The sequence below is a fragment of the Saccoglossus kowalevskii genome, chromosome 3, assembly GCF_978046115.1.
Source record: "Saccoglossus kowalevskii chromosome 3, keSacKowa6.1, whole genome shotgun sequence".
In the NCBI taxonomy this organism is placed as follows: domain Eukaryota; kingdom Metazoa; phylum Hemichordata; class Enteropneusta; family Harrimaniidae; genus Saccoglossus; species Saccoglossus kowalevskii.
In genome coordinates this window covers 40,413,501-40,557,679 of record NC_140643.1, presented here as the reverse complement: position 1 = coordinate 40,557,679, position 144,179 = coordinate 40,413,501, and the positions used below count along the sequence as shown (strand labels likewise).

Here is a 144,179-nt window from a genome sequence, read left to right as displayed (position 1 = left end):
ATTTCATTAAATTAGAATAATAATGTAAAAGACAGACTGGTTCACTTCTTTCAGTATCATTTTCCTGTCGGTTTCTATTCTGAGACAAAAGGGACGCGCAACAAAAACAAGCGAACATACACCTGTGAGTGGGGACATACACAGACAATAAATATCCTTCGGGTTTAAGACGAATTTTAAAATTTCGATAGTTTTCTAGTTTATCCATGGTTAAAACATCACCATGTTTACTTAATCCAAATGCAAACGAAGATTTTATCTAGAGCTTATACAAATTTTGAAATGAATCAATATTTGAGACGTCTTATGCATCCCAAATCTCGTGCAATATGGTTGTTTCACACCCGTCCAGTCGCCCAGTTAGGGCTAGTTTTTGACTAAAAAATTCTCTATGTGGTATAGCATAAAATAAAATTTACTGAGCTACCATATCTTTGGCAAAAGTAATGATTTTGCAAACTGTTTAGCTATTATTGTAAACGTCCACAATCTTCGTACACCAACGAATATTTCAAATTCAAGCAAGATGTCGAACTCTTCAATTGATTCATTTACATTCGTCTTGACCCTTAATTACAAACCAGAATCATTGTGTCGAATATTTTAAAGAAATTGTCATGTTCCCATGTGTCTGCATAACCCATTAACGACTTGTTGGACAAACAATATAATACTAGTAGAGTAGAACTGGCTCAATTTAACTACATCCAAGTTTCCCTCTATATAAACCAGTTTTCTGCATTCATTCGAAATATAACCCCTCCTTTAAACAAAAAATTAGTCTTGGATAAATCGATAATCATGACCCATAATAATTTAAAGTATTTATCTCTCGTTGAAACTTTTAAAAATAATCTATATAATTTTAAAACAACAAACAGCAAACAAAGAATCTCAATTAAATCTGGTGACAGCTGAACACCTTGACCCAAAGCCTGTAATGTTAATTCGTTTTTGAAAAAGGAACGACTTACTATAAATAAACATACATCCTTGTCTTACGCCAGAAAGGCAATCAAATAGCTCAATGCAATCATTCAACAATATTGGGATACATGCTAAACAGCATTTAAACATTTTCCCTTAATGCCACCATTCAACAAAATGTACAACTTTTGGCTAGATGGAGTATAGTCTTTGGATGATTGGAAAACAACAACACTGTCCATTATTATTTTTTTCTTCTAATGATGTGACGAATGTAATTCCGCACAGTGATGGGTTAGTCATTCACAGTGGACCGACCACAAGTACGTTTGTATTAACTATCCTTGCGGCCGCCTATATTCTAAGGTCCTTCGAAATCCTATAATTAATATTATTAAATTATGCATGGCATCGTATGGGAGATATTATGAGGGTGGCCGTAATTGGAACTTGAAGAAACGATATCAAGTTAATGATTGAGCACTTTAACAAATAATTCTGATGGTTTGAATCCTATACAGTTTTTACCAAAATGGTTACTTCACTATTTATTTATTCATTAACACTTACTCACTCCGAGTCCCCGGAGAGAGTGGCAATGGTTACAGATAATAGTAAAAGAATACAGCACCAATGCACTAATAAGGAAGTAATAAAAAATAAATTGTTAAATCTACAAAAACAGAATATTAATAGGAAAAAAATAAAAGAAAATTAATGGTAACTTGTGTATAGAACTTATTTAGAATACCGTGACAGTGGGCGCTAAAACACGAGCCTATACTTCTTTAACCCCTAGGCCTTATTCAGCTTCTTGTCCAGCGTTTCATCAAATATGCCAACTGAAATACCTAGATGTTTTGGAGATTTTCCAAAAAATAATGCACATTATGTACGCCACGCAATGTGCTACTATAAGCATGGAGTCAGTTTTAGGTGGCTTCGGTCACGCCCGAAATAGTATGGTCGTTCAACTTTGACCTAAGTTGCCAGTATATTATTACATGTACAAAACCTACCACCTATAATACTTAGTAATGCGATGATACATTTGTCACACGTGTTTCTACCTTCAGGATAAAAAAAATATCATGTGTGCGCACCGGCTGCTGGGACCCGCCAGCTGTGACGTAGCGTGGTCGATATACAAAACAATGTACCAGTATAAGGAAACAATATGCCGTTATACATGTATATGTTAATCGGTGTAGCGCGTACACGACAGAGCGGGCAAGCGGCTGATAATGAAAAATCGCTGCCTTCTACAAATGTAAATCATCCAAATTTAGAAGTTACAATGAGATTCAAATGTTGAAATTAATCACAATGCCGAAGACTATGCATGAATATGTCGCTGTACTGAAAATTGGCTTAGTGAACTTAAAAAAAAGAGTAGCTTCAAAATTACAGCAAAAACTGGGGTATTTTTAAAACAACTCATCTAACGGGGCAATCATATTCCATTTCGAACAACTGTGGTTCAACGAATGCCTGAAAAATGCAGAACTTCCATCAGGGTATTACTATAAATGCGTATGTCGTGAATGATGGCACGCACAACAACACGAAGCCATTATCCATACCACCACAGTCACCAAACTAGGGGGTCCAACCTGGTCTACGGGATTTCACATCTAACGTATATAAAAATCAGGGGCATGCGGAATCCTCGTGAAGACTGCTGGTGTATGGCAGGCGAATATTTTCATCGGTGACAAGAAAAACTCCGCTGGATTTAAACACTGATACCTTCGTAGCAGATCCAGGGTGCGAGATCATCACCAAGGAACCAAATCCAAGTGGAGTATACGCTGAAAACAAACTGTCGTGCAGCAAGTACGAAGCCACAAGCCATTGTTTCAACGGCGTCTTTTGTTCGTTTGCTGAGCTGCGATCGTGGGAAGGCTTGTTGTCCCTGTACCGGGTTCTGTCTGCCCACATCACTTCCGTGCCATTTTGTCGAAGATTTCCTACGTGACTATTGAGTTTAGAAGTTCACTGATCAACGTTTGCTAACATGAAGTCTATATCTACCTAAAAAAGCTTGCTTTACGTTTTTAAACATCGAAATCCGTTCAGTATTTGTGCAAATTCGGACGCCGTCCTGTCGAACTATCTACACACAGCCATATTGGATTTTTAATATTAATCGAGTGTAGCGTCCATTGTAAAATCCACACAGTATACGGACTCTCTGAAACTGACTCCCTAGTGCTCACCGGAACAGTGAACACAGCTGCATCTTACAGATTCTGCACATTTTGAGACAGTTTACCTGTATGTGTGTCGAATTTTTAAAATTGAAATGAATGAATGGACCTAGTCTGCTGCATGGACTTGTTCATGTCTGATCTCGCCAGTCTATTCATTGCGTTGGAATACATTATCTGGTTACATGGACAATTGAATGTGTTTTCTAGTTCGGACGTATATAATTTTTAATAATACTTTTATTTAAAACGCACAGAACGGTATTTATTGCCCACAGTCTGTGCGCAACTGATGAGGTGAAAAGTATTCTTGTCTCGCGCGCCGGTAGCGTTGATCGTCGTAAACCAGGAAGTAGCAGCCATGTTGCTCTGAGTGTGTAAACAAACACGAGAGAGTTTAAATGATGGCGCTTGCTTTTGACTTGCGTACGTTTTGTCAGAACCTGCGAGCTACCAAGCCGCCGTACGAATGTCCGGTGAAAGAATGCGCCAGAGTGTACAAAAGTTACTCTGGTATGGAATATCATTTATATAATTTTGATCATGATAATCCTGGCAATAACAACAACAATGCAACCAAACCAACCAGTGACGCAAAAGGTGCTTACAGGAAGGGGAAATATCATCATAGAAGTAAAAGAAGATCTCCTTCACCCCCACCATCAACAATAGCAGTTGCTGCAGCAGTGGCAGCATCCCCTCCAATCTTGCCTTCCTCACCACCGCCTGTTGAATTTGTGCGATCACCAACAAGAGAAGCTCTGACATATGCACAGGCTCAGAGATTAGTTGAAGTTGACATAGAAGGCCACACACATAGACTTGATATATATGATCCTATTGAAGTAATGACTCAAGACGAAATGGAAAAGACAGAACCTGATGCTAAGGAAGAGACCAAAGAAAAATCTACTTCTAAAGGGAAATGCAAAGAGTCTGGAAAAGTCAGAAAAGAAACCAGTTCTTCCATATCAACTAAACTGCCAGAAGCCTCGTTTCGTGTTCTGGACGAGTATATTGATCCACCTGATGCTCCTAAAAGACCAGCTGCCTACTATAGGTATATTGAAAAATCGGTTGATGAACTTGATGATGAAATAGAGTACGACATGGATGAAGAAGACTATGCATGGTTAACCATGATCAATGATAAACGCAAGACTCAGACCTTGCATTCAGTGACACAAGAAGTATTTGAAACTTTAATGGACAGATTGGAAAAAGAGTCGTACTTTGAAAGTCAGACATCTGGCAGGGGAGATCCTAACTTGTTCATAGATGAAGATGCCGTGTGTTGTATATGTAGTGATGGTGAATGTCAAAACAGTAATGTTATTCTCTTCTGTGATATGTGTAATTTAGCTGTACACCAGGAATGCTATGGTGTTCCGTACATCCCTGAGGGACAGTGGTTATGTCGGAGATGTCTGCAGTCTCCCTCACGAGCTGTTGATTGTGCATTATGTCCAAATAAAGGTGGTGCATTTAAACAAACTGATGATGGACACTGGGCACATGTTGTTTGTGCGTTATGGATTCCGGAAGTTTGTTTTGCAAATACTGTTTTTCTTGAACCTATCGACAGCATTGACCATATTCCCTCTGCTCGATGGAAACTTACATGTTATATCTGCAAGCAGCGAGGCACAGGGGCATGTATTCAGTGTCACAAAGCCAACTGTTATACTGCATTCCATGTTACTTGTGCACAACAAGCAGGCTTGTATATGAAAATGGAACCAGTAAGAGAAACAGGAGCCAATGGAACCACAGTCAGCGTGAGAAAAACTGCCTATTGTGATATTCATACTCCTGCAGGAAATGAAAAACATCCAGAAAAAGGTGGGGGAGATGGCAAAGGAAAAGGCAAAGCCTGGATTGCAAAGAAAGTGAAAGCAGAGTCAAGAAAGAACATGCGAAAAGCCAGAAAGATTTTGGCAGAAAAGCGATCAGCAATGCCGATTGTTTCAATACCACATATACCCCAACACAGGTAAGACTAGTTAGGCCAAATAACAAGTGCTATTTTATGGTTTTGTTTATTTAATAATTTAATTCAAATAAAAGCTGATTACACTGTTGATAACTGTGTAAGGTCATTGACCTGAATGAGGTGATTGTTTGACCTAGTTTTTGTGTTTATTCAATTTATGCTATACTGATATCATTCAGAGCTTTGGTATGTGTAAACAGTAGGCTAGTTGAAATACAGTTTATTTCTATATTTATATGGCGGAGGATATAATCTGATTCAGCTTTTATTTTCACTTATGGTTAATTTTCGTATCTTGTTTCTTCCTTTTTGCATGAAGCTTAGCTTGAACCTTTTGAAAACCATTGTAGGATATCCTATAAATTAAAATGAATTCTGACAAAAAGGAATTTGTTACTAGATTAAAATTTAGATCAATAATTCAAAGTTGCATGACTAAAATCTTTGGTGATCCAGCATTCTAACCTTTCAACTCAAGCTGAGAGTGATGCATTGACTGAGCAAATGTTATGATTTATATGTATTTTTTTATAGCACTTTTTTTTCTTGCTATATCCTGTAGTTGTGTTTATGTCACAAGCGAAAATTTAAAATTAATAGAAACTGAAAAGTACTGAAAAACCAAAACAGTTTCATGTAAACAAAACTATAAACTTTTAGTTTGTACAATCTACTCTTGTAGATTAATAAATGATATATACAAAGGATACATTTGTATTTACAAATATGGGATTACAATGATTGATTAAAGTTTGCAGATGAATTTAAATCTCAAGCCACACCCCTAATGTAAAGATGCTCTAATAGAAACCACATCTCCTCTGTTGTATTGTACCATTTTAATTAATATAAGCCGCAGCTTCTAATACAGATTTTACAGTACAGGTAATTTACAATCAAATCAAGGTTTGTAGACTGACAAATGAAATTTTGTACTTGTCAAAAATGTTGAGTGCCTGCCTGTCTACAAGGCAGGAGTCAGCAAGCTGACTAAAAACCTCATTGCCATAAATTTGTTCTTAACTCATGGGAAATCGTTCACACCATGCTATGGCAGTTTAAATTTGTTGTCATTGTAAAAATTTCATTCTCATTATCTTTATTGCAAATAAGTGGTTACAATTTGTTTCATACAGAATCAGCAAAATCACTAGCAAAGTACATTGTCAGAAGAAAAACGAGTTCTTCCAAAGGCTACAGGGTTATTGGACTTTAAAAAGGCAATCTAGGAATGGTGTACCATTGCTAAGGCGACTCCAAGCCCATCATCAATCACAGAGAAATAAAGAACAGGTATTTCATATTCATTTACTTTCCGTTGTTTGATTTAAGTTTAATATCTTTTTGGTCAGTCCATCATTCTATTTGTAATCGATATTTTATTTTAGTTCTTAGTAGTTGTTCCATTTATTAAATAAAAGGCTGGACTGAATACAGCTTTTGTGGCCTAAGGTCATTCGGCGAAAGTGCGCGAGCTTGCAAAGATTAGTTAGCCGCATGACCGAGTGCAGTGTGTTAGTCACTCGCACAACAAATTACCAAAATGAAAATTCTTCTTAGGTTAATAATGTTAGTAAAATAATGTTTTACAAAACCAGTTGCCCCGTGCCAATGAACAAATGCAAGTGTTCACAAATAATATGCACATTTCATTACAATATTGTTGATGTACAGATGTAAAAATGTTAATGTAAACAATTGTTTTGGGTCTGTGGGAAAAGTGGGTCACATTTGTTGCATTTTCGGAAGGAGTAGGTGCAAGTCAAAATTGACCACATAAATAGAAGTTTCTTTAATTTCCATTGGATCTGTTCAGTTGTCCTTTCAAGTTTTTGTCGCATAATTTCGGCAACCATTTTTGAGCTATCAATCTATCGCAGTATTTATGTCAGGGCTCAATCCTATCAGAGTTCGACCTTCAAGGTTTATTAGAGCTGAACTTCACCTGAGCCAAACGTGTATACATGGCCATTTTTGGTGGCTCAAGCCATAGGGTTCTGATAAAATGTTGTCGTGTAGTCGTAGCAAATTAACTCAATAAAATCATTGTGTCAGTATCTCAGTATTGTGCTTGCAGTATATTACTGATAGTAATCGCTGAGTAGCTATCTTTATATTTTTCTTGTATTTTGTTTTCATCAGAGGGAAAATATGGAGAAGAGCAATGCATTGAAAGAACAGCTGAAATACTGGCAGAGGTTGAGACATGATTTAGAACGGGCACGATTATTAGTGGAATTAATTCGCAAAAGAGAGAAACTAAAACGAGAACAGGTAGGTTTTTTATTTTGCAGTTTGTTCAAGTTGTGAAAAAGCATGTCCAGATTCTCATACTCTCTCGTTTGCATTGATTTGTGTGTTGGAAAACTATTGCTGAAGCAAAAGACTGATGCGTAATATCAATATCATTAAATTATGTACTGTCATTTAATTAATAAGTTGTGCAGGGCAGTCATATTTTACCTACAGGTTTCCTGCATGTATTTAGAACATCTATGTGTTCTTTTATGTTTGTAGATAAAAGTTAATCAATTCACAGTTGATATGCAGTTACAGCCATTTAATATTTTATTGAAACGAACACTGGACCAACTTGAAGAGAAAGACACTAGTAGAATCTTTGCTGAACCAGTTTCACCTGATGAGGTATGACCAACCAATAAATACTCTGCATGAAACAAATCTGTTGCTGTACAAATTATAGATCATAACTGTGTGTAGCTGTCTGTCTGTCTGTCTGTCCATTCAAAAAGACAATATTATCAGATTGAAACATTCTGTCTGATGCGGTATTGTGGTCAGTCAAGTTGGTAAAATGTGGTATTCACTCTGCCTGCCACAAGGTGATCAATCTGGTAAAATGCAGTACCCTCGATATTGTGATCAGGCAAGTCAGTGAAATGCAGTTTAATTTGACAGGGCTGTATTATGGGGGTCTTGAGTAACCTGTGATCATGACTAAGCAGTAATTTGAAAATCTGACAATAGGATACACTTGAAACTTAGATATAGTTATCAACACATTCTCTACTCCACATATACATTACAAGTGTCTTTGTTCTGAGATGTGTACTACTTGCAATATTTATAAGAGCAGATTCTTCATCTTTCAGTATGTCTTTTTGACAGGTGCCTGACTACCTGGATGTGATCACAGAGCCAATGGACTTCTCAACAATTCGTACAAGGCTTGAAAATCATTTTTATAAAACCATTGATGATTTTGAGAAAGACTTTGATTTGATGATCAGTAACTGTATGACTTATAACGCCAAAGATACAATATTTTATAGAGCAGCTATCAAGCTTAGGGATATGGTAAGCAAACATAGTTTTAAACCATGTTGTATTGTTGATGATTAATAATTATCTGATGCCTTTGACTGCAAAGTACTTAAAACTGATGTGATATTGTTACCATGTTCACACGTGTGCCACAGAGCTGGCTTGACTAACTTGGTAAACAGTTGTTTGGTTTTAATGGGTCCTGTGTTTAAATGTGTATAAAGACTAAACTGAGCCTGTGTTGTAATTGTTCGCCATGTTTCTTTAAAATACTTGCGTACTTATGAATCAAGGCTTACATCAAGGGCGTTATTGTTCGCAAATGTGAACACGGTATATGTGTAATCCAGTATACCTTTACAATCCTAAATAAATAAATAAATAAATATAAATCACGGTATATATTACAATGTGTCAATTTTAAAATTGGGGTCAAAAGCTCAAGTTCGAGGTGCATATTGCAAAAAAATACTCATTCAATGTAATATGCATTTAAAACAAAAGTTTCAAATAAAAAACAAACACGAATGCATTGCTTAGTAGCAAATGATCACGGTACTGTAGCACAATCTGGCGATGCTGCAGCTCACAATTGAATAACTTGTTTTCGAAGTGTTGAAGTTGTCGATTATTACTCTGTAGTGATTATAATAACGCACGAGAAATAAATTTGTTGAATTGTTATGAAATGCAAGTAAAATTCAACTTAGTTTCACTGTAAGCGAATGATTTCGGTCACATGTAAACGCTTGATGCGATATGATATCCGCCATATTGTTTGAATGTACACAAGACTGTTTATTGACCGGATAGGTCAAGTCGCTAATTAACCAATCAAAATGCTGGATGGTGCAAACGAATTACCATAGCTCATTTAAATATGTTAATGACAGTTCAACAACTTCATGATGGACGCAACACGGAAGAGATTTACCAATAATGTAGTGTGATCTTTTGACTTTGATTTCCATGAGAAAACCACATGATTTTTTTAAAATCAAAAACAATTTTTTTTTCAAAAGATAAACTGAGCATTGAAGAAGAATTTAACACTTTTACGGTGATAAAAGCTCATTATTGAAAACTTATACAGACGTATAAGGAGTATTGACGAAGGTTGTCGCCAGAACAAAATCAGTTGCACTGCGTGTCTGACATATTATCACCGCTGAACAATAAATAGGTGTGAATATTTTTAGGCAATTGTCGAAACAAATGAATAGGATTAGGAACAATGCCGTTTTGGACCAGCTGGTTGAAACAATGAAGTCAGTCACGATCTTGTTGAATTGGGGGTGCGGTTAGTAATAGGTACTTTTCATGTTTTCAATTTTTAAGAATTCTTTAACCCCAAAGCCGGAATTGGGTTTGTGGTTACTATTACGTATGCGGTTTATAATAGGATTTTAATGGTAATTGAATAAATTTCTTTTTAAGGGTGGTGCCACTATCAGGTGTGCCAAGCGACAAGCTGAGAAAGCTGGCTATGATCCACAGACTGGTTTACATCTTGCCAAGGCTCCAAATGTCCAACAAGCTGAGATAACAGTGGAAGAAGGTGGGTTGTCAAAATCAGCAATTTAAAATCTGTATCCCATTTAGGAGTGTTCATTCAATGTAGCCCCCCCCCCCCCCCACTAAATGCTATAGAGAACTAACCAGCTATACAAAATCACATTCAAATTATACTTGCCCCCCCCCCCCCCCACTACCCCTCTACCCCCTACTTGTTGGCCAACATACTACTACTGTCAACATATATTGCCACTCAATTTTAATTAAAATATCTGATAAAATGATAATAAATACTAAAATACCATAAGAAGTGTTTTTAATGTTTTTTTTTTTTATTGTTGATAGTTGACAGTTTTCTGGATTCTGGTAAGCGTGCTGATATGTCATTGGAGAACCAACTGAGAGAATTATTAGAGAAATTAGACATGACATGTTCCATAAAACATGGAGGTACATAATCTGTTTTGTCAAAGCAAAGCCTATGTTATAGGCCTATATTATACATAATACTGAATCACACACCTGCTATTGAATCTGACTTCTATTTATGCGACTTTGGTCATTACAGGAACTCGTTCTAAGAGAGCCAAACAACTGAAAAAGGAGATAAATACTATAAGGCGAAAATTGAGTCATCAGAGGGAGCAGAAACTGTTGGGAAAAAATTCTGCTTCTGACAAACCTAAAAAGAAAAAAGGGCGTCCACAGAAAGAGAAACCTATTGCTAGTAGTAGTAGTAACAGCAGTACAACTGCTAGTAGCAGTAGTAGTTCAGAAGATACCTCAAGTAAGTTTTTTTATTCTTGTCTTCAAGTGAACCTGGACTGTATCATGTCAGCCACCGAGGTGGGGCTAATTTTAAAGCCTCTATGTGTAGGAAGTCTGAATATGGAAACTTGAGTTCAATCAGTTTGTATGTCTGTCTTCACATATATACTGATTTTCAAACTTTGGTCAATCGAAAAGACAAAGATTTTCTCTCAACTGGAGGTCTCTACAATAAAAAATTTGATCTGAGTGAGTGTAGCTTTAAGGTTGATCAATACATTATCATGATTCTTATGTACCGTATTTGTCTGTTGCAATGCTATGGGCAATCTTTTGGAGATGAGCATATTTTTCGGCAAGTGCTGGCTCCTTTTTCCATGTTTTGTTCATCACTTTCAATCCATTATAACCTAAATACAATAGTCATGACAGAAGAAAAGATTTGTGTTTACAAATTACAAATAGGTGATCTCAAGCGTATTGCAGTAAATTTTCCAAGTTAGGTGACACTAGATAGAGCGCTAGGTAAGAGTGGGTAAAAAATGTTGGTGTTCCATGGTTTTAATTTTGTTGGTACTGAAAAGTATAGAAGGAGTTTCCAATGAACATTAACATATTGCATTAGTAGCAAAAGGTCGTAGTAGTGTAATCCAGTCATGCTATTTCACAGGCAATTAACTTGATTTCAAGTTACAAATATTAATTATAATGATACATTGGCTACCTGGCAAAACCTTCCCATAGGCATAGTTTTGGATTGGCATGGTATTGGACAAATATGCTACATAATGTATTCTGTGCAGATAAAACAGTAAAGACACTTTATATAATTTCTTTCTGATAGGTTCAGACTCGAGCGATTCTGCATCAGCTAATAATGCCTCAACAACAACAACAACAGTGACCAAGAAAACTAAAACATCAGCTAAACTTCCAATATTACCATCCTCTAGGACATTACAAAGAAGTCAGTCCCTCTCTCCTGGAAGGGGACGTGGTCGTGGTAGAAAACCCAAACGCTTCAAATCTGATTCTGAAGCTCCCTTGATTACAGGACATAGTAGAAATTCATTTACCGTGGAACCAATTCCTGAATCAAGTCCACCTGTGGGTGGCAATGGTGCAACATTAGGACTATCAACGCAAGGTGTTGGACGCCGCACAGCAGTACTATTTAGTAAAAAGGCAGGAAAGAAATCAGCATTTCTTAAAGAGACACAAAGGCGACCTGGCAGGCCTCCTGGTCGACCTCCGAAACACAAACCTGACATTACAGGAGCCGAACTAAGTAAAAAATCTCCAGGTAGAATTTCACAGGATGGAAGTCTACATGTGGAGACAGAGTATGAAGGGAACTTGCCTCCATCTAATGTACCACAGCCGCATGGACGTAAACGAGGCCGTAGTACAAGTTCAAGTAGTATTGACAGTACAAATCCAGCACAGCCACACACTGCCACCTTGACCAATGGCTTTGATGCTGGAAAGCAACAAAGTAAAAGCTTTACTGTGTATAGAACTGATCATAGCCGTCCCAGGAGTAGTTCGGATTCAGATAGCAGCACAACAAGTACCAGTGGTAGCGGAACATCTACCACCTCATCATCTGATTCAAATTCCAGCAGTTCTGATGATTCAAATCCAAAGAAACCCCGCAAGTTGAAAGTAAACTTTACAGAGGACAGTGAAGGAGATACATCTTGTGGTGAAAGTGCTAGTACAAGTGCCCGACTCAATGGGACAAATAGAACCAATTTGCTAAGAGGTAAGTGGGTTTTCTTACCTTGCGTTAGAAATCTATTTAGTTTGCTATACACCATTTATTTTATCGTCTTCCATACATTGTCTCTACAATGCACACTTAGCTGTAACACTTGCTATTAAAGACTGCATCCCCATTAGTGCCTAATGCTTGCTGCTCTGTCTGCATCCTAGTCCTTGCTTGATCTGTAGCATTTAAATTAAATTGAAGCTCTGACGTAACGTATAATTTCTGCACCATTTTCCGTCCCTTCTTCAGAGCTGAACAAAAGACGGTCCAGTACTAATTGGGCATCCGATGAAGACGACATACCTTTGCAGCCTTTAGATCTTGTGTGGGCTAAATGTAGAGGCTATCCTTCATATCCGGCACTGGTAAGCAGCTCATACACTTCATCATCCCTGTTTATAAATATTTTTTGGTTTTTAAGGAGAAACTTTCGACAAGATTCAACTGGGTGAAAGAAAAAATAAAATGTCACGGCAGTGTTTCACTTTAAATTTGTACACGCTAAAAATGCTGATTGAATGAGAGTGAATGATAGGATGCTAACATTCTTGTACTTATGCCAAAGCTGTATTGATTTTTTGCTACCTTTCATTAATTTTGCCCATATTATTTCATACAATTATTGTTCATCGTACTTCATTGTGGAAGACCAGCATTCTAATTTTGTTTGTTTTATTTCATTTAGATAATCAACCCAAAGATGCCAAGGACAGAATATTACCACAATGGAGTGCCGATTCCAGTCCCACCGGTGGAAGTACTTCGCAACAAACAGCATTCTGATGAACATTTATATTTGGTGCTATTTTTTGACAACAAGAGAACATGGTTAGTTTAATTTTTGATTTGTTACAAAAAACATCTACTTAGCATGGAATGATTTAGTTCGTTCAAACATCCAATAAATTTGTTGTGATTTCTGGCTTTAATGGGCTTTTAAATGTTATGCCTGTGTCACTTTGTTAACAAACATCCATTTTTCATCATAGCTATCCATATATTATTGAAACACCTAGGGGATTTGTAACAAGTCATTGAAGTAAAAATTACTCTTCTGGATATAAAGTCTGACTAAGATTAAATGTCATGGCTGTTGGCAGATACGGTACATTTTATTTTCGAGAGGATGAGGACTTTTATATTCTGAAGAATCAGAGTATGACGGTTTTATCTGACATGAAATCTACCGTCCAAAATTTAGATATATATATTTGAATTTTTTTTTATACTTTTAAAGGCATTCAGTGAGTCTGTCAACAATTTTGCATGAATTTCGTACTCGGAAAGGAAAACATTTTGATAGGTTGAGAAGCACTACATAGATTTAAGTGCGATGTTTTAAACCTGTAATATTTGCATATTTAGTTAGCATAATCACTGATCGAAAACGTTGGATGAGGTGATTGTTTACCCCAAATACACTGTCTTATTTCTGCTATTCCATTTTTGCCCTAAAGATTATATATTGCAATGAAATATGCTACAAAGTAGTTATTAATATCATGTTACTAAATGTACAAAATGTGTTCCCTTGGATTGTACTATTATTGTTATGGGTTCTAGATCATAGAAAGTGAACATTAGGCTGGCTAATATCATGGTGTGTAGATGACATGTTTGATTTGTATACCATGAAGCAAAACATTAAAAAGGTTCGTTTTTCAAAATCGATGTGCATGTATATTTCTGCGTGCAGTATCCAATACAAATCATTGAGGTAACCCTGTCTGTGTGTCTGTATGGTATGTGTTTTACCGCTGATATTTTAAGAACCACTAAATTAGATTTCAATAAAACTTGTCATTGGGATAATTTGCATGCCTGATATATTTTTGGCTTTGCATATTAATTACCTAATTATGAGCCATTTTTAAGAATAGCTTAATAGTTTAAAAAGAATTGTGGTACATGTGTGATCTGGGTGATCCACAGATGCGATTACTTACGGGTTGATATCCATGCACATGTTTATTAATTTTCTGATATTTCAACCACTAATCAGAACAGGTTTTTTCCTGAAAATTGTTGTTTTGAACAAAAAACAAATACTGCTAATGGGCATCTGATTGTGCAATGACAAACATGAATATTTTTTCTGGTCCTCAAGTCACAGGTTTTTTTCTCTTTCTAATATTTCTAAGTGTTACATTTTAGGTTATAACTAATTATCATTATTTCTACTAGATCTGTTGTAATAATGATTTCGTTAGATATTTGAGCAAGTTCATTCAGTACCGGTAATATAGGTCCATTGCATGCCAGCTTGCTTCAGACTAATATTTTAATTTGAAATTAATTAAATAAATGGGTAGCTTCCATTGTCATCTGGTGGGAAACATTACGTTTTTTTGTACCAATATGTAATTGCATCTGTGATGGAGTTAGTTGTCATTATATGTGATGGTGTTTTTACCTCACCAGGCTTTATTTTATTTCAACAGGCAGTGGCTTCCTCGGACTAAGTTGGAACCCCTTGGTGTAGATTCAGGGCTTGATAATGCAAAGCTAATGGAAGGGAGGAAGTCATCAATAAGAAAGTCTGTGCAGCAGGCGTATGACAGAGCTGTACTGCATCGGCGGCGTGTGACTGGTGAAACTGCAGAAGGTAGTTCGAGTGAAACCAGTGAGGAGATTCATGAGTAAAATAAAGCTTGCTTATCCTGAAATTTTAACTGACTGTAATTTAGACAATTCAAAACTGAAATGCTAACGTAATTGCTGGCTATGTATGTCTTGTTGTAATATTGAATATCATTACAGTTTTGGAAATGGAGAGTGTTGTTGTTGGTCTTGATATGTAAAAACACATAATACCAATGAACTGTTCTTGTGTATGTAATTCATTTATCAATGAGAACCCATGATGTCATGTATATATATATATATATCTGCACACATCTCAGGGAATCCAGTTTTAATGTTGAACTTTGATGCAATGTTTCATTCTACTGTGCTAGTTACACAGTTCAATCTGGCATCCCTCAAAAAACAATCTTGGATATGTTGGTCGCTTCATATTCATTGGTGTGCCCACTGTTGGTGAAACTTTAATACTGACGTAGGCAAATGATTTGTTTTTTTACAAACTATCTAAATAATCCCCCTTCTAATAACTCCCTGTATTCACTGTACAACAGCGGAACTGTGGTGTGTAGTTATAATGCGCTTAGTCTCACAAAAATGGTAATGAAATGTACTCTGTTGCTTTTTTTAATTTTTTAAAAACAATTTCCAAACTAGTCCATATTTTGAATTGTACATTATTATTTTGACCCAAGTTATTGCACTCCACATGAAATGACCGTTTGATTTCTGTGGAGCTTAATGTTTGGGATTTATTTCATCATTCTTATAGTATTTATCTAACAAGAAAGTGTAGAAACTGTATGCATGTACTGTAGATGTAAATAATTTGCCTGCCTTGAAGTGAAGTTATGGGAGCACAGAGATGGACAATTGTATGCTTTTTTGGAAAACTTTATTCTGTAATCTGTGAACACTTTGTATGTATTATTTAAATATCAATATTTGCCACAAACTTATATACATAGAAATGTTTGGTTCCTGTGCTTTTTAAACTATTAAAGCTGAGAAAACAGCATTGTTCCATATAATTATTTGTGTTTTACTTTCTGCTCAATTGATTAGCCCCTGTAGGAAACAGTCTGAAAGGGGGGCTTATAATTTTTGGTTAGTCTGTCCCTGCTTTCATATCTCTGATATGCACCGACTAAATTCATTGGAATTTTGTATGATGGAAGGCTGATGGCTGAAGTTTTATCTTGATTCATCCACATTAATGTAGAACAGTACACGAAAGTAAAAATATTGTCATTTTCTTTTTTAGCTCCGCTGTCGACTTTGTCGAGCGGAGCTTATCATATGAGTGATTGTCCGTCGTCGTCGTCGTCGTCCGTCGTCCGTGTCAATGTTTTACTTTTTCGACTTCTTCTTGAAAACTACAAGCCTGAATGCTTTGATACTTGGTGTATATGTACCTTGGGTAGACCTCTCTTAGGTTTGTTCATTTCATGTTGATATCTTCAATTCTCTAATTTTGGTGAATATTTTTGTCATTTTGGTAGAAAGTGATATTTTCGACTTCTTGTTAAAAACCGCAAGAGCAATTGCTTTGATATTACATATATAGGTACTACATGTGGACCTCTGTCAGATTTGTTCATTTTGTAATGATATCTTTAATTCTCTAATTTTGGTGAATATTTTTGTCATTTTTGGTAAAAAGTGATATTTTCGACTTCTTGTTAAAAATCGCAAGTTCAATTGCTTTGATACTACATATATAGGTACTACATGTGGACCTCTCTCAGATTTGTTCATTTCTTGATGATATCTTCAATTCTCTAATTTTGGTGAATATTTTTGTAATTTTTGGTAAAAAAGTGATATTTTCGACTTCTTGTTAAAAACCAAGAGTTCAATTGCATTGATATTACATATATAGATACTACATGTAGACCTTTCTCAGATTTGTTCATTTCGTGATGATATCTTCAATTCTCTAATTTTGGTGAGTATTTTTGTTATTTTTGGTAAAAAGTGATATTTTCGACTTCTTGTTAAAAACTGTAAGTCCGATTGCTTTGATATTATATATATAGGTACTACATGTGGACCTCTCTCAGCTTTGTTCATTTTGTAATGATATCTTTAATTCTCTAATTTTGGTGAATATTTTTGTCATTTTTGGTAAAAAGTGATATTTTCGACTTCTTGTTAAAAATCGCAAGTCCAATTGCTTTGATACTACATATATAGGTACTACATGTGGACCTCTCTCAGATTTGTTCATTTCTTGATGATATCTTCAATTCTCTAATTTTGGTGAATATTTTTGTAATTTTTGGTAAAAAGTGATATTTTCGACTTCTTGTTAAAAACCAAGAGTTCAATTGCATTGATATTACATATATAGATACTACATGTAGACCTTTCTCAGATTTGTTCATTTCGTGATGATATCTTCAATTCTCTAATTTTGGTGAGTATTTTTGTCATTTTTGGTAAAAAGTGATATTTTCGACTTCTTGTTAAAAACTGTAAGTCCGATTGCTTTGATATTATATATATAGGTACTACATGTGGACCTTTCTCAGATTTGTTCATTTCCTGATGATATCTTCAATTCTCTAATTTTGGTGAATATTTTTGTCATTTTTGGTAGAAAGTGATATTTTCGACTTCTTGTTAAAAACTGCAAGTCCGATTGCTTTGATACTATACATATTGTTCATTTTCTAATGATGTCTTCTGTTCTTTAATTGAAATGTGCATCGCTAACAGCGGAGCTATCTCAGCCGACAGGCTGCTTGTTTACATATTTAAATATATCTTACAAGGATGAAAAAAATTAAAAAATGGGATCACCAATTGATGTGCAAAATGGAATGAAAATGGCATGTTTTGTGTCTTTTTAGAGCATTTTACCATAGTTTCCTACAACTAGGATACATTTAGTTTTGGTGACACTTGTTGAAAAAGTCTAGAAGTTTAACAAATGATTTTTAACAATTTATTTTTAGCAAGTTTTTAACGAGAAATACTTTCATTGTTGTCCATGGCAACTGTTGCTAAAATGACATTTTATGGATATTTACCTTTTTTCTCAGAAAAACATTGACAGGAAATTAAAAAAGTTCACATACTAATATAAAAATGTTTAATTGAATGCATGAAGCAATTTTGTTCAAACTCAAAGTACAAATTATTGGTAAATACATTTTTAGCTCCTCTGCCATCTTTGCTTGTCAGGAAATGAACAAAATTGAGAGAGGTTCACTTAAGGTATCTATATATCAAATATCAAAGCAATCAGACTTGCAGTTGTCAAGAAGTAGAAAATACAATTTATCATAACAATTACTATTTAAAGATGTCTGATATTATGATGTGACTGTAATGTAATACCAATGTGTGAATTGGAACTCAGAATGCTGACAAATGGAAATTATCTAGTACAGATATAATTAAAAAAAAGCATGTTGGAAACAGACATCATGATTAGGCTGTAGGCGGAAAACAAAAGAATTGATTAAGGTCTCTGACAAACATGAAAACAGGAGAATAAGACTTGATGGTATAGAGGGCGCTAGTTGGAATAATTTTACTCTTAAACCCCAGACGATAGGAGGTAGAGCCCATGCTTCAACATATCTTCTATATATCACTTTTATCAGTCCAAGCAGCGTGTATTAATTTATATACTACTTTTACAATGCTTCAACATAAGTCACTCCTGTTAGTGCTTTGCACACCTTGAATTTCATTTCCCAATAAAAATACATATATTTTACCTGTAACATTACTTACCTATCATTTCAGGTTTAAACATAGCTACATAATCATGGCCATCAATGCTACCATTATTCAGTATTCAAGCAAAATTACGTTAATAAATACCTTTACCAAAGGCGTAAAGACAAAGGCAACAAACAAAAAATTCAAATGCAGTGTGCACATGTTTTGTAGATCTCGGAAAGATATTCAACAGTGTCTGGTATAGTGGAATATCACAGGAAAAATTTACAACATATTATGAACATGTACATGTTAAACTGATTTTCTGTTGACATCCTCTAATTTAAGTCCATATGTAATCAACTTATTCATAAACGACCATTATTTTGCCCATAATATAACAAAAATAGTTTAGAGGATTACTTGACAAACATTACAAATATTTTGTTGTAATTTTATCTGTAACTTTAAGTTTGTTCCGGTAGATTGGGACTTTATGTCATTTTTGATACAGAAACAGGTCATATGATACAATGCAATTGTAATATCAGCAATCATCACTAGATTATCACAGGCAATGTTCGCAAATAGAACTTCAAGCTCATTCAAGAATATGTTGAAAAATTATGGTATACCTTCCCATAGTTGAAGAACATGTCAATATTACATGTCTGTTTGATACCGCAGGTTGAATAAAACAAGTTAGTTATACCAAGTTATACCATTACTTAAATTTATCTGACAATGTTAGGAGCATTTGTGGTTTTGATGATTCCATGAAGGTTACCATTAATACAATTTTCAAATTTATTGCACGACAACACTCAATGGAAAGTGCAGTATAACCAAAATAACTGCAACTGAGTTTTTGCTATAAAAATAATTAAAGATATTTGTTATCTAATTTAAAAAAACAAAGTGTTGCATTTTGCTTATTAGCATCATCACATAATATAATTCTCTCAGTACATGTATAATAATATTAGGACACTGAATAAAAATGGTCATGCATGACAACAATACATAGCTCCAAACTCGTTCATAACACTGACTGAATTGAGCAATGCAATCTGCCGCGTACGACCGCCCTCTATAGCTCACTGCGTGCAACCCGGGTATTTCAAACAATCGATCAGCTGCAGGACCAAGAACGAAGATTTCGGTTAGTACCGTATTCTATGGGTTGGATAAGATATAAATAGTCTTTTTCTTTAATCATCCTGTTGTTCGTCAGTGGGAGAGGTCGTCAGATCGGGCACTGCATCACCCGGCAGTTTCGCTGAAGAAATTGATCGAGGTGTGTAATACTAATATTTTGGATTGAATTAAGGGGCGTGTCTGTTTAGTTCTTTTCTTCATGATCATTGTCATGGACACTTAAGTTTGATGATGATAGTGACAGACCAATCAAACTCAAATAGGACGGACTGGAAACGATGTAATGTTCACAGGCCACTCAGCGCTGATGAAGACAAAATGCATGATCCATATTCAGACACACCCCTTAGATAGACAACATCAAATGATTTTAGAAATTATGTAAATGACCCTCAAAAATGGGCATAACAGAGACTGTCCAAAACACACTAAAAAGAAACTACTAGTGAGAATGATGTCACGAGGATATGTGAGGCAGAACATGCCTTGTACAACACATTTCCTTAACTTGTGAATTCTAAACAAACAGTGGGAGTCCAATCTTCAAAGTTACCGTAATAGTAGAAACCTGATATATATAAAGTATTAAATAAATAAATTCAAAAATGATAACAACATTTAACTGGAAAAAAATTCAAAAAGATGCTCCCCCTTTTTATGGTATCCATTAATGTATGGCAACCATCTCACTCATGGGCAAATCTCTATAAATCAAACTTAGTGAATGTAGATTCTACTGTCAAAACCTTGCTTGAAGATCATGGTCTAGGGCTAAGCAGTTCTCCATCCCTGGCATGATGTGCCTATATGTACTCTTTTCTCCCTGAGAAGGAACATCGTCTTGGTTTATTTTATAATTTCTCTTCCCATGTAGCGTAGGTATGGCAACTTTCAGGCTTGTCCCGCTTGCCCCTCTCCTTAAATTTCACTAGAAAGCCTGCCCAAAGCAAGCAAGGACTGTTCAAGACCACATGGAAATAAAGGCATTTTTCTATGGTTTAAATGTTTTTTTTTGTAGGCAGTGATTGGCTGGTTAGACAGAGATCAAGACAGTGATTGGTTGATTAGACAGAGACCAAGGCAGTGATTGGCTGGTTAGACAGAGACCAAGGCAGTGGTTGGTCGGTTAGACAGAGATCAAGGCAGTGATTGGCTGGTTAGACAGAGATCAAGGCAGTGATTGGCTGGTTAGAAAGAAAACAAGGGGTCATTGGCTGGTTAGACAGAGATCAAGGCAGTGATTGGCTTGTTAGACAGAGACCAAGGCAGTGATTGGCTGGTTAGACAGAGACCAAGGCAGTGATTGGCTGGTTTGGAAGAAAACAAGGGGTGATTGGCTGGTTAGACAGATTTCAAGGCAGTAATCGGCTGGTTAGACAGAGACCAAGGAAGTGATTGACTGGTTAGACAAATACCAAGACAGTAATTGGCTGGTTTGACAGAGACCAAGGCAGTGATTGGCTGGTTAGACAGAGATCAAGGGAGTGATTGGATGGTTAGACAGAGACCAAGGCAGTGACTGGCTGGTTAGACAGAGATCAAGACAGTGATTGGCTGGTTAGACAGAGACCAAGGCAGTGATTGGCTGGTTAGACAGAGATCAAGGCAGTGATTGGCTGGTTAGACAGAGATCAAGGTAGTCATTGACTGGTTAGACAGAGACCAAGGCAGTCATTGGCTGGTTAGAAAGAAAACAAAGGGGTCATTGGCTGGTTAGACAGAGATCAAGGCAGTGATTGGCTTGTAAGACAGAGACCAAGGCAGTGATTGGCTGGTTAGACAGAGACCAAGGCAGTGATTGGCTGGTTTGAAAGAAAACAAGGGGTGATTGACTGATTAGACAGAGATCAAGGCAGTGATTGGCTGGTTAGACAGAGACAAAGGCAGTGATTGGCTGGTTAGACAGAGACCAAGGCAGTGATTGGCTGGTTAGACAGAGACCAAGGCAGTGATTGGCTGGTTAGACAGAGACCAAGGCAGTGATTGGCTGGTTAGACAGAGACCAAGGCAGTGATTGGCTGGTTAGACAGAGACCAAGGCAGGGATTTGCTCACAATTCGCTTTGTTTTACTGGCTCTTTGATTAGAAATTTTAGCATGGTATTGATTTACTTAATGAAGACCTTCCAGGTCCTTAACTATATAATGTAAATATTTGTCCTTTTACAGAAGTTGACGTATAGAGTGAATGGTGACCCCATGCAACACTGGTAAATTATGGCTATGCAGAGTTTGGTTCAGAAAATCTTTAGCATGGCTATAAAATTGCTCAAGCACTTGTGAGTTTGTTTGACTGTACCTCACTCAGATGATTCGCAAGGAAACAAGGAACAGGGGAAACCAGGTTTAGTCGATACAGTGTTATCAGTGTTACTGGCACATTGTTTGCCCGCTGTAATTATCAACTTCAGAATCTCACATAACCAAGAGACTACACCAGAGCTGAAGCTGTTTTGATGATAGGTGAATAGGCCTATAGAGGGCTCTGAGCATGGTTTAAACAGTCTAACTTATCAAACCATCTCTGACGTGATAGCAAAGCAGTTAATGAGTTCAGTTTGTCTTTCAAGTGCCTTGACAAATGAATGCTGTGATTAATTGGTCTGGCACCGCTGAAGAATTTCTGCTGCTAAATTGAGTGTGTGCCCCCTCATTGTTGAGCCTAGCAACCACTGCAGCATTGCTTTCCTACTGTTCTGAAAGGCTAACAGTGAATCTTTAACGACAATGAGTCATTTCTTTTTCTATTGCTTGAGGTGTCTTCCAGTAAGCAGTCATTTACAATACGTGTGGTAACTCCCTGTCATTGTGCCCAGAGACACTAGATAAGCATATGGTTTTACACTTTGGAAGATGTCACCAGGTGCAACCGTAATAAAATTTCTCTTTTTATTCCCTGTTCAAACAAAGTCAGAAAACATGACTTATGTTTTGAACTTTGTACGTCAATGCATGCATTCATGCAGTTACACCTGTATCTCAGACATGCCTGGACTGATTACATTCAAACTTCATCAAAATCAAACATTTGTGCCATTCTGGAACCAGATCCTAGTTGCGTATTAGTGGAATTTGATCAACTTGATGAAAGCAGCAGACAATATAAGACCTTGATGAACCTCATTTGTTTCAGAGTGGATTCAAAATAGTCGTCTTGTGACTATTTTGTTTAAACAAATTTGGTTCCAGAGCTATTATCTCAGACATTACCTGCCCAATCAACCAGATTTTGTTGTAAGTCAACGGATGTGGTTTAAATTTAATACATTGAACACATTAGGGCATTGATGCATGTTTCTGATCAAGTTCAAACTGACAGACTTTCATTTTGTATTGAAGAATGCAGTTCTGGATCAATATTACATCAGACATCACATCTTTCAGACATACGCAGTTCCGGATCTATATTTGTGACATACCTGGACCAATCAAGTTCAAACTTTAGACATTTATCAGACATCATATTGAACAAACATACTTACATTTTTGTCACCATAAAATCCAAAATTGTTGACTGGAAGCCATTTCAGTCTGAAAATGTATCAAAATTGTCATGCATATACATGAGCATTTGTGTCATGATTTTTCATATCTGTTTTTGAATAGCTGCAACTGACTCCAGTTTATATCATGTCTGTGTTACAAATGTGACAGTCGGAATAAATAATAAAGACAAATTTACCATGTACAGACTATTAAAGGAATGAATCACATGACTGACTCCACAACTGTCATAAAGTATCAATCAGAATAAATTATGCAACAATTTCAAGTCTTTGTGTAACTATATTTCAGGTATTAATTTTTTGGTTCAAATATAACAAAAAGATTTGCCTGAGCTGTTAAAAATATAATGCATTTCATAATGTCTATCATTTAAGTTTGCTTTCCAAGCAATTTTTGAAAAATACTTATAGTATCAATATTTGCTATTAATATTCTGGGGCCTAATTAAAAAAAAATCATTAAAGTTCATGATGCTCTATTTAATCATTGTTTGTACATTGTTGCTGTTACCGAGCCTGTCATTCATATTTATTAGCCAATTTATCACAATCATGTAATCATTTATTGTCTTCCCATCATGCTTACGGTACTTCATGCATTATCATGTAGCACACTGGATATAAAATAGAACTGTGGTAATTCTAAAGTCTGTTAGGATTCTATTTCCACAATGACATTGCTGTTGATGTAACTGTACTGGAAAGCATTTTACTGTTGACTCAAGTGAATATATGCGAATGAACTTGACACTTATAAGAGGAAAATGTTGACAAAATTTAGAATTAGTAACCATAACTTGGCAATAGAGGAAGGCAGATATTCATTTCCTAGAAACATATAAATAAAAGAATATGCAATAACTGTGACACAAATTCAATTGAAGATGAAGAACATTTTCTATTGAATTGCCCAAAATATAACACACACAGGGAAAACTTCATCCAAAAAATGATGACACTACTTTCATCCAAAAATAAAAATATACAATTTACATATATATTCTCAAACAAAGATCCCAGGATAATTAAAGAACTTGCCAATTATATTTACACAACACAAAGATTTATTTAACATTTAAATACTAGTTATGTTCTTTTTTTTTAATATAATATTTTTACATATATCTTGTTACTATTTTAAAACTCTTTTTTGCTGTACTTATCCTATGTAAATCTTTTAACATGGAGGCAATAAAGTTATTATTATTACTATGCCAAAAACAAAACAATTTTGAATGCTGAGAATAAAATGTCTCAAGAAAACATAATATTATTGAAACTCCTGTTCTCCCCAGGTGATTTTAATAATGTATTGACCTTGATGGAGATTATTTTTTCTCCTGGCACTGTTTTTGTAACCTTTACCAAGATCATTCATTTTTTTGAAAGGTTTTGCACTGCATTGTTTGTTAGGTAGTCATAACTGCATCAGAATTTCAAATCAATATGAAAGAAATGATTTCTCATGAAATGAAGTAAAATTTGTAACTGTTAGTGTTAGTGGACTAGAAGATGATTCTCACAAAACGTTTTTCATATCAAATTTATCTACTACATCAAATATTTATTCGTGTATAGTTTTCATTCATTTTTAATCAATGGAGAAATGAGTCTTGTTTCAACAACGTCACCTGCTGAAAGCCTCCATGGGTTAAAGCCAAAATGACTGGAAGTACAGCATCAGTAGGCATTGTGTTGAAAAAATTACTGATCAAAAATGAATAGAGATATGTTGGAGCACATGATTTGACGCATTGTTGAATCAGTCAATATTCATGCGTAAACATGAGGTCAAATTATACAGCTTTTATCCAATGAAGACCCAACATCATTATAACCTCTCCAATCACAGATGAATGTTTTTGACAAAATCAGACTGTCTCTTTATTGACATTTTTCATCTTCATTTTTTTGTTATATATATAACCATATACACATTAATAAAATATATAATTAATACACCAAAAATACACAAATTTGTAATTTACCAGATAATTTACTGTATAAATTCATCTATTTGTTGTTAAAACTATATAAACTTCTCTGATAATTGCTATCTGTCTAGATTCTTAGCCTTTTATACACAAATGCATATAACACAGGAGCTCTGCACAGATTGGTCTCTGTACCATATCCAAGCCATAACATACATTGCTGAGATTATATTTGAACATTGCATGGGAAACCGATACGAGAGAGTTTCATAGATACCACGAGTATTATTGTAATAGTATAACTATAATGTAATTGAATCATTTTAACTATTTTAGTATTTCCTGTAATGATTAAATTTTGGATAATGAGACTTTTATGGAAAGTATCATAATTACATTGTCTATACTTAATTCAGTATTAAAGGGCAGTGGTTGTCGTGTATTTTGTGTAAACAAACAATACGTCTTATGGAATCCATTTTGAACACACTACTTTTATGACCTATAGAGCAGAAATGTAAGGGTTAGGTCCAGCAAAAATTATTTTATTCTACTGGAGTACTATGATGATAGGAAATATTAATATATTCATAATATAAAAGTTAATATCCTCTTCGCAGACAACATTTTTTTGACATGGTTCATGTATGAATGTACTGCCTTACTTCCACAATTAATGATTTTTATTACAACAATGCTTTTTTTAAAATTTTAAGGTTTATATTAATAATTTCAATGTTACTTAAAAATAATATATTCATATAACCTCAATATTGATTGAATCATGCAGTATGCAGACAGTCAATGAAATTTTCCTAAATGCCACTGCATGGGGCCAGCCACACGTCTGTACACATTTTGCAGTGATCAACTGCTCAAATTTTGTATAGGCGATCACGTGTTAGTAAAACATTGAATACAAATATTAGTTGTCACCTGACAATGTGCAAAGCTAAAATATAACATAGCTGAAAACTCTTCAAATGGTCAACATATACACGTGATCATCACTCTTGCCAAGTTCAGCAATGTTTTTTGTCTGTAATGATAGCCTGGGGATTCCAATCATTGTTGCATATAGATGAAATTTAATATTTGAGTATATAGGGATGGCCTGCTTGAATAAGACATAAATGTAGAGCAGTTTGATTTTATAAAAACCTTGGAACGGTTTGGAATTTTCTCTATACATTAGACAGATAGATAAAAACATTTTTCTAACTGTGTAGAAAATTTTACATTTCTAATTTGAAGTTTAAAATTTAGTAAAATTAATAGTCAATAGTTTGAGTAAACAATGGAGAAAAATAAAAACATATAATATAAAGTGTGGCTGAGGTGTACTGTTGGTTCTTCACATATACAGCATACACAAACCAGCCGTTTTTTTTTCTTTTGTTACAATTGTTAAAACTAGAGATAATAAATATTATCTTAAGAAGTATAAATAAATAAGTACTGGTAAGTAAGTCCCAAAAACATAGAATATAGTTTTATGAGGATTTTAGCTTACTGAAATTATTATAGTATCAGCCTTCATGAACAATGTAATTTTTTATGTATGTCTTAACACTTTTTAAGGCATGCTTAGTCACAAAATGTAGTACATGTATATATATTCTGAAAGCTTCTCTTGTAAATTTAATAATGCTATATTCTTTTCAAGAACATGTTTCCAACCAGAAAATGCAAGTCACTTGTAACTAACTTTTAATATTAAATCTATTGAGCATTTCCTGTCTATTTTTTGGTTGATATATGCTGGAAAGTTACGGTAGTTAATGAAGTTTTGAATATTAAAATGTTACAGATTTAAATTGATTTGTTAATAAATTTCTGGACAAAAAATATAAAACAAAACTGAGGACTTATGAAAATTCAAAAATCCTTATAATTTTGGAAAAAACACTTGAATGTGTTAAACTTAAAACAAAGAATTTGCTTGCTATGCACCATTCAACTAATGCCTAGAATGTACATGACATTCTACTTAAATTGCTCTACATGTCTCCAATAATGCCTAGAATCTATGAAGTGCCCCACTGGCTAATTTACAGTCCCCCCACTAATGCCTAGGATCTATGTTGTGTTCCACTCGATCTACACCTCTCCACTAATGCCTAGAATCTATGTAGTGTCCAACTCGCTAATTTACAGTACCCCCACTAATGCTTAGAATCTATGTGGTGTTTCACTTGATCTACACCTCTCCACTAATGCCTAGAATCTATGTAGTGTCCAACTCGCTAATTTACAGTACCCCCACTAATGCCTAGAATCTATGTGGTGTTTCACTCGATCTACACCTCTCCACTAATGCCTAGAATGTACACTCGCTATACATTTCTCCGCTAATGCTTAGATAATATTAAACTTAAAAAAAATATAAACAGGTCAGTACATATTTACATTGTTTTAGTAATTTACATTCAGTATACCTTGAGATTATCTGCTGGAAATACTGCATTGTTTTCTGAATATTGTAGGTTTAGTAATCTTTCTGTCATGTGATGCATACCCAGTATTTTTAAAGCACACATTACACACGATGCACAGCAATGTAACATGTGCTCGTACTGTGGAACACCAGTTAAAGAACAGCTAGGAAACAGCACAAACTCTACTTTGAAGTAATCCTGAGCAACCAAATTTATATATGTTGTACATGTAGGGCTAATCTTGTTACACTGTTCAGGAAAGTCTCAACAACCATCCCAAAGTACAGTTTTCTGAGAGTGTTCGGCTGTTAATTATTTTCACCGTGATGCTTGATGCTTAGATGTCTGCTTTCGAGAATATCCAGGCTTTCTAAAAACATAAAATAAATAAAGGTTATAGGTAAATAAAGATTCTAAGTTAAGAGAGAATTCTATTTTTAAAATGTCATAAATAATTATATATTGAGTTGTCCTATGCATATACATGTTGGCACATGTATAGTGCACACCAAACACAAACACATCAATCTGACTTTAGAGCTATTGTTATCACCCCTTACTAACTGGTCAATAAACTGAACACAGAATTGTTTCACACGAAGCTTAACATCTTTCTTTGAGAAATTTAAAAGTCCTAGCTATTAATTTCTCTGGCTGCAAGCAGTATTTATATACTAATATATGCCATGTACTTGAAGTCTTAATCTTTGCTTGGACCATGCCCTTTTTTCATGTGTACTCTTTTGTGTGATTTGATATAATTAGGATGTCTGATTCATTCTACTGGGCCTGATCAACCAAGTGGAATACACTTAGGTCAAGCCATTACACACCCATGTTGTGACAAGCCCAGCGTAAATCCACTTCAAGTTCAAGCATAATCTTGTAGCAGTCACAGTGAGCATTATATATAGCTGGTTACACTGAGAGAAAGTGGTCACATAGTAGAATTTTCAAATTAACTAAGTTTTAAAATGAAAATAAATAATTATATGCAGTTAAATTTTAAAAGCTAAAATGTATTTTGTTTTTTTAAGGTTGGCTTGATGTACATGTTCAAAAATCTGGCGGTACAATGCACTTTGTTGCATGGTTTACTTTTTCTTTCATATATGTTTTGGGTGTGACACACACATTTCAAACACATTTATTTTTTGTGGTGTCCAAATCAATTTTTTTGTCGAGCCATGTAAATTCTGTAATCAGGAGATATGTGTAACTAAACACGGATGTGAAACTTGTCTGGGAATTTCTAATTGATAATTAAAATATACATAATAATGCTATTATTAAGACTGTATTAAAAAAGATGGCAGCGAGGAAAGTATTATAGACTTTCATAGCATTTATTATTATTCACTTCACAGATAAAGCAAAAAAACAAAAATGCAGTAGTCTAGCCTGCAGCATTCCAAACATCCTGTGCAATTCTCAGTGTTAAAAAAGGCCGATGGCCTTCTATTATAAATAAATACCATATATATATATATAGTGTTAAAAAACAGTGTTATCATTAGTTAATGAGTTACGGTAATCCCTCAGACAAACATAGGTACAGTATGCGCTCTTCTGCTCGCCTACATCTATAAAAGCTTTCAGAAGATGTATAGGTTGTATATAGTTGCATGATTTAAGTTTTAGAGAATGTTTGAATCACAGATTAATTATTTGCCTTACCTTAACTCATACTGTATAAAAAATATGAAAAAAGTTTTCAGTGAATATTTGCTAAAAACTGTATATATATGTCTACAGTGCCCATTGATGCCTTTAGGTTGGTTATACATACCTGTGTAGGCATATTGCTTTTGTACAATCATGGTTGTATAAAGGTTTCCTATTTTAAAAAAGGGTAGAAAATTTATCTTTTACATGTGTTTTTTTTGTCACATGACTAATCCCTAATTAGATAACTTGTGGTAGGCTTATGCTTGTTCCATACAGTTATATATCTGCAAGAAAACATTAGATTAACTTGAAAATGAGGCATTTGTCATGCTTAAAATTGTGACAGTCACACACACACTGGAATTGATTTTGTGTTAGTTTAAAATTTCGATATAATTTGTCTTATGATACAAGGTATGTTTAATCACACATTGGCAATTACAATATATCCCTAGGGTGGGATTTAGATAACACATACATGTATCATCTAGTAGCTGTCTAATATTCCCAATGATGTATAGAATGGAAAGTTGCAGAGATAATAGACATATAGTAATGTAAGTTTTCTAAGTTCATAGTGTGATGTTGTCTGAGGTCACTGTGATGTAATCCAATGTTACTGTGTTATGTAATGTGACGTCACATTGTGATGTTGTCTGAGGTCACTGTGATGTAATCCAATGTTACTGTGTTATGTAATGTGACGTCACATTGTGATGTTATCTGAGGTCACTGTGATCTAATCCAATGTTACTGTGTTATGTAATGTGACGTCACATTGCAATGTTATCTGAGGTCAATGTGATCTAATCCAATGTTACTGTGTTATGTAATGTGATGTCACATTGTGATGTTATCTGAGGTCATTGTGATCTAATCCAATGTTACTGTGTTATGTAATGTGACGTCACATTGTGATGTTATCTGAGGTCACTGTGATCTAATCCAATGTTACTATGTTATGTAATGTGACGTCACATTGCAATGTTATCTGAGGTCAATGTGATCTAATCCAATGTTACTGTTTTATGTAATGTGACATCACATTGTGATGTTATCTGAGGTCAATGTGATGTAATCCAATGTTTCTGTGTTATGTAATGTGACGTCACATTGTGATGTTATCTGAGGTCAATGTGATCTAATCCAATGTTACTGGGTTATGTAATGTGACGTCACATTGTGATGTTATCTGAGGTCACTGTGATCTAATCCAATGTTACTGTGTTAGGTAATGTGACGTCACATTGCAATGTCATCTGAGGTCACTGTGATCTAATCCAATGTTACTGTGTTATGTAATGTGACGTCGCATTGTGATGTTATCTGAGGTCATTGTGATCTAATCCAATGTTACTATGTTATGTAATGTGACATCACATTGCAATGTTATCTGAGGTCAATGTGATCTAATCCAATGTTACTGTGTTATGTAATGTGACGTCACATTGCAATGTTATCTGAGGTCACTGTGATCTAATCCAATGTTACTGTGTTATGTAATGTGATGTCACATTGTGATGTTATCTGAGGTCATTGTGATCTAATCCAATGTTACTGTGTTATGTAATGTGACGTCACATTGCAATGTTATCTGAGGTCACTGTGATCTAATCCAATGTTACTGTGTTATGTAATGTGACGTCACATTGTGATTTTATCTGAGGTCATTGTGATCTAATCCAATGTTACTGTGTTATGTAATGTGACGTCACATTGTGATGTTATCTGAGGTCACTGTGATCTAATCCAATGTTACTATGTTATGTAATGTGACGTCACATTGCAATGTTATCTGAGGTCAATGTGATCTAATCCAATGTTACTGTGTTATGTAATGTGACGTCACATTGTGATGTTATCTGAGGTCACTGTGATCTAATCCAATGTTACTGTGTTATGTAATATGACGTCACATTGTGATGTTATCTGAGGTCACTGTGATCTAATCCAATGATACTGTGTTATGTAATGTGACGTCACATTGCAATGTTATCTGAGGTCACTGTGATATAATCCAATGTTACTGTGTTATGTAATGTGACGTCACATTGCAATATGTTATCTGAGGTCATGCACTGTGATCTAATCCAATGTTACCGTGTTATGTAATGTAGGGTCACATCACTATGTTATCTGAGGTCACTGTAATTTAATCCAATGTTACTGTGTTATGTAATGTGACGTCACATTGCAATGTTATCTGAGGTCACTGTGATCTAATCCAATGTTACTGTGTTATGTAATGTGACATAACATTGTGATGTTATCTGATGTCCCTGTGGTCTAATACTATAGACATTACACTTTTAACCCACCTCTTACATGTTTACTATAAACATTACACTTTTAACCCACCTCTTACATGTTTACTATAGACATTACACTTTTAACCCACCTTTTACATGTTTACTATAAACATTACACTTTTAACCCACCTCTTACATGTTTACTATGAACATTACACTTTTAACCCACCTCTTACATGTTTACTATAAACATTACACTTTTAACCCACCTCTTACATGTTTACTATAAACATTACACTTTTAACCCACCTCTTACATGTTTACTATAAACATTACACTTTTAACCCACCTCTTACATGTTTACTATAAACATTACACTTTTAACCCACCTCTTACATGTTTACTATAAACATTACACTTTTAACCCACCTCTTACATGTTTACTATAAACATTACACTTTTAACCCACCTCTTACATGTTCACTATAAACGCCCCTAGATATTGACCAATATTTTGTCTGAATCAATCAAAACATGCTTGGTATATTGCACTGTCCCTGACACATATCATATTCTGATATAAAAACACACTTGACAATACTATTGATTTCTGCCGACTTCACTACTAATGTATACCTGTGTAAAATCAACCCTTGACAACACATGTTGCTAAATGAAATCCTTTCTAACAATACAAAAACTCTCTCGTCTCATCAATCATGATTTCAAGTCAGTCCTGACTCTGAGTTTAACCACTAATCAAATACAATAAAGGGACAAATGAATAACAAAAAAGACTTGTAAATTCTCAACATACGTGTTGTCATGGCAACATCAAAGCTGTGTATTCAAAGAAAATTAATGTGATGGAGTGAGTACATGTTCTCAGTAGGGGGTAGGAAAGGGAATATTTGTCATTGTATTTTATTAAAATTAAATTGACCTGGGATGTGCCTGTATGAATTGTGTTAACAACAGACAGCTTTGAATTTTTTCTTTTTTTGCATTTACTAGTTTGTTTGTGTATGTGCAGTGATTCCACCTTGTCAATTGAGAAGTACATGTTTGTAGTATTTCCCTACAAATACTGATTAAACTATTATACATTCATAAATTTTATCATAATAAATAATTTTGTCTTGGTGTATTTGTACCAAAATCTGAAGAATATTGTTATGCAGATTTATTAGTAGTGCTATATCTATATTATCAGATGTAGTTGCTGTGTCTAATAAAAGTATTTTTTCAAATAAAATAAAAAAATAATAAATGCTTTGTACCTAAATTAATTTTCATAAGTTGATTATATTGGTACTACTATTTATTGTAAATTTAATAATGAAAAATAAAAAATATGAAAATGTTCACCTAATATGCCATGTTTTACTACTTAATTACTGGTAATATGCACTTTTGCAGTAAAGGATTATGGGAAATCAAGCGAGGTCAATGTTATAACCAGTGTAATTGAAGTGAAATGTAGGTAAATCACATAGAGTAGATTATTTTTATTTTTTTGTGTACGTGACAGATCCGAACATTGAATGTCGCTATTGTCTCTCCTGACTTTTTTGTTCATGTTTGAAATTACAATTGCTGACACAGAAATTATATTTATGTTTGGGACTGCATGACAGGGCTTTGTGACCATCTCTCTATCAAATGACAATTTATTGCGCTATCCTAGCGTCACCCAGCTCGGTCAAACACAAGTACCTGAGGACATTAACCAAGGTTCGTTAATAAATGAATCTTGGCCAGTGAATTGGCCTTTCCATTTAGTCTGTGCTTCACTCACCCAGGTCTATTAGTAGTAGTTTTAGATGTAAAAAAATATTACAACTAATAATAGTGAGAATATGGGATTTGATAAATAAAATAAATCATGTTCGGGTTACAATTCAGCATGTAAAAGTATGCTCCTTAAGGATCCACTACCCGATAATTTTGATTGATAAAAATACAGCTCGTTACTAGATATTATTTCTGTTGGCTTCTATCCATCAAATTCAATTGTGTATTCTAAAAGATAAACAGCCAATTGGCTTTCAGTCTAACTGTATTATTTACTACTAAATGAATCACCATGGTTACCTATATAAATAGGCGTGCTTTTACACTGCCAGTAAATTTCTTATAAAAAAAAAGCAAATAAATTATGTTAATGAGGTAGCTATGAAGTCAATCAGTCAACGTCATCTGATAGAATGTACAATGAAATGCCTGAAGAAAATAAACTCCCACAATTCATCACAGTGAAATAATCACTTTGCAGTGATGATTTTCGTCAAAGTAAGTCGAGTCACCAAGCTATGTAGTAATATATCGCTTCTCTAGTTCATACTTGTTCACAAAATCTTCTCTCATGTACACTCTGCATTTTTATATTTTTATTTCGCTTGTAGCAGTGACAAATTGTTGATACGCGAGACACGCAACGCAGGTGAGTAAAGACTCTCATCGTTTTCATTCATGTCTTGTTGATTAATTGAAATGCTTTTTCTTTCATATTGTAATTAAGAAGAGACGACACTGGATATGTTTCTCGGAGCTTCTAGCTGTTATAGCATCCATCTTGTCACAACCCTTACCTGGTGTCGGTGAATTTAGCGAGTACATTGCTATCATCGTCAGACACTGATAATGGGCATTAATGACCACTATGTATGAATAGATGAATAGAAGAAACTTGTCTAAATTGTATTGTGGTTGTATACTTCAATGAGTTCTGTATCTAGAGGGATTTACTTCATGACAATCAATTGTATGCATACAATTCCCAAGCTTTGTACAAAACATTCTAGTCTCTTGTTCCTCTGTATTGATAACTGTTATTTTCCTAGTATTAGGGATAGGTCATTTAAAATCATGGGGGGGGGGGGTTATTAAAAAAATATATATATATAAATTAATCAAGCTCATGCAAAACAATTAACTGCACTGGTATGTGCATGTAAAACAAATATAATTTGAATACGACAGTAACAAAAATATGCAGGTAGAGTGTTATTACCCCCCTACTTTTGAGATGAACCATCCCTTTAATACATTCCGTCCATCTGTGTTTTACCTAATTGTGTGAAAGTGATGTAGTGAAATTTGAGGTTAATATGTTAATGGTCTCAGGTGCGTGAAATAGTTCCAGGAAGTAGTTATTACCCACACATTGCAGACAGGTTTAATTACTTTCATTTTTCACTAGTTTTAATTACTCAATTATCATAGATCCAATCAAGTTGGTAAACTATAAATTTACTGTCATAACTGTATCTTTTTCAATCAATGTTATTTTTGCTAATTTATATGCTCTAATTTTTTGCTAATTCCATTCAGCCAATAGATTCCATTAATCCTATTTGTTGTCATTTCAAGTTAAACCCAAAGTAATCCCGTGCCTTATGTAAATTTGAGTGTAGCATATTAAAACATTTCATATACAGTAATCGAGTATTTTTCTTTTTAAGGTGACTGTCTACAGCTGAAATATTTCCAGTTTTTTTTTCAAATTTATATCAGTTATTACTATTTGGTGCATAATGGCAATTGGTTTTATCACCAGAAAGAAAACTACAGGTAGGTGTTTCAATTTAAAGAAAAAACAAAAACATACATTCGTCATTGCTGGCCTTGAAATAAAACCGTCTGGGCATAAATTACATTATCAATTGAGAGCATTGTAACAAGAAAGTCTGTGTGACGCCTATTTTCCTATGAAATGCTAACATTCACAAAACTCACATAAAAATACATGATCACGGAACTACTTTTTGTGAAAAAAATGGCGATGTTTCAGCCATTTTATATAGGTTCCAATGGGGAAATAATCTCATTTTATATGGAAATATTGTTTGGTAACATATTGTGAAAAAATAGTATGTTGTTAGAAGATGAGTAATTTAGCTTGTCATGAATTATTAGGAGATTCTGGTGAATACAATTTATTTTGCATGAATTAATCTTTTTACATGGGTTTCTATGGAAATTGCCCAAAAAATGCAAACTTTTGGCATTTTGTCACACAATATATGTAAATCTGTAATTAGCATTTTTGATACAAAATATTGGGATAAAATTCTCCTCTATTTAATACTGTAAAGGGGGTAATTATTCACTGGGTTTTACATGTAATTTAGCTTATTTCGCTGACTGGAAAATGCGCTAAATTAAAACCCAGTGAATATGTAAAATTTAGCATAGAACAAATTATCTAAATGATGAAACCGTGAATTTAAAACCCACTGAATATGCCTGAAATGGTAAATCAGTGAAATTCCAGTGAAAATTAGTCATTTTACAGTAGGTTACAATACTTACAAACGATCTTCAAACTGTTTATAAACATTTTTTTCTTTAGCTGTTAAATTCAAAATTAGGCATCTTTTCACAAATCTGTTGTCATTATTGTACTTTAATTAATTTTCGCTTAAAGGGATTTTTTTGGGTGTTTTGTATGAAACTAATTTACACCGATTTTTGTTGAGTTGAATGTAAAATATAGGAAAAAAAGTAAATTTACTGAATCACCCCTTCAGCAAAAATAGCAAAAATAAATTTCAAGAAATAAAGTATTTTACAGTAGTTTATTTTGCAATTTTTGTTCTGATTGACTTGTAGTCAATCCACGTGTTACACAAGTGGTACAAGAAAGAATAAATTGTCAATGATCATGGAGTGTTGTTTTCATTTCACTTACATATCTGTCTGTTGTAGTACATAATAAGACAAGATCTCAATATAAGATATTGGATATTAACGCTGCACGTATATGACGCACAGGGAGTCAACCCTGTGATATTAGTAACCTTTGAATAATTTATACACAATGTATACAATGTGTCAAAGTTGTCTAGTACAGGTTTTACAATTTGTTTTACAAATATTGGGATACAAAGCAATATTATATTTGAATAATTAATAATGAATTTATCCAGCCTTCGTGCAGGTATATGTATATTTGATAGAAATGAACAATATATACCGTATATCCTTTTTTTGGGGAAATGACAGAGATTCATATATCATGTATTATCAACATCAATTGCATGACGTGTTGTACCTTCTTATTAACCATCTATATATGCTGTATGTTTGAAAGGTCAGTGTTAACAAATTGACACTATATACTGTATTGTAGTAGAAAGGTGGTAGAAAGTAATTAAGAAGTGTGAACTGATATATAGTTGAATTTGATTAAACTGAAAATAAAATATTTTAGAGTTAACGCGGAATGCTATAAAAGTAAAATGGTCATTTTAATTATTTTTACATATTTTATAATTCATGTTTCAAGGATAAAGAAAATGAATTAAAAATATGGGTTCACTGTACTCAGATCAGAGAAAATCAATCAATAAATTTGGTGAAAATAGTATGTTTTGTCTGTTTAAGGGCGTTTTACCATTGTTTCCTATTGCAAGGATATATCTCAAAATTATATTTGGTGACATATGGTAAAAAGAATCTATTTATATATATATATATATATATATATATATATATATATATATATATATATATATATATATATATATATATATATATATATATATATATATATATATTTTTATCAAGGAAATGTGTTTTCACAGTGGTCTATGGGAACCTCTGCTATAGCATTTTATGCATATTATTTTAAAAATAGATTGTCAGTGAACCAAACAAGTTTACATATGTTGACTAATAATAAAATAATTGTATGGATTTTGACAGGATTTTTCCAATATTTGTGTCTTGACAATTAATAGTACTGTGTAATTGAGATTAATTTATATATGGTATATATCCATGATTAATCTAAATATGGTATATCCAGTACTAATCCCACTATGGTGTATCCAGAATTAATTTTAATATGGTATATCTAGGATTAATCTAAATATTGTGTATCCAGGATTATTCCAAAGATAGTATATCCAGGATTAACCCAATATGATTTATACAGGTATAATTTTAATATAGTGTATCCGGGATTAATCTAAATATTGTGTATCCAGGATTATTCCAAAGATAGTATATCCACGACTAACCCAATATGATTTATACAGGTATAATTTTAATATAGTGTATCCGGGATTAATCTAAATATGGTGTATATTGGATTATTTGAAAGATGGAATACCCAGGACAAATCTCAATATGGTTTATCAAGGATTAATTTGTATCCAGGATTACACTCACAATGATGTATCCAGGATTACACTCACTATGATGTACCCAGGATTACACTCACTATGATGTATCCAGGATTACACTCACTATGATGTATACAGGATTACACTCACTATGATGTATCCAGGATTACACTCACTATGATGTACCCAGGATTACACTCACTATGATGTCCCCAGGATTACACTCACTATGATGTACCAAGGATTACACTCACTATGATGTATCCAGGATTACACTCACTATGATGTACCAAGGATTACACTCACTATGATGTATCCAGGATTACACTCACTATGATGTATCCAGGATTACACTCACTATGATGTACCCAGGATTACACTCACTATGATGTACCCAGGATTACACTCACTATGATGTATCCAGGATTACACTCACTATGATGTACCCAGGATTACATTCACTATGATGTATCCAGTATTACACTCACTATGATGTATCCATGAATACACTCAATATGATGTACCAAGGATTACACTCACTATGATGTACCAAGGATTACACTCACTATGATGTATCCAGGATTACACTCACTATGATGTACCCAGGATTACACTCACTATGATGTATCCAGGATTACACTCACTATGATGTATCCAGGATTACACTCACTATGATGTACCAAGGATTACACTCACTATGATGTATCCTGGATTACACTCACTATGATGTACCCAGGATTACACTCACTATGATGTATCCAGGATTACACTCACTATGATGTATCCAGGATTACACTCACTATGATGTACCAAGGATTACACTCACTATGATGTATCCAGGATTACACTCACTATGATGTACCAATGATTACACTCACTATGATGTATCCAGAATTACACTCACTATGATGTACCCAGGATTACACTCACTATGATGTATCCAGGATTACACTCACTATGATGTACCCAGGATTACACTCACTATGACGTATTCAGGATTACACTCACTATGATGTACCAAGGATTACACTCACTATGATGTATCCTGGATTACACTCACTATGATGTACCCAGGATTACACTCACTATGATGTATCCAGGATTACACTCACTATGATGTATCCAGGATTACACTCACTTTGTTGTACCAAGGATTACACTCACTATGATGTATCCAGGATTACACTCACTATGATGTACCAAGGATTACACTCACTATGATGTATCCAGGATTACACTCACTATGATGTATCCAGGATTACACTCACTATGATGTACCCAGGATTACACTCACTATGATGTATCCAGGATTACACTCACTATGATGTACCCAGGATTACACTCACTATGATGTATCCAGTATTGCACTCACTATGATGTATCCATGAATACACTCAATATGATGTATCCAGGATTACACTCACTATAATGTATCCAGGATTACACTCACTATGATGTACCCAGGATTACACTCACTATGATGTATCCAGGATTACAATCACTATGATGTATCCAGGATTACACTCACTATGATGTACCAAGGATTACACTCACTATGATGTATCCTGGATTACACTCACTATGATGTACCCAGGATTACACTCACTATGATGTACCAAGGATTACACTCACTATGATGTATCCAGAATTACACTCACTATGATGTACCCAGGATTACACTCACTATGATGTATCCAGGATTACACTCACTATGATGTACCCAGGATTACACTCACTATGACGTATTCAGGATTACACTCACTATGATGTACCAAGGATTACACTCACTATGATGTACCAAGGATTACACTCACTATGATGTACCCAGGATTACACTCACTATGATGTATCCAGGATTACACTCACTATGATGTATCCAGGATTACACTCACTATGTTGTACCAAGGATTACACTCACTATGATGTATCCAGGATTACACTCACTATGATGTACCAAGGATTACACTCACTATGATGTATCCAGGATTACACTCACTATGATGTATCCAGGATTACACTCACTATGATGTACCCAGGATTACACTCACTATGATGTACCCAGGATTACACTCACTATGATGTATCCAGGATTACACTCACTATGATGTACCCAGGATTACACTCACTATGATGTATCCAGTATTGCACTCACTATGATGTATCCATGAATACACTCAATATGATGTATCCAGGATTACACTCACTATAATGTATCCAGGATTACACTCACTATGATGTACCCAGGATTACACTCACTATGATGTATCCAGGATTACAATTACTATGATGTATCCAGGATTACACTCACTATGATGTACCAAGGATTACACTCACTATGATGTATCCAGGATTACACTCACTATGATGTACCCAGCATTACACTCACTATGATGTATCCAGGATTACACTCACTATGATGTACCCAGGATTACACTCACTATGATGTACCAAGGATTACACTCACTATGATGTATCCAGGATTACACTCACTATGATGTATCCAGTATTACACTCACTATGATGTATCCATGAATACACTCAATATGATGTATCCAGGATTACACTCACTATGATGTACCAAGGATTACACTCACTATGATGTATCCAGGATTACACTCACTATGATGTACCCAGGATTACACTCACTATGATGTATCCAGGATTACACTCACTATGATGTATCCAGGATTACACTCACTATGATGTACCAAGGATTACACTCACTATGATGTATCCTGGATTACACTCACTATGATGTACCCAGGATTACACTCACTATGATGTATCCAGGATTACACTCACTATGATGTATCCAGGATTACACTCACTATGATGTACCAAGGATTACACTCACTATGATGTATCCAGGATTACACTCACTATGATGTACCAATGATTACACTCACTATGATGTATCCAGAATTACACTCACTATGATGTACCCAGGATTACACTCACTATGATGTATCCAGGATTACACTCACTATGATGTACCCAGGATTACACTCACTATGACGTATTCAGGATTACACTCACTATGATGTACCAAGGATTACACTCACTATGATGTATCCTGGATTACACTCACTATGATGTACCCAGGATTACACTCACTATGATGTATCCAGGATTACACTCACTATGATGTATCCAGGATTACACTCACTATGTTGTACCAAGGATTACACTCACTATGATGTATCCAGGATTACACTCACTATGATGTACCAAGGATTACACTCACTATGATGTATCCAGGATTACACTCACTATGATGTATCCAGGATTACACTCACTATGATGTACCCAGGATTACACTCACTATGATGTATCCAGGATTACACTCACTATGATGTACCCAGGATTACACTCACTATGATGTATCCAGTATTGCACTCACTATGATGTATCCATGAATACACTCAATATGATGTATCCAGGATTACACTCACTATAATGTATCCAGGATTACACTCACTATGATGTACCCAGGATTACACTCACTATGATGTATCCAGGATTACAATCACTATGATGTATCCAGGATTACACTCACTATGATGTACCAAGGATTACACTCACTATGATGTATCCTGGATTACACTCACTATGATGTACCCAGGATTACACTCACTATGATGTACCAAGGATTACACTCACTATGATGTATCCAGAATTACACTCACTATGATGTACCCAGGATTACACTCACTATGATGTATCCAGGATTACACTCACTATGATGTACCCAGGATTACACTCACTATGACGTATTCAGGATTACACTCACTATGATGTACCAAGGATTACACTCACTATGATGTACCAAGGATTACACTCACTATGATGTACCCAGGATTACACTCACTATGATGTATCCAGGATTACACTCACTATGATGTATCCAGGATTACACTCACTATGTTGTACCAAGGATTACACTCACTATGATGTATCCAGGATTACACTCACTATGATGTACCAAGGATTACACTCACTATGATGTATCCAGGATTACACTCACTATGATGTATCCAGGATTACACTCACTATGATGTACCCAGGATTACACTCACTATGATGTACCCAGGATTACACTCACTATGATGTATCCAGGATTACACTCACTATGATGTACCCAGGATTACACTCACTATGATGTATCCAGTATTGCACTCACTATGATGTATCCATGAATACACTCAATATGATGTATCCAGGATTACACTCACTATAATGTATCCAGGATTACACTCACTATGATGTACCCAGGATTACACTCACTATGATGTATCCAGGATTACAATTACTATGATGTATCCAGGATTACACTCACTATGATGTACCAAGGATTACACTCACTATGATGTATCCTGGATTACACTCACTATGATGTACCCAGCATTACACTCACTATGATGTATCCAGGATTACACTCACTATGATGTACCCAGGATTACACTCACTATGATGTACCAAGGATTACACTCACTATGATGTATCCAGGATTACACTCACTATGATGTATCCAGGATTACACTCACTATGATGTACCCAGGATTACACTCACTATGATGTACCCAGGGGATTACACTCACTATGATGTATCCAGGATTACACTCACTATGATGTACCCAGGATTACACTCACTATGATGTATCCAGTATTGCACTCACTATGATGTATCCATGAATACACTCAATATGATGTATCCAGGATTACACTCACTATAATGTATCCAGGATTACACTCACTATGATGTACCCAGGATTACACTCACTATGATGTATCCAGGATTACACTCACTATGATGTATCCAGGATTACACTCACTATGATGTACCAAGGATTACACTCACTATGATGTATCCAGGATTACACTCACTGTGATGTACCAAGGATTACACTCACTATGATGTATCCAGGATTACACTCACTATGATGTACCCAGGATTACACTCACTATGATGTATCCAGGATTACACTCACTATGATGTACCCAGGATTACACTCACTATGATGTACCCAGGATTACACTCACTATGATGTACCCAGGATTACACTCACTATGATGTACCCAGGATTACACTCACTATGATGTATCCAGTATTGCACTCACTATGATGTATCCATGAATACACTCAATATGATGTATCCAGGATTACACTCACTATAATGTATCCAGGATTACACTCACTATGATGTACCCAGGATTACACTCACTATGATGTATCCAGGATTACACTCACTATGATGTATCCAGGATTACACTCACTATGATGTACCAAGGATTACACTCACTATGATGTATCCAGGATTACACTCACTGTGATGTACCAAGGATTACACTCACTATGATGTATCCAGGATTACACTCACTATGATGTACCCAGGATTACACTCACTATGATGTATCCAGGATTACACTCACTATGATGTACCCAGGATTACACTCACTATGATGTACCCAGGATTACACTCGCTATGATGTACCCAGGATTACACTCACTATGATGTACCCAGGATTACACTCACTATGATGTACCGAGGATTACACTCACTATGATGTATCCAAGATATATCATAGTCATATACAAACACAGAGAAAGTAATGATTTTGTAATTATAATCACAATAATTGTGTTTTCCCTTTGGCATAAGTCTTTCCGGTAGTTGATGTATTTCTCTTTCCTACTAATGTCTTTACTAAATCATTCAGCAGTGAATTCAGTGCTATGAGTTAATTGCATTGGTAGAATGAGATGGAGCAATAAATCAAAATTTAGTTAGAGACAATTGAGGAGAGGATTCTGGGTAGAGACAACAGAAATGATGAGACAGAGCAAATTAATACAAGAAGATTGTGGGTTGAGACAACAGGAAAGATGAAATGTAGCAAGGTAATCGAAGAGGATTCTGGGTAGAGACAACAGAAATGATGAGATAGAGCAAATTAATCCAAGAAGATTGTGAATAAAGACAACAGGAAAGATGAAATGTAGCAAGTTAATCGAAGAGGATTGTGGGTAGAGACAATAGGAATGATGAGATGAAACAGGAAAGATGAAATGTAGCAAGGTAATCGAAGAGGATTGTGGGTAGAGACAACAGGAATGATGAGACGAAGCAAATTAGTCCATGGGGGGTTGTGGGTAAATACAACAGGAAAGATGAAATGTAGGAAGTTAATTCAAGAGAATTGTGGGTTTAGACAACAGAAATGATGAGATGGAGCAATTTAATCCTGGAGGATCTCGGGAGACAGATGACAGTGAATAATTTTACTGTTTATAACCTTATCTTGATTACACATCTAGGAATGTCAATATTTATCATGTTAGCTGTTAGTTTAGAAATTCCTCCAGACAATTTGTTAAATATGCGTTAAAATATTTATGGAAGAGTAGAGCTGTTTTGACTAGAATCTAGAGTCAATTAAACCCTCTGAACTGACATTATCAAAATATCAATACAACAAATTACTTTCCTTTTTTGATATAATTTTTCAAGTTTCTTTTGATGATATGAAAACTTCTTTTATTACCTGAGAGACAATTTTTCACGAATTGTTATTTTCGTTGGCAATTCATACTGGGGTACAGGAGACTTTGAGGTATTCTTGAATGTCATCACATATTAGACCACAATGTAAATGTAATAATTTTCAGGAGTAATTGCCTTTAAAACTGGAATTCTGTTTTAATTGTATTATTTTTATTGCTTAAATTTGTGCTGAACTTATATCCCAAAATTCACTAAGATTTTTCAAAATTAATGGGCCTGTATGTTTTTGACTTTGGTTTCCACTTGTTTATTGATACACAATTCTATATTTTTGTAGCATTGAGATATTATGTATACATATTATGTATACATTATAAACACAATTTAAATCCAAAATATGTATGTGTAAAATTTCAGTTGTGATGACTATTGTATGCTTGTCTTCAAGCTGAATTCAAATTTTGCACTACTGAGCATATTACTGCACACATATGCAATGCATTTTGGGAAATAACCTCCCAATGTATATTATGGAAAACCATGATACCCCTGGAGCCTCACTAAATTATATATCAAGTGTCTGAAATGAATTTAGACTTTATAATAATAATGTACAACCTATGTCACCATGAAATAATCTCTCCATAGAAGCCAGTGTAAAAACATCAATTTTGACCATTTTTCATGATATTTTGCATTCTTGTATCTCAAAAAAATATCTGGTGACCCCAATGATAGTATGAACTCATATTAATGAAAGTATAACAAACATTATATATAATTTTTAATTCATCTTTAACCTCCTCAACTTTGTGTGTTACCTCATCTTTGAATATTGCATAATGAAATAAAATGTGACTTAATCTTAATTTCTCAACTGTAAACTAATTGGTACAAACTCACTATTGCAATTTACTCTCAATACATACTCAGAATTTCCACTCCCGATATATGCAAATGAGCAAAAGGAAACATGAAACAATTATTTTATTTTGGTGTACGTATTCTTATGGTGTTTTTTTTTCTGACTGGCTTCGCTCATTCAAATACGGTTGCAGAATACATTGATGAAATCAGGTATGGTGTGGTAGAAAGTTCATTATTGTTATTATTGTATATCATCAGCTTGTGTTATATCATACATGTATCCACGGTGATATCACCTTATTTGTTTTACTTTTGAGAAAACAGGTTCATATGATATGCTATGCTTTGAACGGTGTATGGCACTATCATGGTGAAACAAGCAGAAAACACACTTAGTTGATACATGCATTATGTGAAGTGCTATAATTTATCTAATTTGTATTAATATGCTTTTATTTTTGCATTACAAACCTGAAAATATTTAGCTGGACATGGCTAATCTCATTATGCATATTTAGCTAAACCTGGCTATTCATATTTAGCTAGACCTGGCTAATCACATTATGCATATTTACCTAAACCTGGCTAATCATATTTAGCTAGACCTGGCCAATCACATAATGCATATTTAGGTAGACCTAGCTAATCACAATATGCATATTTACCTAAACCTAGCTAATCACAATATGCATATTTACCTAGACCTAGCTAATCACATTATGTATATTTAGGTACACCTGGCTAATCACATAATGCATATTTAGCTGGACCTGGCTAATTACATTATGCATATTTAGCCAGACCCGGCTATTCATATTTAACTAGACCTGGCTAATCACATTATGCATATTTAGCTAGACCCTGCTATTCATATTTAGCCACACCTGGCTAATCACATAATGCATATTTAGCTAGACCCTGCTATTCATATTTAGCCAGACCTGGCTAATCACATAATGCATATTTAGCTAGACCCGGCTATTTATATTTAGCCATACCTGGCTAATCACATAATGCATATTTAGATAGACCTGGCTATCACAATATGCATATTTAGATAGACCTGGCTAATCACATTTTTCATATTTACCTAGATTTAGCTAACCACATTATGCATATTTAGGTACACCTATCTAATCACATTATGCATATTTAGCTGGACCTGGCTAATTACATTATGCATATTTACCTAGACCTAGCTAATCACATAATGCATATTTAGCTAGACCTGGCTAATCACATTTTGCATATTTACCTAGACCTGGCCAATCACATAATGCATATTTATGTAGACCTGGCTAATCACATTATGCATATTTAGCTAGACCTGGCTAATCACATTTTGCATATTTAGCTAGACCTGGCCAATCACATAATGCATATTTATGTAGACCTGGCTAATCACATTATGCATATTTAGCTAGACCTGGCTAATGACATTATGCATATTTATGTAGACCTGGCTAATCACATTATGCATATTTATGTAGACCTGGCTAATCACATTATGCATATTTAGCTAGACCTGGCTAATCACATTATGCATATTTAGTTAGACCTGGCTAATGACATTATGCATATTTATGTAGACCTGGCTAATGACATTATGCATATTTATGTAGACCTGGCTAATCACATTATGCATATTTAGCTAGACCTGGCTAATCACATAATGCATATTTAGCTAGACCCGGCTATTCATATTTAGCCACACCTGGCTAATCACATAATGCATATTTAGCTAGACCCTGCAATTCATAATTAGCTAGACGTGGCTAATCACATGCATATTTAGCTATACCCGGCTAATCACAATATGCATATTTAGCTAGACATGACGAATCACATAATGCATATTTAGCTAGACCCTGCTATTCATATTTAGCCACACCTGGCTAATCACATAATGCATATTTACCTAAACCTAGACCTGGCTAATCACATAATGCATATTTAGCTAGACCCTGCTATTCATATTTAGCCACACCTGGCTAATCACATAATGCATATTTAGCTAGACCCTGCTATTCATATTTAGCTAGACGTGGCTAATCACATAATGCATATTTAGCTAGACCCGACTATTCATATTTAGCCAGACCTGGCTAATCACATAATGCATATTTAGCTAGACCCGGCTATTCATATTTAGCCACACCTGGCTAATCACATAATGCATATTTAGCTAGACCCTGCTATTCATAATTAGCTAGACGTGGCTAATCACATTATGCATATTTAGCTAGACCCGGCTATTCATATTTAGCCAGACCTGGCTAATCACATAATGCATATTTAGCTAGACCCTGCTATTCATATTTAGCTAGACCTTGCTAATCACATAATGCATATTTAGCTAGACCCTGCTATTCATATTTAGCCAGACCTGGCTAATCACATAATGATATTTAGCTAAACCCTGCTATTCATATTTAGCCAGACCTGGCTAATCACATAATGCATATTTAGCTAGACCCTGCTATTCATATTTAGCCAGACCTGGCTAATCACATAATGCATATTTAGCTAGACCCGGCTATTCATATTTAGTCAGACCTGGCTAATCACATAATGCATATTTAGCTAAACCCTGCTATTCATATTTAGCCAGACCTGGCTAATCACATAATGCATATTTAGCTAGACCCGGCTATTCATATTTAGCCAGAATTGGCTAATCACATAATGCATATTTAGCTAGACTCGGCTATTCATATTTAGCCAGACCTGGCTAATCACATAATGCATATTTAGCTAGACCCTGCTATTCATATTTAGCCAGACCTGGCTAATCACATAATGCATATTTAGCTAGACCCGGCTATTCATATTTAGCCAGACCTGGCTAATCACATAATGCATATTTAGCTAGACCCGGCTATTCATATTTAGCCAGACCTGGCTAATCACATAATGCATATTTAGCTAGACCCGGCTATTCATATTTAGCCACACCTGGCTAATCACATAATGCATATTTAGCTAGACCCTGCTATTCATAATTAGCTAGACCTGGCTAATCACATAATGCATATTTAGCTAGACCCGGCTATTCATATTTAGCCACACCTGGCTAATCACATAATGCATATTTAGCTAGACCCTGCTATTCATATTTAGCCAGACCTGGCTAATCACATAATGCATATTTAGATAGACCCTGCTATTCATATTTAGCCAGACCTTGCTAATCACATAATGCATATTTAGCTAGACCCTGCTATTCATATTTAGCCAGACCTGGCTAATCACATAATGCATATTTAGATAGACCCTGCTATTCATATTTAGCCAGACCTGGCTAATCACATAATGCATATTTAGCTAGACCCGGCTATTCATATTTAGCCAGACTTGGCTAATCACATTATGCATATTTAGCTAGACCTGGCTATTAATATTTAGCTAGACCTGGCTAATCACATTATGCATATTTAGCTAGACCCGGCTAATCACATTATGCATATTTACCTAGACCTGGCTAATCGCATTATGCATATTTAGCTATACCCGGCTAATCACAATATGCATATTTAGCTGTACATGGCTAATTACATAATGCATATTTAGCTAGAACCTGCTATTCATATTTAGCCACACCTGACTAATCACATAATGCATATTTAGCTAGACCCTGCTAATCACATAATGCATATTTAGCTAGACCCGGCTATTCATAATTAGCTAGACCTGGCTAATCACATAATGCATATTTAGCTAGACCCTGCTATTCATATTTAGCCACACCTGGCTAATCACATAATGCATATTTAGCTAGACCCTGCTATTCATAATTAGCTAGACCTGGCTAATCACATAATGCATATTTAGCTAGACCCTGCTATTCATATTTAGCCACACCTGGCTAATCACATAATGCATATTTAGCTAGACCCTGCTATTCATATTTAGCTAGACCTGGCTAATCACATAATGCATATTTAGCTAGACCCGGCTATTCATATTTAGCCACACCTGGCTAATCACATAATGCATATTTAGCTTGACCCTGCTATTCATAATTAGCTAGACCTGGCTAATCACATAATGCATATTTAGCTAGACCCGGCTATTCATATTTAGCCAGACCTGGCTAATCACATAATGCATTTTTAGCTAGACCCGGCTATTCATATTTAGCCACACCTGGCTAATCACATAATGCATATTTAGCTAGACCCTGCTATTCATAATTAGCTAGACCTGGCTAATCACATAATGCATATTTAGCTAGACCCGGCTATTCATATTTAGCCACACCTGGCTAATCACATAATGCATATTTAGCTAGACCCTGCTATTCATATTTAGCCAGACCTGGCTAATCACATATTGCATATTTAGATAGACCCTGCTATTCATATTTAGCCAGACCTTGCTAATCACATAATGCATATTTAGCTAGACCCTGCTATTCATATTTAGCCAGACCTGGCTAATCACATAATGCATATTTAGATAGACCCTGCTATTCATATTTAGCCAGACCTGGCTAATCACATAATGCATATTTAGCTAGACCCGGCTATTCATATTTAGCCAGACCTGGCTAATCACATTATGCATATTTAGCTATACCCGGCTAATCACAATATGCATATTTAGCTAGACATGACGAATCACATAATGCATATTTAGCTAGACCCTGCTATTCATATTTAGCCACACCTGGCTAATCACATAATGCATATTTAGCTAGACCCTGCTATTCATATTTAGCTAGACCTGGCAAATCACATAATGCATATTTAGCTAGACCCGACTATAGCTAGACCCTGCTATTCATATTTAGCCACACCTGGCTAATCACATAATGCATATTGAGCTAGACCCTGCTATTCATATTTAGCCAGACCTGGCTAATCACATAATGCATATTTAGCTAGACCCTGCTATTCATATTTAGCCACACCTGGCTAATCACATAATGCATATTTAGCTAGACCCTGCTATTCATAATTAGCTAGACGTGGCTAATCACATTATGCATATTTAGCTAGACCCGGCTATTCATATTTAGCCAGACCTGGCTAATCACATAATGCATATTTAGCTAGACCCTGCTATTCATATTTAGCTAGACCTTGCTAATCACATAATGCATATTTAGCTAGACCCTGCTATTCATATTTAGCCAGACCTGGCTAATCACATAATGCATATTTAGCTAAACCCTGCTATTCATATTTAGCCAGACCTGGGTAATCACATAATGCATATTTAGCTAGACCCTGCTATTCATATTTAGCCAGACCTGGCTAATCACATAATGCATATTTAGCTAAACCCGGCTATTCATATTTAGTCAGACCTGGCTAATCACATAATGCATATTTAGCTAAACCCTGCTATTCATATTTAGCCAGACCTGGCTAATCACATAATGCATATTTAGCTAGATCCGGCTATTCATATTTAGCCAGACCTGGCTAATCACATAATGCATATTTAGCTAGACCAGGCTATTCATATTTAGCCAGACCTGGCTAATCACATAATGCATATTTAGCTAGACCCGGCTATTCATATTTAGCCACACCTGGCTAATCACATAATGCATATTTAGCTAGACCCTGCTATTCATAATTAGCTAGACCTGGCTAATCACATAATGCATATTTAGCTAGACCCTGCTATTCATATTTAGCCACACCTGGCTAATCACATAATGCATATTTAGCTAGACCCTGCAATTCATATTTAGCCAGACCTGGCTAATCACATAATGCATTTTTAGATAGACCCTGCTATTCATATTTAGCCAGACCTTGCTAATCACATAATGCATATTTAGCTAGACCCTGCTATTCATATTTAGCCAGACCTGGCTAATCACATAATGCATATTTAGATAGACCCTGCTATTCATATTTAGCCAGACCTGGCTAATCACATAATGCATATTTAGCTAGACCCGACTATTCATATTTAGCCAGACCTGGCTAATCACATAATGCATATTTAGCTAGACCCTGCTATTCATATTTAGCCAGACCTGGCTAATCACATAATGCATATTTAGCTAGACCCGGCTATTCATATTTAGCCAGACCTGGCTAATCACATAATGCATATTTAGCTAGACCCGGCTATTCATATTTAGCCAGACCTGGCTAATCACATAATGCATATTTAGCTAGACCCTGCTATTCATATTTAGCCAGACCTGGCTAATCACATAATGCATATTTAGCTAGACCCTGCTATTCATATTTAGCCAGACCTGGCTAATCACATAATGCATATTTAGCTAGACCCGGCTATTCATATTTAGCCAGACGTGGCTAATCACATAATGCATATTTAGCTAGACCCGGCTATTCATATTTAGCCAGACCTGGCTAATCACATAATGCATATTTAGCTAGACCCTGCTATTCATATTTAGCCAGACCTGGCTAATCACATAATGCATATTTAGCTAGACCCGGCTATTCATATTTAGCCAGACCTGGCTAATCACATAATGCATATTTAGCTAGACCCGGCTATTCATATTTAGCCAGACCTGGCTAATCACATAATGCATATTTAGCTAGACCCTGCTATTCATATTTAGCCAGACCTGGCTAATCACATAATGCATATTTAGCTAGACCCGGCTATTCATATTTAGCCACACCTGGCTAATCACATAATGCATATTTAGCTAGACCCTGCTATTCATATTTAGCCAGACCTGGCTAATCACATAATGCATATTTAGCTAGACCCGGCTATTCATATTTAGCCAGACCTGGCGAATCACATAATGCATATTTAGCTAGACCCGGCTATTCATATTTAGCCAGACGTGGCTAATCACATGCATATTTAGCTAGACCCTGCTGTTCATATTTAGCCAGACCTGGCTAATCACATTATGCATATTTAGCTAGACCCTGCTATTTATATTTAGCCAGACCTGGCTAATCACATAATGCATATTTAGCTAGACCCGGCTATTCATATTTAGCCAGACGTGGCTAATCACATTATGCATATTTAGCTAGACCCTGCTATTCATATTTAGCTAGACCTGGCTAATCACATAATGCATATTTAGCTAGACCCTACTATTCATATTTAGCCAGACCTGACGAATCACATAATGCATATTTAGCTAGACCCGGCTATTCATATTTAGCCAGACGTGGCTAATCACATAATGCATATTTAGCTAGACCCTGCTATTCATATTTAGCTAGACCTGGCTAATCACATAATGCATATTTAGCTGGACCCGGCTATTCATATTTAGCCAGACCTGACGAATCACATAATGCATATTTAGCTAGACCCGGCTATTTATATTTAGCCAGACTTGGCTAATCACATTATGCATATTTAGCTAGACCTGGCTATTAATATTTAGCTAGACCTGGCTAATCACATTATGCATATTTAGCTAGACCCGGCTAATCACATTATGCATATTTAGCTAGACCTGGCTAATCACATTATGCATATTTAGCTATACCCGGCTAATCACAATATGCATATTTAGCTATACATGGCTAATTACATAATGCATATTTAGCTAGACCCTGCTATTCATATTTAGCCACACCTGACTAATCACATAATGCATATTTAGCTAGACCCTGCTATTCATATTTAGCTAGACCTGGCTAATCACATAATGCATATTTAGCTACCCCCGGCTATTCATATTTAGCCAGACCTGGCTAATCACATAATGCATATTTGGCTAGACCAGGCTATTCATATTTAGCCACACCTGGCTAATCACATAATGCATATTTAGCTAGACCCTGCTATTCATAATTAGCTAGACGTGGCTAATCACATTATGCATATTTAGCTATACCCGGCTAATCACAATATGCATATTTAGCTAGACATGACGAATCACATAATGCATATTTAGTTAGACCCTGCTATTCATATTTAGCTAGACCTGGCTAATCACATAATGCATATTTAGCTAGACCCGACTATAGCTAGACCCTGCTATTCATATTTAGCCACACCTGGCTAATCACATAATGCATATTTAGCTAGACCCTGCTATTCATATTTAGCTAGACCTGGCTAATCACATAATGCATATTTAGCTAGACCCGGCTATTCATATTTAGCCACACCTGGCTAATCACATAATGCATATTTAGCTAGATCCTGCTATTCATATTTAGCCACACCTGGCTAATCACATAATGCATATTTAGCTAGACCCGGCTATTCATATTTAGCCACACCTGGCTAATCACATAATGCATATTTAGCTAGACCCTGCTATTCACAATTAGCTAGACGTGGCTAATCACATTATGCATATTTAGCTAGACCCGGCTATTCATATTTAGCCAGACCTGGCTAATCACATAATGCATATTTAGCTAGACCCTGCTATTCCTATTTAGCCAGACCTCGCTAATCACATAATGCATATTTAGCTAGACCCTGCTATTCCTATTTAGCCAGACCTCGCTAATCACATAATGCATATTTAGCTAAACCCTGCTATTCATATTTAGCCAGACCTGGCTAATCACATAATGCATATTTAGCTAGACTCTGCTATTCATATTTAGCTAGACCTGGCTAATCACATAATGCATATTTAGCTAGACCCTGCTATTCATATTTAGCCAGACCTGGCTAATCACATAATGCATATTTAGCTAGACCCGGCTATTCATATTTAGCCAGACCTGGCTAATCACATAATGCATATTTAGCTAGACCCTGCTGTTCATATTTAGCCAGACCTGGCTAATCACATTATGCATATTTAGCTAGACCCTGCTATTTATATTTAGCCAGACCTGGCTAATCACATAATGCATATTTAGCTAGACCCGGCTATTCATATTTAGCCAGACGTGGCTAATCACATTATGCATATTTAGCTAGACCCTGCTATTCATATTTAGCTAGACCTGGCTAATCACATAATGCATATTTAGCTAGAGCCTACTATTCATATTTAGCCAGACCTGACGAATCACATAATGCATATTTAGCTAGACCCGGCTATTCATATTTAGCCAGACGTGGCTAATCACATTATGCATATTTAGCTAGACCCTGCTATTCATATTTAGCTAGACCTGGCTAATCACATAATGCATATTTAGCTGGACCCGGCTATTCATATTTAGCCAGACCTGACGAATCACATAATGCATATTTAGCTAGACCCGGCTATTTATATTTAGCCAGACTTGGCTAATCACATTATGCATATTTAGCTAGACCTGGCTATTAATATTTAGCTAGACCTGGCTAATCACATTATGCATATTTAGCTAGACCCGGCTAATCACATTATGCATATTTAGCTAGACCTGGCTAATCACATTATGCATATTTAGCTATACCCGGCTAATCACAATATGCATATTTAGCTGTACATGGCTAATTACATAATGCATATTTAGCTAGACCCTGCTATTCATATTTAGCCACACCTGACTAATCACATAATGCATATTTAGCTAGACCCTGCTATTCATATTTAGCTAGACCTGGCTAATCACATAATGCATATTTAGCTACCCCCGGCTATTCATATTTAGCCAGACCTGGCTAATCACATAATGCATATTTGGCTAGACCAGGCTATTCATATTTAGCCACACCTGGCTAATCACATAATGCATATTTAGCTAGACCCTGCTATTCATAATTAGCTAGACGTGGCTAATCACATTATGCATATTTAGCTATACCCGGCTAATCACAATATGCATATTTAGCTAGACATGACGAATCACATAATGCATATTTAGTTAGACCCTGCTATTCATATTTAGCTAGACCTGGCTAATCACATAATGCATATTTAGCTAGACCCGACTATAGCTAGACCCTGCTATTCATATTTAGCCACACCTGGCTAATCACATAATGCATATTTAGCTAGACCCTGCTATTCATATTTAGCTAGACCTGGCTAATCACATAATGCATATTTAGCTAGACCCGGCTATTCATATTTAGCCACACCTGGCTAATCACATAATGCATATTTAGCTAGATCCTGCTATTCATATTTAGCCACACCTGGCTAATCACATAATGCATATTTAGCTAGACCCGGCTATTCATATTTAGCCACACCTGGCTAATCACATAATGCATATTTAGCTAGACCCTGCTATTCACAATTAGCTAGACGTGGCTAATCACATTATGCATATTTAGCTAGACCCGGCTATTCATATTTAGCCAGACCTGGCTAATCACATAATGCATATTTAGCTAGACCCTGCTATTCATATTTAGCTAGACCTTGCTAATCACATAATGCATATTTAGCTAGACCCTGCTATTCCTATTTAGCCAGACCTCGCTAATCACATAATGCATATTTAGCTAAACCCTGCTATTCATATTTAGCCAGACCTGGCTAATCACATAATGCATATTTAGCTAGACCCTGCTATTCATATTTAGCTAGACCTGGCTAATCACATAATGCATATTTAGCTAGACCCTGCTATTCATATTTAGCCAGACCTGGCTAATCACATAATGCATATTTAGCTAGACCCGGCTATTCATATTTAGCCAGACCTGGCTAATCACATAATGCATATTTAGCTAGACTCGGCTATTCATATTTAGCCAGACCTGGCTAATCACATAATGCATATTTAGCTAGACCCTGCTATTTATATTTAGCCAGACCTGGCTAATCACATAATGCATATTTAGCTAGACCCGGCTATTCATATTTAGCCAGACCTGGCTAATCACATAATGCATATTTAGCTAGACCCGGCTATTCATATTTAGCCACACCTGGCTAATCACATAATGCATATTTAGCTAGACCCGGCTATTCATATTTAGCCACACCTGGCTAATCACATAATGCATATTTAGCTAGACCCTGCTATTCATAATTAGCTAGACTTGGCTAATCACATAATGCATATTTAGCTAGACCCGGCTATTCATATTTAGCCACACCTGGCTAATCACATAATGCATATTTAGCTAGACCCTGCTATTCATATTTAGCCAGACCTGGCTAATCACATAATGCATATTTAGATAGACCCTGCTATTCATATTTAGCCAGACCTTGCTAATCACATAATGCATATTTAGCTAGACCCTGCTATTCATATTTAGCCAGACCTGGCTAATCACATAATGCATATTTAGATAGACCCTGCTATTCATATTTAGCCAGACCTGGCTAATCACATAATGCATATTTAGCTAGACCCGGCTATTCATATTTAGCCAGACCTGGCTAATCACATAATGCATATTTAGCTAGACCCTGCTATTCATATTTAGCCAGACCTGGCTAATCACATAATGCATATTTAGCTAGACCCGGCTATTCATATTTAGCCAGACCTGGCTAATCACATAATGCATATTTAGCTAGACCCGGCTATTCATATTTAGCCCGACCTGGCTAATCACATAATGCATATTTAGCTAGACCCTGCTATTCATATTTAGCCAGACCTGGCTAATCACATAATGCATATTTAGCTAGACCCTGCTATTCATATTTAGCCAGACCTGGCTAATCACATAATGCATATTTAGCTAGACCCTGCTTTTCATATTTAGCCAGACCTGGCTAATCACATAATGCATATTTAGCTAGACCCGGCTATTCATATTTAGCCAGACCTGGCTAATCACATAATGCATATTTAGCTAGACCCTGCTATTCATATTTAGCCAGACCTGGCTAATCACATAATGCATATTTAGCTAGACCCGGCTATTCATATTTAGCCAGACCTGGCTAATCACATAATGCATATTTAGCTAGACCCTGCTATTCATATTTAGCCAGACCTGGCTAATCACATAATGCATATTTAGCTAGACCCTGCTATTCATATTTAGCCAGACCTGGCTAATCACATAATGCATATTTAGCTAAACCCGACTATTCATATTTAGCTAGACCTGGCTAATCACATAATGCATATTTAGCTAGACTTCGTTTAGCAACAAGTTGAATATTAAAAAATTACCAACACTTGAGAGTAATATTAACATAACATTTATTCTGTCATAAATTCATAGTGAGTCGCAGATTTTCAGTGGGCCATGCTGGTACTTGTTATTTATTTATTTGTTTGTTTGTTCATTTTGTCAGTGGAGTAATAAATTTTTGTTCCATATTGTTTAAAATTCTGTATTGAAAGTAGTCATGGATAATTATAATACTTGCATATTCTGCTTTAATGTTTTTCATGGTAGTGTACCGAATAAATTTGTATAGCGCCCCTACAGGTAGCATTTTATGTTCCTTTTGTTTGCACAAGATTTCTATATTTACCATGTATAACTTACTAGTACTTTTGCTGTGTAGAAAATTGTCCTGTGAAAGAAAAATTATATTATATATCATGTAATATATTTTAGGTAAACATTAATACTATTAAACTGTTTTTTTTTTTTTAATTTACTTATCTATTTTTTTAAAAGGAATGCAAAGCAAGTGAGATTGCTGTATACATTTTTTGCAAAATTTATCTTTTCTAGAAATATTTGCTCAGATTAAAATATATGGTGTTTTTTGTATTTCACATATTTTATCTTTTTTTGTATTTACATACATCTTAATCCCTATTATTTGTCAACGGGGGGTGGGGGGTCCGGACCCCAAGAACCCCCTAGATCCACCACTGTGATTACTGTGAATTTCATGGAGGCATACATTTGTTTATATAGAATTTCAAATGTCGGTTGAAAACAACAAGACTTATCACAGCATGTTTGGGGTTGCATGGCAGTAAATAGAACAATGACTTAAGGAGCCCTGCAAAGACTTATAGGTAATGGGCATTACCAAATAGCCTATATAGCTATTAAATGAACAAATTTTGGATTTGAATGAAGTGTTAGGATCTTCTTAAGTAAATGTTTTATAAATATTTCATGAATTTCCATCAAGCTGATCTTGTCTTTATAAAATTCACAGTAGCAACACTTTAAAAAACTACCAACTAGTAAATAAAAGAAATTTAAATTATTATATCATAAATAATATTTAAAAAAACCCTCATGATCTCATTGTAGAAACACTGTAAAAGGACTGCCATAGCATTTGAGCAAGTTGTGCTAATTGGAATTAATAGCAAATTCATAATTTCACAACAATCTCATTCAGACTAAATGTAAAGAATAGATCTATCCAAAAATATAGGGTAACTAAATTCGCTAAAATAGCAACCAGAAAATAAAACATTTGTAGGAGAAGTTCACTATATTTTTCTGATGAACATCATAAGGAAGCCAGCTAACACCCTATTTTAAAAATATATTAACCAAACAGAAAATTTAGATAATGAAAAATCTACCAAGATTTTAAAACATCTGAAGAATATTGTCTGTGTTCTTGTTTTCTTCACTTTGTCAATGTCAAGTGGTTGCCAGGGACTGTTGCGCAAAACGGTTTGCGGTTTTTATGAAGTTGCGCATCCACCTCATTACAATAATCATTGTGTACCATTACGCCTGGGGATTATTTTAGTTCAGAAAAAGGTTCATTAGCTGATCTGAACAGACTTTCTGTGTGAGATATTGATACAGAAGTACTGTAAACAAATTTACAAGTAAATTCAGACTTCTCATTACCATTTCGTCTGTTTTATTTAATGTACTCTTGCAAGGTGTAATGTTTCGCTATGTGATACTGCACGTTGGCCGATGTGTGACGTCACACAGCACGTTGACGGAATAATAATAACAGTAGCGTGAACTGAACTCTTCTGCCTGACGATAAGATAGCTTCAAAAAATTACCCACTATACAGGTTTTTCAACGCGATATTATTAACCAGCTGGTAGACATCGCGGGTGGAGCATTCCAATTTTAATTTTATTGTATATTTCATACCTTTTATTCTCCAGTGTTTTCTTTCTGGATGCGTGATGAATTTTGAAATACCGCCCGGCCTTACGGATTTACTCCAGGAGTTTACCGTTACGGTTCTCCGGGAGAAGCCCGCCGATCTCGTCGAGTTCGCTGCCCAATATTTTACAAAGCTGAATGAAAGCAACAGCAAAACGGCGGGACGACGAGGTGTGAAGTTTTCGGAGCCGTCCGACCCGGACGAGCCCATGCAGACAGATTCCGATGATGAATTACCGCCAGGTGAGTTGTTCATCTTGTACCTCCCATCGTTATCTCTCGCCCATATTGAATCATGTTTGTCATCAGGTGTCCGTGCCCGTTGTATTCATGTGCTTTTGACTTTATTATATTATTGAGTCACGTAAAAAAATCTTTCATTCTGTATACTGTTTGGTATAACAAAAATTTCCAAACACGTATATTCCACGTTCGATAGCGCGTGGCGGACATGAAGACTGTTGACTGTAGTCGGCTAACGTTTCACTCAAGTGTTTAACATGTCTGACACTTTCGTTCGTTTCAGAGGTAGGTCATGTCAAATCCCGTCGATTATTTGTGTTGCACACATTGCCTCTATACGGTATTGTTGTTAATGAATTCGTTATGAGGAAGCTCGGGTATATCATTCATACACGATAATGTTTCAAGCCGTCAACTTTCCGGTCAAAGTTCTAATGTTACGGGTGGCGTGCATTTGGGCAAACTTGTCCTTTGAACTCGAGTCTTCGTCGTCGATTGGTAGCTCAAAATCTCGATAATTATTTGCATAACCACCAAACCTATTCATAGGACAATCTTCTATAATGGATTATAATAATAATTCTTAATCTATATATTCGGTGTATATACAAGTAGTTGATGTATGTGCTATTTTAATGTCTAGACTAATCAAACTCGTTTGGTGAAATTAATTCGTTCAAAATTGTTTGTTTTTTCTAGTTTAATGCCTGTCAAGTAAATTGCAGTAGTATTCTATAAATTTGATGTTGTTGTAGTTGGCAATACAATTTTTCATTAATATTTGTATGGGTTTTCTTTTTTTCTGTTCTGTATATGACCATTTAAAAGTGTAAAAAAAAGTGTGTGAGTACAATTACAAATGATATGTTTGATTCTCTGACTGTGATGAGGGACGGTGTGTGAAACAAACAAGAGACTTGTGTCCATTGTAGACTCCCTCTTGCGACACTGGTAATGATTGTCTTGATAGTTTAGTGGAAACCACACCAAAACTGCAATTTCGCATGCTTGCATTTCATATTCTTATGATGGCATAGCAAGACGTTCAAGGTGCACTCAAGATATTAGTATATTGCCTTGAGAATACCAATGAGAGGTTGTATACTTCTGGTTGTGATGCTTGTACTAGTATTTTGTGAGTCAAATCACTAACTGCCAACTCAATTTCAATGACAAGCAAGCTTCTTCTGGCCAGCTTTGAACAGTTTTCCGCGGTTATCCATTTTTTCTGTATTTGATCCACATACATTGCAAATGCATTGCTTGTGTGCTTGGCAATATGACAGTTGTGATGCTTGTTTTTGTCAATGCACCAGCAATCGTGTGATGCTTGTTTTTGTCAATGCACCAGCAATCGCTTGCTCGCCATTCACGTCCATCTTGAAAGAATGTATGCCCGCTTCACCCATCAAATATGATATGTGATATATTGCTCCAATTTGTGACGTCATTGAAATTCCCATTAATTAATATTAACAGCAAGGGACCCCCCTCACAAGGAACACAAGTCTGTTGTTTTTTAGGGGGTAACCTGGCTTTTGCCATTTATACACTCACATATTTTATTTTATTGAAAGTATATCAAAATCAAAAAAGAGACTGTATGCATGTCTAAGCAGTGGCATGTGACTTTCGACCAATATTGCATCATGTTAGCAGCTTGCTAGTTCGTTATCAATGTAGCTTTCAGACAAAAGATTGGCACTTGTTTTTAAAATTGCAATAGAACACTGCTACATGGTTTCTTCCCATCATTTTATTTCTATATGTCAAAACACATGCATATGCAGATAACTTTTGTTCCCTGTGCATGGTAAGCATTCTGCCATTCATGGCTATAGCTACTTACCTTTTCACCATGATGAGTAACCAAAATCTTGCGTAAAGTTGTCCACGCCCCAAAGCTATCTGTTTAAGCAAACAATCATACTATACAATGGGATAAACCAAACACATTTTATTGCGAAGTTTTATAATCAAAATGGATAACAAGAGAACAAAGACACAATAATTTCACTGTATTTAGCTGGTCCTGGGAACTGGCTGCTATATATCAGATATAGTTCATAGCAAAATAGCCTGGCTATTTTCCCATGCCTATTTCATGGATCCCTTTACCCCTCCTCCATACAGAGAGCCCGGAAGAACCCACAAAATAATGAGAAAGTAACCAGGCTTATACATGTATATTGCAAAGTCTATTGTCTGATATAAATAAATAATAAGAAAGATTGGTATATATAATTACACATTACCTATGCTCTAGTTCATCATGTTTGTACACACCTCATTGCACCAAACTTAATGTACTAGATGGTAATCTGAAAGCAACATTGCTAGCAAAATCGCTTGCTACCGCTCTGCATTGGTGTTAAAACCCTAACCCTAATGTGCAGCGATAGTAAAAATGAAGGCCACTGAGGTGAGAATGGCCCAGTACATTTTAGTCAATGACTATGACACAGACAGACATCACTTATTGTTACAATCAATCAGTAGACATTGGATAATTGATGACCAAAATGCAGTGAGCAAAAAGTTGCAAGTCAGCAAAATTTTATTCTCTAAATCAGATAACGATGAGCAAAATTTCCCTTAGAAACCAGATTAAGATTTACCATTTGAAATGAAAGGTATTTTTTCTTGTGGATTGACATAGTCTGTCTGTCCATGTGTGTGTATGTATGCTTCCGTCTGTATCTAGCAGTTTCTCACACGCTAGGAATGATCAAGTTCTAACTTTAGATATCATATTGGACATGTGCACATTCATTTGTTTCATTATCCAATTCAAGATGACCGAATAGCTGCCATTGTAAGGCCATAATCAGCCCTCAGAAGAACTTTTTGCACATTCCTGCTTATGTCAAATTCTCATCCAATTACATCCAAATTTGGTTCCCAGACAATCATGCTGTAACACATCAAGAAAAGTTGATTATGTCACAATCCAATTCAAGATGGTCACCTGGTAGCCATTTTGTTTGATAAAAAACTATAACTTCATTTTTTTTTGCCCATTTCTGTGTATATCTCAAATTTAAGCTGTCTAATTAAGTCAAAACTTGATTCAAAGATGATTTTGTTCTAGCATTTCAAAAACAGTTGATTTAGGTTGCATTACAATTCATATCACAATTCCAAAACATGTATTGTGGGATGACAATCATAAAGTGTGTCAGCTCCAGCAATCTTGACATAACTATCCCAAAATGCACTATATTGGAGTTGCAATACATGTTTTACATTTTCCCAATATAGACATTATTGATTCACATGTTATATTGTATGGCAGTCCCAAATTATTAGTTCAGTGTAGAACTGGTACATTGACTTGATCAAAAAGGAACATATAAATGCTGACATTTCATTTGTCATGTATTAATGTACACAAACAGGAGGCTGTGACAACTGCAATGGCTTGTATTTTTCAAAGAATGCAGTTCGATCCTGGTCTGACATGCCAGGATTGATCAAGTTGAAACTTCACACATACAATAGATATCATCATATCGAACATGGATTTGTTTCATGATCTGATTTTAGATGGTGAATTGACAACAATCTTAGGGCCCAAAATGCATTAAAATCACACATTTCAAACATTCTGGAACCCAATCTCAGAGATGCATGGACGTATTCTGAAAGAGATACATATTTACACATCTTCTAAATTAGATAATATTTTGGTTATTCACTATTAATACTTATGATATTTTTTGAATGCACAGCGTCAGAAAGTATAACAATATTGCTTCTTCTTTTTGTACTTTTATTGTTTATAATAAAGGTGCTGACATGATGATGATTTACTGATACTATGCTGGATGGTGTCACAAACAATACTAAATTGCCATGGAGACTTTTTCTTGTTAGGCCAATGTTCGAAAATAGTCAACAATAAAATAGAATTGAATACTTTTATTTCAACCAATTTCAAAGAGCAATAAGATGTTTACTTTTATCAGTCCTCGCATTTCCAATCAAGTATAGGCGATTGTCCCTGAATGAGGAACATTGTTCTCTCCATCAAATTCACCTCTGTAGAAACACCTAGGTGCATATATTCATGCATGTTTGAACCAAGACACTGTGCAAGTGTCCAATCAGTACATGTCACTTAGCCCAAAGAATATACTTGATGTACACAGCTATCTTAAGACTGGGGAACCTGAGTTCCATTTTAATCAGTTCTTAATTGACCTTCATAGTTTGTCCCGATTGCTTGTCCTACAGCCTCATCAGCATAACACATACAGACGTATTGTGAAATATTTTTTTTAGTAATCTTAAATGTATCAGATTATGCATTTCATTTGTGGTTGAAAAGCAATGAATTGAATGAAAATCTAATCTACTATTAACTTAGAAGATATAGTTTAATTTCCCTTTGACATAGTCAAAATGAGCTGTTTAAGACTTGTTTTATAATGTTTATTAATTGGGCGTTGTTTGAATGTGGTGTTTTAGGATTTGAATGTTTCAACACTTGTTTGTGTGTGTGGAATTTTGATAGGCAAATTATATGTTCATCATTTCTAAGTATTAAATACAGTTCAAAACAGTACTGGACTGCGTTTGCGCCCAGGGTCCTCAACTCAGAAAATCATGATTTTTTAGGGGTGGGCGCTTACTCGAGCACCCCCCCTCAAAAAGAGTGCAAATGAAAATTTTGATTCATCATGTGACAGACTGAGGGGGATATTACGTCTTTTAGGGAAAATTAAATTACGTAATTAGTTGCGTCGTCATTGATTTTTGCAATGAAGAAACAGAAATGATCACAAAAAATATGCACATTTTATTACAATATTAATTACTTACCACCAGAATTTTCAAATTTGTTGGAACACAGTCGAAGTCAAAATTTTTATTATCTCCACTGACGAATGTGTTGGATTGTACGCAAACTCTCGATGAAAATTACTTTCTGCCATGATGCATTTGCATAATTTGACCTGCAACAGCGTTCTTTGACCTAATGGGTCAAGCTGGTTATTAACCAATGAGAATGCTGTGTTGTACCAACGCAATTCTTCGGAAATTCCCGAAGACTTTCTGGTAACACAATGCGGAAGTGAATTATCAATGTTCAATTATCAATTACGGTCTGTTGGAATTGATTTCAGCAAATAAAGACATGGTTTTTCTAAAAAACTGAATATGGCATGAAATATTTTACCGCATTTTACTTGTATTAACAGGTCATTGTCAAAGCATAGCATACACACAGTTACCGTGGTCTACGCATTCACAGCAGTCGATATCCACGCTGTATCATATAAAAACAATTGCCAAGATTCGTTACGCCATTATCAAAGACCAAGTTTTAAATTAGTTGCATTTTGAAGGGGTGGGCGCTTTGCCGAATGTGACTTGAAATATAAAAATTGTGCAAAAGTGAGGGTGGCCGCTAACGTGGTCAAGTATTGTATTTGTATTTTTTGACTATAGATAATTTACATATAATTGCATAATTTAGCATCAGATAAAATTTCTATCTATATCTAGATATCAATTTACCTATAAAAGAGATGTTCTGGTTAAACTATTCATTGTGAACAATCCAAGCATCATGGCCACTTTTATGCACCATCCCAAAATGCATGTAGCTAATGTGATTGAATTAGTGTTGCATGCATGTGGATGTATACTGTCTGATTATTGAACTTGTCAGCATTCTGTGTTTTCCTTCACCAGATTTTTTTGCTCTTGAAATAATTTATAGACCAGATTCAAAATGGCTACTGGTTGTCGTTTTTTTTTTAATGAATGCTGTTTTAGCCAGAGTCATGACGCTGACATGCCTGAACTAATCACATTCAAACTTTACATATACTCCCTACATTAGTTATGTCACACCCATGCTATTGCATTCTTTTCACAATCAAACTCAAAATGGTCGACTGGTGGCCATTTTGTTTCAGACTTATATGTAAGACAGGCCTTGAATGATTGCCTTCAAATTTTAAACATTATGCCACACTTGTTTTAAATTCTGATTCAAAATGGCTGACTCGTTTTGTTGGCTCCATCATGCAGTGCACAAAAGGTAGGCCAATGTCATACTGATGGCTGACTATATGGGTAGATTGCATTATCGATAATTTATAGACTGAGTGGCATGGCATAATCAGTTAGGATCTGACACGAATAACTCTATGGCAATATTGGATTGGGTTTATGGCCTAAAATTACTTCATTTGTGAAAGCCATTAAACAATTATATATGATAATGTTCAGCATCAGTGAGTATTAACTAAAAATTAGAAAATATGATATGCTTATCTATATTATATAGTTTGTAGTGGTTACTCTTAAATATAACATATCTGTGTGTGTTGTATAAGTCACTTTCATTCCATTTTCATGTAAATTGACAGTTCTGGTATATACCCTTGTCTTATGTTATTTGTACTTGTACGCACCATTCAGTAATATATTTAGTTTTGTCTGTCTGTTTGTGAAAAATTACAAGATTACATGCAAGCAAATCCATAAAAAAAAATAGTTTTGCTATTATACATTTGTTACAACTTTATCATTTGCTTCAGGCACTCCTGATTTAATGTTAAATTAAATTAGTGATATTGAATAAAGATATTATAAATTTGTAAAATCGAAATCAATAAATTGTCTACCATTCCTGTCTTGTGTATAGCAAACCAACAATGTTGATGAGTCAGAATAGCTAATGAATTCATCTTGCTTTTAGGCCAACCACTGTGACAGTATCTAATGTCATATTTGATCTTGTAAATCCACGATTGAAAAACTACCCACTGTAAGATATCATACAAGTCAGTCAGTGGAAAATTCAATGTAATTGTTGGCTGTTCATAATTATTTGCAAATCCCTTGTCTGCACCAGATGTTCTTTCAAATAGATATCTAAATCTGTCCCTTTTATCACATATTCAGTATAAATGTATTTGTATAATTTATGCTATTTAAGGTCAAATTTTCTAACAGTCTCAACGTACACCTACCGATTCTTGTTCGTACATCAGAGAATTGTGCCCACGCAGTTAAATTAATGATAGAATTGCATTATGTGCCGAAAAAGACTGCCTGCAGTAAATATTACATGACTATATAAATGTGCGTTATTGTTTCAGACTATAGGTCTTCATGCAGTTCAGATATTTAATTTGAATAATAATCAGTGTTAGTCGAATACAAGCCTTTTGCTTTATTTTTCAGTGAATTTAAGTGAAGCGTATATCTCAGCAAAAATTATGAGCTCAAATGTCTTGATTCGTACAGAATGGTAGAATATAGTTATAAACTAAAAATTATACTTTATATATTTATGCTGGTCATAGATTTGATTCAGTAAACTGCCAAAAAAAAAGATAATTGTAAAAGTAAAAAAAAATTCTGTGTCACTATGTTGTCAGGAAAACAATAAGGGTTAGAAGGTCATGCACTCAATGGTGGTGATCAGTTGGAGGGGGGAGTTACTCAATCTGCATTGTTGTTATGGATATAGTGAGACTGACCATTTACATAGTAGTCAAAGTGACCCAAGGTCTGTGAGACACGCTTCAGCAGCTCAAGTCTTCCACAATGGGGTTCCGTGTGTCTTCACTTTCTCACTCAAACTCTTATTTTTACCCTCCAGATCTTCCAAAGAATAGATTTAACAGGAGAAAATCAGGTAGGTACTCTTCTTTATGGCCCGAGTGTTTCTATTCTGTTGTTTGAACTTTTAAGGAACTAATTAAAAAAAGCTACGACATGTTGGCATGTGGATAGTATTAACTTGAAGGTCTGTAGTACGAATGGCGGTCTAGTGCAATGATCTCTGTATCCTTCCTGTTACAACTTGCATGTCATTTTCATTCAATTTCTGGTCCTGACATTAATGTGTGTTGGAAGACCTGTTATGTATTGTACATGACACATGTCTCAGTCTCAAGTAGCATTTCATGGCCACGATCATGCACAGTAGCTATTAACAAATGGGTGAAATTGCACATTCTTCTCTGTTCACACACCATGTGTTTTTGTATAGAGATTGCAGGCAAACTTTAGATTTTCTCTGTCTCCCCCTTCCTTCAAAGCTTTACTCTGCACACAAAAAATACCATAGATTAAGTGACATGAAAACAGCACTTGATTGCACGTATATTGTAATATTGATTGGTTGCCCTTGGAAGCATTTTAAAAACATTGATCATGGTGCCTTTCATCTCATTATATAGAATTGTTTATTTAATTTTGAAAAAAAACGCTCGATCTAAAAAAATATTTAAATATTCTGTAATTTCTAAGAAAAAAAATCATGTAAATTCATATACATTGGTAGATCCAGATATGCTTTCAGTAATTTTAATATTTTACCTACATGTCTTTTTTATACCAAAATGAAAATCAAATGATTGTAAACCTATTTCCAGACAATGAACAAATGAATAAGGTATATTTGTGTAGTCATGTGCCATTGTTGTTTAGTTGGTTGGCTCTTAACAACATATAAGCTGAAATTCAGAATTCTACACAGAGCGGTAAATATGTTAAAACTATAGACTACTGTATTTGTTTATCTCAGAATTTATCTTCACTGAACAAATAAATCAGTGAAAATAAAATGTACAGTTAAAATGCAAATCAGTGAACCTAAATTACTACAAAAATTGTACCTGGGTTCAGCAAAAAATTAAGTCCAGCTAAATATTTATTTTCGTTTAATTGAAATGTAATAGTATTGCGTGATTGAATCTGTGACACAATATGGGCATGGTTTGTGCTATAACAACTATCAGACTCATATTGCAAAATTATGACATCTTTCACCAGTTGTTCAAATAACCAAAATTTAAGTGCCAGTCATATGTGGTTGTCATTAACATTTGTTGTTATCTTTTGAAATGATAAAAAAATCTGAATAATTCATTCATTATTTAAAAAAACAAAATTAATTATACTATTGTCAAGCATATAGCAGGTCAGTCCTTTAACAGTGCTGGTCAAGGATATAGTCATTAACACCTGCATTTAGGATGCCAAATTGGTTGTTAAAGTCTACTGAACAATACTGAACTTGCACAGACAAAATATTAATTGAACATTCTCAGCTTGTAAAAGCTGGGTGCAATGATTTATCAAAATACAAAAGAATTGATTTGAAGGAAACGATTATATAGTGCTGTTTGAAAATAAAGGTTGTTTTTCTGAAATGTGTTTTTCATTGAAATGTAGATTCTCGTCTACAAATCAACACCAGTAGTTTGTGGAAGTCTATCAGTTGTCACATGATCCCAGGTTGTCTGTTAAGTGTCAACTAATTTAGAACATTTCCACTGCATTACACTTTGTCAGTAGAATTAAATTAATAGTTTTTAATATGTTTTGTTTTATAGTATGTGCTGAAAGATATGATCCAGAAGCTGATGATGATGAATCAGATGAGAAGGTAACATTTATTCAGATATAATCATGCACAAATGCTTTTAAAACTTAAAATATCGAGTGATTTAATTATCTGAGTGAAATTTTGCCTATATTGCACATGCATACACCTTATGTGAAATGTTAAAGAGAAAAGATGAATTAATAATTCATAAAAATGATTTTCTAAAATGATTTTAATGGTTTAAAACAATGATAGCTGACACATCATGTGGCAGAACTGAGCCTATGAGCTACATTGTACATTTTCACAAACAATTGGATTGGTAAATGCGTACAGTGATTTTGGATTATTAACACCAATTCTTCTATGCTTGAAAATAAGGCATGTCATCTTTCAAACAAAACAACAGTCTCAAATAAGCGTGGCTGGTCTTTTCCAACTAGTCACCAATGGTGAATTATTTAAAATTTGCCTGCAACAAATTATGTCACTTTGTCACCATTGGCTGAGATGAATCACAAATCATAAATTATTCTGTGAAAAGGGTCATTGTTGAAACAAACATTATCTTAACTCACAGACACTAAATTAAAATTTAATCTAAATTCAATATGCTTTATGAATCTACAAAAGATGGTTATATTTCATTGACTCGTTTCATGTTTCACGAAAGTGCAAGGGGTACATCTTGTTAATTTGAAATCTGTTGTCCCCAATGTGATTTTGGAAACCCTAATGTAATTCTACGTTTTGACTACTGTGCCAATTTGCAATATATAATATATATACCTGTAGTATACCGGTAGTATTATCCTACAGTACGGTTTGGAAGATGCAGTTATGGGGCTACTCATCCTTCCTGCCAATTTAGAAATATTGCTCTGTCATAACTATGTGATATCTTATTAAGTATAACGGCTTTCTTTAATGTTTTATAAACACTAAAAAAACATTAAAATCACAAACCTTTAAATATGAAGTCTCATAATTTACCCCTTCTGATTATTTGCTCAAATTGCCACCTTCCTTCTTAAATAAAACACAGGGCTTATATTATCTTTTGGCAGTGTAATTGCAAAGTGAATTTATTCATTCCTACCACAACATTTATTAAATTCTGTATTCTCACTCAAATGATTATCTAATAATTTAAATGGAAAATTTCAATTTATAATGTCAGCTTATGCATTAAATTAACCAGACTAATAGTAAATTTGAGTAATACTTACTAATAGCTAAAACACTCTCTGAGTAGGTCAGTGCAACCTGTACTTAAAAGTGTAATTTTTTGCATGTTTTCTCAGACAACATTTTCTGACAGACAAGTACTTTGCTTTGATTGTTAAGGGACAAATGCTCCATTATCGGGATTACGATTTAATTTTAATTATACAGGTCTATGAACAGCTTTTTCAAAGTGGTAGCTTTGCTGTTACCGCCTCCTCTGAATGTTTTCATTTCTCATTGCTATATTGCCAATTTTTGTCAAATAAAGTGCATATCAAATTACAGTTATCGATCAGTAATAATGAAATGGCATGAAAATTTGCAAATGTTTAACAACCTTTTTACCAGTTTGTTATAGTGATTCTAGAATTGAGAAAAATGTATTCATTTTGTTTAAAATATTCAACATTTTTCTTGCATTGATTTAAAAGTTCATGTTTATTTTTTTTTTGAAGGCTATTTGATAGCCATACACTGTTATTATTCCTGTATACGAGTATACATGTAATTAATTCTCCTCTGTGATATGAACTTGACATTTTCACCCCACTGCTGGATATCCAGTAGAAATAAATGAATACAAAATAAGTTATTTTCACTAAGTTATCAATCACAATTGTATGATTATATTATGGAGTGAAGATAATCAAAATGTGTATTTGCAATTTATAATTTGTGAATATCAAATTTACATTATGGCTTTTTATTATCTCCGCTGTTGACTTTGTCGAGCGGAGCTTATCATATGAGTGATTGTCCGCCGTCGTCCGTGTCAATGTTTTACTTTTTCGCCTTCTTCTTGAAAACTACAAGCCTGAATGCTTTGATACTTGGTGTATATGTACCTTGGGTAGACCTCTCTTAGGTTTGTTCATTTCATGTTGATATCTTCAATTCTCTAATTTTAGTGAATATTTTTGTCATTTTTGGTAAAAGTGATATTTTCGACTTCTTGTTAAAAAGTGCAATTGCTTTGATATTACATATATAGGTACTACATGTGGACCTCTCTCAGATTTGTTCATTTTTGGTAGAAAGTGATATTTTCGACTTCTTGTTAAAAACTGCAAGTCCGATTGCTTTGATACTATACATATTGTTCATTTTCTAATGATGTCTTCAGTAATTGAAATGTGCATTGCTAACAGCGGAGCTATCTCAATCAGCCGATAGGCTGCTTGTTGAAATTAAACTGACCTCTTACTTATGTGTACTTAAAGTATGGATAGAATAATAATAATACAGCCAACTGAGATTTGTGTGTTTGCTATAGTAACAGTGCTCGAAGCTTTTTGCTTATTAATATGACTGCGCATACGCTCACTTACATACATACATGTGTATATGCAACCCAATCCAAACCACTGTGTCAGGTAGCATTTGGCCATTTCTATCCTAGCAACAGCCTTCAAGATTACAATAAGTGACACTGTTGAATTAAAGGTTTCCTAGTCTACTGTGAGAAATTGGTGCTGACATTTATCACCACTGAATTGAAAAGGAACAAAGCTTTGCAATATTTATAAGACTGACACCCATCACCAACTGATGGTTTATATTGCTTTTTTAATTGTCAGTAGTAAATTATTTGCCCACAGCCATGCAATTGCTGTGTCTGAAATGTTATTGTCACCAAAGCAATAAAAATTGAAATCCAAACAAAGGATAAAGTATATAGTGATATAGGGTAAGGAACTGTTAACTAACACAGTCAGATAAAACAAGAACAGCCACTGTATATGCATCATGGGTCATTGTTCAAGGACCTTCTACCCCTCACCAATGCAAATTAGTCAAATTACATTCTTTATTATGATTGTTTTTCTCAGGGATAATTATACAAACATTGTTTACTGCTCTTATGAACAAAATATACTTGAGTAATAATTTGTTGTCTTGATAAAGGATTGGTATCTATGTATATCTACAGCTAGATTATGGATTTTGTATGCATATTGTATAAGCCATTGTGATGTCATCTGGGAGAGTACTACTGCTTATAGCATTCATATAGATTGGTGACCTAAATTATCAATTCACTAACTATTCTGAAGCTTCAATTGCCAAAAGTCACAAATGGCTGTTGACATTTTTTTTCCTCACTTTAAACATATAATCGACATGATATTGCTTTCAACCATGAAAAGATTATTGATTCACCATGACCACATATAAATATGTAGACATAATGTTAATGCTGAGGTATATGTGCTCTGTTAATTATAATATGTATAATGTATATATAGCTCTAAAAAAATCCATATCACCATTGTGATGTACGTCACATAAAAACAAATTTTTCTCTTTGTACGTACACTCTGCTAAAGGTTGTCTGGAGCTTACAGCTTTCTGTATTTTCCAATAACAACGTAATATTATAGCTATACTCCATATGACAAGCTCATTTGTTTACTCAAATTGCAAATTGCAGCAGATATTTAGTGTTTACATGCAATATAGAACATATGAACTAAATTTGCAAACACAGTGATATTTTATTCATCAGTATTTTACATTCAACATCTAGTCTGTCTTACACTCTTTAGAAATATATGCTAGTTCTCAGTTTGACATGAGCAGACACAAGTGATTATTGTATTTGCTATAAACCTACAGATTTTTACAATCACTCATTTCAATTTAAGCAAAAGTATCCCTAGATCATGTGTGTATGTACTACTTTACCAAGCAGGTACACATATCCCAACACCTCTGCTGTTTATTAGTTACAATAATTATATTGTCATATATTTAATTGTTGGCTAAAACCTGCATAGGCAAAAAATATGGTATAACTAACTGTATGGATAAAATACCCTCATATATTTTACTCTGTGGTTGGCAACATTAATTTTCTTTATGTATATTGTGGTGCAGTGTAGCTTGCATTCAGTTTGTATTCATTACCAATCTTTGCAAAGTCATTATATCTTACTTGACAAATCTGCTAGTAAAATTAGGATAATATTAATCTGCATTTTCATTGAAGCAAATTGTCAAAAGTTGTTTATAGATGCTGTTTAATAATTGGGTAGAGAAATGAATCTCTCTCCTGGGTAAAAATGCCAAAATTACATTTGGTGGCATTGGGCATATGCAATTTATTTTACTTGTTCAATTTGGACTTTAATGTTTCACTTTATTCTTTTTAATAAATGGTCTGCCATAAATTCTGCAATAATTTATAAGTGCTGTAATATCTTTTTTTTGGGGGGGGGGGGTAATACTTTATTCCTTTTGAAAATGGCCTGGGAGCTAAAAAAAAGAAAGAAAAAAAGGTAACGCTGGGGATTTGAGAAACTATGCTATTAAAATCTCTTTAAAATGGTATGGATTGGGAGAGTTCACTCTTCTGGGGCTTGATTTGGGCAAGTAATAGACAAGTGGAGCCATCACTTGTCTTAGAACATAAGGTCTGTTTATTATGCAATATTCAAATTTAATAAATTCAATTTAGACAGAGGCGTAATAATTAAAATCTTTGTTAATATTTAAATCTGCCAGTGTTTGTCTAATATCAAAACTTAGTCAACCATATGGTATTTGAAAATCATGTGTTTTAGCATTATTTGGCTGTAGGCCATCAAATTGAATGTGTTTGACAAAATACATTATAGGCTGGCCAACTGAAATGATATGGACTAATAATGAGTAAAACTGTCCCAAAATGCTCAACTCGCAAATGTCATAACTATCTATTTTGGTTCATGTCTTGTATTAATACATACATGTATATTACCACATTGCCTGCTGAAAGACTCCACGCATAGCCACAATAAATTGCTAATAACTGCATCAGTAGGCAATGTGTTTAAAACTTTCAAGTAGCTTTGCAGATTGCCAGATCTCAATATTGTTCCTTAAATATTATTATGTTCAAACATAAATCATACATAATATGTACATCATGTAAACAATGATATGCAAATTGCATGTATGTAAATGTGTCGAAATGGGCGTAGTGCGAGTGGTTAGTGCTAGTAGCACTAATCCGAAAAAGTACTAGATCTAGTGCTAAAATGGCACTAGATCTAGTGCTAAAATGGCACTAGATCTAGTGCTAAAATGTGCACAGTGCGAGTGGCATTGTTATCGCATTGTCAACGACGTCGAATAATAGGAGGGGCATCAACAACCACTTTCATATTCAAACTACAAACAGTATAAAACATCGGCAATATACGCGAGATGTCCATAATAATACTTTCTTTATATGCCGTCGTAAATTAGCCATCCGAAAATCTCCCTGGGGATTTCACGGCTGGTGGGCACTTATTTTGGGCTCAGAATTTCAAAAAATAATCATCAAATATTTTTTGGGGACTTCCATTTTCATCATTGAAGTATCTAACTACGCAGACTTTCAACACCGTCAGTTGGGCCACCTAAGACGAAAGAAACTATTGCAGAGTTAACAATAATAATTAATAATTCTTGTTGAATTAAAAAGTAGACCGCCTGCAATTTCATTACAATATCGCCCAGTGTCATTTTTCAAATACATTTGTTTTTATTTTATTGGTAACGAAAGTATATTCTCAACGAAGTTTCAAATAAAAACGAACACAACTGCATTGCGTAGTAGCAAATGATTATGGTTGCGCAATCCGGTCATGCTGCGTCTCACAATTGTTGAATATTATTCAGTAGTGATTATAATAATGCACAAAAAATAAATTCGTTGAATTGTTATGAAATTCAAATAAAATTCACTTAGTTTCATTGTAAGCAAATGATTCCGATCGCATATAAACGCTCGATGCTGTATGGGTATCCGCCATGTTTCTTTTGCATGAGTTGAGCTAATAGGTCAAATCGCTAATTAACCAATCAAAATGCTGAAGGATGCCCATGTGTTCAAATCACCATAGCTCATTTAAATAGGTTGAACGCAACGCGGAAGAGATTTGCCGATGTTGTAGTACGATATTTTGGCTTGGATTTTGATGGGAAAATGACATGATTTTTTTTTTTTCAAGTCAAAAAATAGTTGTTTTCAAAAGATGAACTGAGCATCAGAAGAATAATTTAATATTGTTTACAGTGATAGCAGCTCTTTGTCCAAACGAAGCTTACCCATTCACGCTTGTAACAATAAACACGCTCTTGAATAAAAATTTAAATCACCGTCCGTGTTGAGGGACGGTGCTTAAATAGACTATTTTAGGCGTCCGGAAAGATTGAAATGTCTAAAAAATTACGCCAAAATATTTAAAAACTGCCGAAAAATCGCCGCATTACGAAACTACGGTCATCACGTATGCGCACTGGGTTTGTTTAGCTGTGAAGGGTTAAAATACGCATTTCACAACCGGAAATTCAACAGACTAACTTGTAACTTCACAGATTTCGCATGTTTTAATTATTAGCAACTGTAACAAGAACAAAATTTCGAGAGTCCAGAACAAATAATAGGACTCCTAAAAAATACTATTGCTGAGAAAGTGTCTAGATATATATTAAATGGTCATGTTAAAAAATCGGCGAGGTTATATCATATTCCGCTAACTGGTTACTTGTGTAAAGATGAGCTTGACAGTGTCCTTATCAGGATTAACTTGGGTTGAAACAAAGGGGAATAAGTCAGTTAAGAGGCTTAAAGGCCCAGGTATACTATAAATACGCTCCTAAACAATAGGGATTATTTCCGTGCTTGTCACGCTGTAGTAAACAGCTCCAGCCAAGCTCGGTAAAAACGCGTTTTCTCGAACTTACAAGTCTATTATGTCGTGCCAAAGTGGATGCATGTGACTATGAATATCACAGCAGTGATTGTGTGTAGTATTATGACAATAAATAGTGTACGAGCTGAGATTTTGGCGGATAAAAGTAAAAAACATGAACCGGGGAAAGGGACGTGCGACTAATCTTGAATAATTACTACTGTCAATCAAAGTCACGTGATGTTGGACTGCTGAAACAGGATGCGCCATAGGCTATGCAAGTGATTAACAACACTCATTAGCGTAGCCACACCTCCAATTCACACTTGCCCGGGGCAAGTGAATTGGGCCTTTAAATGGCCACTTGAGAGGGGTTGTCGCTGCTTCCGTTAGTACCTCCTTGCATAGACATTCTAAGGTCTATGCTCCTTGGTACAATGTAACAACAGGATTGCGTGAATCCACTTTTATCATTGGTTGATTATGTCCGCAAAGGTCAATGTCATGACAACCAGACAACGGTTCATTTTCTGTCTGGTTCCCAGCGGTACTGAGCGACATGCCCATTCACAGGTCGCCGTACACACAAAATCCACCGAGTTTTACAGGGACCCGGGACTTAGACTAGGAGTATACAATTTTTTTTTATTTAGTTCATATATGGCATCATAATTTCATTGAAGATCTATTTTCATTAAATGTGGCGCCGACTAGAAATAAAACGGCACGTCAGCGATTTAAAAAAAATCAACGCTGAATTCCACCATTTACATACAAGTTACAAGTTTATATCCACCGAAGCTAAAAACACAAACTTCCACACAATACGATTTCATACAGTGTATCTATTGACAATTTGTAAAAATTGCGAAGTTTGACCTGCAGTTTCACTGTCCGTGGAGCTAGTTTCCCGGCCGATCGCGTTGTTTCAAAGGTCTCTTTTAGTAACCGTGATTACGACAAACGTGGACAATGACATTCATGTACATTCTCAATTTTCCCACTGCAGCACATTTCCAATGAATGAAAGATACAACAATTTACATAAATATTAATTCATTTTCGGACAATTACGGGATGTATTGACGTCGTTGACAATGCGATATCAATGCCACTCGCACTATGTACATATTAGCACTAGATCTAGTGCCATTTTAGCACTAGATCTAGTGCCATTTTAGCGCTAGATCTAGTGCCATTTTAGCACTAGATCTAGTGCCATTTTAGCACTAGATCTAGTACTATTTCGGATTAGTGCTACTAGCACTAACCACTCGCACTACGCCCATTTCGACACATTTACATACCTCGCAAATTGCCTAGGTCATGGCTACTATAAGTTTTCTGCTGCTACCTCTGTATGTGCATATTGAAAGATATTTTTGTTGTTTATTTTATTTTATCAACAAATTCTTTGACCAACTCTTGTAATAACTAATAAAGCTTGATGAATACATGTATTCTCATATACAATCAATTCTTGTTTATGCATAAGGAACAGGTGATACAGTTTTATTTTCAAATCAAATATTTAAATCTGCTTTCTTTATTTTCAGATTTTCTATAATTAACTTGTTGTGTAGCCTTGATATTTATATAATAAATTTGTAATGTAATTAGCATGTCTGTTTTATTGTTTACAGTAATGCATATTGTATTGCGGTCAATAAATATTAAAGATCAACTCGCCTACTGTATTTTCCCACTGTTTAATATCTCATTTGGCACACTCATTACCTACTATAAATGATTTTAGTGTGGTGGTTTTACCTTTAATGGTATTACAGATTATCTCTCGACAAGCAATTTGCATAGATTGTTTTAAATAATTTAGAACTGAAATGAGCTAGCTAAGGGCATGCTTAAGATGTGGTAGACCTTATTTAAATATTCATGTATTTTCCTTTTATCAATTGAAAATTCAAAACCAAATAATTACCCGAAAAATACTGTTGCACATAGATGATTTTGATTAGTATTTACAGGCCTGTGGTAATAATGATATGCCACCTTGTAGCTGTGTTGCAGTAATCCAATTTGTGTTCACAGCTTGTATAACAATACTATTCTCATATTAAAACTGAAAGCCATTATTTATTATTAAATTATCTGGTAAATTAAATGGTAATGTTGTCAGCTTTTGTTTAGTCTTCTAGCTACATTTGATAGAATAATGTCAATAAATATTGTCTCTCATTTAGTTAGTTTAATTTTGGTTAGTTTAATTTTGTTGTAATGCAACATTACGTAAATTTTCTTAGATAGGAAAATATACGGATGGATACTTTGTAAATGATGGACCAGCTAGCAGCTTTCAACATCAGTATTAACCTTTTAAATTTATTCTAATTTATGTATTATGGCTCAGCCCTGGGGGTTAATACGTTTCCGTGCACACTATCAATTCTCAGGAAATTCCTATAAATTAAGGATGGAAATACAAGGCAGGTGAATACATTAAATGTAACTAACGAAACTTCTTTTGATTCGCAGTTACTGGTTGGTAATATGTGTCAGATTTGATTTCTTCAATCAAATCAAATCAAATCAAGTTCTTTCTTCAAAAACAAAATCAAAATCAAACTGTACAACAATGTCGTAATAATTATTTATAAGTATACATAAAGAAGATAATTCTTCTTGTTTATCTTTAAACAATTTATTGTAAATATTAATTCCTTTAATTTTGCTAGGTCTTGTATGCTGTGCATGACTATTATAAGTCAGGCAAAATAAATAATATATTTGTCATCTCAATTTCTATAAAATAGAACATTCCACATATATGAAATCTAATACATTTTTGTGGATAGTTCTTCTGAGGGAAGACGTGTTTTGTGTGAACCTTATCCTCACTAAGTTCTGTGAAGTTTGCCTTACAAATTTCAGCTCAGTTGTCAGTGAATTATAAATTAGCAGCTATGATGTGTTTTCGTCCACCTTCTGAGGAAGTTCTAAAACAGACACTTAAGAAATGACCTCCACGCAGATGTGCGTCTCCACCTGTATCTCAGACATGCCTTGACTGACCACATTCAAACATCAGACATAAGTGATTTCATGCTGAACGTGGCTCCAGTTCTCGCCACTGATTCAGTAAGCAGAGTTCTCTAAAAGATATTGTCAATCTAGTAATTGAAGATCCTCCAGATACTGTCTCATGTGTTCTCATGACACTTCAGCGAAAGTTGTTTGATCAAGAAAGAATATACTTTTTGGAGTCTATGCTATAGTGTTTGGCTACAATGTAACAGTGTCCTCATGTGACTGTATACATCGCTGAGCAGATGTATCAAGACGTGTCAACATTAGTTTTAATAGTAATCGCAAGAAAATATATTCAGCCAACGATGCTGTATAGCATTGTGTAATTAACAGTGACCTCATGCAACCAGCTATAGTCTGCTGAGTTTATTTCAGTGAAGCAGTATGCTTTCGTAAAAATACATTCTGATGAAGTGCATAAGGTGATGAAACATTCTGGTTTACTGAAAAACAAACTTTTCTCATTTATTCATAATTTTTATTCCAAGCGCATAACCCATTCTCAACACTCGCACAAATACAGTGTTTGCTGTGGATATAATGACCTCAAAAGTATATGACAGTGTTGATCAACGCAGGCTTTCTAACTGCATTAATGAACGCTGTTACAGATTGTGTGTAACCTGTCTTGTATATTCACATTCAAACTTTATATATATATATATTACGATGCACATGCATTCATCACAGAACCATATCAAGTGATTGACCTAATGAAGATTATGACATTATCTGCACCATAACAAAATAACATAACATGCACTAACTGTTTCTGATTCTAATGTATCACTTGTATATGGGCAAACCATTTCACAAATAAAAACTGTAATGATCATCTGCCATTTGCATTTTTCAAAAAATGGATTTCAAATGCTTAAAATGTTCTTAAGAACCACTTGTAGCATGTACATGTATGTACCAAGTGCATTAAAGTTTGAGAATTGTTTAATGATGCTGTTTACAGCATTAATTAAATATTTGTTATGTTAAAGTTGCCAATCACTCCTGAGATCTATTGAATTGTTGTTTTGACAGTATTATTGTACATGCCTTTTATAATGAAAGTTTTTGTGATTATTATTTCCAGGTTGTTTTTCCCAAAACAGATGATCAGCGGAAGCGTCTCGCTGCAGCTGTTAAAAATATTCTCATATTCAGGGCTTTAGATCAGGTATGTATGCAAATGATTATGCTATTCTTACTTTCCTTGTATCAGTTTTGACACAGTTTGTTGTATGGATTGTGGGATATTAATAGGAAAATACAATATAGCCTTGACATTCCCTTTTCATATTGTTGATGTCAAATTTTGGTATAATGATGAATATGTCAGATTAAACATTAAAATTGTTTTCCCATGAGGGTTTAAAGTAGTTGTGTGAAAATTGAAAGAGAACAGTCATCTAAGAGTAAATTCAGACGCAGTAATCACTGTCTCAAATTTGGAATAGGTAGACACAGAAAATCTTTTGATTGACAAAAGAATTTGGAAGCTTTGTCCTGTCAAGGAAATTGAAGACAAGACACACTTCGTAATGTCATGCACAAAATACAAACAGCAAGGAAATATACTTTTTGACAATGCAACAAAAGTAATTCAAAATTTCAAAGATGAAAAACATCACAAGTTGAGATAAAACATTTCTTAATATCATGTTGGCATAGAATATAGAAAAATGTTTATGTACAACAGAGCAACTTCCAGACTGAGCACAACTTGAATAAGTCCATATAAAAAAAATCAAATTATTTTCAATAATTATTCTTGTGTCCAAATCCTGTTATGCTATTTTCTTATTTAACTTTTATTTCATTTGTAGTTTTATTCTTCCTAGTCATGTTGTATTTTGTATGTTTTAGTTCTTACTACTCTACCTTTCTGTATCAATGTTGTGTCAATAAAATATATAATGTTCTTTGATATAATACTGGAAATGAAATGTGAAGTATGCACGATTCACAAATCCAGATGTGTTGACTGAAATGGAATAGTTCAGTTGTGTATTACGTCATGACAACGTAATCTCAAATTAATTATTTTTGTATAGATCATACCACAATCTTTTATTATGTTAACTGTGTAGTATATTACTTTGCAAAAATTTAAAAAACATGTTTGTTGCAAATTAGATAAGTCTGAAATATTGTTTTTGTTACCTTGTGAAAATGTAAAGAGTAAGTTTGATGCGAATTAAATGTAAGAAAGATTATGCATTGAACTATTATGTTTCTACGATTTAAAAAAATCTATTTATGTCTGTAATTAAATAAGTGGAAATTACAGTACTTTAACACGGCTGATTTTTTTTTTTTGGAGATCCTGAGTCAAAATGAAATCCTCCCCCAAAGTCAAGTTGAGTTGGCTTGTTTTGGGGAGGTCAGCCTTGTATGTGACTGTATTAATGATTTGAGGCACAAGCAAAAATTAAATATTGTGGCCCCTGACTTTCTTTGTTTTTCCACTTATTTTGTTTATAAAATGTATCATATCGGCTTAGATGGCATACTGGTCAGAAATGTAGCACATTAACCCTATGAGTGCCAAATACTTTTCTCACCAAAAATTTAGTAAAGCTGTCACTAAATTTCATCCTCATTTTGAACCATACAGACATATTCACATATTGCTTCAAAATTTTGTCAATTTATATCCGATCAACATTTATGTGGGGAGATCAGACTTTGGATATCATTTTGTAGATGCTGCCAACAGTTGACAGTGGTGCTCAAAGGGTTAAAATATAAGAAAATTTGAATAGTATGTTTGCTACGGATTAAATAAGTCAAAGATTGCACATAATTAAATGTTACATTTTGACAATTTAAAAAGTTGGTTGTCTCTGATTGAAAGATAGTGCACAACAATATTATATAGCGATGATTTTTAACACTGTCTGGAATTGAATAAGTCGAAAAGGTCACATATTATTTATTAAATGTTGCCATATTGGTTTTATTTTCATGCGTCTTTAACCATTTCTAGAGCATGTTTTGACCGATTTTGCTCATTGTTACAAAGTCATAATGGCGTAAATATGCACCTTGATTAATTTTTTTTATTCTGTTTAACCTACTAGTGACCATATTTGTCCCGCAGAACACCATTTCAACATGTCATCAATCGTTTCTCAGGTGTGACTGAGCAACTTGGTTTTGATATCTTTCTTGGGTTTCTAATTGAAAATGGCCAATATTGACATTATTCCTTTCTCGCTTTTGTGTTTTGAAATCACTCGCATCCAAAAACATATGAGAACTACATCATTGACAATATGTCAGTGTTATATGAAATTTAGAGCAGAAACAAGTTGAGTAAGTATACATACGTGTGTATGATTTATCCTGATTATTGTCTTCTGTAGGAGCAAATGCAGGAAGTTCTTGATGCCATGTTTGAAAAAAAGGTGAGCCTATATTATCTGTTATATGTGCTATTTTGAAGGCATCATGAGTTTCACATAAACAACCTTAAGTACTAGTATGAATTTGTTAACTGACATGTGCCTATTTAGTGTTTGTGCAGTATTTCTCAGATGATACTACATATCTATGTATCATTTTGTTTGATTATACACGTTTTTGTATAGTGTGAAATGAAATTCACCAATACATTAAATTCCTAGAATGGTTACAAAACAATTTTTAACCATATCACAATTGAGTGATTGAATAAATCATCAAGAACGTCATTGACCACTAATTGCCTTTTATGATGGCTGACATATTTATCTGCTTTTCGAGACAGTGCAAAACGAAATTTTACTCAGTTACATTAGGAGCACAATTCCAATACCAGGGATTTGAATAGTGTATACCTGTGCTTCTATTATCTTTTAAAATTAGTGGTCAACACACAATTTTATCTAATGGTGTATAATATAAATATAGTGTAATGATCAATTTAAGTGGCAGGTAGATGATGGCATTTATTTGGAATTGAGATATATTATTAACTGTAATATTTAGTGGCTTGAGAAAAGAAAATTGGACAAACATTTATCTGTGTTAATATTCTGTATCTAATGTCATTCTTGATCAGAAGTAGAATTGTGTAGCATAAAATGTATTGGGAGTGTTTGTCTGCATGTTCACCTGATAAGCAAGTAAAACGCGAAGCAATGGTGTTATCTTACATACTAATTAGCAGTGTCCCCTTCAAAGCCTTATTTTTGTGGAATTTTCTCCACAAGAAGCCCATGTTTCTCAGTGAAATTGGAGTTTGAGAAACATGGCTTTTAATGCCATGCTTTTTGCATAATTTAAAACTATCTGCCTGCCATGATTTGGGGCGCAAAAGGAATTCTTCATGTAATTCACCTGTGTCTGTACAAAACTGTGTAGCCCACAATGCATTGCTGTAATCTCCTGAGTAATTCTTTCTGTTTGACCAAGTAAAAAAAAAAACAAGTACCATTAACCCATTAGGCTCGCTAGTGTTCAGTTACTTAAAAACTGGATTTTTTTTTATATATAAATGCTTCTAAATCCTGCATTGCCATTGCAATGTGTGGTAATCCTCAATTGAAGATTTATAATAACACATGGTTCTTAGCGCCCAATTATGTAATTGCCTTGTTTTATGTGATGTATATGTATGCTACTTTATCTACCTTTTTGTATCTTATCTGGGGGACAACATTAAGCCATAGTCATTTGATCACAGAATGCTGTATGTGTGATTAAAATTGCATTTGACCTGCAAAATTTATTTAGCCTTCTTTCTTCTTGAAAAATTTAGGCTGTTTTCTTTATTTGTTATTATGAAATTAATAAAAATACAAATCATAGGTTAATCTTTCGTTACAGGTTGAACCAAATGAACATATTATTGATCAGGGAGATGATGGAGACAATTTCTATGTAATAGATAGGTGAGTTTTCCCATCATGCTGAGTTTATTGATTTTGCATCACTCATTCCATTTGCACTGACATATAAAGTGAAGTTGATTATCTACATTTCTAAATTTTTTTTTACTTTTATTTTGTTGATTCTCATTGTAAAATTACCATTAAAACAAAATAAGTCACATACGCTTTCCATATTTTTTCAAAAATATTTATCAATACCTATAGCCACATTACATAACATAATGTTTATTTGGTTCAGATTTAACAAAGAAATTATAGAAAAGTAGATAAAAATGTGATAAGAGGGCAATATTATGAATGTTTATGCAGCGTTGACCAGATGAAAACAGGTCGCATAAACGTATATGGGCAGTAATCATCGTGTACATTTCGGCTGCAATTGCGTCAAAATTATAATACATTTTATCAGTTTTCTTTGATGCGACCGCACACCAAATCAATTCGTCTCCTGATGAGAAAATAGATGTCGATAAAGGTGCCAGTGAATGGTATTCAACTCAAGCCATGAAAAGACTTCACTTTCAAAGTGTTTTATCTATTTACCTGCACAACAATCTCAACACAGCTAAATTAATTGTAATTTGATTTACTGCGACTTTGAAAACAACAGAAAACATTTAACATAATTTTGGTGTTTGAATTTGCCAGTAGACAAATTTGGCCATATAATTTAGTAATTATCTAAGTGTCAACATTTGGTTCTGACATCATGTCTTGCATGATTTGGTGTTTTTTTCAAAGCTTGAAGGTCTAAATATGTAAATTTATAGTAGGCAGAACAGGAAATGTTCTGGAATCTATTTTTCGGAAGCAAAGTGGACAAAACAGACAGGCAGCTGGGGTGAAGAATTGATGTGACTAGTAAAAATAGGGAAAATTTAAAAGCACTACAATTCTTGGTATTTTGCTCATTTAAAGAGAAAATCCATCTAAATGGCAACGACCATATAAAAAAAGTGTGAGAAAATTGGTCGAATTTATACAACTGATGATCATAATTCAAAAACTAGTTCAGGTACTCGGTTACAAGTTTCTTCAGGTTTTTAATTAAGCATTTCTCACATCGAATATACTTAGCAAAACTTCAAAAGTGAATTACGTTTTCGCTGGAATTAATTTCCGCTGAACAAATTTTTTGGGTGTTTTGTACGGAATTTATTTTCTCTGATTTTTTGCGAGTTGAACGTAAAATATATGAAAAAGGTATATTCACTGGATTTTATTTTCACTGAATCATTCCTTCAGCAAAAATTAATTCCAAGCGAGAATAAAGTTTTTTACAGTAGCAATGTTTGTTTTTTTGTGTTATTTAGGGAGGAAGTATCTTGCCAATTACTTCTTCAATTCTCACTTAATGTTTTTGTTTTTTATTTTAGTGGTATCTATGACATCTATGTAAATAACAAGAAAGTTGGTGCCTATACTAATCAAGGAAGTTTTGGTGAATTAGCCCTTATGTATAACACACCTAGAGCAGCAACAATTATTGCAGTTTCTGATGGCAGTGTCTGGGCACTTGTGAGTAATTATTCCTTTCATTTTGACTTGGTTGTGCAAAGCACACAAGAGTTTTTGCTGCTGCCTTGTATGTGAGTGCAGATCAACACTATGTTGTCACTTTGAACGGCCTTCATTGTCACTCATTAACATCTTGGAACACTTCGTCACTAGAGGGGGCAATTCATAAAAAAATGTGTACTACTGTAGATTACTTTATTTTTGGTATTTTCGCTGAAGGAATGATTCAGTGAAAATAAAATTCAGCGAATATACCTTTTTTTTTCTATATTTCACATTCAACTCATCAAAAATCAGTGAAAATAAATTCCATACAAAACACCCAATAAGCCTTTTCAGCGAAAATTAATTCCAGCTAAAATAAAGTATTTTACAGTAATATGTTCAAACAAATTTCAATTACACTTGTGTGTGCTCTGGGATACTCAATATATTTGATTAGTTTAGAGTTGAAATGCATGCTTATTAATTACCTAATTTACACATATTAACCAATTTGTAGGTGTTCCACAGGTGTCTCAAGAACCATTTCTCAGATTTAAATGAAAATTTGTAGTTAGGTTGTCTGGGATACTCTATATGTGTTATTAGTTTCAAGTTGAAGCCAGTGCATAATATTCACCTAATTTACATGAATTAGCTGTTCCACAGGTGACTGTATCTTGGTCATAGGGTTACATGGGACATGAAGGATAATGCAGACATTGTCCACCTACATCACTTATTTTGTGTTAGAGCTTAACCTACTTTTTAGGAAATTTGAACTGTGCAGCTGTGATGTTTAAAACTGTTAATTAATGTCACATTCTGATTTTTCAATACGTTGATCACCAATACCATATGGCAACCATATATATCTAGGTTATTGCATATCACTATGAATATTCTAGAATGCCTATTGGTCAATTCAAGACATCTGTGGTGTAAATGATGTGACTTTGTTGACAGATTTATTTTTCATAGATTTGTTGGAATATTTATGAAAGTCATACATTATCTGCTATGCTGTGTTTGCTCTTTGAAGAGCATTTTAGATAGAAGTGCACATAAACTAGAAATTATATCTATTATATGCTTGATCATTAAAATATGGCATTTTTGACTATAGACACAACATTTACATAAATGTATGCCCTACTAATATAGCAAGTATATACCTTTCTTGTGTAATAGTTGTCAACAATGTTGTCATTTGTAATTAGGACCGACTGTCATTTAGAAGAATTGTGCTGAAAAATGCTGCTAGGAAGAGAAAAATGTATGAAACATTGCTAGAAACAGTACCAATGCTGTCATCATTAACTGTAAGTATGAATATTGTCTTGGAGATTGGATTACACATAACATCAACCAATAACAGATCCTTACTTTGGATGTTTATATTAGTACAATACATATCATCTTCGCCAGCCATGGTTCTTTGCAGATTCTATACAGCATTGCTATTATATTCTAGTGTACCTTCTTTGGCAATACTAGAGATATTTTTTTCAATGCCTTATCCAATTATAACTGTATCAAGAAAAAAATAGAATGGATATGTCTACAGTAGAAGATCATTTCTGCACAGCCAGAGATTGGGCTGACATTTTACACACATTTGAAAACATAGCAAGTCATTTTGTAGTACTACAACTACATGTACAATTTTGTTGTACACCAACCCTGGTTGGGCACTTGCTTTGGAGGTGCCTCCAATCAGTTTTTAGTGAGGTCAAACATGTAAACTCTCTGTAGAATCACACACTGGTCTGTGAGGGAGTATCTTGCATCATAGCTCATGAAACCATGCAATTTGGACAATAAATCAATATAATTTATGACTTTTGTTCCTATTCACCAATCGTTAAAGAATGTAGTAGCATTAAATTTATATATTGTTTTCAAAACAGGTTTCTGAAGCAGAACATTTTTTACCAGACTGACTACCGGGTAGTAAAAAAAAATTGCATTATTTTGTTTTTCTTCCAAGTGTGGAAATTACTAAACAAAACTCTATAAAGTACTGAAAACTGTTTTTGATTCAGATAAAGTGACTGCAACTGCAAGTATTTAGTATACTAAAATAGTTAGTTTTTATCATACGAGTGATTGTCCGTCGTCGTCCGTGTCAATGTTTTACTTTTTCGACTTCTTCTTGAAAACTACAAGCCTGAATGCTTTGATACTTGGTGTATATGTACCTTGGGTAGACCTCTCTTAGGTTTGTTCATTTCATGTTGCTATCTTCAATTCTCTAATTTTGGTAAATATTTTTGTCATTTTTGGTAAAAAGTGATATTTTCTACTTCTTGTTAAAAACCGCAAGTCCAATTGCTTTGATACTACATATATAGGTACTACATGTGGACCTCTCTCAGATTTGTTCATTTCGTGATGATATCTTCAATTCTCTATTTTTGGTGAATATTTTTGTGATTTTTGGTAAAAAGTGATATTTTCGACTTCTTGTAAAAAACTGTAAGTCGGATTGCTTTGATATTACACATATAGGTACTACATGTGGACCTCTCTCAGATTTGTTCATTTTGTGATGATATCTTTAATTCTCTAATTTTGGTGAATATTTTTGTAATTTTTGGTAAAAAGTGATATTTTCGACTTCTTGTTAAAAACCAAAAGTTCAATTGCTTTGATATTACATATATAGATACTACATGTAGACCTTTCTCAGATTTGTCCATTTCGTGTTGATATCTTCAATTCTCTAATTTTGGTGAATATTTTTGTCATTTTTGGTAAAAAGTGATATTTTCGACTTCTTGTTAAAAACTGTAAGTCGGATTGCTTTGATATTACATATATAGGTACTACATGTGGACCTCTCTCAGATTTGTACATTTTGTGATGATATCTTCAATTCTCTAATTTGGGTGAATATTTTTGTAATTTTTGGTAAAAAGTGATATTTTCGACTTCTTGTTGAAAACCAAAAGTTCAATTGCTTTGATATTACATATATACATGTAGATACTACATGTAGACCTTTCTCAGATTTGTTCATTTCGTGATGATATCTTTAATTCTCTAATTTTGGTGAATATTTTTGTCATTTTTGGTAGAAAGTGATATTTTCGACTTCTTGTTAAAAACTGTAAGTCCTGTTGCTTTGATACTATACATATTGTTCATTTTCTAATGATGTCTTCAGTTCTTTAATTGAAATGTGGAGCGGAGCTATCTCAGCCGATAGGCTGCTTGTTTAAATATACAGGTAGCTGTATAGAAATTATTAATTAATAATACTATATGATTTCTTTTCAGCCTTATGAGCGAATGAATCTTGCTGATGCTCTTCGTTCTAAGTCGTATAGAACTGATGAACAGATCATCCGACAGGTAAGATTATCTTTTGGAGCTATACATCCATTTTTAGTCTCAGTTTGTAATAGGGACTTGTGGATTGACCTCTGTGTGTTTGTGTGTATTCGTACCAGCATCTTGGACATGCCAGGCCTGATCATGTTCAAATTTCATGCAGACACATCATGCATCTTAAGATACATATGCACATGCATTTGTTTCACAATTGATTCAAGTATGACATTCATTTGATCAATATCAAGCATTTCTGCCATTCTGGAGCTGTATCGTGTACAGGCAGGATTATTTTTCGGTTGACGTCTGTGCAAATTAAATAATAAATATAATTTGCATAATTTTTATTAGTTTAACCATAAAAGATAAACAAGTTATTTGTGATGTATAGAATAATTTTGCACATGTAATGTAATCTAATAAAAAATATTTGTCACTGTGATATGTTGACTCAGGAACGCATGAAACCAGAGAGCTGTCACATTTGACTTCATGTTTATTCTGCCATTTTCAGTTACACCAATGGCACTATTTTTTTACACATCAATACACTCAAGTGATCAGGTGACATATAACACCATTACAAAAGTATGTATTCTGACACATGCAATAAAGTAGTCCCAGAAACTTCAGTCACCTATCAGCTTGTACACCTATCGGTTTTCCGGGATTATGTAATATGGGGGAGGGGGGGGTAAGTAGGGTTTTCTGTTTGTATTGTCAACTTCAATGTTTTGGATCAAATTGCTTTGACAATTGTGATTCGTACACAGCAGAACTATATTTATTTCATGTATTCAATTTCCAAGTTCTTTCTAAGCTTTCCTTGATTGTTTTTATTATGGTGTCCTGATGGTATAAACTCATTATGATGAAAGTGTAACACATGACATAATCTTGAATTTGGCTCAAACCTCCTTAACAAATGCTGTTTCAAATCCATAACTCTGACATGCTTTAACTGATTGCATTCAAATGTTATACATTCATCATATCATATACATTATTATTAGAGGTTATAAACGACAAGCAAGGGTATTTAGTAGCAGACATAAGACCTCTTAGCATATTTGACGTGGACAGTAATAAAACAAAATTAATAAATGAAATTTTTTTTTACATAGATCATTAATTAACATGAGTGAGTCTGGTTGCCAATGAATTCATGAATGGCAATATTTCTTCCTGAGGAGGCATGTTAGCTCTTACAACCGATTACGATAGTTACTTGATACACATGATGTTTGACTTAAATTGTAAAATGCCTTAATCTCCCACTATGAAAACATTGTTACAAAGCGATGTCATTGGGTAACATATTAAATAAGCTGGCACATGCTTATAATACTGGAAACGTGCGCTTTACTTGAGTTTGTAAATAAAAACTGCATAAATATGAAAAAATAACAAATAGAAAGTTTGTGACCATATATTAGATTTTCAATTTAGAAGTCATTAAATATATCTGATTTTTGTTATTCACTCTCAATTACTGATCATACACTACAAATCAGTTCAAAAACAATACCTGGTCACATGACAACTGATTTGCATCCAATATGGTTGCATATATTATGTATGTAGCAATACATATCCATAACAAAAAGAATTGAAAAGTGATGACCAGATATTTAAATATATTATGAGTTTAAGAGAAGACGTACTAATAAGACAAGTTGGTGAATACTTATACAAAATATTTGAAATCAGAAATAACAATAACTGACATTTTACTTTTACTTTAGTTTTATATGTATTGTACTTTATTACTAACATTTTATTGCTGTCAACCAATGGCAATTATTTTTAAGGATGCAATAAATTCATTATTATTATTCAATTTGTGATCAGATAAAAGTCGACAGACTTGCAGCCATCTTGCTTTTTGGCCATATCACTTTATTTAGGCATGAATAACATTTCCTCTAATTGCAATAGGGATAATGCCACTACTACTTGCTTTTGTTCTCTCTCCTCCCAGTTAATGCTTTAAATCTTTTTAGTATTTAGGATTGTTTTACTAAGTGATGGTGTATTTAATTTTAGGGAGATGAGGGGGATGGTTTTTATCTTCTTGAACATGGTGTTGTTAGAATTGCAATGAAGAGCAAGGTAAGTAAAATACACATGTTTGGTTATATATATATATATCAATATATGTGGTTACATCTGATGACATTTTGCAGACTGACTCCATAACTGCTATATAGTCTACTGCTGTACATAATACTCCAACCTTTCTTCAATGGCCATTCTCTGTGGCTTGAACTCTATTCAGCCTCTCAGTCGTGATGTTTCTCCTGCATCATCTGAAAAAAAGATAGAGAAAAACTCTTTTGATAATTATTAATTTCAATTTTTTTTTTAAATATTTTACTGTTTAATTTTCATTTAGTACTTACATGTACTTCCCTTGAGTGTGTTTTTAATTTAACTCTAATGTTGTTATATATTTGATGACTTTTCATTGCATGAATAACCCTGTTTTTTGTTCTCTTTCCACCCCATTGCATGCCCAATATTGTTTATGATTGTGTGCACACCTGCAATGTTGTACCTCAAAAATCAATTGCTTCTGAATTGGCGCAATATCATAATGTCGTATTTTTGTATCATTGGACATTTTGTTGGCCTGTCTTCTGCATGTACCCAGTATGCTGTAAGTATTTGGAAATGACATGACAAAATTGTTGTGATTGATCTCTGCCATCCTACCTGCTAAAAACAATTTCCCTTTCTTTTTTAATAATAATAAAAAGCAAAAAAACACTTAGCATAATAAATGTTATTAGCTTCACATTTCACGTGACATAACACTTGTTGTCATCACATATAGTTAAAACAATCATCTGCATGAACTAACATGCCGATATTACATCTAGTATAAATATATTTAAGGGTGCATGAGTAGCTTTAAATAAATGGTTTTATTTTCATTGCAGTTAAGGTTTCTTTCGGTGGTGTGTTTCATACATGATTGCTTTCTTGTAGCGTGAATGAATGTGTTATTAGATTCACCATATTTTACTGTCCAATTTGAACGTTATAAATCTTAAATTAGTATCTTCACTTTCCCCAATCTATATTTCAACACAAAAAATGTAATGTCAAATGTTAATTTCACTGTTTTTATAATCTTCCACCCACATTATTCAGAATATCTGCAATATATTATATATGACTCCAGTGAGCTTACGTTGCACCCACATTCAGAATATCTGCAATATACTGTATATGGCTTCAGTGAGCTTACGTTGCACCCACATTCGGAATATCTGCAATATACTATGGCTCCAGTGAGCTTACGTTGCACCCACATTCAGAATATCTGCAATATACTATGGCTCCAGTGAGCTTACGTTGCACCCACATTCAGAATATCTGCAATATACTATGGCTCCAGGGAGCTTACGTTGCACCCACATTCGGAATATCTGCAATATACTGTGACTCCAGTGAGCTTACGTTGCACCCACATTCAGAATATCTGCAATATACTGTGGCTCCAGTGAGCTTACGTTGCACCCACATTCAGAATATCTGCAATATACTGTGGCTCCAGTGAGCTTACGTTGCACCCACATTCAGAATATCTGCAATATACTATATATGGCTCCAGTGAGCTTACGTTGCACCCACATTCAGAATATCTGCAATATACTATGGCTTCAGTGAGCTTACGTTGCACCCACATTCAGAATATCTGCAATATACTATGGCTCCAGTGAGCTTACGTTGCACCCACATTCAGAATATCTGCAATATACTATACATTGTATATGGCTCCAGTACGTGAGCTTATGTTGCACCCACATTCAGAATATCTGCAATATACTATATATGGCTCCAGTGAGCTTACGTTGCACCCACATTCAGAATATCTGCAATATATTATATATGGCTCCAGTGAGCTTACGTTGCACCCACATTCAGAATATCTGCAATATACTATACATTGTATATGGCTCCAGTACATGAGCTTACGTTGCACCCACATTCAGAATATCTGCAATATACTATATATGGCTCCAGTGAGCTTACGTTGCACCCACATTCAGAATATCTGCAATATACTATATATGGCTCCAGTGAGCTTACGTTGCACCCACATTCAGAATATCTGCAATATATTATATATGGCTCCAGTGAGCTTACGTTGCACCCACATTCAGAATATCTGCAATATATTATATATGGCTCCAGTACGTGAGCTGACGTTGCACCCACATTCAGAATATCTGCAATATACTATATATGACTCAGTGAGCTTACGTTGCACCCTCATTCAGAATATCTGCAATATACTGTATATGGCTCCAGTGAGCTTACGTTGCACCCACATTCAGAATATCTGCAATATACTATATATGGCTCCAGTGAGCTTACGTTGCACCCACATTCAGAATATTTGCAATATACTATATATGGCTCCAGTGAGCTTACGTTGCACCCACATTCAGAATATTTGCAATATACTATATATGGCTCCAGTGAGCTTACGTTGCACCCACATTCAGAATATTTGCAATATACTATATATGGCTCCAGTGAGCTTACGTTGCACCCACATTCAGAATATTTGCAATATACTATATATGGCTCCAGTGAGCTTACGTTGCACCCACATTCAGAATATTTGCAATATACTATATATGGCTCCAGTGAGCTTACGTTGCACCCACATTCAGAATATTTGCAATATACTATATATGGCTCCAGTGAGCTTACGTTGCACCCTCATTCAGAATATCTGCAATATACTGTATATGGCTCCAGTGAGCTTACGTTGCACCCACATTCAGAATATCTGCAATATACTATATATGGCTCCAGTGAGCTTACGTTGCACCCACATTCAGAATATCTGCAATATACTATATATGGCTCCAGTGAGCTTACGTTGCACCCTCATTCAGAATATCTGCAATATACTATATATGGCTCCAGTGAGCTTACGTTGCACCCTCATTCAGAATATCTGCAATATACTGTATATGGCTCCAGTGAGCTTACGTTGCACCCACATTCAGAATATCTGCAATATACTGTGGCTCCAGTTAGCTTACGTTGTACCCACATTCAGAATATCTGCAATATACTATATATGGCTCCAGTGAGCTTACGTTGCACCCACATTCAGAATATCTGCAATATACTGTATATGGCTCCAGTGAGTTTACGTTGCACCCACATTCAGAATATCTGCAATATACTATATATGGCTCCAGTGAGCTTACGTTGCACCCACATTCAGAATATCTGCAATATACTGTATATGGCTCCAGTGAGCTTACGTTGCACCCACATTCAGAATATCTGCAATATACCAGTTAGCTTACGTTGTACCCACATTCAGAATATCTGCAATATATTATATATGGCTCCAGTGAGAACTGTTAAGTTGCTCACCCTTCAAATGTTATTGGTTTGTTAATTCAAGTGTCTCGGCTACAAAGCTTTTGTGATAATTTTTTCTCACTTTACATAACTGTTAATGTTTCAGGAGGACCCTACAAAAGAAGTGGAAATTGCAAGATGCGAGAAAGGGCAATACTTTGGAGGTTAGTGTGATTTAAAATTTCCATGCATTTTGCCATATGGTGTAGTCATGTATCAGATTGTACTGGCTTCTTCTTCCTTGTTGGTTACTCTAAGACATGTTCTGAAAATATGTAGTGATGTTCTCAAGCACAGCACAGATGGAGGCGTGGCCTGTTCAGCATTTGTCAACAACCAATCATAAGACTGGTTACGAACCACATCAAGGTTACGACTCGGTTAGCCTTGCTAAGGGAACTGATCATTACCACCCAGCCGGTTTCCTGTGAGTTTGACTCGGTTTACCGCACCGGTCATTGCTTTACCGCACCGGTCATTGCTTTACCGTACTGACCGTTGCGTTACAGTACCGGCCGGTGCTTTACTGTACCGGCTGGACAATTACCGTACTGATAGGACCAATACCGACTATTTATCACCTTGGACTGGAAAGGTCGGGACATTTTTTTGTTTTACAAAAAAAAATATAATAAGCCAATACAAAGTCAGCTTGGACATTCAGTTGTGAGACATAACAAAATAAACGGTGCCAGCGATAGATTTTGCGAATGAAAGAACAAACTAAACGCAATCAAAGGCGCCGACCACTCGCGTTGGAAATAAACTAATAAAACGCGTTGCGACGAGAAATCTCGTCTGCATCTATCATTCACGCAAACGCACACACATGCTATTTTCGTATGTTGAATACGTTGGCAACGTCGTCAAATATTTAGCCCAATCACTGAATAAAAAAACATCCAAGCACACGTGCACTGGCGCCAGATAAAGTGAAAAAATGAAAACAAAATTACGTCTGCACTGTGCATTTGTAACAATAACCAAAACACAGTCCCTCTATAGAGGGACTGTGATAGAGGGACTGTGACCAAAACCATTAGGTTACATGCCAAAACTACCGACTCAGGATTCATCATACACAAATATAGCCACTTTCATGGAACTGTTATTTTTGTAATCCACTTTGTCGGCTCAGTTGATTTGGGAGCACTGATCCCAATTTAAAAAAATAAAAATATCGTATAAAATAAAGACGCAGTTCCGTCTGTAGTCTGTATCCAACAGTTCACATGGACGTACTGGGAGCTCCATGGTCTCACAAAAATCATGTGTAGCATTATCACGCGCAACTTGAATGTAAATATTATGCAATAATAATGGTAAAGTTTAATCTCTGACAAATAAAATGACGCAACAAATTGACCTGGTGGTGTATTTGACCTCGAAAGCTACCGCATAGCAAACATGAACAAAATGATTTATAAACAGACTATAACTACAAACTAAACAAATTCTACTCAAATTAATTCTACAGTTTTGCTTTCTCTGGCGATCCTGTGCATAAAACTGAAATTTAAACAGGTCGGCATTTTACCGGTAAACCGAAAAATCAATGCATAAATTAACTTGTCAGAAGTGTGAATTGCCTCCTGCCAGTACGGTAATGGCCTTGCCGGTACGGCTAATGATCTTTGGGTACGGTAAAGAACCGGCCTGAACGGTGAAGAACCGGCCGGTATGGTAAAGCAGTGGCCGGTACGGTAAAGAAACGCATGCCGCAGGAGACTCACAGGAAACCGGCTTGGTGGTAATGATCAGTTCCCTAAGTTGGTTCGTAACCAGTCTTGTGATTGGTTCTTCGCCTCCAACTGTGTCGTGCCATCGGGCCAACTGTTAATTATTCATAAATGGAGTCAATTTGTGTAGTTTTCTTGATTTATTCTGCAGATATAGGTAAAATATAGGTAAGGCTTTGGCGCAATTTGAAAGAGCAACTAATATTCTTCAACCTGGTATTTTTTCTAGATTTTTATTTTTCATTCTGCCCGTCTGTTTTTTCCAGTTTAAAAAAAATACGAGCGCGCTGGAGCCTTCATCCCTTGTCTATTTCTTACACTACATGTAGATACCAGCCGATACACCCAACACCCCCCACCCCCACCACCCCCCCGCTCATAGGAAGTACGTACAGTTGATCATAGTTCCTGGGCTCCCTGTGGTTGAATATAGAAATCAACGTGTTGCTAGCTTTTTCTCTGTGAACAAGCTTCCTGACCATCAAAAGAAAAAACTGTGCTGTTTCTAAGGGGAATGATGTGTTAGTTGCAATGAAGAACGGATCGGACAAGTCGACATGTTATCTGTTTCAACAGTTTTGTCAGTTTACTAAAACGCGGTTTGCGCAAATATTTAGACATTCCATTGTCTCCATTCATTTGTCTACACAAAATTTTCAACGTTGGAATAACAAAAATTGGAAATGTGTCAACCAACATAGACCTTCTGTTTTTGACTTCGGGTGAATCAACGCAGAGCCTACACGCCGTCATTGTTTTAATCTTAATCTGATAACCCCCGTATCTTCAAATTTATGACACAGCATCGCTGATTGGTAGTGCCAGCTTCTTGGCGCGCCCAATCAAATTACTGAATTTAACTGCAGTGAAATACAGCTTTTCCTAACACGATCATGCACGGGTTCGTGGGTCAGTTATGAATGGCTTTTTTGTTCAGTTTTTTTGTTCCACCGTTATCTCAAAAACCACTAATCAAATTTTGATGAAACTTGGCACATGGATGCTCTGAACTAATGCGCAAATTTGATTAGTTTTGGGTAAAAATCTGTTTATATTAATTACCTAATTTGCATAATGATTAATCAATTTTTGGCATTTCCACTGATATCTCAAGTACTAATCATAACATTTCAATAAAACTTGGCACTTAGATGTCATAAGACACTTCACAGACCTGATCATTTTTAGGGTAATATCAGTACATATTAATTACCTAATTTGCATAATTAATTAATTTTCAGCTTTTGATATTTCAAGTAGTAATGATCACATTTCAATGAAACCTGGTACATAGTTACTTGAGGAATGTGCAGAGTCCTAATTAGTTTTTGGGTAAATATTTGTGCATATTAATCACCTTATTAGCATGATATCTCTAGTACTAATCATCACATTTCAATGAGACTTGCGACATAGATCTTATAGGACTATGCAGAGACCTGATTAATTTGGGGGTAAATAATTGTGCTTATTAATCACCTAATTTGCATAATTAGTTAATTTTTTGCTGTTGCACTGATGTCTAAAGAACCACTCATTTGTTGATAACACTACTCATCATCACATTTCAATGAACTTAGGATTATACACCTTATTAGTTTTTGGTAAATATTTATGCTTATTAATCACCTAATTAACATAATTAATTAATACTGGTATCTCAAATGCTGATCATCACATTTGAATAAAATTTGGTACATAAATGCTTTAGGACAATAGACAGCCTGATTAATTTTTGGTTAAAATCTGCTCATATTAATTCTCTAATTAGCATAATAATTAATAGATTTTTGGTTCTAATCACATTTCAATGAAATTTGGTACATTACGCAGATCTTATTGCTTTTACATTGTGCAGACCTTATTAGTTTTACACTTAATCTGTTCATATTAGTTACCTTATTTGCATAAGCTTTTCCATCAATATCTCAAGTTCAAGTAATTTTGAATTAATTTTTAATGTGTCTCCAATACTCTCAGCACACGGGAGTTCTTTCTAAGCTTTCTTTGATTTTATATGTCAGTACCTCGGGTGGGCCATTTTTGTTTTGACGTTCACTATCTCAGCTGGTTTTATACTATATATATAGGTATTAGTTTTGTGACAATAACTTCAATTCTCCAATTTTTATGAATAGTTTTATAACTACTATGACACTTACTGCTATACCCCTAAAATACTGAATAGTCCAACCCTTGGCCATAATCATGACATGGTTTAACTTAAATCTCTTACCATGTTGTATTATGAACAATATACAAGAATGCAACAGTGAAGCTATCTTGATCGTCTGGTTGCTTGCTTTTCATTTCGATGACCTGACTAATGGTCATTTTGTCCCCCAAAAAATGTCAAGTGTTTCTCAGGTGTCCTTGACATATAAGTTTTGTTTTGTGATTTGATTCAAAATGATTTTTCAAATTTAACCATGTATTGTTTGTGTTTTCCAAGGCCATATAATTCTTCATCAAAGACGTAACTGTGACAATTATGTCTTGTTTATTTTATAACAATCTTTGATATTTGTATTACAGAGTTGGCGTTAGTAACACATAAACCAAGGGCGGCATCTGCCTATGCTATGTGTGATACAAGATGTGCATGTAAGTAGGAATTATTTATTACTAGACAGTAGTGATTTTCACTTTCATTTTTTATGCCATTAAACCCCTTTTATATATACCTAATTGGTGATGCCACCTGTTAATGTTTTTTTTGAATGGATCACTTCTACTGATTTATCATTAATGTGAACTCTGATAAATTTACCAATTTTGTATGTATTAAAGTTGTATTGTCGACAAAATTTTGTTTGTGTTCAGCTTGTGATCAGTAAAACTTGCAAACTCCACAACAATTGAATTGACTTTCAATTAAGTTTTGCTGACAATCCCACTTTAATTTCAATTAAGCTTGAAATACTGTCAATGCAATCCCAGTTTGTCATGTATGGTGTGACAAACTCGTACCTTCTTAATCAGTGTATTTTTTTATTCTTTCGATGTATTCAAATACATAACTTATAATTATCATGCATGACTTTTGATGCAGTTCTAGATGTTGGTGCTTTTGAGAGGCTACTTGGACCATGCATGGATGTTATGAAGAGGAATATTAGTAATTATGAAGAACAGCTTGTCAAATTATTCGGCAAAAGTATAGATCTTTCCGACGCTCGGTCATAGAAGTTAGCACACACTGCCAATTTTATCAGCTACTGTACTTCTAATCCTGCCAGAGGGAAATCATTTTCACATTCAGTTTTGTGCAACCTATTGTTGTTTTTTTTCAATAATAAGCAAGTGACAGTTGTATCCAGTACCATGTGTATATCTTTATGTCTGTGGATTTAAGTCTAGTATCATATCTCAGCTGGTGATTCTCACTTTAAAACTGAAACTCAGATTTTAAACTGAGATAAAAAGTGGTGATAGTAACAATTTCATTTTGTGCAATCAGTGCTTAAATTCGGTTGTCAGGTCTCAATTTATAACTAATGTTTTTGTTATTTTAAATTGTATTGTATAAATTTGGCAACACAGCAATTGACAATGTAAAGTATACATTAAATTTCTGCTCACTTGAGAAGTTGTAAATGCACTCTAGTATGTTTTTTGTTATCTCTCCACTGTTGTACTCCTTATAAAATTATTTTTCTCAATATCAAAATGACACTTTTTTTATAGGAGCAAAATGGTGTACCATGTATACTCTTGAATATTCCCTTGTGGAAACACTTGTTTATGGTTGAAGTGCAGTTAGTATATTTGAAAATGTAAGCTCCACTGCTTTTGTGAATTTTAGTCATTTTCTAATGCTTCTTAAACTATATTCCAAGTCTATAGTTAAAAGTATTTATTAGTTCCTACGAAAAGTAGATTTTAGTATCAATAAATACTAATATAACTTACTTAGATCCATCTTCCATTATCTATTGCTGAAAGTGAACAGTCTGTTTATTTGTAAATATTTTGAAATTTTAAAAAACATTTTTGCTTTGACATGTTCTATCACTCGTTATCTATCAATCACTCTCATTCAAATTGAGTGCGATCTGTTCGTAATACTTCCTTACACAAGTGGGTGCTTTTTTGAAACTACATATAAGTTATATTTTATTTCACATTATTTAAATAAGAAGCACACAGATTTGTTATTTTTTTTCCCCATACTCCAAATCTCCATTTAACAATATCACTGTAAAACAAATCACAAAACAAGTATTAAACCTTTTGTCAGATGAAAATACATAAAACATTTCACTCATCTTTGTTAATGCAAGGGCTATTTGATTTAGAACAACTTGGACATGCATCATTAACATCTTATTATGGAGTTGGCTGAATGGCGGTCATTTCAAAACAACGAAAATAAGCACTTGAACATGTCATCTACTATTTCTCAGAAATGCTTTACTCTGTAGGACATTGTCATGCTGAACTCTCCCAATATTCATTTAGAATATATATTTTTCATTGTTTGTAATTCACACAGTCACTAAAAACAGAACAGGGACTATGTCATTGATAATGACTTGTCTTAATATAGAGTGTATATTTGCTGTAACTTTCTGTTTATTACATACATGTACTAGTCTTCTATTTTAAATTATGTTGAATTCACACTTCTCATCACTGTTAAACTTTTACGATCTGGAAATGTGGCCAATCTTTCAAAAATGGTAAATTCTGAAGAAGAAAACAAGTTTTGATTTCCATCAGTTATATATGTAAGGAACACAATCTTGATATCCATCATAAGATACAGCTAATTCTCAGCATCATTAATGCATGCAGCTTTGGAATATTTCCACTCTACTTGTTTTGTGTTTCATGGGAAGAGATCAACAACAAGATACTGCATCGAACAAACTTTGTAAATGTAATTTGTGCCATATTCCATCATTTAAGCCTCAATACTGAGTGGCACACATAACTCATTGTTTTCCCGGTATTTTTGCAAATCGTTTCTGGCAAAAGAATTGTTGTTCTTGGTAGTTCAAGGTCACTTGATCTCTGCTGTTTTGTATTCGTGATGCTGAGAATTGTTTGTAGACTTTGATGGCTACATGTACATGTGTAAATTTATAATCCCAGAATGAGCGACATAGTGCTATATGTGGTTGTGTGTGATTACTCCGGGTCGCTATGTTGTACAGCAAACTTTTCAAGGTAGTGGAAATGTTTTTATGTGCCAAGGGACCAAATTTATAACCACTCTGTTAGTCATCTTGGATATGACACAAATTGTTTGTTAAAGATTCTTTCATAAATTGATGTTGATAGATGTGAATTTCACATCTATCTATCTTTAATTTAGTTCCCAATTAACAGTTAATTAATGTATAATGGACTGATCAGTTACAAAACTACCAGTTTTAATGAAATAAAGTTTTTATAAAACCTGAGTTTGCTTGCTCAGTGATCTTTTCTGCAGATGAACAATGGATCAATGATCACATAAAAAATCAAACCCTGATGTACATGACGCACCTAATACAATGCATGTGTAATCATGGGCCACTCGTTGCATTCCCTCAATTGCCTGAATAACTCGGTAGAGTTGGCTGAACAAAATTAAGGAACATGGTTCGAGTCTTGGGTCTTACCACTAGGGGAAAAAAATGCTTATTTTGAAAAGTAGGAACGAGTTTCACTTTATCAAGAAAGAAAAACTTGGGCCTGATACTGCCTGATTAACAAAGAAACTGACCTATTCTGGAAGAAAGTGTTGATTACTGGAAGAGTGGTATAACTTGTGCTGCACATGTTCATGGAACCCAACAAAATAACCACTTGCATGTAATGCTTAAAACACAGTTATTACCTACCACCTTACATGCAGGATGTGTTACGTGCCACTTGTACACCGTAGTAGGTTAATGTCACAATTCAATACATGCATACATATGCATCTCTGGTCCATTGATATCTGAAGAACCACTTATTGGCACATAGACGCTCTAGGATAATACACAGGCCTGATTAGTTTTGGGTAAAAATCTCTGCATATTAATTACCTAATTTACATAAAGAATTGTAATTTACACAAATCTGAAGTTGTGCACCGAAAACAAATCACATTTCAGTCCCTGTACTCATCCAATAAGTCTCTCCCAATACAGTATGTATCTCCCATTGTGCACACGGAGCATAGCCAGTCTTCAAATTTCTTCCTCCCAACATCCATTTATTCTTTCCCGAGACGTCAATAGTGAGCCTAGTACTTTCCCATTACCAACCCCAATTTTCTGCCTTCGCCAGGCCAGAGTAAGAGACAACATCAAAAGTTCAATGTAGGATAAAAAACTTAATTCCTTTAGTTTTTCGCAAACCCCCCCCCCCCCCCCACTGAAACTTAATTGATAAATATTGGTCATGGCGTCAGACTACATTCACCATTAAATACAAATTGATAATCGGACAGTAGTATGGCATAGCAGTTGGTTGTCGGGTGGGTGTAAAAAGACTTTACATATGCACCTCATTTGATGCACATATTTACACTCGGACCAAACCATTTTCTCGTCTTGGATGTTTTTTTTTTATTTTCTGTTATTTCTGTCCATGATTGGATAGAAAAAAAACAAACTACAAATACTCCAAGATTTTGTTGACTTCATTAAAAAATGAAATAGTTTTTGTCGGATGAAAACTTTTTGAAGTCAACCCAACCCCCCAAACTAAAGCAAATAAGTTTTTTATCCGACATCGATCTTTTGACGTCGTCCCTAAGGGACTTCGTCCAGACTTCTTTTCATTGGGGAGGGTTCCCACCTTTTACTTTTGGAACCTCTTAGACTCTCTCTAGACAAATTGTTTGCCTTTCAATTGATATCTCAAGTACTATTTATTAATCACATTTCAATAAAAGTTGGTATATAGGTGCTCTAGGAGAATACACAGACCCAATTAGTGTTGGGTTAACAATTGTGCATATTTAATAATTACCTAATTTGCATAATGAATAATTAGTTTTTTTACTTTTCCACTAAAATCTCAAGTACTAATTATCACATTTCAATGAAACTTGGTACATAGATGTTCTAGGACAATGAAAAGACTTAATCAGATTTTGGTAAAAATCCATGAATTTTAATTACCTAATTTACATAATAATTAGACAATTTTTGGTTTTCTCACTGACATCTCAAGTGACATTTCAATGAAATTGATACATAGGTGCCCCAATCATGAACCTGATTAGTTTTGGGTTGAAATCTTGGCATATTAATTATATAATTTGCATATTAATTAACAAATTTTCTGCCTATATCTAAAACAAACAATTATCGCTTTTCAGTAAGATTTTGTATGTAATATGCTTTGATGTAAACCAGGGACGTGATTAGTTTGTTATAAAAAACCATGAACAGTGATTTTCTGTGTTTGTTTTTGTTTTTTTTTATTAGCCAATTTCTGATATGTCGATATTTAGATATAAATTGAACATGTGGCGTGTGTGCTACGGATAAAATAAGACTGCAAATCACGGATGACAAACAAATTTATTTTCTGTGAGTATTAGAAATTTCAATACTGTGGGTCACATTATTCTCAATTTTTGCATCTCAAATTGACATTTTCTTGTTTGAAAGGGAAATCTTAAGTTTTGAAATAATTTTAAATATTTACTCTCAGCACACAGGAACTCATTCTAAGCTTTCTATGATTCACAACTATTGTGACTCGGTCTCAGAAAAGTTCATTTTTAACAACATCAATGCTCACTTTGATATAATACTAATCTATTTTATCAATAACTGTGTTTAGAGAATATTTATTCAAATGCATGAAATATATATTCTGAATAAAGAACTTCGTATTGAAGTGCGCTGATTGATTGATAAAGTGGACGCAAGCCAAAGTCATTATGGCACATTTTGAATTATTTATTATTTTAGTTACACCGGAAAAAAAATATTTCATGCCTTTGAATGGAATTTAAAACAAACTCTCATCGATGCAGAAACTAGTAGCTTTTGTCATGCAGAACTCACTGTGTGAGTATATGTACTCTTATTACTAAAGGTTCAATTATTAAAGTTAGTGAATTGTTGACATTAATATAAATCATGCGCTCATACACATAAAGTCCTAAACTAGAAATGCATTTCATAACTTTGCCGAAACGGTCAATTCTGACGTAATTCGATTACAATTTAAATTCTGAAATCCGGGAGGTTTAGATTTGTTAGTAACCTACGATAACTCATACAATTACTTATATATACTACTTATACCACGAAAAAACAATATAAATTACAATTTTAAAATTGCTACTTTGCGAAAACTATAATTTGCATATGAATCGTCAACCATAGAATATGTGTTTAACCACAGTCCCTTTACCCCATTGATTGATAGAGGGACTGTGGTTTAACTATGCTATGTGTGATTGGACGTTAATGAACGTAAAGCTCGAACTTTCCATCCGTTACAACCCTAAACAATTGCTCATGCGGCGTGAGCTACTTCATCTTATTCGACGCGTCGCGACGATCACCGTCCTTTAATATTAGCTGTACTTTGCATATACTTTCAAATTATGACTGTGTCTTTAATCGTATTCTCGCATTTATTACGTACACTGCAAATAATATCAATTTCTCCAAACAGAAATTAGTTTTAAGCTAAAGAGATAATAGAACTATCATTCCATCGAGAATGAAGATAGTCGGAGCGCCACCTAGTGTCCAAAGCAGCAAAACAGTTCGCCGCAAAATCTGAGCAGCATTTTTCATATCGAGGATATTTTTAGGCAACATTGTTTGTTGAAAACCTTACGCTAACCGATGAAGTAAACTGATCATTAATGTAGAGTTCTTCTGTATGCAAGATATACGGATTCGTTATCCATCAATACACACAAACCTCATCAAGAGACTAGACGTTCAGTCGTAAACAAAAAACAAAATATTCAAACACTCCCCTGTTCGAACCTAGTCGGCTGACCTTTTATAAAATCGGTCGCGTATAATTAATTGTTTATGAACTGAAAATAAGCAAATATGTAACAATCTGCAGTCACTCCATAACAAATTACATTAAAAGCGCAATACTGTAGAATATACGACATATAGAAAATAGATCACAGGTAATCCCTTTTTATAACTTGACCTCACATTCATTCATTGCATCACTGCCGGCTGGATGTATTTTAAAGTATATCTGTGTAAAACATACATCCAATGTAAGCTCAGTCATCGTTCCTAATCCCGATGACGTCAGTGAGAGCAGACTCCATATTGCTGAAAATTGTGGATCTCTGAAAAATAATATATTTATAGCAAATATTGGAAAATATTATATGAGCCATATTAGGAGAAATTGTTTGATTGACATATATTATTTACTGTAATTAAGTAAGTTCGCAATATTTCACTTTTAATGCGGTTTCACTGATACGCCAAAGAACACCTGGCACAACAATGCAATGTAATAACATGTATACACGCTTATACATAGTGCATTGACCCTTACAATGTAATCAGTGTATTGCATCCACGCAGCATACTGACGTCATACTGGGGGTTATCTACATTGAAAGGATTATGTTAAGATTGCTATGGTAACCTTTAAATAACAACAACCAATATCTTATAAAGGTATTATTTTTTTACTAGGTAAAACAAAGTTACACTAAAAACACTGAAGGCCGTACGTAATAGCGCTCGTGTGATTTACAGACTCTGACAAAAGAGTGGCGTTGTATATCCCTCACTTTCTAGTGGTATTTCCATTAATAAACCAACGGTCGGAACGATGGTTCATGCGACCGAAAGTGGTATAAACATAATTCCCCCATCAACAAATCAGGACCTCACTTGCTTTACGACTTCACTGCACTTAAATGCACCCTTTTGAATATATAAACGGAAATGCACCCTCTTGGCAACACACTGGATTTTTCAGGCTAGTGCCACCATGACTTGTCTCTCATTAATGCAAGAAATCACTGCAACACTGTCGCTGAACGGCTACTCGCTCTGTCATTTGCCAGGCCATGCAAGAACCTGTTCTTTGACAATACTGTTATGCTGGTATATTGTCGGGTTCTGGGCTATTTTAACTAACGAAATTGGTTCGGATATTACCCAAACATTATTAACACTCTCTTATACGTCAAACCAGTAACGCAAGTCATAAGGTTGCAAATACTACTAGATGTTTACAAATTATCAATTAGACGGTCATTAAAAAGTAACGGAAAAGGTCGTAGGGACAAGTGTCCATGTAAGCACACTTCCAAATTCGAATGATAATTTATAAAAAAAAAAAAAAAAAAGATACAAACACTCCCGCCTCACCTTTCCAACCACGTTCAAGTTGTCTTTATGCGCAGTAGAACGCCCTCTAGTATTCGGATTGGGAAATGTTATTAAAATGGTCACCTGCCTCTATGACATTTCCTGTTAATTTGCGATATCCGGCTAATCGATTGAAAAACATTCCAATGCTACCTCAAAAACATGTGTTTACCTTATATTTTCAACATTGTCTTGTACATATTGCAAAGTAAGAGACACCCGTAATAATAACTCAATGTGTTAGGAATATATAACTGTAGCATACGCAGCTTTTGTTGTGTTTAACAACTTGCAATAAACGCTCATTTATCTGTTTGTAACTGATTTTTCCTTATTTTCTAGTCACCATTCCCTCCTATCTCACTCAGTTGAAGTAAAGTAAAATAGCAGCAGTTTTAGGTAATCGTTCAGAAAAAACGTAACGAATTAACAAACTACGTCACTAAGATGTATGAGGTTATTGCTGTGTTCAATTTTAAAACCCTGGGAGATTATAAAAACTAGAGGGGACCGTGACTGTATAGCACGCGACGACGGGCCTGTATGATATTACTATAGGTTATTGATATTACATTATCGGAAAACGTTATTGCATTAATCAAGTTTGTGGTACCAGACGTAAAAGGTACGTTTTTTGACTTATGTTATGTATATTTTGGAGTTATTCAAATTCACCTCAGTTTGACCTGTATCACACAATGGTGTAACATCGGTGCCGGTCCGTACCACAAAGATACAGCCAAGCATTACAACTACATGGAGTATGTCGGCACATATTTGCATTACAAAGCGTACTTCTTATATTACTCAAACTGTAATTTCCGGAGGGTCAGCCTGTGTAAAGTGATTTTTGCTAGAAAGAATGAGTTTGAACCTGCGATTAAATATCTACATTTGATTCACTACTTTATTTCAAACACACTGACGGATGGAGATGTGAGTATAAAAATGTGACCAAATCAGCCATTGTTAATATTATGTTGAGACGCCCAGATTTAGGTAACAAGACATATTAGGTAATCTTGTATGACCGAGAAACATTTCTGTCTGTAGCCGCATCACCCGACAACTATGGGGAAATAATAATTATTATAATGATGTGAAAGAATGTTATTGCGCCCTGGTTATATTTTTAATCCTAAAACAGTCTGTATGTATTTCTATGGTACCTCCTCGTTGTAGAATTAGACAAATTCCATGCATGCGTGTTTTTGAATGGTGTTGCAGTGCGACTTGTCGACAAGCACACCTATTTCGGTGTGGTCATTAATAAACATGGAGATGGTAGTGATGATATTAATAGACAAATGAAAAGTTTTCATGCTAGAGCAAACTGGCTTATTCGAAGATTTGCTTACTGCTCTTCAAAAATAAAAATTAAATTGTTTCAGAATTACTGTATGACTATGTACTGCTCCCATTTGTGGTCTATACATACTAAAGTGCAGATTAATCGAGTTCGTGTCGCATATAATAACGCATTTAGAACTTACTGAAGCTTGGCAGAGAGAGATATTAGTATGACTCAAACCCTTGTACATAATCGTGTCACTACTTTTGAAACTCTTCACAGAAAAGAAATGAAACTTTTTAAGAATTATAACAAGTAAAATGCAATAATTACAGCTATTTATAGCCAAGATGTAATGAAATGTAGTACGCTTTTAAGTACTTGGCTGAGCCATGTTTTTTAATATATTTATTATGTACATTTTCTTGGTATTATTCTTATTTTTCTGTAATTTTGGTGATTTCAATATGAGCTAGTTCTCGAAATAAAGTATAATAAATAATATAATAAAGATAAGTTTGTGTCCACATCTTTTTCGATCTCCGCCAAAGTAGCATTGGTTTTGTCAAATCCATCCTTTTGTTCAAATCCTCCTGTTCTCGTCCAGTTGAACGTGTTTAGACGGTGTGACATGGGTTGAAAGCATGAGCGGATTTAGAGGGGGCCGAGGGGGCCGCCCCCTATTTTTAACAACCAACAGGGCTTCACGCCATCGTCGCTCGCGAACTTTGCCTTCGGCCAACTTATCGCCCCCCTATTCCAGAATCCTAGATCCGCCCCTGGAAAATGATGTACTAAATTTGTAAGAAAAAGCGGTGACTTCTTGACAATGTTTTAAGTACTGGTACAAGTGGTGTACCCACGTGTATACACATAGACGATAGGTAGTTAGAGCAATACATATATGGAAACAAATGCAGCAACCTGTGAATAATTCGGAACGTCTGCTTTCCTTTAATGTTCAGAATGTTGTCATTAAAAGACTCGCCTTTCTTGTTGTGTTGTGGTAATCTAGAAGGGTATGTTCCATTAAGCTTGAATTAATGATATATAGTAGTAATACAACACTGTGTACACGCACTCTTTGTGGGAACTATAACTTGTTCTATCTTCGCGGATCAATGCTACAGAGTCGTCACGCCTATATTAATTTAAACTGCACTCGAATTAGAAATAAATTGCAAAGCAAACTGTTCACGTCATAATCTGAATATTATAAATGAAAATAAAGTATGGAAATATTATTTAGACGGTCCATGAACCGTTGAATGCATACAATACACTTAATGTAATATTTAAATTGGTGGATAGAATTGTTATATGGCATGCACTCATTGGCTGCCACACGATATGCATATTTAGGATCGATACTATGTATACGGTGTACCTGTTCAATCAACAGTCCCACTCGCCGTTACACAGTTGGAGCAGGACACAAGGTCAAATTCAAGCATAAAGTGGACACAGAGTACGGTGAGTGTAACAAATCCATTTCTCCATGTAATATCTAGGCCTAGTTTATTTTTGTACGTCCTTTTTTATTGCAATAAATATTGATATTATAATTATAAGGAAAAAATACACTATGGTGTTCATGATTCTGGCTGGCATGTGTAACCTGGGTTGTGGAAAGAAATGAAAAGTTCCGAAACTTCACTTTTTGACCTTTCCGTTTACATATTTTAATCCTAAACCTTATATAATGGTGATCATCAGCAAGCTCTCTGGTATTCATCAACAAAGTGCGCGCTCATTGGTCAGCTAAGGCTACTCCATATACCCCCTCTCCTCGGTGTTCTAGGGTCGCTGTTAATCACCAGTTAAAAAAATACCGAAATACGCCTTCTGATCTCGGAATCTGGTGATTTTTATTCATTTTAATCGTAAGAATCCCCCCTTATTACATCAACATTTATAAGTTGTATGTCTTTAGCTTAGATTGTATGTCATCGGATTCCGAAATATATTAGATATATAAAGTGCAATTCGCAACATTACCTTTCTATCTACACCCTTGGTCACTCACGCAAGCTGACTATGGACACCCCACCGCCATGGGAGAACTTCAAACATCATCTTAGAAACGTTTAGAATTTTATTTCTCTACTAATTTCGCACAAAATTAACTTTAATTGCCTTTTGTTTAAATAAGGTACGACATGACGGTCTTGGTTCAAAATGCCACCAAGGCAACAACAGATACAACGCTGAACTGGATCCATTCGGTTGAGAACACTACGACTGGTATTGACGCCGAAAGTACCAGCTCCAGCGACTTCTCTGTAGAAATAACCCAATTTTCAGAAGTCTATAACTTTAGTTGCTTTGGTAATAAGACATGCAGTAACTCTACTTACATCGGTCCAAATCAGGCACTGGTTATGGCCAATCAAGTGATGATTACAGCTACACTGGTCACAGTAATGATTGGTATGGGATGCACGTTGACCTGGGAAGAGATTTGGAAGAATCTGAAAAAGCCAGTCGGCATATGCGTTGGGGTGTTGTGTCAGTTTTGCTTAATGCCCTTATTGGGATTCGGCTTGGCGCATGCATTTGGGTTACCGGGTCCGGCGGCGATTGGAACGCTGATCATAGCTTGCTGTCCGGGTGGCGTGGCGTCCAATGTGTTCACTTTATGGGGCAAAGGCGATACCTGCCTAAGGTAGTTACTAAATTGACTATTGCACTAAATATCACTCATATAACGATTTGTATTATGGAAATGATCACTAAACTAAATAGAAATGATCACTAAACTAAATAATTCTCAAATGTATTGTCGTAAACTTTGTTTTTAGCGTTTGCATGACAACCGTGTCCACTATATTGGCTATTGGGATGATGCCACTGTGGTTATGGGTGTACAGTCGAAGCTGGTCCTCTAATTCTACCGTTATTCCCTACACAGACATCGTCATATCCTTGGTCGTTATTCTGATTCCTGCTGGTGTCGGAATGCTCATCAACTGGAAATGGCCTAAAATCGCGAACAAAATTACCTCGGTAAGAATCTTACAACGTTTTTGTCAAAACGGTGGTATTTAACAGCCCTACGATACAAGTAACACGGGGATACAGGTGATTTAAATAAATTAAAACAGCAATATACTTCACACATATATGTTAATGACTTAAGGTACAAAGAAACCACCATGAATTTAGAAAAAAAAGTAGTTGCGATTTTGACAATATTTTATGCAGTCAATTTGAGGCTGTTCATCTTGGGTACTTTAAAATCAACAGATCAAAATGTCCGTACGATTGATGTTGTCACAAAGTTACGGGCATTTTGGCATTCATAATGGATGTACAAATGAACCATTTAGAGTATGTCTACTAGGGGTATTCAATCTACCAGAGTCAACACTGTGGAGGTATTTGTTCACATCAACACTAGTTTGGTGACCTGTATTTGTTGTCCTTTTATCAACATTCAAAAACATCTACGACTTACATTAGGTTCTGGTTACACACAGTACATATCACCATCACGTAGAAAAACGTCAAGATCATTATAGTTACACCTCGGCAATTTTTATTGGCAACCTTTACATCCCATAAAATGTGTTATAATGTGACAATAATTTTAAACATTCTGTGTTTGACTGTATCACTCTAGGTATGCAGTGGTATATCTATGCTGGGGATACTCGCAACCATCGTCTTCATCGCAGTCATATCGCCAAGTATATTTCTATCGTCATGGAGACCATACTGTGTGGCACTCTTATACCCGATTATTGCGTTTACGTTCGGTTTCACAATTGCCCGGATGTGCCGGCTCAGCTATCCGAAATGTCGTACAGTGGCATTTGAAACGGGCATACAGAATACAGCCCTCGCTCTCACCATAATCAATCTATCGTTCTCGCGTGGTTTTGATGCTTTCGACACTATGGTCGTACCGTCCCTGCACGGCGTTGCTACTATTTCTGAAGCACTTATTTTCACCGCTGTTCTCCGCGTTGTCATGCACGTGACCGGTAAAAAGAAACGTCGTGATACCGAAGATGCTGTCATTGAGAAAGAACACAAGTCGCTGAACCTAGGAAGTATTAATCCCGGATTCGACAAAGAAGATATCGACACACAGTACAGACACGTTGAAGTTCAAACAGAAAATGTCTTTAAGCAAGACGAGAAAGATCGCATTATTGTTGCACGTGAATATAATTCCGTATTCACTTTCTTTTAACACTTTGATTGAATGTCACAATTTTTCCCGCCAAAATTTTAGGGCAACGGTCGCACATTTTTATGCTTTTTTTATGTTTTCTTTGATAATTTGGGAAAACTAAACATATGAAAATATTTTGTACAAATCCAATTTATGAAATATGACAACAAATTAACTTGAAGCAGTCATATGGTTGGCCAATCCCATTGAAGAATCTGTATAATTAAGATCAATGATGACAATTTGTTCAGTTTAGTGTGAGTACTAGTTAATTAGATATTAGTAATATGGCGACTGTTATTATCCATTCAATTTATTTTAGTTTTCATTTATTCACGGCATTTCAGAAATTCGATTTGGAAGATATATAGGGTTATGTGTTACATTTATAAAGTTTATGTATATATCATTTAATGTAATAGGAATACTAATGAATAAACGACCAAGTCTCCACTCACTGGGTCCTGAATTTTTCCTACTAGGTAATCTTAACTATGTTTTCCGTGCCGTGATAATTTTATCTTCTGGATTACCCCACAGGTTAATTTCCGTCTGAATGGACCGATCTACGTATTGTCCACGAGGACTTAACATAGGATTAATATAAGCCAGTTTTCCGGCCCAGATATCTTTTTCTCGTAATTGACAAGGTCGTTCACCACCCAGCGAGGTCTTCTTACACTTCCGTGCTATCCAGTACAGCGCCACCAACGCGAGCGTTTCAACAAATCCGAACGTAGTATATAGCACAGGAATAGTCATCAATGCGATTGCAGAGCCCAGTCCTCTAACAGCTTGTACGTTGATCAAGGTCAATGCTAGAATACCGTTTTGTACACCAGTTTCGAAGGCGATGGTTCGGCACTGTTTGTGGTCACGTCCTAGTAGCCAAGGAAACACATAGCCAACGCAGAGGGCGCACAATGGATAGATGATTGATACGGCGTACGACTTCCAGCCCTGTCGGTACATTGCGTCGTAGGCATAGAAACTGATAGTAAACGCCACACCCATACCAACAAATATTGCCAAACTGCAAATCTAATAGGAAATTATAAAATTCAAAAAAGGTAAAAAAACAAAACAAAATCATGTTGTTGATTTGTTGCAAAGACTACTGGTACTAATTATAACGAAATCGACTAAAAATGCCAGATAGAGTATTGTGTTCAGTCGCTCAGATGGAAAGTATATCCATGATAACATATCTTATAACTCAATATGTTTTTTTTCACCAAAAGTAACCAAACGATATTTTGAGACATGATGAGACACTTTTACCACATAATTCAATAACAAAAGTCTCAAAAATCGCCATTTTGAATTTTATAATGACTGAAAACATATAGTAAGCCGTGTTGTGGTCCAAGCGCTCTTAAAACTGTGGCAAATCTGCTGTGTTATATATTTAACTCTTGTAGTAGTATATTCGTCAATGTTCCTGGAATTCAAACTACGACTCGTGCATCCCGGTTATGCCTCAAGTTCAAATTTGACCGAAATTGGATGGAGTAGATTTGAACCACGTGGCAAAGTTACTTTCCCAGAGTGCCAAAACACCTGTACGAGTGTATGAAATATTTCATAAAATAGTTTATGTTTAAAAGAGTTCTACAAATTGAACTCAATCCGGGTAATACCTGTGTCACTGAACGATATACAATAATTACCTTAGCTGCAATCTTGGCGAACTTCTCAAATTTCCATCGAATCAACATACCTAGCGCACAAGGCAGCAATATAGATGCTAATGCTATGACGGTTTCCTCATAAGGGATCAATGTGTCAGCTATTTCATACCAGCTACGCGTGTAAAGATATAGGCACCATGGCATCATTCCCACAGCAAATAACGTGGAACAAACAGTCATACACACACTGTAAAATGAGAAACACAATCATTTATAATAGCCTTTTAATTTTTTTTAAAAATTGTTTTGAGTTTCTCGTGCTGTGTATGTTCTAAAGTGCACGATGAGCCATTAATGAGATGATGCACTGAATAAATTGGACATATTTAAATTACAATTGCAAACGTCTTAACCTATGGTCTTATAATTGTGTATGTATGGTGTTAGCGTCAATAGACGTCGTTTCGTTCAATTTTTTTTTTCTGTTCGTGATAATATCCAAGGCAATGTGTCTAATTTGTATGTTCTTGTCTATGGCTGCGCACCAATGAGATGTCTTACCTCAGAGCAGTGTCCCCATCTGTCCAGTATGTTAACACATTGGAGTTGATACCACCAGGGCAGCACGCAATAGCGATAGTACCGACCGCCAACACGGGTGACAAATCAAAGGCGTGTGCCAGGGCAAAGCCAATCAGAGGCATCAACCCGAACTGACACACGAAACCAATAACTAGCCCAATAGGTCTAGTCAGCACGCATTTCATACTTTCAAGTGTGATTGTACAACCCATACCAAACATCATAATAACCAATGTCAAGGTCATGTTTATTTGGTTACCAATAACTAGGTTCTGCGGTGGTCCGTGCATGCACTGAGGTGGCGGCGACATTCCATGGCTCAAGTTGAGGGCGCTGCAGTCGATATACACTGGCGTCGTCACTTCGGACGCAGATTCCACCGTCGATGTGTCCATGTTTCAAAGCAGCTGAAATTTGCAACCCAGAAATGGACAACCCCACAATTACATGGACTAACGTGTCTCACAGTTTGTTGGACTCGCACTAGACTGTATTCTGCAAAGATAAAAGTACAATGTCTGACTACTAGAAATAACCCGTTCCCTTGTTCATTTCGTTGCGTACACAATGTAAAACTATTTGACCGTGAAAAGGTTTGTTTTTCCCCAATGGCGGTTCTTCTTTTCCATGTATAGGTCATACACGTCATCCTCGGTCATATGCCAGCAGCACGGGCCAAAAAAGGTTCAACATTCCCCAAAAAACACAAACAGTTATTACTTAGGTATTTTGTTAGAATTACTTACCTACTGAGCTACGTCTTAAGTTGTCCCGTTTCTATCAAGTTCACGAGTTTAAGAAGCGAAGTCAACCCAGACTTGACTGATACCAGTTCCTGAAGTTTCGAGGTAAGTGAAGGTTGTTTCAAACTACGCATGCGCTGTGACACATATATGAACCACGAGAACCCACACAGACGACCGTCATACGACCTACGACTATATAGACAACATACGACTACATACGTCCCGAATACCAACGCCCATTCACATTCACCTGTTGATCAATGCTTAAAAGAGAATGAAAATGAATATGTATTAGATCAAGGTAGCAACAGGGGAGAACAAGTTGAAATTTGTCTGTGAATAAGACATTGTTAAAACGTTACTAAGCACGTTATCCTATAACAACCTATACACCGTCTGAAAGCTTAGATATAGGAGAATAGGTGACGATAGAGTGCATATGCTGTGATAATGTTTGTCCAAGGGATTACCCGACGGCCAAGTCCACAGGTAAATAAATAAAGAAAAAGAAATCTAAAGAATGAATGTTCCCGAGTATGAGGTGCCGTTTGCTAATTTATATATATATAGCGTTTTTTAGGTGTGTACAAATGTTGGTAATGTTTCATTATTAATATCAATTATATATAAATTATCAGTTAACGTATTGGTTTTGTTTATAAATAATCTGATTCGTACTAGTATATGTACTTACTAACATTACGTACACTTCGTTATTTATATAAATAATTTTGCTTTCATTACTCAAGAGTTATTCAATTGTGATTCGAAACCACTATATGTTATATGTATAAATTATATAAGATGAGTTCAATTCTATGAAAACAATTATTATTGTTGCAGTATTCATTTACAAACCAGATATCACCGTATTATTATTCTTTATATATATTTATGGTAATAATATAAACAAGCATTTGAGTGTGGTATTTAATCAGAACGGTGTATTATATTATTTACATATCATACAGCAAATTGAATTATTCATAAATACCATTGTTTAAGTAAGCTCGTTATTTGTAAATAATAATACACATTCGTATATTCCATATTTCAGTAAACAAATTCGAATATTGAAGTGTGGTAGTGTGTCTCGACGATTTCAACGCTAATAAATACAAACCATGGAAGTTGGCGGCGTTTTCCTGAGTTTCAAAATTGTTTATACATACTAAATACTAGATGCCAGACGTGTACAGGATCTTCGAATACAACTAATTCAAATATTGATATGGTTTACAAGTCGGATAGATTATGATAACTAAATAATGAAATTTAACATTTGTTGCACATTCGCTGTGACTAAAATCATTATAAAGCAAAAACGTTGTAACTGGTGTGTTTTATTCATAAATAAGTTGTTCTTACATTCAACGCTTCTCCATTTGAATGGTTTGAATACAATTTAATACCATGTAAATTATATAATAAAAATGTACACACGTTTATTATTTATATATAACAAACATGACGACTTTATGACCCCCTGGAATGGCCGTGACAATGAGGTAAATCTTTTAGCAGTGACGAAACTTTCTAACTCAGAAATAACTGATGTCGTTTCACATTCGATAGGATTATTTATGAACAAAACCAATACGTTAAATTCATTTGTAAATTGTCATTATTAATTAATACCTCATTATTAATTAATAATGATAAGTAGGTGATTTTCCGCCCACTGCGAGTTCTCACGTTTCGTGGAATAGGCGCGGTCCTAACGTCAAATCCATCGATTTGATTTTGAATTTGAAATTCATTCTTATAACTGTCGTAATATGTCGTAATACCGATCTTGATGATGGAAATATTGCGTTGAAATACCCTTACTTCATCGAAATTTACAATCATCACATGTGTACAGCACATTATTAAGCGTGGAAATACCCACCCACCTCAATACTACGCTTGTCGAATCCCACGAGTTGTTTTGACGTCACTGTCACTGTTTTACGTTCAATTTCACGCATAATGCGGGATCTCGCAGTGAACGGAAAATAGTCTGTTACTGCAATTTTTCAATGTACTTTTGTGTTGAATAACTATATATGTGATAGCTTTCTTATTGTTATATTTAAACACATTAAATGAGGTCACATGACCCTTTCTTTCCAATGGCTAATATGTGTACTATTGTAGATGGCAGTCCAATAAGGCAAATGATGTTGTAACTGGTTGCTATGGGCGTGGTCATGGTTACTGGAGACAACCCCACTTGACATCCATCCATCAATGTCATTACACCGCTTTAGAGACATTTTATCCTAATTAATGCCATAAATCCCCGAATCAACAAAATTCCTAGAAGCAATAATTAAATAGCTTGATTGGAATTACATTTAATGAATATTGATTAGATAGCATGACAACTAAAGATAATCGTATTATACTGATGACAGCAGAATGTAAAGCAACTACTTCACATAATGTGTACAATTACACACTAAGGCCAAAACAATGCAATGATTTGTTGTTATCATTGCATACGGCTTTTTTTCTGGTTTCTGTCAAATATATTGTAAACATTAAGGAAAAACATGAAAAAAGTGGGTCACCACATTATTTCATAAAACAACTCAGAACCAGAAACAAGTCTTATTGTTTTGCCTAACCCACCAAATGTAAACTGGTCATCCGACAAGTCCATGTCACTGGCGGATCAAGTAATTCGATAGGGGGGGCCTTATATTGACGTCGGCTGGGTTTGTCAATTGATTTGTAATTTTTTTTGCGGGCTGAAGGGGGGGGGGGCGCCTGCTCCGGGCTATGCTTAATAGACTGATGAAAACAACGCAAACAAAGCAACTTTATCATGTGTAGACACTAGGTGGCAATTAAATGAGTAAAAGCAAAATAACGACTCAGAAAGCAAAGTTCGAGTACAATTGTTTTAATTGAAAATGTGTTAGTAGCATGATTTAGATAGAGGTAGATACGTTATTTCTCCCGCAGCTCGCAGCATAGGTTTCGTGCCACAATTGATAGATGTACGTTAGTAAATTAGCCGCCATCCTCGATGACATTCCATCAATATTGCACCATCGTTTCTCCTACCCACTACTTAAATTTACTGGCCATATTATTGCGTATTCTCTGAGGTAGTGTAGACAATTCATGTTTCCTAAATATTTCAGCATATTTAGTCAAGACGTTCCATACCCATCTTCAAAAGGTTTGTTTACATGGGGATTACTTTAATCAAATTTACATACCGTACATCAATAGTAGTGTATAAAAAAATATTATTAACAACTTTGAAGATAAATACAAACATTCCGCCACATCCTTTGACGGCACTCGGTGAACCACTGCCGACATTTTGAATAGGAACATATTTGTTTGTTTTAAAGCTATTACCCAGAGGAGAAGAATTTCCCCCTGATAGCTAGCCCGACTAAGGAATGATATATTTACGCATTGTATATGGGGTTGAAAGGTAATCCAATTGTAAATTGTTATAAAATTATTGTATTCTCGAACTACATACGGCAGTGGTAATTATATAACGATAATGTACTGTTTCGTAAAATAAACTTTTTGTATAAATGATCAGTGAGGAAATGCGAATATATGTATATAATTGTGTATAGTTAACTATATTATAATGTTTTGTTAAGTATGTTTTTGATTTCTTAAAGTAACCGAGCAAAAAACATAATGCTCTTTTGATGAAATAGCTTCACAAATGTGAGAGAATACCATTTATAGTATTTTATATCACAACGGCGACGGCCCCGCCAGCGATGACGATCACAACGGCAGCCATTGTAACCTTTATACCTAGCCACTTCATTATCATTACGAGCAAGGTAAAAAAGCAAACAATATACTAGTATGTACGAAAATTGTAAAATATGAAGCTGACACAAAATTTACGGATTTTTCAATTCTGTTAAATAAGCTCAATCACCAAGACCCTAATCAGCAAACACTGTTGCCTGGAAAATGAATATAAAGGTTCCCCTAGTAATCTCTGTTCTGCCTTGCTATTATGATTTTATCATCTTTATTACCCCATAAATTGATCCCTGTCTGAACTGATCGATCCAAATATTTCCCACGAGGACTCAGCATTGGATTAATATAAGCTAATTTTCCGGCCCAGATATCTTTTTCCTGCAACTCACGAGGTGCTTCGTCGTCTTGCGTTTTCGTGACTGCCTTATAGATCCAGTAAGCGATGACGAATAAGAACGACTCGGCAAATACTACTAGTGAGTATAATACGGGGACAGTCATCATTTCAATGGCCGAAGAGAATCCCTGCAATGCCTGGAAGTTAAGAATGGTCATTGCCAGGATGCCATTCTGGACACCAGTTTCAAATGCGATGGTACGACACTGCTTGTGGGGACGTCTTAGTAACCATGGCAACAGGTACCCGACGAAAAGCGCACATAGGGGATAAATCACTGACACCGCATATGCTCGCCATCCAGACTCGTAAATGAGCGGAAAAGCAAGAAGAGTAAGCACGAAGAAAACGACCATGGCAATCAATGTCGCGAAACTACAAACCTGTTGTGATGAAAAAAAGTGGCTAAATTAGAATGAGAGTGAATTGCAATAAAGTGTACTCTACATAAATTGTGACGATATGAAAAACCGTGCAATTTATTATATAAAATTATATAAAAATAACATGATAATTGTTGATACATACCAAACCTACAATTTTCGCGGCTTTCTTAAATTTCCATCTAACCAACATTCCAAATATGCAAGGAAAGACAATAGTGACCAGAGCTATTATTATCTCAACATATGGAATTACAGCGTCTGCCAAAGAGTGCCAACTACGGGTGTACAGAAATAAACACCACGGCATCATAGCCACAGCAAACAGGGTGGAAAAGGCTGTCATACTCACACTGTTAATGGAAACAAATAAAAAAAATGTTTTTATTTATTTAAATTTGTGGAGCCTGGTGTAATTTCTTTTTGTACTTTTACTGAAAAAGAGAGACTTGAGTATATCACAAATATGTGACAGGCACACCCATAGCATTTTAACCAACTTTACCTGAGAGCAATGTCTCCCTCTGTCCAATATGTCAGTATATTGGAATTGATTCCACCAGGGCAGCAGGCAATAAGAATAGTACCAATCGCTAGGCCTGGTGACAAATCGAATGCATGTGCCAGAGCAAAACCGATCAGAGGCATCAATCCAAACTGGCACACGAAACCAATAAACAGTCCAACAGGTCTAATAAAAATATACTTCAGGTCTTTCAGTGTAAGTGTACATCCCATGGCAAACATCATGACGACGAGCGCTACGGTAATGTTAATTTGGTTCCCCAGTACTAGGTTTTGGGGTGGTCCTTGCTGACATTGTCGTGGCATCGGTCCTTCACCGTTAATAGCGAATGCACTGCAGTTGATGGGCTCGGCTGAGCTCTCAGGTACAGGCGTTGTGTCCATAATGGCAGACTGTTATCGACACTGGGGGGTAAAATGTAGAACGAAACCAATTCTTAGTTAAAGTAATTCTACTTATAAATTTTTTTGTAATTTTGTTATAAATTGTAATCTACGTTTGTTGGTATAATCTGTTTCAACATATTATTTGATCTCTATGTTTAGAAAATTCAATAGAACACAATGTTAAAGTAATATAATATATTTAATCAGTGTGTCATCTTGAAATTGCATTTTTTATATTTATTTAAAACCCAGAAGTAGTTCAGTGTTTGACCCGTGCACGTACTGAATCTCAACTTCTAAAATACTGACAAATGAATCATCTAAGTGAAATTAATGTTGCATTGAAATGCTTCGGGAATTCAGTAATGGGAAATGTCAAAGATTGGTCTGAAATCCGCCGTTCCAATACAGGGTAGCAGGGGAGTCGTCACTAGTCTGCGCATGCGGCAGACGACCATAGCCAATCTCCTTTGCAGAGTCTTGGACCTTATTACCTGACTTAGGGAGCCATAGAGAGCCGCGACTAATGGGGTGTTCCCTTGCAACTACCAAGCTTAGTGATAAAAAATAATCTCTGGTAACGTGTTGTTGTTTACAAACAAGCGTCTACCCATGAGCCTTTGCGTTTTAGACGTGCATTGTTATAGCCGCCTAGGAATTTGCAACATCCCCAGGCACTTTCCTAGACACTCCAATGACCGTTGTAGACGCAATAAAGTTACACACGCACCTACGTGACATTTGATCAAAACACCGGACGCGGTGTGCCTTTGATGTTTGGCCACAAGGAACAGGGGTATTTGGACTATTCCATTGCTTTATAGGAACAAAAATCATTGCTGTGTAATACTAGAGAGAAATATAATACGAACTAAAACTGGGAATGAATATTAACAGGAAATGATGAATGTAAATTCTTTTGGTTTGTAGTTTGTTGAGATGTTGTCAATGAATTTTTCCAAATCAAATCGATACTGCGGTTGCAGGTTCATTACCTTTTTGAAATCAACGTAGATCAACCACTAAACAAATAAAGAAATCTCGGAGAACATTAGTCATGACTAGAAGATCCGCACGGAACACCAGAACCAAAAGTTTTGCTCACGATTCCGACGAGTCATCGTCCGAATCGCACGGTTTCGCTAATAAGTCGGCCATTCATAACTGGCCCATGAACCCGTTATGAAAAGCTGTATTTCACTGCATTTGATTGGGTGCGCCAAGAAGCTGGCGCTACCAATCAGCGTTGCTGTATTATAAATTTGAAGATCCGGGGGTCATCACAGATTAGGCTCTGCGCAGATTCACCTGGAGTCAAAAACAGAAGGTCTATGTGTTCGTTGACACGTTTCCAATTTTTGGTATTCCAACGTTGAAATTTGTTGCGGACAAGTGAATGAAGACTACGGAATGTTTAAATATTTGTGCAAACCGTGTTATAGTAAACTGACAAAACTGTCGAAACAGATAACATGTCGACTTGTCCGATCTGTTCTTCGCTGCAACTAACACATTTCCCTCAGAAACAGCACAGTTTTTTGATTTGATGGTCAGTAAGCTCGTTCACAGAGAAAAAGCTAGCAACACGTTGATTTCTATATTCAACCGAGCTAGCGGCACGATTTTACCAAGTATTATGTCGTTTATATTGTGAGTTCTGATTGGGTAAAGCAAATGAACTCAAGTGAATCTTATAATCGTTTGGGGGCGTGTGACATACAGTAAATCGTTGTGAAATCTGCCAAGGGTTAATGTTGATCGGCCGAATAAATAGTCCTTGGCTGGCGAAGATGCCTAAAACAGACAAAAAATTACGCTACATAACCACACTGTTCATCTTATGATATTCATTCACTGAAACGATAATTTTGATATCGTTTTAGATTCAGTGTTTTACATCTTTGAGTAGTAGTAGCATCAGTCAAAATCACTAGAGGGAAAACGTAAACACATGGACTAATAATGCTCCATTCACAAGACTGAATGAAACTGACTGACTCGTACAACTGTACACATCGCGCAGAATTCGTAAATGTCAATCTGTTTAATATTAGTGTCCATGATTTATTCTACTAATATCGGTAAAGTGACGACAAGGCGTTAGCGAAATTTGAGTCAGGACTTCTTTTTTGTTTAAAAAAATAGTCAGTTTAGTCTTTTTAACGTGATCGCGAAAACTAGCGTGGCCGCCAAAGAAACGTTTTCGCGATCACGTTAAAAAGACTTAAAACACTTATTATAATTATTTCTTTTTCTAAAACAAAAAAGAAGTCCCGACTTTGCTAGTCTACAGTGCACGCTATTTATGTCTCTAGCTTTCGGAGGTTTGATGTTGTCATAATTTTCATTATAATCGGCAGAGATATGGTACTTATGAAAGTGACACAGCGATTTCGATTTGGGTCAATGAGTCCTATGATCGACATACAACCCGAACGAGTACAATGGATCTCGTCTTTAGAAAGGCCTGAGCATGCGTAGTAGATTGAAATAACATACGTTTTGTAGTAGATTTTATAGGTGAAACATTTCTCGGCACTTCACTCGAAACATAGGCACACCATGCACATTTATTTGTGATATATGTTCTCTGAATATCACACAGACAATAATTATTGAATTAAAGTTTACTTAATCCCAGACATTTCCCATCCCTGCAGTTTTCTGGTATTAAGTGAACACGCCCAACATTGGCGCGTAGTATCCGAGTCGTATCGCCCACTCCCTTGGTCAAACACCGGCTTTGATATAATAATATAATACTAGTATACTAAAACGATGTTTGGGAATACAAATACAAGTACAATGAAACACTGTGCGATTTGTGGGATATGATTTGTTCTGTCAAAGTTACCGATTATGTAGATTGTAGAAAGTAGTAGACTGACACCATTTGCAGAGACTCATACTCGACATGATTCACTTATTGTCTGAGTAAAGTATCCAAACATGTAGTTGGAGTGTTTGATGTTACTAGAAGCAAGCGTAGAAAGTTGAATTATGTCGCTGTGTCATTTCACAAACAAAATTAAAACACGTCAAAACAACACGTCAAATCCAAAGCAAGAACTTAACAATGGTTGATATAAACGCACATTGTTGTAGGTCAAGTTACTTATCGAATCAATCAACTTACCGTTTGTCACTGGATGCTGCTGTGACGGACACCGCCCTGCTGTACAGAATAAAAACACTGCGTAATTTTTGTAGCTACATATAACAATGCATATTATTCACTTGTAAAACAACTTGTCTTCCACGTGACCCCAGTCACGTAGCTCTACCCAATGACAATGCAGTATTGATGTATGACCTGTACATTCCTTTCATGAGTACGGTTTTTATGAACTCTTTTGTGTGGATTCGTTAAAGGCAATGTCCAGCATTATCATAAGAAAGAAAAAAAGTCATTCACTACTGAACGATTGATCAACGCACAACCCCACTTTATCCCGCCAAATTCTTATCAACTGACTTGCCAAAATACACACAAAATGTTATACACGTATAGGCAATGTGAGGTAACTCGGCTAGTGTCCCGAGCTCGGCCAGCATATAGGGTTGTAATTGGGTGTCGATCTCAGTGACGCAACAGCTAGCGCTATATTACATATCACGGTAAACTCTAAAAAATGCACGGGCGGCAAAGATTGTCGATTTCAGTGACGCAGTTGTGTCATTTCCTGACAAAGTACAAGTGTGTTTTTAATTACAGATTGCCCGAGTCATATAATAAATAAAATATGGCCACAAGGATTGTCGGTTTCAGTGACGCAGTGGCGAGCGCTGCCTGTCCTCGGTCATGGCATTAAAGAAAAGCAGAGGTCTAGATATTGTTACTCCGTACACACAAGTTGATATCTACGAATGAATTCTGGCGATAAAAACAACTTGTATGTGCGACGGAACTTGAATACATGGGGTATAAACCGGGCTGTGAAGTAGACGACAAACATTCTCTTGCATGGCGTCAATTCGCCTCTATAGCATTGACAATTGATCCCATTCATTGTAGTACGTCAATCCCATTGAAGTTCTACTATAAACCCTTGTTACTGACAATTTAACAGTTAAAACATGGAGAGGTGTTGTGCGTATGAATGCCACGACGATTCGCGTAAAACCCGCAGTTGATGTTAAGTTTTAAGGCTTGAAAATTAATAAATATTGCAACGTGTCGTGTCAAAACTGAATTAGAAATACGCCAACATCACTTGAACTACAGTAATTCATTTCGCCCAACTTCTCATCTTGTTTTTCTTTTTTAAATAATGTCAAATCCTACCCATTTGTAAAAATATACCGATGTTTCTCGAGTGTCACCAAGTTGCATTGATGTTGTCATAACGATGCTATGAGGCGACGCCCTCACTGGCGGAGTCCACATGCCGTCATGACAACGCATGCAAAGTATTTAGACTATTGGTTGAACGATTAACACTGTCGTTTATAAAAATGGGGGGTTCTAGCGTATTATGTGAGAAGAGGACCGGGGGCGTATGATGACGATTGTAGTTGTAATAAATATCCGGCTATACTATATTACTGGTGTCCTTATGATTGAATGGTGCGTATAAGTGTCGAGCGATCCTAGTGTACCACTCACTGCCTTGCGAGTTACCCATTCCCCGTTACAACCACTTCCCGTATATTCAACCTGACGAACCATCCACCCATGACAACCCCTGATAGACGAAACCAGCATTGTTTACATGGTGACGAATCCACTCGACACCAAGACACAAGATTATCTTCAATCTAAGGTACGTACTATTTTATTAATTTTGATATATACTTAGTGTATGGCCTCTGATTTGCCTCATATTATTCAGACAAGATCTAGAGCTAAACTAAACGACTCATACTCCAACCCAAGAATTTGTGTCTAACATTGAAGAAAAACTTGAACTTGTTACCAGTACATTAGACGACTTGAAACAATTACACAATGTAATAGACAACCTACGTTCCTCCTCTCTTGAACAAACTCTTCACATAAAAACTTTGTCTGAAAACGAAACAAAATCTCGAGGCGCTAGTCTAGGTTCATCGTTCGCACCACCCACATTTTATGGCGACCGTGATTGTAATCCAATATCATGGTGGACCCAATTCTGTACTTTCAATCAGTGGTCGGAAGAAAAAAACGTTGCGCGCATTGCCACTATTTTTATCCGGTTTAGCATTTGATTGGCATAGGAATCTTTCACAACGAATTAAAACTACATTCACGGAACTAGAAACCGAGTTTAAAACCCATTTTCACAGTAAATCTCCCGAATGGTTTGTATCTAAATCTCTGGATAATGTAAAACAACAGATATGTCAAAGTGCCGCAGAATATGCGCGTGTTTTAACTTTAGAGATCGAGAAATCTAATGGCGACACCGACAATTTACTTATCACGTTTCTTAAAGGTTTGAGAAGCGAGTACGCTCCGTATATCATTCTAAAAAATTCCCAAATCATGGAGGAGGCTTTGGATATATGTTATGAATATGAACTTATCGCACATACCAAAGAATCTGAACAAACCGTCGCACAACTAATTCCTGGCGTACCCAGTGCTAGTATCAGGGGTAAAATCTCTTTCTCTCGGGTTTTCCACACTTGTCAGGGGGGAACTCGTCTCGTCTCTCTATCTCGTCCCCTTGAGGTACGGGATCGGGAAAGTCACTTATACTTTACAGTCAAATAAGACACACACAACGGAATACGTTTCAGCTCTCGTCTTAGTCGATCTATCGAGCACTCTATAAGACACAACGCCCTGGGGAAAAATCCCCAAGACTCTCGCAAGGCTGACCCAAGACTAGCCCAAGACTGGACTGCCTCAAGGCTCGCCCCTGGACTCTCTCGGACTGACTCGACTGCCCAAGGCTGCGTCTGTCGTGGAGTATTCGCCAAGACCAACTCAAACTCTCTTTATTCATTTTCAAAACTCTAACCAATTACAAAGCAGTAAAAAGACTCTAGGGCGTAACCTTCAATCATAAAGCCAATCACACTAAGCACTGAATACGTCATATCTTTTGATTAATCGTTCACTACATTAATAACTACGGATGTCAGAATAGCGACGGTATCTTGTAATTAGTTCCAAATCACTGAGCCAAGTTCCGTCCAAAACTTCAAATAGACCTAAACGATGACAGACGTAACACAGCAATTCAGCTAATAATCAGTTAATTAAGTCGGTTAACAGATACGCAAAAACAAATTCATGACACATCCCTTCACCCAAACTGAGATATGGCTCTCGGCATAACACGTTCATAAATCAAAGATACCGTCAGCCACTCATCGTCATAGGGTTAAATACAATACTAATAAAAGGTATAAATCAAAAAGAGTAAAACACACTAATTAAGTACAATGGTTATAAAGTCTCAAATATCAACGGTTATGAATCAAAAACAAGGGAAAGGCTACCAATCGACTCACTTTTCTCAAAACGGTTCGCTGAGGGTAACCCTTCGCTGCACTGTCTCCGTTACTAAGGTTACAAACTCTACATCAAAAGGTCAAAAACTAAGGCGTGGCGGTGTAACCATGCGATCAGCCAATCGCTGCAGTCGACAGCATGATCACGTGATTACCAGGGATGCGTCTCTCGGTTAAAGCATTGCAAAGCGGTAACTAATAAACAATGAAAAAAAAGCTATTAATCAAACTCCTGTCATATACGCTTATGAACTTCAACTGAACTCATAAGTCGTTAATCTAAACAAAAGTCATACGGCGTGGAAACAGAATGCAAAGACAATGTCGCTTTCATAACACATTACTGCTCTGGCACTAAAGACGGGAAAGGCTAAAACGATAGAAACTACTGAGTTACATAAACCTGTCAATCATGAACAAAAGCTTGCGATATCAAACAATACATATATAAGCGCACCAAACTCTCATCTCAAAAAGACATTAAAAAACGTTACAAAGGTGCTATCAACTCAAAAAGCGTCAGAAGTATTCCGGAAACAACACATAAACAAAAACAACTCTTAAAACGTCGATATCTCTGTACTCGACAAATCTCAAAACTCTGAAAAACTCGTTGGGGCATTACTTTCCCCATCATAATCCGTACTCATAAACTCATTAAAACACCATAAAACATCACACAACTCAAAACACTGTGTTGCAAATACTTGTCCACTGAAACGCGCTTAAATCGTTATAAAGGACCTCGCACGTCACTAAATATCAGTTCAAAACAAAAATCTGGGCGCTTACATAACATACAATTCGACATCACAAAAAGAAACGGTAAAAACGATAGGAAAAGCAAGCAATACATTACATTACTGAGCAATAGGGTTAGGGTTCTGGAAAAGAGTTCAACGTCCTTGAGTTACACAGTGTCAGTTACAGTGTCCAGCGAGCGGTTCTCTAAGCAATACACAGATAGCTAAAGTCAAAGTCTATAAGCGTCTCCTCTTGTCATCGCGTTAGTCCGGGTCGTTCTTTCATCTTCTTGTCTTTAATGTCGCTCAATTCTTAATTATACAGTCCTATCCGGTACTGGTCCTTCCGAAGGGGTTCTGAAATCTTCATCTCTTCAGCGTCGTACATCGGTGTCGTTCGGGTAAAGTCGTTAGTCGTCAAACGCAGTTTCCGAGTCGTCTCTGCCATCGCTGCTAGTTAGTTCGGTTCACAAGAAAGACACACCTTCGCCATTTCACTTCTCTTCACAGGATGTCAATGTGCGTAAGACGCAATGCCCAGGGTTCTCACACCACGTATCAGGGGGAAAATCTCTTTCTCTCGGGTTTTCCACACTTGTCAGGGGGGAACTCGTCTCGTCTCTCTATCTCGTCCCCTTGAGGTACGGGATCGGGAAAGTCACTTATACTTTACAGTCAAATAAGACACACACAACGGAATACGTTTCAGCTCTCGTCTTAGTCGATCTATCGAGCACTCTATAAGACACAACGCCCTGGGGAAAAATCCCCAAGACTCTCGCAAGGCTGACCCAAGACTAGCCCAAGACTGGACTGCCTCAAGGCTCGCCCCTGGACTCTCTCGGACTGACTCGACTGCCCAAGGCTGCGTCTGTCGTGGAGTATTCGCCAAGACCAACTCAAACTCTCTTTATTCATTTTCAAAACTCTAACCAACTACAAAGCAGTAAAAAGACTCTAGGGCGTAACCTTCAATCATAAAGCCAATCACACTAAGCACTGAATACGTCATATCTTTTGATTAATCGTTCACTACATTAATAACTACGGATGTCAGAATAGCGACGGTATCTTGTAATTAGTTCCAAATCACTGAGCCAAGTTCCGTCCAAAACTTCAAATAGACCTAAACGATGACAGACGTAACACAGCAATTCAGCTAATAATCAGTTAATTAAGTCGGTTAACAGATACGCAAAAACAAATTCATGACACTAGCGCTAATAATCTGACCACCCACACACTTTCGACGAAACTGGATAAATTACAATTACAAATGGGAGAAATCACAAAACATTTATCAGAGCTTCAGATGAGTAAAGACGAACAAAACATTACTGACAGTATAAACCACATACATTCTCAGAGTACATCACACTCGCGCACACCGCAACATGATCGACATCACTCTGACTTGACAAAATCCGTTCCGAGGTTTTCACAAAATGGTGATGGATATGCCCAAGGAAGGAGTAATGGTACATTTTCTAGCCACCGTAAACCTTTGTACTGCTCAAATTGCCAAATGGTGGGTGACGCTACAGAGAAATGCATGCATAGATCTAGCAAATATTGTGATTTTTGCAACAGACCAGGTCACGACAATTCTGAATGTTGGTCTCGGCCTTCGCACTATAAACGACAGTGTTAATCGTTCAACCAATAGTCTAAATACTTTGCATGCGTTGTCATGACGGCATGTGGACTCCGCCAGTGAGAGCGTCGCCCCATAGCATCGTCATGACAACATCAATGCAACTTGGTGACACTGTCCTGTTCAACAAAAGATGAAAATGACCCCATTTTCGGACCGTGGCAACGTATGGTAAAATATACAAACAGTAGGAAGTGCATAAAATGAAATATATGCAATAGGAATTGTACAGAATCAGATACAGACAACAAGAAATATATGAAAACAAATAAATACAGATAGAAGAAAATATAAAAACAAAATTGATGATTAAATGAATAGGATGATTATAATGTGGAGGTAATGAAAGAGTCTGGACCGCGAGTCTTTCAGATGAGTTGGGACCGCGAGTCTTTCAGATATGCCGGGACCGCGAGTCTTTCAGATGAGTCTGGACTGCGAATGTTTTTAATGCGCCTGGACCGCGAGTCTTTCACTCGAGGAAAATTTCAATTAGCATGATCAATTAGTCAAAATAAAATCTAAATAATACATTAAAATAACAATGCATAATATACATAACAATTTTATATATATATGAAAATAGCAATGCATAATATACATAACAATTTTATATATATATATATATATAAAAAATTGTTATGTATATTATGCATTGCTATTTTCATATATTATTTAGATTTTATTTTGACTAATTGATCATGCTAATTGAAATTTTCCTCGAGTGAAAGACTCGCGGTCCCAACTCATCTGAAAGACTCGCGGAAAGTCGGAAAACCGGTAAGGATAGGGGACGTGGCTACAACACAAGAAATTTACTCGAATATGATTTATTATTTTAGACGGCTATTCAACGTCTGTGGAAACCAGAAAGAAAACTATAAATCAATGTAAACAATATTAGTAGTCTGATTTTTGAATGCAAGCACGCAGCGAGTGTGTGGTTTTGTGTGGTGGGTTTTGACGAAATGAGTACTGTATCACACTCTCTACTACTCAGATTGTACATAGTTTTCCCACCCCGTATATGCGCTTTCAAAGCGAGCGTCACTTTCGGATAAAGCGATATGGCGGAGACATCATTTTTATTAATGACGTCATTAACCAACGCCCCTTAGAGGCGAAATGACGCCATGCAAAGAGAACGTTTGTCGTCTACTTCACAGCTTGTTTTATACCCGATATATATGGCTTTCAACGGCACACAAGTTGATTTTATCGCCAGAATTCATTCATAGATCTTACATTTTATGTACGGAGCAACAAATACCAGACCTCTGCTTTCCCGTAAGCTCGAACATAAACAAAATTCTAAAATAGTGACAGAAAACTAAAATTCAATCTTTAAATACAGCCAAACTATAACTTTTTGAATGGAAATATTTAATCAGAATTGTAAATGAATATATGTACTTTGCATTATGTGTGCTATAAATTGTAGAAGGTTATGTTGAATGATCGATGGAATGAGATTTTAAAGTGACTTAGCGACTCGTCATTTTGGAGTTGTTTTTCCCAGGTAACTAGATAATAACCATGATGCTCGGCTTCATTTTATATTTTGCTATTCCCTCTGTTATGAACGCTATAATTCTAATAGTTTTTAATGTAGAATATCTGTGAACATATTCCGCCACTACTGCAGGAGTACACAACGGTGTTGGTTGGTTCAGTAAGAATTGTGCAGCATGGAGCTTCAATGTAATACTTAGTAACCGTGGTAACAGCTAAGCTGATGGCAGTGAATGACTTGTTTGTTCATGGTACTATAATGCTTGACATTGTCTTTAAAAGTGTACTTCATATTCACGGCAATCAAACACGTGTCCCTAAATGTAATTCAACGTTAGTATCAAAGCCTAGAAAAATACCGTGCATTGATCTGCGAAATAAGAAAAAGTTAAAATAACTTTACGATGCGACAATTCGGGTTATGTGCTTTCATAAAATTGGTTGCCCATGAGTGTGAGCAATGCTAAAATAAGCGAGCTTTTATCTTAGTTTAGAAGACGTGGACATGGATAATGTGATTACGTTAAATATCGTTAAGTTGTCTGTGATTGGTTAAAAGTCTGAAGAGAAAACATTAAACTAGTTTCCGAATCATGAACTTCAATACAAAAATGTACACCGTTGTGTGACGTAATGCATCTGGTGAAGTCAATGTCGTTAAAATCAACCACTGTGTTTGGTTGCATAGTCGTTCGTCATCAACAATATAGTAACATTTCTCAAAATCGTTAGCGTCATTGACAGACGACTACAGATACGCGATATCGACGATTAGAAAGACCTTTGAGTCACAATCAGCTGGTCACAATGTACTGGTATGTACTAGTATTCTAGTCACGTTTTAGTAATTCAAAATGACCGTCAGAATACGGTCCAGTTCAAGATATGGAAAAACTGTCATGAATTTGTTTTCGCGTATCTGTTAACCGACTTAATTAGTTGATTATTAGCTGAATTGCTGTGTTATGTCTGTTATCGTTTAGGCCTATTTGAAGTTTTGGACGGAACTTGGCTCAGTGATTTGGAACTAATTACGAGATATCCGTCGCGATTCTGACAGTTGGTATTCCATAGTTATTAATGTAGTGAACGATTAATCAAAAGATATGACGTATTCAGTACTTAGTGTGATTGGCTTTATGATTGAAGGTTACGCCCTAGAGTCTTTTTACTGCTTTGTAATTGGTTAGAGTTGTGAAAATGAATAAAGAGAGTTTGAGTTGGTCTTGGGGAGCACAGCACGATAGACGCAGTAGAGAGAGAGAGCAGTCCTGGGCAGTCGAGAGTCCAGTCCAGGGGCGAGCCTTGAGGCAGTCCAGTCTTGGGCGAGTCTTGGTTCAGCCTTGTGAGATTCTTGGGGACTTTTCCCCCAGGACGCTGTGTCTTATAGAGTGCTCGATTGACCGACTAAGACGAGAGCTGAAACGTATTTCGTTGTGTGTGCCTTATTTGACTGTAAAGTTAAAGTGACTTTCCCGATCCCGTACCTCAAGGGGACGAGATAGAGAGACGAGACGAGTTTCCCCCTGACAGTGTGGAGAACCCCAGAGAGAAGAGATTTACCCCTGATAAAACTATAAAGTCATTTTTGTTTCCACAGAAACGTGTTCGATTTAATGGCTATTTTTCTTTTACATTTTTATAATAAAACCTCAGACTATAGTAGATAAAACTAATTTGTAGCGTCGCCATTTTGTATGTTGCTTCACAAATTATGCGTAGCGAGACAGCTCATTTATGATAAAGTATATTAAAAATGTTGTTCAATTATAAGGCAGTTGTTTTCTGGCAACTGACTGAAAATAGTTCCATTTTGAATAGTGTTTTGGGTCATTTTGATCAGCGACGATACACGAATCTATCAAATCTTTTATATGTGTAAAATTGGAACTTGATCAGACTAGGCGTGTGTAAGTTTAATGGATACGGACGGACACACGGACTCAATCCACAAGTCCCTGTTTTAGGACTACGTTAATTATCAAAATTTCGAAGTCGGTATGACCAAGTTCTTCGCAGGATTTTTTTTATTTAGGCGCTACCGTCGCGAATACTCGTCCCATAACCTGTTGACTTAAATAGTCGACCCCAAATCTGAGATATTTTTTTAGATACTGTAATCTGGGATGTTGCTGACTATCCATGAGTGTCGTAGGGATTGATGAGATATTATCAAAATACAGGGTCTGATGAACTACCCGAGTAGTTCCAGCTTAGTCATGTATTTTATGTTCCACATTTTGGATTCATATTGTGAACACCACACGCACACGCAATAATGAAAGACAATTGGACCCGACACAGTGACAATAATGTGCATTACATTTACATGCAGTCATTAGAATAAAATACATTTTCTCGGACTAAATATTTCATCGTAACATTGTTTGTAACAACACACTATTTATATTGTTCCAAACTTAACATTAGATGGTTTCAAACAGCATCTCATCAAAACACCATAACAAAACAATTATAATGAATACATCATTGAAATACACAATTAGTAAATCTTACCATCTGACATTATAAATGCTTTTATAGACAAATGATTAAATAAAGATAAATGTCGCAAGCTGGGAATAGTGAGTACAACTTCTGCGTGAGTCGCACACGATTAATAAAGCGCGGTAGTCGTCGCGCTGCGCATGTTCGACATCTGTGTTGATAAACATTGATTTTCCCACAATCCAATGCGCTATTCAAATGAATCACAAGTATGAGGTTTGACCTGGGCGCGACTTGCACTGATTACCGCCGGTGACTCCTTCAATACCTTCCAATCACATGAAAATCACCTAATCAAAGCTCGGAAACGTGTCAGTTCGTACTCATTGATCTGCTCAACAGTCAAAGTCGCCATCTTTGTTTATATGAGACCCATGCGCAGCGTGACGACTACCGCGCTTTAACTTAATTGTTGTTACACATCATTGCTCATGAAATTTTGTTACATATTCAGTTAAATAAACCTTGTGTTTCCTCTTATACCCGAGCTTGACAGAATATATATATATTTTGACAATGATAAATATTTGATAACTGAGAGGCACAGATTTGTAACATAACATAACATAGAATTGCTACTTTTAACACAAATACTGCTTTATATAATAGTTGGTTTTAGTTTTGATTGGTGCCTTATAATGTTGTACCAGTATAATATAATCATATATACGTAAAGCTTGATACGTGTATATTATATATACGTAACGCGCGTTACATATATATTATATATACTTAACGCTTGATACTTGTGTATCATACATACGCTACGCTTGATACTTGTGTATTATATATACGTAACGATTGATACTTGTGCATCATAAAAGTAACGATTGATACTTGTGTATCATATATAAGTGACGCTTGTTACATGTATATTATATATACGTAACGCTTGATACTTGAGTATCGTATATAAGTAACGCTTGTTACGTGTATATTATATATACGTAACGATTGATACGTGTGTATCATATATACGTAACGCTTGATAGGTGTATATTATTAATAAGTAACGCTTGATACCAATTTCTGGATTAATTTCGTATGCTTGACTATACTAATAATACAATCTAGACATACATACCAGTTACAGGTGTTTTTATAAACATTGAAACAATGAACAGTGTCCAACATGTACCCAACTGCAACCCTATCGTTCTACCATGTCGTGCCGCACAAGAAAAAAAACCCCACAAGAATAGAAATAAGCATGAGGTGAACTTAAACCTCTTCAGTTTGAATTACAAGTTCTAAACCCGATAACAGCCAGATTTTGGAATCATCAGTCCGCTCCGGGGAAAGAAAACCCTTGAAAAACTAATAAAAGAGACACTACCTGCAATTCAATTTCAATTTCAAAGTAAATAGTATAATTATTAAAAACCATCCTAGCTAAACCAAATGTTCCCAGATATTTTATTGCATGCGTTAGAATACATACTTTTGTAAAGGTGTTATATATCTCCTGATCCCCGAGTGTATTGATATGTAAAAAAGTAGTGCTGCTTGTGAAATTGACAATGCCAGAATAAACAAAAGGTTAAACGTGTGAAAGTTCTCTGGTTTCTTTGATATTTCGTGTGTTGCCGAGTCAACACCTCACAGGCTAATGACTGGAGGGAATAATGAAGGCAGATCAGAGTATTACCAATGCGACACTCTTACATCTGCTTCACCTTCAAAAACTGATATTAGGCACTGTCTCTCGACAATAAGATTCAAAGATGTTCAAGATATAGCAATTCAACCTCTAGCGCTTTTTAATCTTGTGAGGTCTGACTTCTCAGTCAAGCACCAGATGATTACTTAGTACTGGAGTTCTGAAGCTCTGGATTTCGCTGGTGTCTGTTTTGGCGTTTTCTGTTCCATCGGTAGACGGTAGGGTTTGGCAATTACCAATGGACGAACGAATCAGATTACCGATGCAACAGAAAACGCCAAAAACGGACACCAGCGAAATCCAGAGCTACAGAACTGCAGCTAATTGCTTAGCAACATTCTCAGGTCTCTAATAGGCATCACTGTTGTGCACCTCAAAATTAGGCTAACATGTAATATCTCAGCGCACAGTGTGCCATAACTGGGATGATTGTTCCAGGAGTGTACACTTAAAGAAGAAACCATGCAAGTTGCTAGATGAGCATTTCTAGTTAATTCTTATACTGTTTCCCCAAAGGAGAGCAATGTGTTCCGACCCCGCTCGATAAACTATGCACTACTAGTCAGACCATAATACTGTAGTCAATCCAATACACTGCATACTGCTTTGTCCCAATTCACTACCCACAGGGTAATCTCAGTCACAAATAAAAAACAAAACATTACTGATGGATATTTTGTGATTTGGAATTAAGACCGGTCAGTGATAAGATTGAGCTCAAGGCTTCGAGTAATCCTTCAGCTCTGAGCCCAGACTATTTATACAAACATTTTGAACTGAGCAGTATGCCTAGGTTGTATAGTGTACGGAATAACATAAAAAATAAGCCATGTTACCGCACACAATAATATCACGTAATTGCGACGGGATACCTCTACACACGAATAAATATTACGTAGACGTCGCCGTATGCCACCCACGCACGATGATAATACGTTATTAACCTCCCTCGCCACCCGTCACTGCACACAGCAATAAGAATATGTGACCATTTCAATGTCTTACTATTTCTTTGATGTTGTCTACTACCTCCGACTATTCCTTCGAGTCCGCGAGTTCATTATTTTCTGGATTGATAGAACGATCACTTGTAGCTTTTTTGTAGACCCAGTATGCAATCACCAAGACAACGGATTCTAGAAACACGAAGATTGAGTACAAGACAGGGACGGCCAACATTTCAATGGCCGAAGAGAATCCCTGCAATGCCTGGAAGTTGAGGATGGTTATTGCTAGGATACCATTCTGGACACCAGTTTCAAATGCGATGGTACGACACTGCTTGTGGGGACGTCTTAGTAACCATGGCAACAGGTATCCAAAGGCAAGAGCACATAGAGGATAAATCACTGACACCGCATATGCTCGCCATCCAGACTGGTAAATGAGCGGAAAAGCAAGAAGAGTAAGCACGAATAAAACGACCATGGCAATCAATGTCGCGAAGCTACAAACCTGTTGTGATGAAAAAAATGAATTAATTAGAACCAGAGTAAATTGCAGAAAAAGTGTAATCCAAATAAATTGTTACAGAAAAATTATATAAAATATTATTTTATAATTGTATTATATATTATTTGATACATACCAGGCCTACTATTTTAGCGGCTTTCTCAAATTTCCATCTTATCAGCATCCCAAATATGCATGGAAAGACAATAGTGACCAGAGCTATTATTATCTGAACATATGGAATTATAGCATCCGCCACAGCGTACCAACTACGGGTGTACAGAAATAAACACCACGGCATCATAACCACAGCAAACAGGGTGGAAAAGGCTGTCATACTCACACTGTTAATAGATACAAATGAATTAAGTTACTCAGACTATAAACAGTTGTCGATATAGTTGACTAGAAAACGATTTTGTTATTATTTCACTGAGTCTCTGGGGATGGCCTGACGTAAATCCTGATTGAACAATCTATATGAACAGTACGGCTGCCATGATTGTGGTGACAAACCTAACCGATGACTGAAACATTTTAACCAACTTTACCTGAGAGCAATGTCTGCTTCTGTCCAATATGTCAGTATATTTGAATTGATTCCACCAGGGCAGCAGGCAATAACGATAGTACCAACCGCTAGGCCTGGTGACAAATCGAATGCATGTGCCAGAGCAAAACCGATCAGAGGCATCAATCCAAACTGACACAAGAAACCAATAAAGAGTCCAACAGGTCTAATAAAAATATACTTCAGGTCTTTCAGCGTAAGTGTACATCCCATTGCAAACATCATGATGACGAGCGCTATGGTCATATTTATTTGGTTTCCAAGAATAAGATTTTGTGGTGGTCCTTGCGGTGACATCGCACTGATGTTGGTGGGCTCGACTGAGCTGTCGGGTACTACCGTTGTGTCCATAATGTTGAGCCAAGAAGACAGTTCTTACTGCATGGTAAAATAATTGAAGACATCAAATACTAGTAATTCATCTACATGAGTTATCTTCTAAAGTGGTGCGATATAACGGGTCATATGTGTTATAATTTTTTGGAAGTGTTAAGTTGGAGATGGAATATGAACAAAAAATATATTGTGGGATTAATATTTATTATAAGCTACAACTCTTGCGTTAAAAGGACATATGTTTCAAGTTCATGATAAATCAAATGATTTTATCAATATACAGTATCAAACAAAAATATTAAACAATACACGTTCTTGTCAATGTTCGTGAATGGGAAAGGTTATCTCTCAGATGACGAATTGTTAATGGTAGTTTTGTATGATTATTGTTACGACATATACATTGTAATATCAAAATAATCATTATTTTCAAACGGTTCCGATTTATTTGATAGAGTCTGACTTAGCCAATGCGGAAAACCCATTGAAGTGAATATTTCTTGTTGAAAGTAGACAATCACAAAGTTATTATGAAACCCGTGTGCAGAACCTTGACGACGACTTTATGATCTTCATTTTACAAAAACAAAATGGCGTCCATTGCAATGACATAACTTTGCTTGATTTTTGTAGGGATGTCGAAGTGTCTTCCAAACATCTTTTGAGTTTTAAATATGTTTGAAAAAAAGAACAACGAACCCAATTTAGTCATCAAAAGTCTAAGAAATCATTGACAGACAATCAACTAATACACTTCAAGTTCACAAAATAAATGACGGACGAATAATGAAACAACACAACTAACAAATCGATAAGGGAAAGATACATGGCCTCATGATATGTGCAACGAAAACATAAAACAGAAATCCAAATCCAAAATTAAAGTAGTCGAAAACATAATATCACAAGAATATCACTGCACCAACGACGTACGTATTGCTGCAGCAATATTAAATCACTGTGTTGTTTGATGCTGATAAATTCAAATAAGTTGTTCATATGAGTACAGTGGTTAAACAATAATTACAATAATATCGTCATTATATAGTTTTAATAACATTATTATTTTACACATTTAGACTTTAACTCGAAAGGCTTCTTTACTTTGTTTTTGAGAGTTAGTTGTGTACCGCTGGTGACTCCGCTGGTTATGGACTGATTTCTCGTTATCCGCGCATTTTCACAAGCCCAAATATCTCTCAATAGACTCTATATAGTGAGTTCTAACAACATTACGAAGGCTAAATACCACTATTTATCAAAATAAAAACACTTACTATCTGTCGACAATTAAGGCTATTAGGAAAAGGCGTTATGGTGATATTTTCTAAAAATAACATTAATTATTCGTTAAAAATCCGACAAATATACGCATGTAGAAGTTTCATCCAGTCACTACAGTCCCGACAAATTGGGTTACCCGAGGTGAACTACGTACCCCCAAACTGTTTTTCATATAACCTATTGTTTATGTTGCTTGGTATTTGTGATAAGTCTAAACGTGATGCACTTTTACTACTGTATTCTATTATATTGTATTGTGTATTTTATTCTATTGTATTCTCTATTGTATTGTATTGCATTGTATTGTAAGTTGGAGTGATGACCCCCTAAAAACAAGCAGAGTTATTTACGATGTGTATGTTAAACGCGCAGTGACCACACGCCATTATTTTCTTTAACACAAAATAAAAAATAAAACAACAGATCAAATGGCCTTAGTAGAGCAAGGGTTGAAGTGCGCAACGAAGACAGACTATCATTAAAACAACTCGGCGTACAAAAGGTGCATACATGGTGGAGACAAAAATGCGTTTTACTCCACCTAAAAGACCCAATCGATATTTGTTATCATTTACTTGATTTCAGCACGTTCGTTTCATACACTCATTTAGCAGTTACTGTAATGCAATTATTTGTTCACATTTAAACCCTACAAGTACTATGAATTGAAATATCTATAATCACATGTACCGAGATCTAATGCCATTGCCAACACTGTACTCTCATTGTTATTGATCGTGCGCTGTGTTCACGTACTACTACAATCGGTTGCTATGACAACGTGAAACAACATAAGTTAAGTAAAGACCAACTGATTTAGTCTGCCCAGATCTTTCCACAAACTTTCATATTTTTTGAGGTAATTACATGTCGTTTTAAAGTAATAACAAACCTACGAAAATGTGAAGTGCTGTAGTGATAATTTTTGTTTTTTGTAATTTTCGGAAAATGTTACGACTTGTAGGGAAATCACGTACTTGGTAAACAACCTAGTAGTAGGGCTTTACTAAGCTCGGTTGGCTCGGTTTCTGCGTGCATGTGCAAAAGTAGAGAGAGAGAGAGGCTCAGTCAGTGAGTTATTGAGACTTACAACAATATATATTTGAAAACTGGCAGTTATCTAAGATGATTACGTAATGACTTAACCGTATTTATAACTTACCTGGTATCTGTACTGGTTTATTTGCGTAGCCACACTGCACAACGTGTGTACACTTTGGTTCGGTAGCTGCGCGTACTAATAACAGAATACAATAAACTAAAACTATATATACGAACTTACCCACAGGTCAGGGCCGAATTACAATACCGCAGTGCTAAACGTGAGACTCTGCATTTAGTTGTCAATGCCCTGGTATTACACGTGACGTGAGAAGAAAATTTTATATATCGGGTTAGTAATCCGTTTAATACATGGATATCGCAGATTGAAATTGAGTGCATATTTATGGTAGATGGGAACCGTTTGTTAACAAATTACGCCTAGGAGACTAAGTTCAAGTACGTAACTATCCGCGTAGGAACTACTTTCACGTATAGTTATTCGATATTTACAATCCGTGGTCAGTTGCTATAGGTACCACCTGTAAGTGGAAATCGTTCTAATGTAATTAAACACTTGTTTTGATATCAGGTGAATATGTAAGCACGGCAGTTTTGTTGACATATACTGGGCTAGACGTGTCTTTCTATACCTTGTCTTGACCTTGTGTTGACCTTGTGTTGACATTGTGTTGACCTTGTCTTGACACTTATGGTTATGGTTATAGTTAATGTATGTCGCCAAATTATTCCGACACTGAACATTAACAACAATATATATGCGACAACACTGCCGTACGATAACTTATATTTTATATATGTCGTGTTCACATGAAGCTGGGTGCTGGTGTTTACAAATTACGTAGATTCTTTTGTATATACATGTTAATAACATCAATTCGATAGAAACCATATGAATGAGCCTTACTAAATTCTAGTGCAAGTTGTCGCTGTTGTAGCACAAGTGTTAACATCCTGTATATATTCACCCAGTTTAACCAAAAGACTCTTGCAATAGGTACGTGTTACAAATTGCACACTGGCATTCTGGTTTGAACTACATGTATTTGCAATACAAATCAATAGCATATCTGACCCAACATGTTTAGTGGGGGAGTTCGTTTTTCTCCGATATTATCGTTAATAATGTCTAAAAATGTTAGACAGGTCTGCCTGGGCAACTATTGGGACAGTTGGTTTTTCTCCGATATTATCGTCTAATAATGTCTAGGCTAGAGATTTCTCTTTAGGCAACTATTAGGACAGTTGGTTTTTCTCCGATATTATCGTTAATAATGTCTAAAAATGGCTAAGTTAGACAGGTCTGTTTTGGCAACTATTGGAACAGTTCGTTTTTTCCGATAGATCGATAATTTCAATATTATTGTCTAATAATGTCTAAAAATGTCTAAGTTAGACATCTTTCTTTAAGCAACTATTGGGACAGTTCGTTTTTCTCCGATATTATTTATCATCTGACATTATTTGCCTATATAATTCTATACAATTCTCAAGCAATGGCCATTGTAGCTGTTTTTAATGTATCAAATCACAGACTGCTTTGACCTTGCTAGTTTGTACAAGCCAGGGTTTTGAAACCATCCCGATATGCATATACTATAATTGATGAACAACTAAAGTTGTATTGGTGTATGTATTGATTTTAGATATTCTGATGGTATTTGCCAAAACTTAAAAAAAACACAAACACATACGTGATGCAAAACCAGTCAAATAAACCTATAAGTATCATTCAGAAGTGTACTTCAATAAACTGTACTGCAGCTATTAGATCTGAATGCAGTTATTAGTTGTTGATGTGTTTGATTTATAGTGCTTGCATGTGTACACAAAATGCTGTGATCTACCCTATTCTTCCGAGTAGAGTATTGTTAAAGTAGACCCCTCACGTTGGCTGTACCTAGATCGATTACCATACCCCAAACACCCCCGCAGCTGGCGAATCGTAACTCTCGGACGTTGACAGTGAAATTGAAATGTTGAATTTATTCAATTTACAGATATTCATAAATACGTACCAACCAATAATTTGCTGACTGTTCACAAACACGTACAGCGACGAAATGTCTGCCGTTCACAAACACGTACAGCGACGAAATGTCTGCCGTTAACAAACACGTACAGCGACGAAATGTCTGCCGTTCACAAACACGTACAGCGACGGAATGTCTGCCGTTCACACACACTTACAGCGACGAAATGTCTGCCGTTCACAAACACGTACAGCGACGAAATGTCTGCTGTTCACAAACACGTACAGCGACGAAATGTCTGCCGTTCACAAACACGTACAGCGACGGAATGTCTGCCGTTCACACACACTTACAGCGACGGAATGTCTGCCGTTCACAAACACGTACAGTGACGGAATGTCTGCCGTTCACACACACGTACAGTGACGGAATGTCTGCCGTTCACAAACACGTACAATGGCGGAATGTCTGCCGTTAACAAACACGTACAGCGACGAAATGTCTGCTGTTCACAAACACGTACAGCGACGAAATGTCTGCCGTTCACAAACGCGTACAGCGACGGAATGTCTGCCGTTCACACACACTTACAGCGACGGAATGTCTGCCGTTCACAAACACGTACAGTGACGGAATGTCTGCCGTTCACAAACACGTACAATGACGGAATGTCTGCCGTTCACAAACACGTACGGCGACGAAATGTCTGCCGTTTACAAACACGTACAGCGACGAAATGTCTGCCGTTCACAAACACGTACAGCGACGAAATGTCTGCCGTTCACACACACGTACAGCGACGGAATCTCTGTCGTTCACATACACCTACAGTGACGGAATATATGTCATTCTCAAACGTACAGGGTCGATCGAATGTCTGTCTGACACCGTCACTGATGTCTGATGCATTTTTCTGATGACAAGAAAATTCATTTGTACCGATTGATTGTACACCGTTGTATCTAGTATTACTATTTACTGATATAGTTTTATATACCCAAAATGTATATTTTCTGTCATCGAACAAACGTAGTAACATTAAACCAAAGCCTTTTGTCTGAGGAAAACATATCTTCTAACGAACGTATGCCAAACTAAGCGAAATATAATCGACCCAAAACAAAATAGTATTATTAAGCGCATCACGTCAGACGGACACATTGGCTTTTAAGGGACAGTCCCTCTATATAGTAATGTAAAAAAACACACAAATAAAACACATACTTGAATTAATCATTAAAGGTAGTGAAAAACAAATCCGTGAATTATATTGGTTACGCATAAATATTTTAAATCTAGGTGATTACATGTACAAAATTTAATATGGTAAATCTAGGTGATTACATGTACAAATATGGTAAATCCAGTTGATTACATGTACAAATATAGTATATCCAGGTGATTACATGTACAAATATGGTATATCTAGGTGATTGCATGTACAAATATGGTAAATCCACGTGATTACATGTACAAATATGATATCCAGGTGATTACATGTACAAATATGGTAAATCTAGGTGATTACATGTACAAATATGGTATATCTAGTCGGTGGTCTTATGTAAAAATGTGGTAAACCTAGTTGGTCACATGACTAATAATATGATATTGACGTCAGAGTCCCTCAGGCTGAAAAATTGAATATATATTAATACAGATTCTTTGTAAAACAGGGTTACACGAATCCCTTCACCCAAAGTGTCATTGTCAGGAACATTCATCGTTAGATTTCAACCCAATTGTTTGTTTTCAGTTGCACAACGTTGGTTTTTAATTTATTTATATGCAGTCACAGATTTGATTTGATCGATTAGTAATTTGTAATGAGCAAAAATATTGAGTTTTGTGTTCACAATGTGTGTCAATATGCACTGTAACAAATGCTCCAGAAGGAACTATTTTACCAGTTCTTTGTGATAGACAATACCAATGAGATCGAATTTATGACTAAATAATCGGCAGTAGTAACGATACAGCTGCAGGTTATTCCGGTATAGACTGTGTATGACCCCTTTCATATTGTGTAAGTGCATAATGAGTCGCGACGCCACTGGGCAGTTGCCCTAACGGAAAAAATGTTTTAGGGCTTCCCAAATCAAGCTGAAACCTTTGTGTCAGCAAAATTTCCTCTCAAAATGCAGGAAATAGTGTTTAAGTCTATATTTTGACATTTTTAAGGGGGCATGCCCTCGGGCCCCCTAGTAAGGTCACGTCTTAGGCGCAAAGTTAGTGAGCAGATCTCAACCCTATACAAAATTGCGTGTCCTGCCTCTGCATAAGCATTCAATATATTATATATGTCATAGAGCTAATAGACCATTTTCTGTTGACTGCGTTATGCGTGAAATCGAACGAAAAACAGGACAAACAAAGGTCATAGCATCGTAATGGCTTCCGAACATCGCGTGGTGTTCATCAAACGCAATATTTTGGATATTTCCACGCATAATAATGTGCTGTCCACATTTTATGATGATCAATTTTGATGAAGTAAAGAAATCTCACTGCAACATTTCCCTCTCAAGGGTCGCATTAGGAAATTGAGCTATGAGAAAAAAAGAAACATAAATGCAAAATCAAATCGTTCGATCTTTGTGACAGACGTTCGGTCACGCAATATGCGAGATCTCGAGGTGAACGGACTATCACATATTTGTTACAGTAAAACACATGAAATGCATGGCTTTTATAGTCAACCGGATTTTTGTAATTGAAGGATGTTTCATCTACCTCTTCTCAAATGACCAATAGTGTAGACCATTTCTATACATGTTTATTCAACAATTCTCCCCTGAGGCATTGCGAGGTCATATGTCAGAACTGCTGTATAACCAGAAAATAAGAGCGTCACATATTCATGGATGACGAGTTTTTGAATATTAGATTAGAAAATTCAACTTTGTTACCAATCGTTTTCATTTACAGTTCCAATTAGGATTCAATAAAGGTTACTATGAATTAATAGTTTTGTAATTTTCATGGAATAAAATGTGTGTAGATATAGTTATATGAGTTTGTAATACAAAATAATGTAATAATTAGCTAATAATTGTTATTACTTTATGACTAATTTATTCACAAACCTGTGATTATGATATGCTTAGCGTCTCATTAGTATGCATCAGCATGTACAATAGTCCCTCTATCGAGAGGGATAGAGGGACTGTGAGGCGGGTTAATTTTATTTCGAGTTACAAAAAAGGTGAAATCAAAGAAAGCTTAGAAAGAACTCCCATGTGCTGAGAGTATTGGAGACACATTAAATATAATTTGAAATTACTTAGCTGAAAACTAATTATGCAAATCAGAAAATTAACATGAACAGATTTGATTGTAAAACTAATGAGGTCTGCGCAATGTAACAAAAACTCTATGTACCAAGTTTAATTGAAATGTGATTAGA

The 144,179-nt window shown here is 35.4% G+C and overlaps 6 protein-coding genes across 8 annotated transcripts; 3 read left to right on the top strand and 3 right to left on the bottom strand.

Annotated features, from left to right (window-relative positions):
* The first annotated feature begins 2,578 nt into the window (after nt 1-2,578).
* Nucleotides 2,579-16,083, top strand: LOC100372837 (peregrin-like). 2 transcript variants are annotated; one of them, XM_006821268.3, is made up of 12 exons: nt 2,579-5,130; nt 6,267-6,423; nt 7,273-7,404; nt 7,648-7,776; nt 8,260-8,448; nt 9,853-9,973; nt 10,276-10,380; nt 10,499-10,717; nt 11,543-12,463; nt 12,719-12,834; nt 13,155-13,297; nt 14,911-16,083. In XM_006821268.3, exons 1-12 carry the CDS (start codon nt 3,539-3,541, stop codon nt 15,110-15,112), a joined length of 4,026 nt encoding a protein of 1,341 aa, XP_006821331.1. In that variant the 5' UTR covers nt 2,579-3,538; the 3' UTR covers nt 15,113-16,083. The 2 variants fall into 2 exon arrangements, with proteins under 2 accessions (XP_006821331.1, XP_085353332.1); XM_085497206.1 differs by lacking the exon at nt 12,719-12,834 and having other exon boundaries at nt 14,911-15,135.
* A 17,846-nt stretch (nt 16,084-33,929) lies between these two features.
* On the top strand, nt 33,930-99,005 carry LOC100372987 (cAMP-dependent protein kinase type II regulatory subunit-like). Of its 2 annotated transcripts, XM_085497204.1 has the most exons (16): nt 33,930-33,971; nt 34,085-34,122; nt 35,144-35,252; nt 59,025-59,268; nt 66,893-66,928; nt 68,634-68,686; nt 79,649-79,732; nt 81,924-81,965; nt 83,368-83,432; nt 84,809-84,950; nt 86,153-86,254; nt 88,215-88,289; nt 90,315-90,380; nt 93,772-93,829; nt 97,940-98,008; nt 98,457-99,005. In XM_085497204.1, the coding sequence occupies exons 4-16, from the start codon at nt 59,046-59,048 to the stop codon at nt 98,588-98,590; spliced, it is 1,149 nt and encodes a 382-aa protein (XP_085353330.1). In that variant the 5' UTR covers nt 33,930-33,971; nt 34,085-34,122; nt 35,144-35,252; nt 59,025-59,045; the 3' UTR covers nt 98,591-99,005. The 2 variants fall into 2 exon arrangements, with proteins under 2 accessions (XP_085353330.1, XP_085353331.1); XM_085497205.1 differs by lacking the exons at nt 33,930-33,971; nt 34,085-34,122; nt 35,144-35,252; nt 59,025-59,268 and adding an exon at nt 66,724-66,799.
* Nucleotides 99,006-109,164: 10,159 nt separating this feature from the next.
* LOC100373131 (ileal sodium/bile acid cotransporter-like) lies at nt 109,165-111,614 on the top strand. Its single transcript, XM_085497502.1, has 3 exons — nt 109,165-109,670; nt 109,807-110,011; nt 110,628-111,614. The coding sequence occupies exons 1-3, from the start codon at nt 109,165-109,167 to the stop codon at nt 111,201-111,203; spliced, it is 1,287 nt and encodes a 428-aa protein (XP_085353628.1). The 3' UTR covers nt 111,204-111,614.
* On the bottom strand, nt 111,478-113,793 carry LOC144359417 (ileal sodium/bile acid cotransporter-like). The gene is made up of 3 exons (XM_085497501.1): nt 113,378-113,793; nt 112,856-113,063; nt 111,478-112,226 (listed from the first exon to the last, which is right to left on the bottom strand). Exons 1-3 carry the CDS (start codon nt 113,791-113,793, stop codon nt 111,678-111,680), a joined length of 1,173 nt encoding a protein of 390 aa, XP_085353627.1. The 3' UTR covers nt 111,478-111,677.
* Nucleotides 113,794-118,107: 4,314 nt separating this feature from the next.
* On the bottom strand, nt 118,108-119,571 carry LOC100373363 (ileal sodium/bile acid cotransporter-like). The gene is made up of 3 exons (XM_002735115.3): nt 119,168-119,571; nt 118,808-119,015; nt 118,108-118,662 (listed from the first exon to the last, which is right to left on the bottom strand). The coding sequence occupies exons 1-3, from the start codon at nt 119,569-119,571 to the stop codon at nt 118,108-118,110; spliced, it is 1,167 nt and encodes a 388-aa protein (XP_002735161.1).
* A 15,559-nt stretch (nt 119,572-135,130) lies between these two features.
* LOC100370727 (ileal sodium/bile acid cotransporter-like) lies at nt 135,131-136,469 on the bottom strand. The gene is made up of 3 exons (XM_085497500.1): nt 136,099-136,469; nt 135,684-135,891; nt 135,131-135,550 (listed from the first exon to the last, which is right to left on the bottom strand). Exons 1-3 carry the CDS (start codon nt 136,467-136,469, stop codon nt 135,131-135,133), a joined length of 999 nt encoding a protein of 332 aa, XP_085353626.1.
* Nucleotides 136,470-144,179: the final 7,710 nt, after the last annotated feature.

Bases quoted from the DNA above. Each gene is read 5' to 3' on its own strand.
- LOC100373131 (XM_085497502.1), top strand. From the start codon at position 109,165: ATGACGGTCTTGGTTCAAAATGCCACCAAGGCAACAACAGATACAACG. The intron at 109,671-109,806 runs GTAGTTACTAAA...CTTTGTTTTTAG, and splicing joins AAAGGCGATACCTGCCTAAG to CGTTTGCATGACAACCGTGT. The intron at 110,012-110,627 runs GTAAGAATCTTA...GTATCACTCTAG, and splicing joins TCGCGAACAAAATTACCTCG to GTATGCAGTGGTATATCTAT.
- LOC100370727 (XM_085497500.1), bottom strand. From the start codon at position 136,469: ATGGACACAACGGTAGTACCCGACAGCTCAGTCGAGCCCACCAACATC. The intron at 135,892-136,098 runs GTAAAGTTGGTT...ATCTATTAACAG, and splicing joins GAAGCAGACATTGCTCTCAG to TGTGAGTATGACAGCCTTTT. The intron at 135,551-135,683 runs GTATGTATCAAA...TCATCACAACAG, and splicing joins CCGCTAAAATAGTAGGCCTG to GTTTGTAGCTTCGCGACATT.
- LOC100372987 (XM_085497204.1), top strand. From the start codon at position 59,046: ATGAATTTTGAAATACCGCCCGGCCTTACGGATTTACTCCAGGAGTTT. The intron at 81,966-83,367 runs GTGAGCCTATAT...CTTTCGTTACAG, and splicing joins ATGCCATGTTTGAAAAAAAG to GTTGAACCAAATGAACATAT. The intron at 83,433-84,808 runs GTGAGTTTTCCC...TTTTTATTTTAG, and splicing joins AATTTCTATGTAATAGATAG to TGGTATCTATGACATCTATG.
- LOC100373363 (XM_002735115.3), bottom strand. From the start codon at position 119,571: ATGGACACAACGCCTGTACCTGAGAGCTCAGCCGAGCCCATCAACTGC. The intron at 119,016-119,167 runs GTAAAGTTGGTT...TTCCATTAACAG, and splicing joins GAGGGAGACATTGCTCTCAG to TGTGAGTATGACAGCCTTTT. The intron at 118,663-118,807 runs GTATGTATCAAC...TCATCACAACAG, and splicing joins CCGCGAAAATTGTAGGTTTG to GTTTGTAGTTTCGCGACATT.
- LOC144359417 (XM_085497501.1), bottom strand. From the start codon at position 113,793: ATGGACACATCGACGGTGGAATCTGCGTCCGAAGTGACGACGCCAGTG. The intron at 113,064-113,377 runs GTAAGACATCTC...CTCATTTTACAG, and splicing joins GATGGGGACACTGCTCTGAG to TGTGTGTATGACTGTTTGTT. The intron at 112,227-112,855 runs GTAATTATTGTA...ATTTCCTATTAG, and splicing joins TCGCCAAGATTGCAGCTAAG to ATTTGCAGTTTGGCAATATT.
- LOC100372837 (XM_006821268.3), top strand. From the start codon at position 3,539: ATGATGGCGCTTGCTTTTGACTTGCGTACGTTTTGTCAGAACCTGCGA. The intron at 6,424-7,272 runs GTATTTCATATT...TGTTTTCATCAG, and splicing joins CACAGAGAAATAAAGAACAG to AGGGAAAATATGGAGAAGAG. The intron at 12,464-12,718 runs GTAAGTGGGTTT...TCCCTTCTTCAG, and splicing joins TAGAACCAATTTGCTAAGAG to AGCTGAACAAAAGACGGTCC.